At 40.7% G+C, this 144,179-nt stretch overlaps 1 protein-coding gene across 1 annotated transcript; it reads right to left on the bottom strand.

The window, feature by feature from the left end:
• Nucleotides 1-9,186: 9,186 nt before the first annotated feature.
• LOC147895613 (GDSL esterase/lipase At5g03610-like) lies at nucleotides 9,187-11,374 on the bottom strand. The gene is made up of 5 exons (XM_087383485.1): nucleotides 11,051-11,374; nucleotides 10,633-10,818; nucleotides 10,258-10,532; nucleotides 9,776-10,067; nucleotides 9,187-9,553 (listed from the first exon to the last, which is right to left on the bottom strand). Exons 1-5 carry the CDS (start codon nucleotides 11,124-11,126, stop codon nucleotides 9,339-9,341), a joined length of 1,044 nt encoding a protein of 347 aa, XP_087239611.1. The 5' UTR covers nucleotides 11,127-11,374; the 3' UTR covers nucleotides 9,187-9,338.
• Nucleotides 11,375-144,179: the final 132,805 nt, after the last annotated feature.

The following is a 144,179-nucleotide window of genomic DNA, read 5'->3' as shown; positions in this document are numbered from 1 at the left end:
ATGAGAGAAGCATAAGCATAAGAGAATATTATGCTTATGCTTAAGCATTAGCATAAGCATAAGCATAAGCTCATGCTTATGCTCATGCATGAGCATGAGCTTATGCGAATGAGAGAAGGGGAAAATAGAGAAGGGGGAAAGAGAGAAGGGGGAATGAGAGAAGCATAAGCATAAGAGAATAAGAGGGAAAGGAAATAGAGAATAAGAGGGAAAGGAAAGAGAGAAGGGAAAAGAGATGAGGGGGAAATAGAGAAGGGGGAAAGAGAGAATAAGAGAAGAGGGAAAAAAAAGAAGGGGGAAAAAAGAGAATAAGAGAAGGGGGAAGAAGGAAAGAGTGGGAGGGGAAGAGAGGGTTCCTATGCCCATCATTGCAGCTAGCGGCAGGCCAATGCAAATAACAAAAATAATAAATGGAAAAAAGAGGAAGCACTTACCTGAAATAGTATGTCCCGCTCGGTGTAGTGGACTGGCCCTAGAAAAGAGAGAAAACCCATTTTTTCAAACAAGACGTTAGTGGAAGGAGGAGATTACAAAAGCAACTTCTTGAAGGGAGGAGATTGAGGAGACAAGGAAAGGAGGAGATTGAGGAGACAAGGGGAAAGAGAAGGAAGAGAAATACAAAAAAAAGAGGTGAGTTTTCTTTCTTTCTTGAAATCTCGTTTTTTGCTTCAATCCTTTCAAAACAAGCATGAAAACTAGTTTACAGGTTTAGCAATACAAGAAGAAACACTCACAAAACTAAAGCTAACAAACAAACAACCTACATTGTTGAAACAAACTCACCTCTTGAAGAACTTTCTTTCAAGAAATCAAAGAGGGAAAAGGATAGAGAGGGAGTACAAGAGGTAGGAGAAGGGTGGGGAGTGGAAAATAGAGTGGGAGGTTGCTTGGAATAGATGGGAGGTCGTCGAAAATAGGTGGGAGGAGATTTTGGGTTGCTTACTTGAGAGATTAGGGAATGGAATGAGCAAAATGCCGTGCGTTTCGGCGTTTCGGGTTTTAACCCACAGCGTCGCTATATAGCGACGCTAATCCGTCGCTATATAGCGATGTTTTTAATTAAAAACGTTGCTATATAGCGACGGAATAGAGGAAAGCGTCGCTATATAGCGATGCTTACTGTCATTCTTTTAATATGGCATCAAGAGAAGCTCAAACATGCTTTTTTATAATTGTCAATATGTCCTCATGCTTATGTTGTGATTTTATAAGTGTAGATGGAAGGGACGAGTGGAAGCTCGTCCGATGATGCACCAACACCCGGGAGCACGAAGTAGCTTACGGAAAGGTTATACTATCATTGTACTCATTGCAAGCGAGAAGTACGACATCAACGTCGTATTATCATGCACCACTTGCGGATGTATGGGGAGGAACCGGAACCAGTACCCCCCGTTGGTGTTGCACATGTTGATGGCTCATCGGTAAGTCAAAGCTATTTAAGTTCGTAATCTTATTGTATACCAGGAAATGGAAGATCTTATATTTACACGAAATCTTAAAATAGGATGAGGAGGGTGACGAGGGTACACATATACCTTCTCACTTTCAGTAAGACCATAGTCTCTCGAATGACGACGAGGGTATGGTCGACATGATGGATTCCATTTTTAGAGGCACTACATCCCACGTACACGTGATGTCAGAGTCTGAGGTCAAAATGCGAGAGTTGCAATCAACACAATTGTACGAGGGTGCTAGGATGTCTAAACTACATGCTTGTCTCTCAATCTTGAATCTACAAGTACAGTATGGGTGGTCGGATACAAGTGTCTCGGCCTTAATGAGGTTAGCCCTTGCATTAATTTGACTCATTATTTGTATATTGTTTGTTTTGAGAATCATCATTTGGATACTGTCTTTGTCATAGGTTGCTCTAGAAGATGTTGCCTGCACCAAATACCATGCCCGCATCAAGAGATGAAGCAAAAAAGATGCTAACAACGGTGGGTATGGAGTATATATCACAGAGTTTCTTGCATCCGCGGATCCTGATATGCCACAAGCTTGGCACAACAAGGATGATGATCGCATCATTGGCGAGGTTCCTCAAGGAAAAGGGATTGAAAGAAAGATGAGCGAAGAGCAAATGGAGAAATTCAATAAGTTTTGTATCCTCAATAGCCCTGAGGTGCAGAAGTGGATTGAGAGATATGAAGTGGCCAAATCAGAAAGAATAAATGCAAGGACGAGATTCAGAGTAATGTACAGGCGATCACAACCATATCCACGAGATCTGGCTCTTTTCCCTACTCACATGTCACTTGATTGGCTACAACTGGCTCTACGTAAAGCCGAACGTGATGGAGAGACAATAAGCGAGCGCGAGTGAGAGTTATCATCTGGATGTATGGTGCATGTAAGTTTCTTATCTCTTGATGTAATTAAGTAATTATTTGTGGCAATATATGCTATAAAATAGGTGCATCTTCATTGTTTTAATGATGCTCTTTTACAGTACAAAAAGTACAGTGCATTATGGTCATATGGACGACATTTTCGCGTGGAACGCATCGATTCAAAGAGAGTCACGTATGATTGTGGAGTCATGGCTAACTTCACACAAGATAGCCGAGCAAGTGCTTCGGATACCAATCTTTTCTCCTCACAGTTGGATTATTGTGTTGGATTATTGTGGAACCATACGCGACATCTATGAAATTGATTTCAGACGATTTACTATTTTCATTCTTGATGTAAAATGGTTTAGAACTACTTACAACGGTCCCCATGCGACAGTGAGAAAAGATAGTAGCGGTCTCTTTGCAATAGACTCCACCAAACATTGGACCAATGAAAGTGATACTTTTGTTCTTCCCGAGCACTGTGAGCAGGTGCATACTAATGATTTAATTAGTCGAAGCTTTCGTTTTTATAGTCCATTGATATATATATAATTGATGACATTTGGCACCCATCTTTAATATAGGTGGTTTTTCATCTGGATCGTTCTGATCCAAGATGGTGGTACGTGATCCAAGTTGCACCACGAAGTAAGCAAATTTTTGAAGATCGAGATGTGGATATGGAGATGCCACTACCAATGCCGGATCCAATTGATGAATCTAGCGAAGAAGATGTAGATCACCATATGAGCCAAGAGGAAGATGCACATAATGACATCGCACGGGAGGAGGATGGAGATCACGATATTGACGAAGAAGACAACAATCATCAAGATCAATCACCACACTTAAGCTTTATTGAAGAAGATGATGAAATACCTTTAGGTGAACGTACGATGCTAGAGTACGATGATGATATAGGAGATCAACTCGGTATAGAGTTGGAGATAGACTTGCTTGGTGCCTTAGACTTGGCTCAAGATGAAACAGTTGATGTAAATGCTCTTATTTGATTTTTCTCATCTCAAATTTGGACATGAATATATGAGCTTCAAAGGCTTGATGTACATGCTCTCATTTTTTCATTCTCTATGAGTTCAAACATGTATGAAAATTTTAAAAAAAAATTCATTGGAAAAAACTAACTTTTAAGGCCTATAAAAAAAAAAAAAACCTCTCTGTAAAAACATCGCTATAGAAAAGTTGCTATATAGCGACTATTTTAAAAAGTCGCTATATAGCGACTTTTGAAAAAAAGTCACTATATAGCGACTTTTTGAAATAGTCGCTATATACCGACGATTTATGATACCCGCTTTTTATACCGACGATTAGCGCTAAGCGGGTGCTAAACGTCGGTACGTAAACGTTGCAATAGGATCCGTCTGTAGTAGTACATGACTTCTCCAAAAAGGGAAGACTGTGAATAAAGCTTTCCAAAATCCAACAAACCATTGTACTTTATATTGTCCATGTCAATGTCCCGTCCAAAGTGTTTTTTGAGAGCATCCAAATGATTCTTTAGACCTACTTTGATACTTTCATAAGAACCATTGATCCAAAAATGTGGAAATATGATGGTAAATGCTTCCATTGGGTCATTTCATGGAAACCTACTTCTGATCTCATCTACCACTGCACTTGCAACTTCACTCAGGGCATTTTTTACTGTTTGTACTTTCTTTAAAAAGGCCTCTTTTTTAATGTATTGTAGTCTTTTGTGTCGTTTGTTTTCTCTCGTCATCCTGAAAACCTGATTGTTTGCACGAAGGCAAACATATCCTTCCTGGTCACATGTTAAAAGTGAGGAATCCCCATCTAGGTCTATTAAACTTTTCCAATCTTTAAACAATTTCTCATCTTGAAAACTCGAGCTTGACTTCTTATCGTATGCTATTGTTATACTCAAATTAGTGAGTTTTATTGCCTTGACATATTCATTGATATAAATATCCTTCAATTGTGACATTTTACTCAACATATTCATTTTGTCTAAAAGTGGAATAATTCCACACAATCCCAATATCGAATCTATGTTGGTCAGTTTATGATACAAATATCTGCCTTTTCAAGCTCTTCTTCTGCCTCCATGTGCATTAAATAGACCAAAGTCTTGTATTCATCCCATAATCTTTTCACTGGCTGAACCAAAGGTATCCATCTAGTATCCACATTCTTCAAAATCTTCCTCCCTTTTGTACCCAGTGCTTCTGCAATAATTTGAATTGATTGTATATTTTTGGACTCTTGCAAAAGTAAGAGTACCTTTTTTTAACCAATGTCTCGATTCATTGTACTGATGGAAATGTGGCATGGATACAAATTTGTAAGCTAGATTTGTGCGATGAGCCATACAATGTATCCCAACACAGTAAGGAGCATATTTTGTTTCTATTTGTACAGAGACACCATTCTGACAACCTTGCAAGACTGATGCAACATCACATGCAAAACAAACAAGTTTCTTGACCATCTCAAACTCTGTCATGCCTCCATACTCTTTTAAAGCTTGGATCAAAACTTGCACTAAGTTGTTAGCATTGGATTCTGAATTAAGTTTGTGTACATGTAAAAAATATGGTTTTCTCTTATTGTTTTCTACCACGTACAAATGCATTCCCAACCACGATGTAGTATCCACAGCTGTGTACTCATCCAATGACACAGAAAAAAAGTCTGCAAGTTTTAAAGTCTCCTTTGAATCATCAATTATGACTTGGTTCATGTGGTTAGCCATATCTGTTGTGCTACTCCTTGACCAATGCATGCTTGCCAAATTAGGAACATCCAAAAATTGAAGATATGATTGGTAACCTGAGAAGTCTATCAGTGAGTGGCCTTGCTTCAATATTTGCATGATAGTTGAGAATTGCACTATCTTTTCTCTATCAACCTGATCATCGATACATTCCCAACGCTTTTTCAATGATCCTTCACTTTTATTTCTGCTAGACTCTTGTGCAAGCAAGAACTTATTTTACTCAATCTCATTTTTTAAGTGGCGGTTATTTTCCTTGTCCCATTCTTTGATCACTTTCTTTTCATTACTTGTACCTTCTACAGTCTTGTAAACCTTCCCACAATGCTTCTCAATCGTACCAATCTTCAATTGTAACCGTGCCTTCTTTTTCCTTGCCCATGTGCATATTTTACAAATGGCCCACTTTGGTGCATCCCCAGTGTCCACTTGTTCTACGTCTAACCAAGGATATTTGGCTACCTAATCTTCTTGAAAATTCCTACAAATATCCCAAGCTCTCTTTCTCTTCTGCTTACTTGAAGAGTTGCAATTTTGTGATGCATTCTCAATGGCTTCTTTAGTTGGTGTTGACATTGATGATACTGTTTCTGACATTTTTCCACTTTCCAATCCCATTAAATCCACTACCTCATTATTTGTCAATGATGTGCCCGCTGATGAATTTTTAATTCCAATCGCATTCCCTTGATTACAGTTTTTTGATCGTGTCTTCCCTGCTTCCAAGACTTGAAAACTCAAATCCCTGTTAAAACTATCATCGTTAAGGAGTGATCTAAAACATTGATTTCTAGCATGATGCATTGTGCCCAAAGCATGTTCAGGAGTCCCATAAATTGCTTCATGATTCATGGATGATGAACTCGAGAGTAAATTCTCTGGTGTACTTGATGTTGTAAACATGTTTATGTTAGTGCCCAATGATGTAGAAGGTAATAAGAAAGATGTCATTTTTGTATTTTTCTGTATTATTAATGAGTTGCATATTAACAATTTTTATATTTTTAAAAAAGATAGAAAATGGACACTTGTACCATAGGTACTAAATGATGGAGGGTGAACCAAGGCATCTTGCTTGGACCACTAGTGGAATTCAATGGCTTTGGTTGGCATGTGATCCTTGAGGATCGTTTTGTAAGAGATTGTGTAAGAGAGCCTATGTGGGGACTAGTCTAAGAAACATGCTCTATTAGGATTGGGGACCATGAGTTATGCATTGTTGTAAATTCTTCGATTGGACATGAAATGGTTACTCCTTCTAACTATTACTTTTTGATGGTCGTGCCATAGAAGACCTTAGTTGAAGCAATGACTCCATGGAGTGAACATGAGAAATAGTTACTTAGATGAACATGGAATGTTTTTCCCCCTTAAGGTGAGTGATGGATATGGGCTAGTTCACATTGTTATCACATGCCTAACTACTAGTACATTAAGAAGTCACAAATGGGAACCATAAATGGGTAGGTCCAATAAGGAGAATGGTGGTGGGATACACACACCACAAGTAACCTTACTAGAAAGACACACCCTTTAATTATAAGTGCTTTACATAGGGTAAGTAACCCTATTGGAGATTATTAAAAATGCAGCATCTCCACATATCATACGAAGGGAGCTCACTATCCAGTAGCTTAATGACTTGTAGGGAAACTACAGCGTGCTCTATTGGTGAATTGATTCCCTTGGGAAGTACATCTTCCCTTCCCTTCCAACATTGGGGAGTGTACAAAGCCCACAATAATCGCCTAACTCCAGAATCTCGTGCAGTGAACACACTTGCAGCCCAAAGTTCCAGTCCTGTAGCCCTTCTATTCTGACTCGTATCATCTGGCGACATACTGGCTACAATAGCCCAAGGTCTTGAGAACTTGAGCGGTGGAGCTACCTAAGGTAAGTCGCCACTTGAAGCTCTTCTTCTACCAAGTATTTTGAGTTCTCACTCCTCTGTAGCCAAGTTCGACTACCTCACTATTTTGAGTCCCGCTGGTCGTGAAAAACAACTCCGCTCACGAGTCACAACCCACAATACTTCATCGAAGCTGAAAAGCCAGTCCCGGTTTTGATATTTGCAGAGTGCAAGCTTCACTTGGAAGGGGAATTGCAATGCCCGGTCAGCCTCCCTCATAATTGCGTCTATTGTGACTCCTTGATGTGATTTTCAACTTGTATATGGATGGTAGACTCTATGGCTCTCTTGTCCCCAGGAGACACTGCGCTTTTTCAATCGTAGGATCTTTTTAGCTCATGTCTAAGCACAAGCTTACTAAGTCTGGGCGATCCACTGGTGGATACTGAGAACCTTACGAGCTCACTAAGTTATGGCTACAGCTCTGTACGAGAGTTCCCTGGCTCTTGGTACATGCGAGAGTTCCCTGGCTCTAGGTACATGCGAGAGTTCTCTGGCTCACAGTGTCTGATAAGAAGATTACACAATCAGAGCCATTCACGGACTATATGTCCTCTACCGAGAAGTGTAGGATCTTCCTCACGAACATTTCTTCGTATTTGCTACCAAGCTACCCAATGGTCATAGTCTGGAAAAGTCGTTGCGTGAGATCAAGCAATGGTAGCTCTCTATAGCTACTGTATAGCAGCTCTCGATGGCCACTGTGCTTACTTGAGACCCGAATAATAGCTCTCTGTAGCCACTACAGAGATGATCGTGAAGTGCGAGATGATCGTGTAATTAGAACTACGTTTTACGTAACCACGATATCGGAGCTATGCCATAATGCGTGGAAGAACCTGAACATGAAGTTGGCTCCACTTACATTTACATTTTCGGTGATCTCTAGTTTGAGATTCTACAAGCGTTCATATTGATGGTCGTTTGTGATGTTATGCCTCTACAAACGACGGAATGCTTTGGACTTATTAAGCTGGCTAGTTGCATGAGCATTAACGGCTCATTCCAAAAGCATTTGGACGTGTGTGATACCTTCTCCTTGTTGGGACTCCTGTTTAGTTTAACGTTGAGAAGACGTAGAAGATCTAGTTGCATGGTGGAGATGACATACTTGTGGTCTCCCTTGGTTTATGGGGATGGATCCCCGATAGTAAGAGAGCCTATGTACCTTGGAAGCCTCTAGAACTGTGGATTCACACCGAACTATGATTGTGACGCCCATTGTAGCATTTCTTGCATAGAACATCTAGCTAAGGCATCGTTTCTAAAGTTTTAAAGTAGATAAAGTATCGTATGAGAGTTTTGAACGATAAGTCCACAAGAGAACTCTGCAATTTTATAGACTAGGTATGCATGTTCATTCTGGGAAATTCGGGACAGGAAAATCATTCTCATCTTCATTATAGTTAGAGAAGACATATTCAAAGTAGTTTGGGATGCTCAAAGCTTTAGATCTCCCTATCTCAGGGACCCAAGCCCATTCGCTCACTATCACGACTGGGCTTTGGCAACGTGATGATTTTTTATTTACCATTTACCAGCTTCTCGGTACTTTTGGAGGGTTTGACGGCTTGTTGGATTTCACTATGGGATAACGAATTGTCCATAAAACTTCAAAAGAGGAGCTCAAAATTTGGGAGGACTATGAAAGCTGGAAGGATTTCCATAGTAATTACTATGTGATGGATTTCTTTTGGTTTTACTTCTGCATCATAGGAAACTCTATAAGGATTTAATAGTTGACCATCTTTGAACATTTGTTGCATAAGGTCTTTATATTTTTCTTGATTTATGGTGACTATGTAGTTTATTTTATTATTTTTGAGATAAGGCCCCTTCAACTCAAGATGTTTAATAATGATGATACAAGAGAACATAGTAGTTCCTTTTCTAGTCCCTAATCATTTGAAGTTAGTTTACTCTGGACATGATAATAGAAAAAGGGTATAATGGGCCCTTTTCTTAGGATGGGATTTGAATCTTTATGGAATTTTTTTGGTGGAGAGAGACATTGCATATACTATAGAGAAAAGTGGTACTTTAAGTTGGACCTAACATCGTTTGCATAAGGCAACCAAACTTAAAGGTGGAAAAAGGAAGCGTTATATTCAAGGATTAAACCAATATTAACTTGGTGAGATTATATGCATATGTTGATCTTGAATTTGAAGATATTGGAGAGAAAATAGAATTACTTCCTTTTTTTATTGCTTCTAAGATAAGTGTACTACCACTTCAGTTCGAGTGAAGTTCTTTCATAAATAAATAGTCTGCCCGGGTTCGTAGTCTATCGTTCGTAGATCATCGGCAATCTTGTTGGGCTCTGTCATTCGTCAAACCTCAGCAAAGATTCGAACATCAGCAAACTTCTGTAGCTTTCTGAGACAGCCTTCCACCCTGCATGCGTCGGATGCAACCCGTCCCAAAAGAAGGCATCTTCCGGACTTGAACATACCGTGTAAAGGGCGTTCCCTTCTGTGTCCACGTCTCCGCAGTTGTAACTGCTGTTGACTGCTTGGCAGCATGGCTCCAAATAATTTCCTATAATGGGCCGAGCAACGTCGGAATGCAACACAAAACAAGATCAAATATACACTAGCGCTGCACAGTGCAAAAACAGGCAACAACTTCGAGAACCTAATCAGGTGCACAAAATTTGACGAAATGGACGAGTAGAAGTATAACAGAAATAAGAATCTCAAGCTTTTTATGACAAGAAATAGGCGGGAGGGCAGCGGCGAATGAGAGAGAGAGAGAGAGTACCGAAGTTTCCAAAAGTATCCAAGAACGTGTTGTACTGGTCCATGGAGATAATCTCTATTTCAGATAGATTGCTAAGATTTGCAATTTTTCCGGATAGAAGGGTGTTGTGTAATCTAGCCAACGCATTAAGATCTTCGTAGCAATTCGTGTAATTGTTTGTAGATGTGAGAATTGGAAGACAACCCGCGGGCTGTAAATTCGGAAGGGCAAATGTCCGAAAACCAAGATCATAAATTGCTAAGACGGACTCTTCAATCTGATCTACTACTTCGGGGATGAAAGTTTCTAACCCCTGAGAATCGCAAAGACCAGTATTGGATTGTTAGAACTTAGAATGGAAAGACCGTACGTTCTACTACGAAATCGAAAATGAAGCGGAAAACATTTCAAGACACACTTATCCACGCGCGGATGTTGCTGGAAGTAAGAAAAGATGAGGAGAAAATAGGCATGGAGCTGAAGGGTCATTATGTCTTTTGTACCTCAGCACCGTTGTTTTTTATTATGTACGCTATGTAGTCGTTTCCGGCGACTACAAGAAGGACCAAAGAAGTGTCGATAGGCAGTTTGTTTTGTGAACAATTGTCCAAGATCGATTCGAGCTGGTGGATCTGTTGCCCAACGGTGGGATTTTTATCTCCATCTGTGTCAAAAACGCCGCTTCCTCCAAATGCGAGATTAATTCCAGAAGGATAGTCGCATGATTGGAGGTCCAGCTCTCTATAGGTCAAAGGAAGGGTAATGTTGAGGACGGAAGCTGCAGTAAGAGAACTGTTATGGGAATCAGTTGAATAAAAAAGATAACATTTGCCAGTGTTTGCAGTTAGGATTAGTCAGCAGTTGAACAGATGAATCACCAATATAATCTGTCAAAAGCTCTCCATCTGTAAATCGGCCCGCAGGCTCTCCGGGCCAAGTCTGTCCGTAGGGAGGTTTCCAAGGTTGATTCACGCTTGCATCGTTTTTGTCATGGTTCCCCGTGTCTGCATAAGAGTCGCCAAATACAAACAGGGCAGTAGGCCTCGTGGCTCCATTCACGCTGCCTGCTCGAGGTGATCACAATCCAAATTATTAATTTATTGGAGCGCAGTTTTCTGATATAAACGCATACATGTGGAGATATCCCATAGAAATCTACACGGGTCTGTATCAACGATACGACAGAAAACGAATCCTTGCTAATTCTAAAAGGAAGAAACACAAAGTAGCTACGATTCACGACAATGTGGCTATATATATATATATATATATCAGACAGAAGTAAGAGGGACCGACCGATGAGAGAGAGAGCTGCGAGCAAGAGAACCAGAGCGGAGGAGGCAGGACGTGCTATGCGAATCATCTTGAACATGTGTGGGAGCTGGAAAAGGAGGAAGATAAGGTAGTAGAAAATTGTGGCGAGATGGAGAAGGTTAAATAGATGTATAACATGGAGGCGTCAGGAGTGGATGAGAATGGTGCGAATATAATGATAGTGGCATGGATCTCGCCTTGTAACGTGTGTGAGATATGCAGGAGCATATTGGAGGGAATTTGGAGCATAGTACTTTAACCATCGTGGGCTCTGCTTGGTAGTCGGGACAGAGTGTTGAAGGTGAAAGTCCCTTGCTGTAGAACGGATCACGATCCTTCAATATGTTTCATAGGGTCGTCAATCTTTTCATTAGATACGCGAGCGTAAATTCACAGGGCAATGATCATAGTAACTCGTTGATCAACGATCAACGATCTCACAATGAAACTTGGAATTTGAACTTACTGATCAATCATCTTAACAATGCAAAATAGCAATTTAAACTAATCAATGATCATACAATGCAAACTTGCAGATAAAACTCACTGATCAATTGCAAACCTGCTCAGTGCTGTAAACATTCCTGAAGACGAACGTGATACACGTGATATCGGACAAAGTCATCCAAGTCATGACTGCTACGCACAGTACTCAACGCGCATGCAATCTGTGATGTTGTTGTTGCACGTATTTTCTATACTCTTTGCTATTTCGTCTGCATCTTCCACTGATCATACATCGCCACCACCCAGTCGATCGTACTGCTTGCTTACTCTCCGCACCTCCTAACGTCTCTCATGTATCCCTGTGCTTTTTTGCTGGATCAGACGTGGATTCCAATCGCTCTGAACCTCCGCGCCTTTCCGTGGATCAGAAGCACCACTCTGAATAACGCATGCCCCACTGTCCAGGGATCACAAGCACCACCCTGTCAACCTCTTCCATCTTTGCAAGCTTTACAATGGGACGGAAATTGAAGGACACACCTTTTCCATTGGCTATTTGGCTCTCAATGTCCCCGTTATGACAACAATAATTCACGAAGTACTTCCTCACACTAAAACTACAAAAAGCTGCTATCGTACTTTTCCGTGGTAAAGTTTAATGTATTAAAAGGAAAGAAATAATTACAATTCACCTTAAGTGTGGAGGTACTAGCTTTAAACCCACAGCCTTGACAAGGCATTACAAGCTTCATTTTTTTCTCCAGAAAGGGTAGCGAGTGCCCGCAATTCCTCGAAGATTTTTTCCATTGGGATCCTAGATCTAGGTGCTCTGTGGAAGACGATATCGTTCCTATGCTTCCAAATGGTATCTAATACTATGACTCTAATTACTTGGAGCATCTGATGAGTTAGGTCGTTGTGCTTTTTCTTGTCTCCCAATAAGGTAGTTTTCCATTTGATCTTGACCTGCACATTCATTCTTGCTAATCTTGCCTCTATTTCCTTCCACAGTTCCCGGGCAATTGGGCATTCCCACAGAAGGTACATGTGGGTCTCCCTGAAGTTGTCACAGAGCGGGCACAGTGGTGAAATTCTCGGGTTCCACTTGGCAAGTCTAGCTCTAGTTGGGATCTTTCCCATTAGAACTCTCCAGACCAAAAAGCTTAGTTTGGAGGAACGAGTCGCTTTCCAGCTTCTCCTCAGCCTCATTAACCATGTGTTTTCTTTGTCCATCGGTGCATGGAATTTCTAGTGGGTTTTTGCTGTCAGCGCAACACCGCTGCCTCGTTTTTCTTTGAAATCTTGCAGAGTTAATTTAGGATATTCTTTCCCTGTCCGCCATAAAAATCCCTTGAAGTCTTGTGCCTCTGTGAAAGCGAGGCTCGTTGGCCAATCCGGTTTCAAGTTGTTGATTAATCCTTGCATGAACCTCCCTTTTGCTCTGGACAATTGGTATCTTCTGGTTAGCTGCTCCACATCCATCCATTGTGCTCCTCCTGGATCCCAAATTTGCTTGAAGGTAATCAGTCCTTTACCATACAGCCTAGTTGCCATTCTTGAATTGGCTGCTGCATGCACAGGTGGATCTTTTAAAGAATAGTCTATCAGCCATAGGGATCTTCCCAGTGAGGCATCGCCCTGCAATTTTTTGCATCCACCCCAGTAGCTTCCCTCTGCTTTAGTCTTCCACAGACAGAGTAATTCTGAGAGTATTGCTGATGAGGGGATTCTGAGCTTTCTGTCCGCCAGTATCGGATCTTGCCAAGGTGTTCTGATCCCTCGTGGGGCATTCCTGCCAATGAGGTGTAGTGCCATTTTTGCCCATGGTTGATCACTTCCCAACTGCATTAGTGTCTTTATGCATAGGGCATTATTCTTGTCTTTCATTCGCCTTAGCCCCACTCCTCCTTCCTCTTTTGCTATGAAGAGCAGGTCTGCACTAAAGGCATGCCATCTTCCCTCCCAAACGAAATTCTTTATGCCTCTGTCAACTTTCTTCAGACAGTTGTTTGAGAAGGGCATTAGAGATAGAACGTAGACTAACACTGATTCCAAAACATGCTTGACAACTGTTAGCCTCCCTGTGAGTGAAAGTGTTCTACTCGACCACTTGTCAAGCTTTGTTGAGATTTTTTGGAATGCCCACTCAAATTGGTCTTTTAGGGTCACTCCTACCCAGATCGGGCAGCCAAGGTATCTAATTATACGGCCTTTTGGGACCCAGTTGAAGTTGAATCTATCTGCCCACTGTGGCTGATCTATCCATGAAAGTCAAAGGGCTTCTGTTTTGCTGTTGTTAATTTTTGACCCCTGACACATCTGCAAATTCATTAAAGATCTACATGAACTTTACAGTGTTATCCTCGGTCCCCTCTAGGAGGCTTGTGTTGTCCCCTGGAATACTACTTTATTCATTAGACAATCATAAATATAGTGCTTAAAATACGACATACAACTTTGTCACATTGCAAGTTACTTCTTTTTTTAAAGAAAGAACAAAATGCCGAGTATATTAACAAAGGTCCCGAAGGAGGGAGAGAAAGCAAAAGAGTACAAAACTTGGTCTATGAGTGGGCTAGCCGCCCTTGACCTACACAGCATACAGCTACTACATAGTAAAGAAAAAGTGTCATACACCGCTTTTTCTACTTTCGCCCATAGCTCCCTTACAATCGGGCAGCTCCAGAACAAATGTCAAACAAATTCAATCTCTTACCAAACATAGAGGGACATTGGCTTCACTTGCATGAACCATCTGGCAATTTTACCTCTTACCGGCAACCAGTTATTGATCGCCTTCCATAGGATGAATCTCGCCTTGCCAATTGTGCACCACCGCCACATCTCTTGGAACCTTATGCTCCATCATATTGAGTCCCCATCCGGTGTTTAGCTCCATCGATGTAGGCGAACTCTCCAATAGACATTCATAGATATGCTTGGCGGTCAGTTTCCTTGGGCCACGATTCAGGAATTCTATCCAACACCGATTGCACAAGGTCCTTCTCCCCATCTGTCATGGAATACTTGAGTTACATTTGTTTGAATACTCAGCAAGTCTGGCTATTGCGGATCCCAAATATATGTGCAAGTCCTAAGGCCTTTCTTGTACAAGGTCCTTGCCCTTCATTGGTCGTGAAGCACGAACGGGTCTCCTGTTTGATTAAGCGCCATGCTCCACCACACTAATTCAAGAAGGCGCGCATTGCCTCTTAGCCCCTTCTTACCTCTCCATGAGAGCTAGCTCATGCAAGTTTCCAAGGCCCGCACCAATCCTGCAACTAAGTCAGTTCCTACTATCTTGATCAGCTACAAAGAAGAAAGTTTGCCATGCCAGGCCAAGTCGGGCCACGAGCCTGCTCCCCTACTCCAACAAAATCTTGGCTGTCTCCATCCAAGGTGCGCAGCCTTATTCTAAATAGGCTATTTACATTGCGTGAACCTGATGGTGTCATCTGCTAACATTTGGCTACAAATGTGTCCTCCTAAGGGGAGATGCACCCCCTTTAGACGTCCAGCCCTGAGCATAGTGAGAAGAGGTACCGTAGGAAGTGCAAACAGAGATGGCGCCAGTGAGCAGCCCTGCTTGACAGACCTTTGCAATTCAAATCTTCCTACTGCACCCTCATTCAAGTAGAGCACAGCAGTGACGTTGCCGAGCAGTGTAGAGGCTTCCTCATGAACCCAGAGCCGAACCCAAGATGCATCACTAGCTCTAGAATATAATCCCATCTCACTTTGCATGCCTTATCCAAGTCGATTCCAAAGGCCAGGATGTTTTAATCGGTATCCTTGGCAAAGTCGATAGTGGAGGCCACATTCAGGATATTCTCGACGATGTCTCTACCTATGATTGACGAACCCATTTTGTTCTTGAACAATGACTGTGCTGCAGATGTCACCTATGCAAATTGCCAAGGCCTTAGCAATGATTTTATAGCAGGTGTTAAACATGGTTATCGGCCTCCAATCACCCAATCTTAACTGATCCTGATGTTTTGGAAAAAGCTTCATGAATCATCAAGCCCACATTCACATCTTCATCAGTAAGGAAACCCCTTGCTACATGCTGTGTTAGCCATGTTGGTGAGGTCATTGCCAATCAACGCCCAGAAGGCTCGGTATAATTCCACTATTATGCCATCAGGGCTCGCAGATCTGTCCTCAGCCATGTCATTCAATGCTTCTTTCAGCTCATCCTTAGCTTGCCAATCTAGTTCTTTGGTTGTCTGAGACTCTGCAGCCCACCCGAATGAGGGCCTCGTTGAGGCTGGTGGCCCACTAATCATTCTGAACCATCGGCTCCCCTACAATTGAGCTCAGCTCACTTTTGAATACTTCCACCATATGCCAAAATTATGTCACTAGATTGTCTTGAGAATCGACCATCTTGTCCATCACAGCTTGTGTCGAATGAGCCTCCACATGCACAAGGTTTGGGGTGTTCTCATGAGATTGAGGGGTGACCTTCCCCTTTCATCCCACAACTATCCATTCCTGAGTTGGATTGACATGCATCTTATCTGATTCGTCTGGTGGTACTGGTAGAGTAGAGTGCATCCAATTTATCGCCTGCGGCCCGCCAAAGCTATATTAGCCGGTTTAAGGGGATAGTTCTTCTCATAATGATTTGCTTTCTTACAAAGAAAGCAGGAGTCAGGGAACGGGCTATATCTAACCCATAATGCAATCAGGGGTCCTTCTAAAAATCGCACATGAATGAACTTGGGAATTTCTTGGGACCTGCCCCACAAAATCCGAGCCTTTCTGTGACCTGATGAAGACTGAGGTGATGCCAAAACCTGTGGTACTTTGCCAAGAGAAGATGCCACCCGGCCAATCTTGTCTTCCATCCATGAGGGGATGTTTGAGAACTCCACCCATACCGCGCAATCGTGCATGAGAAAATGATCGATACTGAACTCAGGTCCCTAAGGGAAGGACTAGCACCAAAGAACCATTGAACATGAATGAGCAAGCCAACAACTCTTTGCGAATAGCCTCTGACACACATTGGACAAGGAAGAACCTCTTGCCCAAGAACCGACTTGAGTAGTAGTTCGCACACAGCTCGCATTCGAAGACCATGATCTATTGCAACTCTTCCACTGCAGGAGACCTACCGATGAAAAAAAGGGAGACCATACCCCTAGCTAGACATTCCAGGTCCTGCTGCACATCATCGAGTAGTATCTCACACACCAGCCGATGATGCTTGCACGTCTCGAACCACGGCTTGCATTCCACTTCCTTTACCCTTCTGACAGTTCCCGCCAAGAGTATTTTCCTTGCTTCTTCTTGAGAGAGGGGGGAGAATCCATTGCACATTTTATTGGCTAGAACATCCACAAACAAGGGGAGCACTTGACTCGCACTTGACGGGTGGGGGGTTTTCATTTGTGGGGATCCCTTAGAGGGCATGAGTCTCCACCTCCATGTTTTCCACAAGTCCATCATCACCGTTGCTCATCTCCTCATCACTCTTAGTATCGAGCAAGGGTCTAGGTATCTTCAGGGAGGGCATTGCACCCCACTTCGCACTAGGTGTTCTCCACCACCACCTCGATGATTTAGTAGTGCACTTCTTTGATCACCATTACTAAACCTCGAGGGGGTCACTTATCATATGTAACCCTATCACGTGAGTTCAACAGAAGGATTTTTTTTATTTCTAAAATTTACAGAAATAAATATACATAAGGGACTATTTAAAATAGTTTTGGAAAAATTTTACAGATTTGTATAGAAAAGGGGTACATTTTATTAATGAAATTTTTTACAGATAAGGGACTTTAAATATAGGCCTTGAACGCACGTGATATAGAGGGTTTATACCTAGTGACCCCCCCGAGTACTAAACCGACCAATGTTCAACATTACAGTTACTTAAATGTATAGTGCTTATAGTTAGTAGTACTTTGTAATTTGCTAAAATCACAATAAAATGTTCACTCAAAGAGGTAAATGACCAATACTTCCCCCAAACCATTCCCATGTATCCAAATCACTCCCATAAGTACATACAACCTTTTTAAACTTATAATACTACATATTACTATGAGAAAACTTTATAAACAGAATAATAAAATAGATTACCTTCAATATTTCAAGTTCTTATTTAACTTCTGAGTATTAGTCATTACCAAATAACATATTAAACACTACTTACAAAATAGTCTATGGAGTAATTTTCAAACATGATGACTTATACAACATATCAAACACACCCAAATACCACAATATGGACCATAATTAAACAATATAATTACAACGACATGTTTAACCCTTTGTACCATAATTTTTACAATATAATTACAACGGCATGTTTAACACTTTGTGATAATCAAAGTAAGAGAGCAACTTTAATTGTATGAATTGAGGTAGCTTCCAATTTACAAAGACTACATAGCAACTTATGCTCACATGCAAGCGCCCGTGCATGCGCGCAGACACACGGATGCACACGTGCACACACACATTTTCTCTGCTAAGACACAAGCCTTCCTTCTTGAGGCATCCACATCTTTATTGAGTTCACCATGTAGAGCTTCTTTTGCTCTTCAATTTGGTTTAGAAATCTCTCCATTATGATGTGTGGAGCTTTAATTATGTCATTTTGAGTATTTTTGTTGACTTTGGGACAATCTATACTCAACTCAAGTCCTTGATGACTAGGCACAATGTTACATCTCCAAGGAATCAATCAGTGAGTTTGAGTGGCCAGGGCATGTAGTGAAAGGTTTAGCAAACGGTCCAATCCATGCCTACAATTGCAGAAGTTTCTTGGTAGAAATTAGAAAGTTGATTCACCGAACTGCCAAGTGGAGTAGGAGGTCCTAGGTTATTTAATTCAAGACTCAAGAATTAGGATGGGCTTACCCCTTTGCTCAGTTTCTTGTTATGAGGTGAGCATTAAAGAAAGTCCTATTGCTTTGCGAGTGGTTTGAGTCTTGATCCGAGGTGAGTGCATGCAAGCACAAGCACTAGTTATTGCATGAGCACTGTTGAAGCCATGGTTTTTGTAATGGGCTGAGCCCCTTTTGCATTAATATAAGAGAGTAATAACTTGGTTTGTGATCAATTTATACGACATTTCTGTTTCCCTTTTGCTCAATTGCTTGTTATGAGGTGACTGTTAAAGAAAGTCCTATTGCTTTGTGCAATCGGTTTGAGTCTTGATCTGAGGCGAGTGCCTGACAAGCACAAGCACTACTTATTGCACGAGCACCATTGAAACCAAGGTTGTTTGTAATGGGCTGAGCCCTTTTGCATTAATATAAGAGAGTTATAACTTGGTGTGTGGTCAATTTATACTACATTGCCCATTGCATATGCTTTTGTCTCTTTTACCCATCTTCAGATCATTTTTGCTATGCAGCATAAACCCCAACATTGTGTTTACTTGACATCTTATTGTGCAACCTAAGCATTATAACTATCCAACATAACAAGTAGCCCATGGAGTGCAAGGGGTATCATCTTACCAAGCACTAGCATGGTGTTTCCGAGCACTAGGTACATGGGTCAATGAGGGGTGAGTAGAAAGGACCGTCCACATTTGGCAATCTTGTTGGACCACGGATGTGCTGAAAGCACGACTGGGGAATTGAATGGATTGAGTTTAGTGGTCATTAGAATTGAGAGAAAAACGTTGTGTCATCAATTCCATTTCAAATCGCCGAAATCTCTCCAACCTTTGATGAACATGACCGATATCTATCCTCGTGCTATATTACTCCCATCCATATGCAATCTGTTGTTTCTCTATGTGTGAAGATTAGAGCAACTTGCAAATGGAAGGCTCGCCATGCCTTTTGCCTCAACTATTTCGAGAAGGCATTACTTGCTACCTCCATCTAAATTTCATCGCCATACTCTCCTAGGAAGCTTGCTACTTAGTAGAATTTGCAGGGAGTGTCTTTGGCTACTAGAGACCTCACTACAAGGCATAGGCCATTTTCCGACGAAAATACCGACGTTTTTTACATTAAAAATTTTTTTTTTTCACAGGCGCAAACGTCGCTATAAGTGTCGCTAAAAGCGTCGGAAAAGGACCGTCGCTATAAAGCGTCGCTATATAGCGACACTGGCAAACGTCGCTATATAGCGACGGTGACAAACGTCGCTATATAGCGACACTGTTAATCGTCGCTATATAGCGACACTGGTAAACGTCGCTATATAGCGACGATTAACAGAAGTAAAAAAAGGGTTAGTGGGGCTAAACAGGGCTTCCTTTTAGCCCTGTTTAGCCCCACTAATCCTTTTTTTTTTTTGTAATTACAAAAGAAAGTTTTTTATAACAAAATTTACCTTGCTTGCAGGGTGATACAAAATTGTTCTTGTGAAATGATGAGTAACAAATGCATATACATGTCGGACATATACAACAGTGTTTGTAACAAAATTACCCTTTCGAAAGGGCGATACAAAATTGCTCAAATGAGCTGATATACAAAATGCTACTACCACTACTACTCATCCGAATCCGAATCATCTTCGTCTTGGCCTGTTCCTTGGTCCTCGACACCTGCGTCTTCTCCCTCGTCCTCGCCACCTGCGTCTGATCCTTGGCCTTGTTGATCGCTCGCCTTCGATGATGGGACGCTTGAGCTTTGACCCTAAGAGTGAACCATATAAATCGAAAATTAGATTGGAACTTAAATTAAAAAGTGAGATTACAGGTAGGAGTAAACTTATACCGTGCGAGCAGCCACCTCATCCCAATCGTCCGTCGCTCCCATTGCCTCTTGCTCAATGAACCACGGCTTTGTTCCTATCCGAAATGCGCATCGCATCTCTGCATCTGTAGGAAGACGACCCATCGCAGCTTGTTGTGGATCCAATTTATGAGAGTTAGAGTTAGCTAAAGTGCATGTAATATGTAAGTAAAACAAATAGAACAATACATTAAATGAGAAGAAGTAGACTTACCATGGTTGCCTCGAATGCATACCATCCGCCTGCACCAAAGTGCGAAGTACCTACGACGTCCAACCGTCTCTTCGCAGCCCTCCTCTGACCCTCGAACATTTCGGAATGGTCCCTATGTTGCTTCTTGAAGTACTTCCAATCAGCTTTGTCTGCCCAACTGGGTTTAGCCAACCCCTTTGTGATGGAAGTACGCAAGGTTGATCTACGATGCTTCAGGACCAAACCCATGCGCTCTCGCATATAATCGTCATTAAACTCCACATTTGGCGGATTAGGGTATCTTTGTTTTAACTCATCGATCACCGCCTGCTTCTTTTGGGCATCTTGATACCGCCAATCGATATTTATGCCGCTCTTGAAGTGATGACTCATCAACCTCTCATGGTGGCCATCACTGCTTTGCCCTTTTTATCTTCTATTATCTCTCCGGCAGATGTAATTTGATAGAAGAGATCCCCTGATGAGTAAGGGGGACTGACGGTAGAAGAGTCTGAAGAAGTGGAAGCTATGCGAGTGCTTCCGGAGCGAGGAGTAGTAGTGGGACTAGGAGAGGGAAAGGGACCTGACTGATACTGTATCTCCGGACCAAGTGGAGACCTAAAGGAGCGTGAGTGTGCTGACTCGTCTACATCTCCCGAGTCAGCACAACATGAGCTGCCCGTCCTACTCTTCCTTCCCTTGCGAGAGGCATGCGCAGGTGATGATCCCGGGGTCGAAGGGGCGCGAGGGGATGGATGGGCAGTACGTCCACCCGTCGGTGTAGGGGAAGGAATTGCTGAGGTCCTCTGAGAGAGCAGAGAGAAGAATCTCGCTGCCTCCTCATCGCTCATCTGCGCTACAAACTCGTCGGGACTCCGACAAAGCCATGCGCAGCTAGCAAAGGAGTTCCCCGAGGGGTAGTCGCAGTGCTACGTGGAAGAGGAGTCGGACCAGGGGTAGTCGTAGTGCTAGGTCCGAGAGGATTCGGACCAGGGGTAGTCCTTGGGGTAGTCGCCTGAGTGGAATCAAAGTCCTCTGGAGCATATAGATCATGAGCTCTCCTCCTGCGAGGCTGTCCGTACTCGTCGGATGAGCGACGTGATCCCATGTCTAACATAGACACAAACACAAAAACAAAAAACAAAAAAACAAACATAAGCATAGGCATAGGCATAGGCAAGAAGAAAGAAGAGGGAAAGGAAAGAGGAAAAGAAGATGGAAAGGAAAGAAGAGGGAAAGGAAAGAGAAGAGGAAGAAAAGGGAAATAGAGAATAAGAGTTAGAGAGAATAAGCTCATGCTTATGCTTATGCGGAAATAGAGAATGAGAGAAGGGGGAAATAGAGAAGGGGAAAGAGATGAGGGAGAATGAGAGAAGCATAAGCATAAACTTATGCGGAAATAGAGAATGAGCTTATGCGGAAATAGAGAATGAGAGAAGCATAAGCATGAGCTTATGCGGAAATAGAGAATGAGCTTATGCTTCTCTCATTCTCTATTTCCGCATAAGCTCATGCATAAGCATAAGCTTATGCGGAAATAGAGAAATAAAGAAGGGGGAAACTTAAGCATAAGCTCATGCTCATGCATGACCATAAGCATAAGCATAAGCTCATGCTTATGCTTATGCGGAAATAGAGAGTGAGCTTATATGGAAATAGAATGAGCTTCTCTATTTCCGCATAAGCTCATGCATAAGCATAAGCTTACGCGGAAACTTAAGCATAAGCTCATGCTCATGCATGAGCATAAGCATGAGCTTATGCTTATGCTTATGCTTGAGCTTAAGCTCATGCTCATGCATAAGCTCATGCTCATCCATGAGCATAAGCATGAGAATATGTCCATACTTAAGCATAAGCTCATGCTCATGCATGAGCATAAGCATGAGAATATGTCCATGCTTATGCTTGAGCATAAGCATAAGCATAAGCTCATGCTTATGTGGAAATAGAGAATGAGCTTATGCGGAAATAGAGAATGAGTTTCCGCATAAGCATGAGCTTCTCTCATTCTCTATTTCCGCATAAGCTCATGCATAAGCATAAGCTTATGCGGAAACTTAAGCATAAGCTCATGCTCATGCATGAGCATAAGCATGAGCTTATGCTTATGCTTATGCTTAACTTTCCGCATAAGCTTATGCTTATGCATGAGCTTATGCAGAAATAGAGAATGAGAGAAGCTTATGCGGAAACTTGCTTATGCTTATGCGGAAATAGAGAATGAGCTTATGCAGAAATAGAGAATGAGTTTCCGCATAAGCTTCTCGCATTCTCTATTTCCGCATAAGCTCATGCATAAGCATAAGCTCAAGCGGAAACTTAAGCATAAGCTCATGCTCATGCATGAGCATAAGCATGAGCTTACGCTTATGCTTATGCTTGAGCATAAGCATAAGCATAAGCTCATGCTCATGCTCATGCATAAGCATGAGCTTATGCTTATGCTCAAGCATAAGCATAAGCGTAAGCTCATGCTTATGCTTATGCGGAAATAGAGAATGAGTTTCCGCATAAGCTTCTCTCATTCTCTATTTCCGGATAAGCTCATGCATAAGCATAAGCTTATGCGGAAACTTAAGGATAAGCTCATGCTCATGCATGAGCATAAGCATCAGCTTATGCTTATGCGGAAATAGAGAATGAGCTTATGCGGAAATAGAGAATGAGTTTCCACATAAGCTTCTCTCATTCTCTATTTCCGCATAAGCTCATGCATAAGCATAAGCTTATGCGGAAACTTAAGCATAAGCTCATGCTCATGCATGAGCATGCTTCTCTATTTCCCCCCTTCTCTATTTCGCATAAGCTCATGCTCATGCATGAGCATAAGCATGAGCTTATGCTTATGCTCATGCTCATGAGCATAAGCATAAGCTCATGCTTATGCTCATGCTCATGAGCATGAGCTTATGCGAAATAGAGAAGGGGGGAAATAGAGAAGGGGGAATGAGAGAAGGGGAAATAGAGAATGAGCTTATGCGAAAATAGAGAATGAGAGAAGCATAAGCTTAATTCATTCTCTATTTCCGCATAAGCTCATGCTTATGCATAAGCTTATGTTGAAATAGAGAAATAAAGAAGGGGGAAACTTAAGCATAAGCTCATGCTCATGCATGAGCGTGAGCTTATGCGAAATAGAGAAGGGGGGAAATAGAGAAGGGGGAACGAGAGAAGGGGAAATAGAGAATGAGCTTATGCGGAAATAGAGAATGAGAGAAGCATAAGCTTCTCTCATTCTCTATTTCCGCATAAGCTTATGTTGAAATAGAGAAATAAAGAAGGGGGAAACTTAAGCATAAGCTCATGCTTAAGCATACGCATAAGCATAAGCTCATGCTTATGCTCATGCATGAGCATGAGCTTATGCAAAATAGAGAAGGAGGAACGAGAGAAGGGGAAATAGAGAATGAGCTTATGCGGAAATAGAGAATGAGAGAAGCATAAGCTCATTCTTATGCATAAGCTTATGTTGAAATAGAGAAATAAAGAAGGGGGAAACTTAAGCATAAGCTCATGCTCATGCATGAGCATAAGCATGAGCTTATGCTTATGCGTATGCTTAAGCATTAGCATAAGCATAAGCTCATGCTTATGCTCATGCATGAGCATGAGCTTATGCGAAATAGAGAAGGGGGAACGAGAGAAGGGGAAATAGAGAATGAGCTTATGTGGAAATAGAGAATGAGAGAAGCATAAGCTTCTCTCATTCTTTATTTCCGCATAAGCTCATGCTTATGCATAAGTTTATGTTGAAATAGAGAAATAAAGAAGGGGGAAACTTAGGCATAAGCTCATGCTCATGCATGAGCATAAGCATGAGCTTATACTTATGCTTATGCTCATGCATGAGCATGAGCTTATGCGAATGAGAGAAGGGGGAAATAGAGAACGGGGAAAGAGAGAAGAGGGAATGAGAGAAGCATAAGCATAAGAGAATCAGAGGAAAATGAAATAGAGAATAAGAGGAAAAGGAAAGAGAGAAGGGAAAAGAGATGAGGGGGAAATAGAGAAGGGGGAAAGAGAGAATAAGAGAAGAGGGAAATAAGAGAAGGGGGAAAAAGGAGAAGGGGGAAAAAAGAGAATAAGAGAAGGGGGAAGAAGGAAAGAGTGGGAGGGGAAGAGAGGGTTCCTACGCCCATCACTGCAGCTAGCACTTAAGGTGCTAGCTGCAGGCCAATGCAAATAACAAAAATAATAAATGGAAAAAAGAGGAAGCACTTACCTAAAATAGTATGTCCTACTCGGTGTAGTGGACTGGCCCTACAAAAGAGAGAAAACAACCCATTTTTTCAAATAAGATGTTAGTGGAAGGAGGAGATTACAAAAGCAACTTCTTGAAGGGAGGAGATTGAGGAGACAAGGAAAGGAGGAGATTGAGGAGACAAGGAAGAGAAATACATAAAAAAGAGGTGAGTTTTCTTTATTTCTTGAAATCTCGTTTTTTTTTTTTTCAATCCTTTCAAAACAAGCATGAAAACTAGTTTATAGGTTTAGCAATACAAGAAGAAACACTCACAAAACTAAAGCTAACAAACAAACAACCTACATTGTTGAAACAAACTCACCTCTTGAAGAACTTCCTTTCAAGAAACCAAAGAGGAAAAAGGATAGAGAGGGAGTACAAGAGGTAGGAGAAGGGTGAGGAGTGGAAAATAGAGTGGGAGGTTGCTTGGAATAGGTGGGAGGTCGTCGAAAATAGGTGGGAGGAGATTTTGGGTTGCTTACTTGAGAGATTAGGGAATAGTATGAACAAAACACCGCGCGTTTTGCGTTTCGGGTTTTAACCCACAACATCGCTATATAGCGACACTTATTCGTAATTAAAAACGTCGCTATATAGCGACGGAACAAAGCAAATAGTCGCTATATAGCGACGCTTATTGTCACTTTTTTTATTTTGCATCAAGAAAAGCTCAAACATGCTATTTTATAACTGTTAATATGTCCTCTTCATGCTTATGTTGTGATTTTATAAGTGTAGATGGAAGGGACGAGTGGAAGCTCATCCGATGATGCGCCAACGCCCGGGAGCACGAAGTCGCTTACGGAGAGGTTATACTGTCATTGCACTCATTGCAAGCGAGAAGTACGACATCAACGTCGTATTATCATGCACCACTTGCGGATGTATGGGGAGGAGCCGGAACCAGTACCCCCCGTTGGTGTTGCACATGTTGATGGATCATCGGTAAGTCAAAGCTATTTAAGTTTACAATCTTATTGTATATACTAGGAAATAGAAGATCTTATATTTACACGAAAAGTTAAAATAGGATGAGGAGGGTGACGAGGGTACACATATACCTTCTCACTTTCAGCAAGACTATAGTCTCCCGCATGACGACGAGGGTATGGTCAACATGATGGATTCCATTTTTAGGGGCACTACATCCCACGTACACGTGATGTCAGAGTCTGAGGTCAAAATGCGAGAGTTGCAATCAACACAATTGTACGAGGGTGCTAGGATGTCTAAACTACGTGCTTGTCTCTCAATCTTGAATCTACAAGTACAGTATGGGTGGTCGGATACAAGTGTCTCGGCCTTAATGAGGTTAGCCCTTGCATTAATTTGACTCATTGTTTGGATATTGTTTGTTTTGAGAATCATCATTTGGATACTGTCTTTGTCATAGGTTGCTCCAAAAGATGTTGCCTGCACCAAATACCATGACCGCATCAAGAGATGAAGCGAAAAAGATGCTAACAATGGTGGGTATGGATTATGATACCATCCATGCTTGCCGTAATGATTGTATTCTCTTTTGTCATGAGCATGGAGATTTGGCTAGTTGTCCAAAGTGTGGGGAACAACGATATAGAGATGACTTGTAGGGTGAGCGGATACCGGTAAAGGTCTTAAGACACTTTCCCATCATTGCAAGAATACAACACATGTTTCGATGCAAATCCATAGCGGAGTTGATGACATGGCATGCATCTCATCGGTCCACCGATCACACATTGAGGATTCCCGTAGATTGTGTAGCTTGGAAGCACATAGATAATCAATGGCCGGACTTTGCGAGGGAGCCACGTAACTTACATCTTGGGCTAGCCATGGATGGCGTGAATCCTTTCGGGTTACGCTCGACATCTTGGTCAACATGGCCCATAGTCGTGGTGAATTACAATATCCCACCATGGCTGACAATAAAAAAGGGACACCTCATGCTTGCACTACCAATGATATTTCCAGAGCTCCTAGACATACCAATGATATTTTGGTCAGGGGTATCTTGATGTGGACCATGCATGACTACCCAGGATATGGAGAGTACGCAGGTACGTGGTTGTGTCTTTACATGTATAATGAGGGATTATGCTTTTTTTACTCTCTTTTGCACGCATGTCTTGTACTAACACATTCATGCACGCATGCAGGACTTGTTACAAGTGGGTACCATGCTTGTCCTGTTTGTTGACCGGCTTTGAAATCGCTTGTACGCTACTCCAAACATATGAGGAAAAATGTTTATGAAGGTCATGCTCGATACCTTCCGCTCGACCATCTCGCACGTGGAGGTCAGCTTGATCCACCACCATCATATTTGAAGGCAAGTGATTGGATTCAAGCTTGGAGGGCGAATGGAGAGGAACCTCCTCCTGGTATGAAGAGGCTATCGATCTTTCACGAGCTTCCTTATTGGGGTCAGTTACAAATCAATCATCTCTTGGATCCCATGCATATCTTCAAGAATGTGGGGGCTACTATTTGGGCACACTTGGTTGGTTCCAAGGACTCGAGAGGAGTGCGAGAAGACTTGCGTGCTATGAATAGGATGTCTCGTTTGTGGCCCCAAGTGCATGCTTCGGGAAAAGTTGTCCTCCTGAAAGCAACGTGGATCCTCTCTACGAGGGAGGAGGCAGCGGTCAAGGCAGACATTACCTCTTTTCAAACACTGACAGGGTACATGCGTTGCTTGAAAGGAGCATTTTCAAAGGAGAATAAGCTTAGTGGCCTCAAGTCCCATGATTGGCACAAGGTCTTATAGGTATTCTAAGTAGAATCAGTGTACCGATAACAGTGATGCATTAGCGTAATTATTATTATGTTATATTGTTGACATGACTTCATTGTTGCTTTGATAGTTCATCCTCCCAATTACAATAAAAGGGTGCTTACAAGAAGATGTTAGAAATGCTATATTCAAGATCTGTGGTATTGTGAGGTATGCTTACTATCAAATCGCATTATGTATTTTCTTCATGGACATGTGAAATAGGTGGATATCTCAAATATCTTACATATGCATGGACATGTGAAATAGGTGGATATCTCAAAAAGAGATCTCTATATCGAGCATCGAGAAGGCTAGGGTGGAATCCATCAAAGCCGTATGCTTGCTTGAGAAGCACTTTCCCTCGAGCATTATGACAACTCAAGTCCACTTGCTTGTGCACATAGTTGATGAGGTGGCTATAGCAGGTACCGTTCATAGTCGATGGATGTTTTTTCTCGAGCGGTTTATGAAAACTTTAAAGGGGTTTGTAAGACAAAGAGCAAGACCGGAAGCAAGCATGGCAGAGGGATGGCTTGTGCAAGAGTCATTAGTATATATTACAGAGTTTCCTGCATCCACGGATCCTGATATGCCGCAAGCTTGGCACAACAAGGATGATGATTGCATCGTTGGCGAGGTTCCCCAAGGAAAAGGGATTGAAAGAAAGATGAGCGACGAGCAAATGGAGAAATTCAATAAGTTTTGTATCCTCAATAGCCCTGAGATGCGGAAGTGAATTGAGAGATATGAAGTGGCCAAAGCAGAAAGAATAAATGCAAGGACGAGATTCAGAGTAATGTACAGGCGATCACAACCATATCCATGAGATCTGGCTCTTCTCCCTACTCACATGTCACTTGATTGGCTACAAGTGGCTCTACGTAAAGCCGAACGTGATGGAGAGACAATAAACGAGCGCGAGCGAGAGTTATCATCTGGATGTATGGTGCATGTAAGTTTCTTATCTCTTGACGTAATTAAGTAATTATTTGTGGCAATATATGCTATAAAATAGGTGCATCTTCATTGTTTTAATGATGCTCTTTTACAGTACCAAAAGTACAGCGCATTATGGTCATATGGACGACATTTTCGCGTGGAACGCATCGATTCAAAGAGAGTCACGTATGATTGTGGAGTCATGGCTAACTTCACACAAGATAGCCAAGCAAGTGCTTCGGATACCAATCTTCTCTCCTCACAGTTGGATTATTGTGGAACCATATGCGACATCTATGAAATTGATTTCAGACGATTTACTATTTTCATTCTTGATGTAAAATGGTTTAGAACTACTTACAATGGTCCCCATGCGACAGTGAGAAAAGATAGTAGCGGTCTCTTTGCAATAGACTCCACCAAACATTGGACCGATGAAAGTGATACTTTTGTTCTTCCCGAGCACTGTGAGCAGGTGCATACTAATGATTTAATTAGTCGAAGCTTTCGTTTTTAAAGTCCATTGATACATGTACTTGAGCATAATTTCATATATATAATTGACGACATTTGGCACCCATCTTCAATATAGGTGGTTTTTCATCCGGATCGTTTTGATCCAAGATGGTGGTATGTGATCCAAGTTGCACCATGAAGTAAGCAAATTTTTGAAGATCGAGATGTGGATATGGAGATACCACTACCAATGCCAGATCCAATTGATGAATCTAGCGAAGAAGATGTAGATCACCGTATGAGCCAAGAGGAAGATGCGCATAATGACATCACATGGGAGGAGGATAGAGATCACGATATTGACGAAGAAGACAACAATCATCAAGATCAATCACCACACTTAAGCTTTATTGAAGAAGATGATCAAATACTTTTAGGTGAATGTACGATGCTAGAGTACGATGATGATATAGGAGATCAACTCGGTATAGAGTTGGAGATAGACTTGCTTGGCGCCTTAGACTTGGCTCAAGATGAAACAGTTGATGTAAATGCTCTTATTTGATTTTTCTCATCTCAAACTTGGACATGAATATATGAGCTTCAAAGGCTTGATGTACATGCTCTCATTTTTTAATTCTCTATGAGCTCAAACATGTATGAAAATTTAAAAAAATTTGTCATTGGAAAAAACTAACTTTTAAGGCCTATAAAAAAAAAAAAACCTCTCTGTAAAAACGTCGCTATAATATTTTGTATCAGTGTCGCTATATAGCGACTTTGCTAAAAGTCGCTATATAGCGACTCTTATAGTCGCTATATAGCGACTTTCACAAAAGTCGCTATATAGCGACTTTTAGCAACTGTCGCTATATAGCGACGATTTACGAAACCCACTTTTCATACCGACGATTAATGCTAAGCGGGCGCTAAACGTCGGTATGTAAACGTCGCAATAGGATCCGTGTGTAGTAGTGCCTTTGCTTGGACTTGCTCCCCCTTGGTGACTTGATTCAGATTCTTCAACCTATCATTAGTAGCGGCAGTGAATTTTTGTTCATAGAATTTTTTCTTAACATTATCTTTCTAAGGTTTGAGGCCTTGTTTGGTTTTTTGACACATGGTAGGGTATTTGTTAGCCTTATCACTAATGTTCCTAAGGTTGTTCTTATTACTGGTCAACCATTTGGTTTACTCTAGTTTTATAGGCTTCTTCGTGTTGATGGGCTACTTTAATGGGGCTATTCAATGGCTTGATTTTTTGGCTAGTACTTCTTGGGACTTAATGGCTCCATTAGCACATCTTCACCTCTTCTTAAAGAGGGAAAGTCCTTACACAACATCTAATTCTTCTATGTCTAGCAACAAATGATGTAGACATTTTGATAGCATTTTAGCAAGCTGCTACCTATTCGTCGCTTTAGCTAGAGATACTCCTATTGGGTAAGTGATGTAAGAGCTTACTATCAACTTCATTCTTGATATATGAGTGAAGTCCCATCCAACACTACCCCATTGAATTTTGAAAAAGGTTCTTCAAGTTCATGTATTTATTATTAGTCTCGACCAATGGAACCTCCCCATCTTGCTCCTCAAATCGAGGAATTCTCTATTACAAGCTTTATGCATTGGCAGACAAAGGTACACCTCATGGTTATGTGGTATATTGTGTCGAAATTCATTAATGGAACCAATACCAAGCTTAAATGAAATGCAAATTCAAATGTGGTGATTGCATGGAATGACAAAAATGATCGAGCTCTCACCATTATTGGTCTCGGTCTTGCAGACAACTACATTCATCTCCTTCATCATGATAGTATAGCTCAAGAGGTATGTATGAATCTAAATGATATATTTGGAGAAGATCTTAACAATTCCAAACTCTTTCTCAAGCAACCATTGTAAAATATGTCCATTAAGGATACATCCTTGAAGTATTATCTTGACACAGACACATATCAATTTCTTAAGCCGTATAATTAGGGTCAATAAACCACAAGTATTAAAAGTCAACACTAACATATCTTTACTTAGAATTCTTGTTTATAATCTCTATTTTATGTCTAGGTCTAGGTATATCATCAATCACTCGTCCTTTTGAAAGACTTCTTTTGTTCATATATAATAGTAGCTATGTCCTTGAGCTAGACAACTATAACATATCTTTGTAGTGCACGTTCCAAATCTTGAGTTAGCATCTCCTTTCTTGAGTATTTCCCTCAACCTTGCCCATCATTAAAAGATCATCTTTATTAATATCCTCTATACTTTTGTTCCAACCCTCTCTAATTTTCTTCAAGGTTTTTGATCATTATAGCACCATCCTTAATAATACCCTCTTGTGACTCTTTGCTCAACCTTCTCTAATTTTTGCATTTTGGTTGTCCTTACCTTCATCTTATTAATATGTCTATACCCTTCTATGTATTCAAAGTCCACATTCTTGTTTTGTCGTACATTTTGTAGAGCTCTATATGCAAATTTAAAGGCAATGAAAATAATATTGGGATTCTAGGAACATCCTTTTCAAAACATCAAAGCTCCTTTATGCTGCATGTTCTGATTTTGATCTCATCTTCTGGTGTGTCTTTGAGCATATAATCCCCTCATAATCCCTTTCATCAACAGTGGCAAGGGCAACCATACTGGATTTCTAAGAACATCCTTTTGAAATATGAAAGATCCTTTATGGCGCATGTTCTCATTTTGGTCTCATCTTCTTGAGTGACTTTGAGCACATAACCTCTTCATCATCATTGTCATCATTGTCAAACATATTATTATGGCAAATTTTGTTTTTTAATCAACTTTGGGCACTCATATTTTAGCTAGGTTTTTCAACTTGAAGCTCATCGCCTCTCAACATTGTTGCTCTTGATTCTAAGGGCCACTATACTCATCCCACTCAATTTTCCACTCGTAATTTTAGCAAATCAATCCCTAGTAGGATTGCTAAATATTGATAGTCTTTTTCCCTCACCCCTCTTTGACTCATCCACCCGATGTTAAGAAAATACAATACCAGTCCTTGGTTAAAGATGCCCTCTCTTGCATGTGCATGCACTTATTAAATGCAAGGTTTAGATGTCAAGAAGAACAATCAAAGGGCCTTGGTGTTGCATTGTCAAAACATACGGAGACAAGTGAAGGAGCGTAAACAAATTGACAAGCAATGAAATGAAATGATGATGCCTTAATAGTCTCAAAGACAATCCTAGCTATGTACATTAGGGATGTTTTTATCGAAGGTATAGAAATATAGTATTATAATATATTGGCAATATTTTTCATAAATTATTTTTAAAAGTTTCAAAGAATTGGCGAATTATATATTTTGTTATAATTTTTGTTTCAAAACTTGGCTAAATATTCTAGGGCATTTAAAAAACTTTCAATTTTCACAAATATACTAAAAACTAGTTATATTGAAAACTCTGTCTTTTCCATTTTACATAATTTCAAAATACATGAAATAGCTAGCATTTACGATACTGTAGAGTATGCAAAACATAAAATTGTTTAAGGATAATGAATATCCTTCAAATCCAATGGGGAAAGAAAATTCTAAAGTTTAGTTCAAATAGTCCAAAAAAGCTAATTATAGCCTTTTCTTTTACAGCTTGACTTCCGGAGTGCTAATGCTCTATCATACGGAAAGCTACTACTATCATCAGAACAAGAGTATAATCTCAAGCTAAGATCTAAGTTATCATCTAGCTTATTACGAAGCTTATTCTTCAAGTAACCGAGAGTACTAAAACACTTTTCATCCTCAACTGAGCCAAGAATAAAGGTTTGACATAAATTTGCAAGCTTGAAGTATTCAGAAATGTTATCTTGTAGGAATGTACTGCGAGAGCTCATTCCAAAGCCAAACCATCGAACCTTGCATTTGAATATTTTCCATTAAATTACTTTGCTAGTGCATGACTTCTCCAAAAAGGGAAGACTGTGAATAAAGCTTTCCAAAATCCAACAAACCATTGTACTTTATATTGTCCATGTCAATGTCCCATCCAAAGTGTTTTTTGAGAGCATCCAAATGATTCTTTAGACCTGCTTTGATACTTTCATAAGAACCATTGATCCAAAAATGTGGAAATATGATGGTAAATGCTTCCGTTAGGTCATTTCATGGAAACCTACTTCTGATCTCATCTACCACTACACTTGCAACTTCACTAAGGGCATTTTTTACTGTTTGTACTTTCTTTAAAAAAACCCCTTTTTTAATGTATTGTAGTCTTTTGTGTCATTTGTTTTCTCTCGTCATCCTGAAAACCTGATTGTTTGCACGAAGGCAAACATATCCTTCCTGGTCACATGTTAAAAGTGAGCAATCCCCATCTAGGTCTATTAAACTTTTCCAATCTTTAAACAATTTCTCGTCTTGAAAACTCGAGCTTGACTTCTTATCGTATGCTGTTGTTATACTCAGATTAGTGAGTTTGATTGCCTTGACATATTCATTGATATAAATATCCTTCAATTGTGACATTTTACTCAACATATTCATTTTGTCTAAAAGTGGAATAATTCCACACAATCCCAATATCGAATCTATGTTAGTCAGTTTATGATACAAATATCTGCCTTTTCAAGCTCTTCTTCTGCCTCCATGTGCATTAAATAGACCAAAGTCTTGTATTCATCCCATAATCTTTTCACTGGTTGAACCAAAGGTATCCATCTAGTATCCACATTCTTCAAAATCTTCCTCCCTTTTGTACCCAGTGCTTCTGCAATAATCTAAATTGATTGTATATTTTTGGACTCTTGCAAAAGTAAGAGTAGCTTTTTTTAACCAATGTCTCGATTCATTGTACTGATGGAAATGTGGACACAAATTTGTAAGCTAGATTTGTGCAATGAGCCATACAATGTATCCCAACACAGTAAGGAGCATATTTTGTTTCTATTTGTATAGAGACACCATTCCGACAACCTTGCAAGACTGATGCAACATCACATGCAAAACAAACAAGTTTCTTGACCATCTCAAACTCTGTCATGCCTCCATACTCTTTTAAAGCTTGGATCAAAACTTGCACTAAGTTATTAGCATTGGATTCTGAATTAAGTTTGTGTACATGTAAAAAATATGGTTTTCTCTTATTGTTTTCTACCACGTACAAATGCATTCCCAACCATGATGTAGTATCCACAGCAGTGTACTCATCCACCAATGACACAGAAAAAAAGCCTGCAAGTTTTAAAGTCTCCTTTAAATCATCAATTATGATTTGGTTCATGTGGTTATCCATATCTGTTGTGCTACTCCTTGACCAATGCATGCTTGCCAAATTAGGAACATCCAAAAATTGAAGATATGATTGGTAACCCGAGAAGTCTATCAGTGAGTGGCCTTGCTTCAATATTTGCATGATAGTTGAGAATTGCACTATCTTTTCTCTATCAACCTGATCATCGATACATTCCCAATGCTTTTTCAATGATCTTTCACTTTTATTTCTACTAGACTCTTGTGCAAGCAAGAACTTACTTTACTCAATCTCATTTTTTAAGTGGCGGTTATTTTCCTTGTCCCATTCTTTGATCACTTTCTTTTCATTACTTGTACCTTTTGCAGTCTTGTAAACCTTCCCACAATGCTTCTCAATCGTACCAATCTTCAATTGTAACCGTGCCTTCTTTTTCCTTGCCCATGTGCATATTTTACAAATGGCCCACTTTGATGCATCCCCCGTGTCCACTTGTTCTATGTCTAACCAAGGATATTTGGCTACCTAATCTTCTTGAAAATTCCTACAAATATCCCAAGCTCTCTTTCTCTTCTGCTTACTTGCAGACTTGCAGAGTTGCAATTTTGTGATGCATTCTCAATGGCTTCTTTAGTTGGTGTTGACATTGATGATACTGTTTCTGACATTTTTCCTCTTTCCAATCCAGTTAAATGCACTACCTCATTATTTGTCAATGATGTGCCTGCTGATGAATTTTTAATTCCAATCGCATTCCCTTGATTACAGTTTTTTGATCGTGTCTTCCCTGCTTCCAAGACTTGAAAACTCAAATCCCTGTTAAACACTTATTTCATTAATTTTGGACTTGTCAATGTACAAATTCATTTTTACATATACTTTTGGACTAGTTTTCAGATAAAATTTAAGAAAAACCCAATCTTCAAAGCACATATAAAAACATAAAAACAAGCCTTTTTTTATATATTTTTTAAGGACATGAAACTAAAATTATAAAATTTAACGTAGCCTAGATAAGTTACATGAAAAAATAAGATTCGGTTGTTGTAAACTCTCTTAATATTTAATGGTGTTAATAAACACCTTCAAAAGTTAAGCCTGAGATTTTCAAGACTACAGCCATTCAATTTGATGAATTTTCTATTCTCAAGTCCTTAGCCTAAATTCAACCCATTCAAGAGTTGAGCTCATCTCTTCCTCATCGATGTAGTTAAAATTATAGAAGAGAAGTAAGGATTGATGAATTTTCTCCTGCATAACACTTTGTTTATTCCGAATGGCTTGCGCTTCCTCGGGGGAAAATCTTCCATAACGAGCCACACGCGAAGATATCTCACTTTGAAAGTCTATCAACTCTCTCCTATATGACTGCAAGCAATTTATCTATTTCAGTAGTAGCCATACTTATTTTTCTTTCCTCTTCCTTCTCTAAGCCCTTCTGACAAGCAAAGTCATCCTTCTCGTACTGGGTTAATAGAGCTGGATTTTGCTTTCTCTCCTCTCTCTTTCCTTGGTTCTCGGCAATCCATTCTTTGAGGCTGCTAATGGCTTGCTCGACAGAATCAATTACCTTAAAAAGATCCATAATGGCTGCAAGATGAAAGGAGTATGCTTGAGAAGAGGAGGTAAGGCTGCGGGCAAGATGGAAGGAGCAAGCTTGAGGAGAGGAGTAAGGTAAGAAGAGTAAAGTGGAAGACGTTTTTGCTGCGGGTGAGATATAGAAGACGAACGAGGTGAGGAAGGTAACGAGAGTGAGGAAGGTAACTAGAGGAGGTAAGGCAAGATGAAAGGAGTATGCTTGAGAAGAGGAGGCAAGGCTGCGGGCAAGATGGAAGGAGCAAGCTTGAGGAGAGGAAGGAGCAAGCTTGAGGAGAGGAGTAAGGTAAGAAGAGCAAAGTGGAAGAAGTGTCTACTGCGGGTGAGATATAGAAGATGAACGACTACTAGGGAATTTATAGAACTACAGATGCAAGACCGTAATGCGAGATGACTAGATGCAAGACCGTAATGCGAGACATTATAAAATAAAATGATGGGATGCAAGACCGTAATGGGAGACATTTGAGACATGTAAGATAGTGATAGTACATTGAAATCTATAAAATAAAATGATGGAACACAAGAATGATATAATTAATAGAATCTCATCATGAGATATTCTTTTAATATAATATAAGTTAGTAATTATTAGAATCTCATCATGATATATTCTTTTAATATAATATAAGTTAGACTTGCTGTACATAATAAATGATAGATTTTGAGTACATTGAAATCTATAAAATAAAGTGATGGAACATAAGAATGATATAATTATTAGATTCTCATCATAAGATATTTATTGTACATAATAAATTAGACTTTCAAAAAAGTAAAACCTAATGTATTGTAATGAATAAATATCATAAAATATCCTAATGTATTGCAACATTTAACATAAGTTTTAAAAACACTATCATTAATCAATACAAACAAGATAAAAATCTTCAAGGACTCATGTTTCTTTCTACATGTTTTACAACTGAATAGAGTCTGATGAGTACTCTTGAGGCTGTGATTCTCTAAGAGTACATTGAGTCTCTACTTGTGTGGATGGTGTACATTGAGATTCTACTTCTGGTGCAATCGGGATAGACTTAATCTCTTCCTCCTTTACAAGATGTGATGTTGTAGATGGACATTGAGTCTCCACTTCTTGTGTAGGAAGAATGCATTGAGTCTCTAATTCAAGTGTAGACTGTAATGCTTCTACTTGAGGCTGTGATACAGAAGGAGACTGAATTGTCTCTTCTTTTTCTTTGGCTCCCTCAGGTTCTTCATTGAGTCCATCATGTTGTTTCCCAATGATAGCAGTTAGATAGTGAACAGTCTTAGCCACAAAATCTTGTAGCTCGAGCTTGGTATATGCTTCTATAGAGACATGTTCAAAAATTTCATTGAGATACAACACGAAGTTGTAGGCAATTCTCCACCCACTACTAAACATGTCTTTCTGCTCCACTGCGAGGCGTGTCTGGAAATTTGGTTGGTCTTGATGCTCCCTGATTTTCATAATCGCAGAAACTAACTTGTTTGCAGACCTGTCCATCATGACATATGACAAAGTGAATTTGTGTAGTAAATAGTAAGATGCATGTTCATAACTATATGATAAAAGAACACTTACTTGAACACCCCGTGAAAGCCTGTAATTGAGTTGACAAACCAACAATGGTTGTCATCAAGGTCCCATACTATCAGGCTCCAATGTGAACTACATCACCAATAAAGAGCCATAAGATTTATCACAATATTAAGTATTAATTGACACAATATTATAAATAAGAGAGTAAAAGAAAGATTGAGACCATACTTACTTCTCATAGTATGGCATAAAGACAAGTAGTATGCCATCCAAGTCTAAAGGTTGTAGAATTGAACAAACATCATCTACTGTCTTCTTGGTATCACTAAGTATAGCTGAAAGAAGAGAATCGAGCATACAGACGCGATTCTGTACTGATCTAGGAAAATGAGATATAACCGTACTGCAGCAATAAATAAACAAATGTTAGAAGCAGATTGAATCAAATGATTGAAGTATCAAGCCAAGAGATGTGCATATCAAACTTGAGGATGGCCATCATGACTTTGTCATTAGCCTCTTTCAAAGGGTCGGAGAGGATTGTAACTTCCTCGCTACCAAAAGTCAAAACACGAGGTTGCTTGCTAATGATGACCCTAACCTCAGAAGAGCTCCCCATTTCGTCCAATACAGCGGTTACATCAGGACAACTTATGGGCATAGCAACCAATGTTTCCTCTAGATGCTCCACCATGTTATCAATAAATGCCTTAATGATAGATGACATAAATGCATATAGATGTAAGTCTGTATATGTGGACAATGAGGTTTCACCACCTTTCAAATTAAAAATTTGAGCAAGGAGCAAAAAGCAGTTATATCCGACTCTCCACCCACAACTGTGGTCATCATTCTGCTTCGCTGCAGGGCATGTTACATACTCTATTTGATCTTCCAAGTCACCCTCCATTTGCATAAGTGCATCTATAGCACCTACCAACTTTCGAGCAGATCTACACATCAAAATAGAAAACATAAATGAATGTGCGCATTGCATAGGATGCATCTCATTGACATAATTATGACACAAGTAGGTTATACTTACTCTGACACACTGCCATGGATAGATGCTATTGAATTGACAAAGAAGCATTGCTTGGCTAAGATGTCCACAATTACCAAGCTCCAATGCAAGCTGCATTATCAATTAAGAATAATTATTATTTGATATAATCCTCCACAATGTAAGAGATAAGCTAGGTAGGGATTGATACTCACTCCTCGTGATATGCGGTAAAGATAACTCGCGCCGCAGTCAAATCAATAGGTTGCAACCACTTAAAAACATCATCTATGGTCTTCTGCTTATTGCTAAGTACACTAGAAACAAGAGGATCGACCATATATGCACATCTTTGTATATATAGCGGAAGCTGTTGTAAAACCATACTGCAATAAAAAGAAAAGAATATTAGTTCATTTGATCCAATGGAAATACAAAAGCATAAAGTCAGTAAAAAGTTTGTGTCAAACCTGAGGATGGCTATTATGACCTTGTCATTGATCTCTTTCTTGAAGTTTATGAGGATTGAAATGTCCTCTTCATCGAATATAAAAGTAAGAGGTTGTTCTCGAACTTGAAACCTAACTTGAAATGACTTCTCCATTTGCTGCAATGTATGATTATTTTCTAGAGTCATCCGATGGATAGCCAGAGCAGCTTTGCTTTCTTGAGATGAGTTTTCTATATTCTCTACTCCAGCTATGTCCTCCTCATCCTCCTCCTCTCCCTTCTCCTATAAAAGGATAAAATAATTATGAGATTCAAAATTTTAAATTAATTATAAATTTAAAAAGACCTTTAAATGAATAAAGAAAATTAAACATAAGTTTTCATACCTCTACATATCTTCGTGGTCTTTTTATGTAACCTTCAGAGGCAAGGTCAGTGTCATATCCATCTTCTTCTGCTTCCTTGCTATCGCTGGTGTCCTCACTATTATATCTAGATCTTTGAGGTCGGACCTTTCTTATCAAACTTTATTGTGAGAGAAGCCACGGTATCAAGGTATTCCAAGCAAGCAGGGCTCTCAATAATATTTACATTGTGTCCTTTTCTGATAAGAGCTTCAAACAGATGTCCCATTCGGCACAATGTGACTTCCCATTCGGACGGTAGCAAAAATTCCATCATACTAATTAAAAGATCAGCACTTTTTGCTAGCCTTTCATAGTGATTTGCGTTGCGATGGAGGGGACTTGGAGCTTCATGCTCTTCCAGCAGTAGTTGCAATCTCTTTGCATTCCCTCTTATATTGTTTTGTAAGGAGTGATCATTGTAAGGGCTCTTCATGCACAAGAAAAAGGTTTCTAGACTCTGTATCTTGAGACCGCATTCTCTCTTGTCCCTTTTTCTTGAGTATATCCCATTGTAAATCTTGAGCTCATTGCCATATTGTTTTTCTAGGGTAGCAGACATTTGTTCCTTGTCATCTTTATCAGCAAATATGACTATATTACATTGTCCCACTCTACCAATGGTGGTATGTAATATTCTGTCAAGGAGTTGACGGATGTCATCCGGTGATATTTCGACATAGACAAAGAAAAGCTGAGGTCTCTCCCAAGCAGTGTCATCGGATAAAAAATCATTCAATGAAACTCCCTTGCACTCAACACTCTTTCCAGACTCTGAAATGATTTCATGTATGAAATAAAAGCCCTTGTTCAAAGTTTTTTCTTTTCTGAGAGTGTGGTTATTGATGACTTTTTGTGCATATGCATACACATTTTCTGGAATGTCACTTCTCATAGAGGGAGTAATTTCAGATCCATCATCTTCTACCTTCACCCATTTATGCGCCCAAGCCTTCTGTTTAGCTGACGGTAAAGCTGATGCCATCTGCCTCACAATGTTATGCTCAATTTTACATTGGCTAATTGGAATATTTTTTTCTCCCAATAAATATTCAATTGCACTCTTTACTGCATCATGCTTGACCTGTTGGATGATGCAATCTTCCATGCAATGATCTTTATCCTTTTTGCCAAAAAAACATTCTTTGGACATTAATTTCTCTGCAGCAAGACTTGCGTATTTGTCTGGTAGGTTTCTTAAAGGCCTCCACATCCGAGCTGTCATCTCTTTTTTCTCAACCTTCTTTGCCTTCTCTTTAATCAATGATGGAGCCTCATATGTGACATCTCCTTTCTCACATGCAAGACACATGTCTTTGATCTGATGAAAAACTTCATCACTACGGAAAAGTATGCTTGTGTAGTCTTGATACCTATCCCTTACTGTCTTGAAGCTTGTAATCACCTCTGCTCTTTCCTACTTTCCCCTTGGTACAATGGCACTCAAGCATGTGTAGAAGTCAACAAGATTATCCGCTTCCACTTTAGTTGCAGTTCTTTTGAGAGTGGTCAAAGGAGAATTAAAAGTTTTCCATATGGTCCTAGCTTTGAGCAACATCTCTGAAGTGGAGGTGATTTTTCGTAGTTCATAAATGTCATGATTAATTCTTTCCGACTCAATCAAATATTTTTTCTCGTTCTTGAAGATACAGATGCATGCAGAATAGTAGTGAAATTGAGGCACACTCGCGAAGGTTTGATAAGTAATTTCTCCTTTCTTGTATGCATCTCTAGAGCGCTCATTACAAGCATAGGCATAGTGCTGACCATCTATTGCCTCAAATGTACAATGAGCTAAGAAATTTCTCTTGGCATCCCTTATATGTCGTTCTGGATCATTCACTGAACTCTGTCCTTCTTGAAGTGAGGGAACTTGTTTTTCGAGGAACTTAGTGAATTGCATCTCAAAATCTATAGGCTGAGAGAAATTGATGGATTGACTATAATCTCCCATGACTGGCCAAAATGTTCTTGGACGGAGTACCAAATTAGAAACAACTGGTTTTTTTCCATCAATCAAAGCCTGAAAAATATTTTCAGCATAGGCTGTATCTAAGGTCCTGCTGTTGGTAAAGACACTTGCTTTGACCATTGTTGAAGCATGTATAACTTGAGTCTTCTGGCCCCATATATATCCTGGATCCTCATCTGTCACAGCCTCATTCAAGCGAAGATTTAGGTTCTTCATTGATAACATTTCTACTTCTAGATCTGACTCCATTTCAAGACCCTCCGCATCCTCTTCATGTTCTTCCTCTTCTCTTCTTTGCCCTTTCTTTGTATATGAACGACCTCTTTTTCTAGTTATAGGACTTGGAACTGTAGCTCGTGAAGTACTTGCCTTTTGCATTTGACGTCGAGGTTTATTTTTTAGGGGCTCAATGTGAACTGCTTTAGATCGCCCTACTTCTTCTTCTATTGCCTCAACTTCAGGTATACTTAAGGGCTTCACTTGTTCTGTTATTCCATCAACTTCATGAGTTACACCATCTAAGTGAGTAATACCATGAACAAGAGATGTGTGTGCATGTCCTGTCTTATCTGATGCATGTCGTGTCTCACTCAATTCAATTTCTGTCTGAGATGCATGTGCATGTCTGGTCTCCACCAATTCAATTCCTGTCTCAGATGTAGATCCCTTATAAGCATCCACGTGTACAAGACCCTCATCCATTGCTACAATGTGTTCTGTCTCATCCACTCCACTTCCTCTCTCATTTGTATTACCATGAACCAGGTCTACATGGTGTGTCTCATCACTTCCTTTCTCATGTGTGGATTCTTGCACCTTAGGTCCCTCCAATGAAGTTGAACCTTGTTGGATGACACCCTGAAAGTATTCAAGGATAATCTTTGACTGCATTTTTCTTGCTTCCTCAATGGGAAATTCCTCCCACACATGTTGAAGGATCTCCAATGCAGGAACCAATTCAGAAAATCTAGGTGCTTTTGGCGGCGGCATCACAAAGTGCATTGCATCTTTCTTAGAAAGAAGAAACGATCTGTTGCTCATTCTTGACTTTGTGTAAATCATCATTGTACTGCTGTCTTTTTCAATTTTTATTCCTACTAAGGTGCCTCCTTGAATCAAATTGCTCTTTGAGAAAGATACATTTGATGCCCACTCATCTTTCTCCAACTCTCTCTTTGTCATCACTAGAATGAGATTTCCTTTACTTAAGACCAAGAACCATGCTTTCTTTGTTGTGTCAACAACTGTCCAGTTTGTGAAGTCCTTTGGGGCGTAAATTCTTCCATTGTATTTCAGTGTCATACCATTGACAAATGCTGTAGCCTCAAGATCCATCCTGTATTCAAGCACAACACAAATTTTAAGTACTTTGACAAACTACAATTACTTTGAAAAATCAAAAGTACAATGAGTCCCATTAATACACCTCAAGTTTTTATTCTTCCCAATCATATAAGTATCAATTTCATGCTTTGGGAATAGCCTAAAATGCTTTACAAGGCTTAGAGCATAAATGCTTTGGGAATAGCCTAAAAGGCTTTACAAGGCTTAGAGCATAAATGTGAAAAAAAATAAGGATTTACAATGATCTCTGAATACAAATTTGAAGTCTGTCATATATAAGTGCAAAATGCTCTGTCAACTCTCGTAACTGATATAAGTGTAAAATGCTCTGTCAACTTCCACAACTGTAATCTGTCATGTCCACTGATACAACTTTCAATCATCTTGAAAGTTTAAAAACCTTAATTGTTGCTTAAATGGTAGGGTTGTTGTGACTGTGAAACCGAATGTGAACGAATGGACTGACTCCGTAGGAACTAGTCGGGAAATTTTGAGCATGGCTTTGATTGGTTTTTTTGGAGTTCTCTCCTCTAAGGACAAACTAATCTATGCTAATCTAGACTACACCAACCGTCGAAGCGAAGAAAAGCAAGAAATAATTTCTTTTCCATTGTTTTTTTTAATATCCTTAGGTTGCGAATTAAAAGCAAAAAATAATCTATTTTCCATTATTCTTTTTAATACACTAAGGTTGTGAGTTTAAAAAAGATAAAATTTATATTTTATCTTTTTTAAACTCACACCCCTTTCTCTCTCTCTCCCCCCCTTCTCTCCCCCCCTTCTCTCTCGCTGCCGCCCCCATCCTCCCACCCCACCTTCCCCATTCTCACTCCCATGCCCACGTCCATTCTTTCACCTTCCCCATTCCCACTCCCTCTCCCACTCCCATCCTCCCGCCCCTTTCTCTCTCTCTCCCCCCCCATTCTCTCTCGCTGCCGCGGCAGCGGCCCCCCCTTCTCTCTCTCTCCCTTCCCCTTCTCATTTTAAAAAAGATAAAATTTATATTTTCAAAAACTAATTTACTTACAACTCATAAGAATTGAACATTCACATTAATAAGAAGTTAAAATCTTAATAAATTTGAATTTAAATAATAAAAACTATAAAGTAGTTTAACTTAAAGTTTATGAAAAAATAACGTAAAATAAAGAAAACAAGACTTAAAATTAAAAATTTAATATTTACCTACATTCACATTAATAAGAAGTTAAAATCTTAATAAATTCGAATTTAAATAATAAAAACTATAAAGTAGTTTAACTTAAAGTTTATGAAAAAAAAGAATATATTAATTCTCCCTAAAAAGAAATAAATTAAAGTAATAATAACGGATGTAAGTTAAACTACTTTTAAAATTTTAATTTAAAATGTAATAAAATTAAAATTATACTTTTTATATTCTAAAACAAAATGCATTATAGTCTAAATTAAACTAGTAAATTGAAAATGAAAGTGAAACTCATTTTAAATTCAAAAACAAAGAAAAATTTAAAATTCAAGTTTCTACAAGTTTTGCTTTTAGCATACATTTGTCTTTTCACATCCACGCGTTTGTCTTTTGAAACACAAGGTTGTCTTTTATCACAATTTTCACATCCACACGTTTGTCTTTTGAAACACAAGGTTGTCTTTTATCACAATTTTCAAGTTTTCACACGTTTATCTTTTCAAACACAAGGATTCATAGTTTAAAAAAAGGCGGGAAATTTGAAATTCTAGTTTCCACACTTTTCTCTTTTCAAACACCAAGGTTTATAGTTTTGTTTGTTTAAGTTTCAACTAAATCACACACCAATCTCCTCTAATATGCCTCATTGATCGTAGCTCCCAAATTCTTCCATCAAAACATCTCTCCTTTATCTCTTCTTGATCATCGCCCACTCATTTTTTCTCCTCATTCGTAAGATTTTCTATCTCGATCGTACTTTCTCTTGTGCCCTTCCTCTCTAAATTTTCATCAAACACCAAGGTTTATAGTTTTGTTTGTTTAAGTTTAGACTAAATCACACACCAATCTCCTCTCATATGCCTCATTGATCGTAGCTCCTTTATCTTTTCTCGATCGTCGCCCACTCATTTCTCCTCTTCATTGGTAAGATTTTCTATCTCAATCGTACTTTCTCGTGTCCTCCCTCTCTAAATTTTCATCTCTCGTCCATCTTTCTCATTCTTCTCTCTCTCTCTTTCCTCTCCGCTCTAGTCTACATTTCCTCTCATCTTAGTCTACTCTCTCCCCTCCTCTTCATTTCCCCTCTCTTTCTCTCTCTCCCTTTCTCCTCACCTTTTCCCTCTCTCTCTCTCCCCCCTCTCTCTCTCTCTCTCTCCCCCCCTCCCTCTCTTTCGCTGCAGTGGCCCCCCCCCTCTCTCTCTCTCTCCCCCCTCTCTCTCGCTGTGCCTCCCCCTCTTCTCTCTCTCCCCCTCCCCCTCTTCTCTCTCTCCCCCCCACCTCCCGTGGCAGCGGCCTCCCCCTGTCTCTCTCTCCCCCCTCCTCTCTCGCTGCCGCGGCAGTGGCCCCCCCCTACTCTCTCTCTCTCCCTCCCCCTCTCTCTCGCTCTCGCATCCCCCCCTTCTCTCTCTCCCCCCCGCTCCTCTCTCGCTGCCGCGACAGTGGCCCCCCCTCTCTCTCTCCCCTCCCCTCCCTCTCCCCCCTCTCTCTCTCTCCCCCCCCTCTCTCTCGCTGCCCCCCCTTATCTCTCTCCCCCCCCTCCTCTCTCGCTGCTGCGGCAGCAGCCCCCCCTCTCTCTTCCCTCTCCCCCCCCAGCGGCCCCCCCCCTCCTCTCTCTCTCTCCCTCCCCCTCTCTCTCGCTCTCGCATCCCCCCCCTTCTCTCTCTCCCCCCCTCCTCTCTCGCTGCCGCGGCAGCGGCCCCCCCCTCTCTCTCTCCCCTCCCCTCCCCTCCCTCTCCCCCCCCTCTCTCTCGCTGCCCCCCCTTATCTCTCTCCCCCCCCTCCTCTCTCGCTGTCGCGACAGCGGCCCCCCCTCTCTCTTCCCTCTCCCCCACCCCTTCCCTCTCCCCCCCCTCCCCCTCTCTCGCTGCCGCGGCAGCGGCTCCCCCCTCTCTCTCTCCCCTCCCCTCCCCTCCCTCTCCCCCCTCTCTCTCTCTCCCTCCCCTCTCTCTCGCTGCCCCCCCTTCTCTCTCTCTCCCCCCCTCCCTCTCTCGCTGTCGCGGCAGCGGCAGCGGCTCCCCCCTCTCGCTCTCCCCTCCCCTCCCCTCCCTCACCCCCCTCTCTCTCTCTCCCTCCCCTCTCTCTCGCTGCCCCCCTTCTCTCTCTCCCCCCCCTCCCTCTCTCGCTGCCGTGGTAGCGGCAGCGGCCCCCCCTCTCTCTCTCTCCCTCCCCTCTCTCTCGCTGCCCCCGCCCCCCCCTTCCCTCTCCCCCCCTCCCCCTCTCTCGCTGCCGCGGCAGCGGTAGCGGCCCCCCCCTTCTCTCTCTCCCCCTCCCCTCTCTCTCGCTGCCCCCGCTCCCCCCCCCTTCCCTCTCCCCCCCTCGCCCTCTCTAGCTGCCGCGGCTCCCCCCTCTCTCTCTCCCCTCCCCTCTCCTCACTCTCCCCCCTCTCTCTCGCCGCCCCCCTTCTCTCTCTCCCCGCCCCCTCCCTCTCTCGCTGCCGTAATAGCGGCAGCGGCCCCCCCCTCTCTCTCTCTCCCTCCCCTCTCTCTCGCTGCCCCCGCCCCCCCGCCCCCTCCCTCTCTCGCTGCCGCAGCAGCGGCAGCGGCCCCTCCCCTCTCTCTCTCTCTCCCTCCCCTCTCTCTCGCTGCCCCCGCCTCCCCTCCTTCCCTCTCCCCCCCCTCCCCCTCTCTTGCTGCCGCGGCAGCGGCAGCGGCCCCCCCCTTCTCTCTCTCCCCCTCCCCTCTCTCTTGCTGCCCCCGCTCCCCCCCCCTTCCCTCTCCCCCCCTCCCCCTCTCTCGCTGCCGCGGCTCCCCCCTCTCTCTCTCCCCTCCCCTCCCCTCCCTCTCCCCCCTCTCTCTCGCCGCCCCCCCTTCTCTCTCTCCCCGCCCCCTCCCTCTCTCGCTGCCACGGTAGCGGCAGCGGCCCCCCCCTCTCTCTCTCTCCCTCCCCTCTCTCTCGCTGCCCCTGCCCCCCCCTTCCCTCTCCCCCCCCTCCCCCTCTCTCGCTGCCGCGGCAGCGGCAACGGCCCCCCCCCTTCTCTCTCTCCCCCTCCCCTCTCTCTCGCTGCCCCCGCTCCCCCCCCCTTCCCTCTCCCCCCCCTCCCCCTCTCTCGCTGCCGCGGCTCCCCCCTCTCTCTCTCCCCTCCCCTCCCCTCCCTCTCCCCCCTCTCTCTCGCCGCCCCCCCTTCTCTCTCTCCCCCCCTCCCTCTCTCACTACCGTGGCAGCGGCCCCCCCTCTCTCTCTCTCCCTCCCCTCTCTCTCGCTGCCCCCCCTTCTCTCTCTCCCCCCTCCCTCCTCTATCGCTGCCGCGGCAGCGGCCCCCCCCTCTCTGTCTCTCCCTCCCCTCTCTCTCGCGCCCCCCCTCTCTCTCCCCCCCCCATGTTCCTCTCTCGCTACCGCGGCAGCCCCCCCCCCTCTCTCTCCCCCCTCCCCCTCCTCCCTCTCCCTCCCTCTCTCCGCTGCCGCGACAGCCCTCCCCTCCCTCCCCCCTCCCCTCCCCTCCCTCCCCCCCTCTTTGCTGCCGCGGCAGCGGCCTCCCCCTACCCCCTCTCTCTCCCCCCCCTCGCGGCTTCCCCCCTCTCTCCCCTCTCTTCCCCCCCTCCCCCTTCTCTCCCCCCTCCCTTTCTCTCCCCTCTCTTTCCCCCCCCTTCTCTCCTCTCTCTCCCTCTCTCTTTCTCTCTCTCTTTTGCTGCCGAGGCAGCAAGACCCTCTCTCTTATATTCTCTCTCTAAAAATCTTTCCTTCACTTTTCTCTCTCTATAATAAAATTTCAAAGAATACAAATTTTAAAAAAAGTACCTTGAAAAAAGTTGAAATCGATGCTTGTGCTTGCTTGTGCTTGCTTTTGCTCTTCCTCCTCTTTTTGCTTCTCCTCTTGCTCTTCCTTGTTGAAATGAGAGAAACAATGAGAGAAGGAGAGTATATATAAGAAAAACTAGGGTTTTAAGTGCTTCTCTCTTATTGGTCCTTTTATAACATTATCTCCTCTCCCATTGGCCTCTCTATTAGATTATCTTCTCTCTCTCTCCCACCCACTCCCATCCTCCCACCCCATTCCCACTCCCACCCCATTCCCACTCCCACTCCCACCCCCATCCTCCCACCCCACCTCCCCCATTCTCACTCCCACGCCCACGCCCATTCTTTCACCTTCCCCATTCCCACTCCCTCTCCCACTCCCATCCTCCCACCCCACCCCTCCCACTCCCACCCTCACCCCACCCCCACCTCCCCCATTCCCACTCCCACTCCCACTCCCATTCTCCCACCCACTCCCATCCTCCCACCTACACCTCTCACTCCCACTCCCATCCTCCCACCCCCACCCCTCCCCCCCCATTCCCACTCCTACTCCCATTCTCCCACCCTTATCCTCCCACCTCACCCCTCCCACTCCCATCCTCCCACTCCCTCTCCCACTCCCACTCCCACTCCCATTTTCCCACCCCCCCACCTCCCCCATTCCCACTCCCACTCCCATTTTCCCACCCCCCCCACCTCCCCCACTCCCACCCCCTCCCCCATCCTCCCACCCCACCCTCCCACTTCCACCCCCACCTCCCCCATTCCCACTCCCATCCTCCCACCTCACCCCTCCCACTTCCACCCCCACCTCGGGGGGGTCACTATGTATAAACCCTCTATATCACGTGCGTTCAAGGCCTATATTTAAAATCCCTTATCTGTAAATTTTTTCCAAAACTATTTTAAATAGTCCCTTATGTATATTTATTTCTGTAAATTTTAGGAATAAAAAATATCCTTCTTTTGAACTCACGTGATAGGGTTACATATGATGAGTGACCCCCCCGAGACCCCCACCTCCCCCATTCCCACTCCCTCTCCCACTCCCATCCTCCCACTCCCACTCCCCACCCCTCCCACTCCCACTCCCATCCTCCCACCCTCACCCCACCCCCACCTCCCCCACTCCCACTCCCTCTCCCACTCCCACTCCCATTCTCCCACCCCCACCCCCACCTCCCCCATTCCCACTCCCTCTCCCACTCCCACTCCCATTCTCCCACCCCCACCCCCACCTCCCCCATTCCCACTCCCTCTCCCACTCCCACTCCCATCCTTCCACCCCCACCCCCACCCCCACCCCCACCGCCCCCATTCCCACTCCCTCTCCCACTCTCCCTTTCTCCCACTACCACCCTCCCACACTCCCTTTCTCCACTTTCCCACTCTCCCTTTCTCCCACTACCACCCTCCCAACTATCAATTCCACTATTACTTATGAATTCTAATTAAAACTATTACTTAAATAAATGATATTACTTGAAAACACTCATAGGATTTAAGGTTTAGGATTTCGTGGTTTAGGTTTAGGATTTGGGGTTTGGTGAGTTAGGGTTTAGGGTTTACGGTTTAGGGTTCAAGGTTTGAGGGTTAGGGTTTGGGGGTTAGGGTTTAGAGTTTGGTGGTTTAGGGTTTAGGGTTTGGGGATTAGGGTTTAGGATTTAGGGTTTAGGGTTTAGGATTTAGGGTTTAGGGTTTAGGGTTTGGGGGTTAGGGTTTAGGGTTTAGGGTTTGGGGGTTAGGGTTTAGGGTTTGGGAGTTAGAGTTTAAGGTTTAGGGTTTAGGGTTTGGGGTTTAGGGTTTAGGGTTTGGGAGTTAGGGTTTAGGGTTTGGGAGTTAGGGTTTAGGGTTTAGGGTTTAAGGTTTGGGGGTTAGGGTTTAAGGTTTGGGAGTTAGGGTTTAGGGTTTAGGGTTTAGGGTTTGGGGTTTAGGGTTTAGGGTTTAGGGTTTAGCGTTTGGGAGTTAGGGTTTAGGGTTTAGGATTTAGGGTTTAGGAGTTAGGGTTTAGGGTTTAGGGGTTAGGGTTTAGAGTTTAGGGTTTAGGGGATAGGGTTTAGGGTTTAGGGTTTAGGGTTTAGGGTTTAGGAGTTAGGGTTTAGAGTTTAGGGTTTGGGGGTTAGGGTTAAGGGTTTAGGGTTTAGGGTTTAGGAGTTAGGGTTTAGGGTTTAGGGTTTAGGGTTTGGGAGTTAGGGTTTAGGGTTTGGGGTTTGGGAGTTAGGGTTTAGGGTTTAGGGTTTGGGGGTTAGGGTTTAGGGTTTAGGGTTTAGTGTTTAGGGTTTAGGGTTTGTGAGTTAGGGTTTAGGGTTTAGGAGTTAGGGTTTAGGGTTCGGGGTTTAGGGTTTAGGGTTTGGGAGTTAGGGTTTGGGGTTTGGGGGTTAGGGTTTGGGGGTTAGGGTTTAGGGTTTAGGGTTTAGGGTTTGGGAGTTAGGGTTTAGGGTTGTTATTGGTTAGGGTTTAGGGTTGTTTTGGTTTAGGATTTAGGGTTTAAGGTTTGGGGGTTAGGGTTTAAGGTTTGGGAGTTAGGGTTTAGGGTTTAGGGTTTAGGGTTTGGGGTTTAGGGTTTAGGGTTTAGGGTTTAGCGTTTGGGAGTTAGGGTTTAGGGTTTAGGATTTAGGGTTTAGGAGTTAGGGTTTAGGGTTTAGGGGTTAGGGTTTAGAGTTTAGGGTTTAGGGGATAGGGTTTAGGGTTTAGGGTTTAGGGTTTAGGGTTTAGGAGTTAGGGTTTAGAGTTTAGGGTTTGGGGGTTAGGGTTAAGGGTTTAGGGTTTAGGGTTTAGGAGTTAGGGTTTAGGGTTTAGGGTTTAGGGTTTGGGAGTTAGGGTTTAGGGTTTGGGGTTTGGGAGTTAGGGTTTAGGGTTTAGGGTTTGGGGGTTAGGGTTTAGGGTTTAGGGTTTAGTGTTTAGGGTTTAGGGTTTGTGAGTTAGGGTTTAGGGTTTAGGAGTTAGGGTTTAGGGTTCGGGGTTTAGGGTTTAGGGTTTGGGAGTTAGGGTTTGGGGTTTGGGGGTTAGGGTTTGGGGGTTAGGGTTTAGGGTTTAGGGTTTAGGGTTTGGGAGTTAGGGTTTAGGGTTGTTATTGGTTAGGGTTTAGGGTTGTTTTGGTTTATGGTTTAGGGTTTAGGATTTAGGGTTGTTATTGGTTTACGGTTGTTATTGGTTAGTGTCTAATTAAATTTTCAAACACGTTCTGGATTTTTAAATCGTTAATAAAGTAGATTATTGAGAAGAGACTAATGTTCTTTATAATGGTTGTTACAGCTTGTTTGCAAAGGAAACTCACAAAGGAGATGGCTACAAAATTTATTCCGGGGATGGAGGTGATTTTATGTTGCAAAAGAGAAGTAGTTGCATTTGCTACAATCCATGAAAGTGATCCAAATTCTATTTGGCACTTTAGAAGACTTGGCGAAGATAAGGTGGCGGTTATCGTATCAAGGATTCTTAGTGCACATGTTGAGCTAAAGCATAAGTGTGGGGATATGGAAATCCTTGGAGATTTTATGCCCTATAATACTTCCAACAAAGCATTTATTGCATGGGACAGAGATGAGACTTATCCAACACATGTCATCAGGAATACAAAGTGCATATCTTTGGATTTTAGAGTGGGAGATATTTTACAAATGTTATCATTTACAAATAAGTATGTAGCAGAAGGTCAAGTCTTGGGATTTGAACAAGTTGAACACTGGACATTTGCGCAGATGAGAATTCAAAAAGTTACTGATGATGGTATGGATGATAACTCAATGTCATTGGATGGTCCCTACTATGAGGTAGGTAAGGATTTGAGATGGAGCATGCAATTTTTAAAGATTGGAAAGACTCGGCATGTGGTTTTTAATGATAAACATAATGTATACTACAACATCAAAGAATTGAAAGAATATGCCAATGTACCAAGCTCTATTCCTTCAGAGATGGATGATTCCAATGCACTCAACTATAGCACTGACGTCTTATCAGAAGTCGATGAGTTCATTGGTACCGAGAAAGAAAAATATTTCACAAGTGATGCCTTATCCGGGGTGGATGAGTTCATGCACATTGAGAACTTGGGCAAAGATGTCAAAAGTGTTATATCTTCAAGCATGGATGGCTTCATGGATACTGATAAAGTTCTTGGAGTCAAAGCAGGTAACTATGGAATTATGGAAATCATGCATGATAGTATAATGAGTGATGTTCTCTCTAGAGTAGAGGAGTTTCAAGACTATGGAGTTATGAAATCCATAGAAAGTGCATCAATGAGCGATGTTCTCTCAGGAATAGATGAGTTTGAAGATCATTCTGGACCCTCTATCACCACTGACTATGGAGTTATGAAATCCATAGAAAGTGCATCAATGAGTGATGTTCTCTCAGGAATAGATGAGTTTGAAGATCATTCGGGACACTCTAATGCCATTGTGACAAGTGGTTCTACGATTGTATCAAAAGTAGGGATGAGATCAACAAAGGACTATTCGGTGTTTGACTTTGATTGTGAACTTGTAAATGTTACAAATGGTTTGACGAATGTATCAAAAGCAAGGATGACATCAACAAAGGAATATTCAGTATTTAACTGTCAGAGTGATAAGATCAAGGATGCAACATCTCATGAAAACAACGTGACAAATAAATCTTACAAGGAGAACTACACAAATCCAAATAAGAATGTACAGAAGGTCCCAAAACGGACATACAGATGCATGAAAAGACAACGAGTGCAGGCAGATCCAGAAAAGCAACCAAAGAGAATAAGAGTAATGAATGAAGATGTTATGCTAAAAGCAATGCGATCTACATGCTGTAAGCATACATGTATGCGATCCATTAACTTACATGACATCAAGGGTTGTAGAGAACATGTCTGGCAAAGGAAAGGAAGCAGAAGAAATGAATACCTACTCACGAGATTGTCTTGCTTTCTTGTAAATGATAAGAGAAGGTGAAGTTCAGGACATCAAATAAGGCCTCTTATAAATGGAAAAAGTATATGCAATAATGCATATCGCATTATTACAAGATTATCACATGGCACATATTGGAACTTGGCTAATAAAGCAAAGTATGGAGTTAAGTTTAGCATTCATGGAAACATAGGAAGGCCCAAAACAAGAGCCTCAACGGTTGCGGCAACAGCAATTTTGAAAGATTACATTTATGAAAATGCTTTACCGCAACCCCACCTATCAGAAATGCATCTTCCGATAGGTTTGACCAAAAAAGAAGTATTTAACTCTATTGGAGAAACACAGAGGCAAAGAGGGCATGCACCGGCATCTTTTCATACTTTGTATACTCTTTGGAAAAAAAGCTTTGGACATGTTAAAATCCCAAAGAGGCAAAAAATGTCAAAGTGCAATGACTGTGATGATCTAAAGCGAGCACTTGAGAGTGCAACATCTCCAGAACAAAAAGAAGCTTATAAAAGAAAGAGAGAATTTCATCATGGACTTGTTCGACATTCTAGAATAAAATATGCATTTTGAAAGGAGCAAGCTATTTCTCACCCAAATGAGTACATGTGCATTATTGTAGATGGTATGGATCAAAATACAACAACATTACCTCGATTCGTTAACACTCCACCTAAGCTACAAGGCAAATACTTTTTAAAGACACATCTATGTGGAGTGTTAGTGCACGGATTTAAGTTTTTTGTAGACATATGGATTGATTCCTTGCATCTACACGATAGCAATCAAGTTGTAACATCCGTTATGAAGGCAATTCACAATGTACATGCAGAAAAAGGTCGCCTACTAGCAACTTTGAGAATACAAGCAGACAATTGCGGACGAGAGAATAAGAATGTACTCTTCTTTGCATTTTGCTCAATGCTAATCGCTCATAGAATCTTCAATGAGATTGAAGTTGGGTTTTTGTTGGTTGGGCACACACATGAGGATATCGATCAGGTATTTAGCACAGTTTCAAGAGAACTAAAACACAAGGACATGGAGACAATGGATGACTTGATAAGAAAATGTGGGAGGCAAGTTGGTGGCCGTAAGTAAGGAACAATATGCTCAATGGTTGAGAGGATGTATGATTGGAAGAGCTTTATCCTACCTTTCATACAAAAAGGTGGTGATGCCCTGATTGGTCATAGCGCTCCACACTATTTTCGATTTTTCCTAAAGGATGAAAAACCAGTGATGCAATGGCAACACTATTCTCTTGATACAAAATGGGAACCTGAAGAACCTTACTCTCTCTTAACTTCAATCCCGAGCAAAGAAATGCATCCAACATGGGCTCCTATAAAAGAATTCAGCGAGAAATCCAAAGGTGAAATAGAAGGCTTAAAATCTTTTATTGCATACAAAGAGGAAATGCTCCGGAGATTTCCTGATTGGAAGCCCTCTTGGAAGGAACACACTACTGTTGTAATTAGCAAGACCTACCAATTGATAAAGGACCTTGCAAAAATGCGAGAAGATGATATTAAGGCAGAACGGCCTTTATTTTGGCCAAATGTTGGTAATGACTTGCGTCCAGCATGTGGTCTCTTTGAAAATGAGTTTGAATCGTTGCTCCCACGTCCATATTGTGGACCCAAGAAGAGAGAGTTTATGCCACAAATAGACATAGATGTCCATTGTTTTGTTGCAGTTTGACCATCGGATGATGAACATGAGAACGTGAAGTTTTGGGTTGCGAAAGTAGTTGATGTGAGCATGGATGACCGGGGGAGAGCTACAACATTTACAGCGGTATGGTATGAGCCAAGGGGCGGGAAGGAGAACCAAGATAACAGTACATTGTATAGTAGTTGTTTGAAAAAGGAATGGGTCCCAAACCATGAAGCAATTTCAAGACTTTCCACAGAGACAGTCATAGTATCCTGGAAATCAAGGTCAAAGAAAACAAAGAAGCACATGGGGTATGATGTAGAAGACAAAATAAAATTACCGCAACCAATTATTACGCACATTACAGAGTTCACAAAGATGCTCGCGCGGGAGGAAGTAGAAGGAGATAGCGCAAATGAAGAATGCCCATGATAACACCATTCAAATATCGAGAAAGAGTGAAGGTGGTGGTGGTTGTCAGATGAGAGTGAATGAAGATGGCACCCAAGCGACAAGTGACGACAGAAAGGACATTCTGAACAAGCAAATGTTTGGATCGCTCATTTCTGTGATCATGATAGAAAAGGACATTCAAACAAGCAAATGTTTGGATCGCCCATTTGTACTAAACTCATTGTAAAGGAAAAATTAAATTATTGAAAAGGCCACAGGAGATCCTTTGTACAAAGACTCATCCAGAGCAATATTTGTTGTAAAACTTATGACATGATAATGTAAAATTGCAAGCATAGCTATTGCTATTTTTTGGAGTACAAAAGAGGCTTCCATCATGTCTCATGTGTATATAAACCTTTTAATTTCTTGAATATTCAAGAGTGTTATAGTTTTCTGCATTGAAAGTAAAAAGAGTCTTACAGGTCTCTTATGTATACATTTTTAAAATGTTGTGAATCCTCAATAGCATGGTTTTTCATGGATTTAAACTAATAACTCAGATTTTTTATTTTAAGAATATGATTCTTATAAACAAGAAATACAAATTTAGGATTTAATAGTAGTTTTTGCATTATTTGTACAACATTGTAGAGAGATATTTTGAAATGTCTTATGTGAAAATGATAGTGCCAGAAAGTAAACTTTTGATTCTCGAATGACAGTTTCATAAAGTAAACTTTTCAGTTGGGAAGGATTTTAAGGAATAGTCCAAAAGTAGACATATGAGTCCAAAATTAATGAAATAAGTGTTGTTAAAACTATCATCGTTAAGCAATGATCTAAAACATTGATTTCTAGCATGATGCATTGTGCCCAAAGCATGTTCAGGAGTCCCATAAATTGCTTCATGATTCATGGATGATGAACTCGAGAGTAAATTCTCTGGTGTACTTGATGTTGTAAACATGTTTATGTTAGTGCCCAATGATGTCGAAGGTAATAAGAAAGATGTCATTTTTGTATTTTTCTCCAGAGCTTGAACTTTCTTCTTTTTTCCCATGATAAGTACCTATTTAAAAAATTATGTCTTTATTAGTTGAGCATAAAATAGAACATAATTTCTTTTCTCTAAACACATGTTCAAAAAAGAGCATAATAATTCTTATCCTTATAAAATTATGTGCACTTCAAGTGCATTGCAAATCAAGTATAACACATCTTCCAAGAGAAGAAGTACTTTAATTTATTTTCATACAAATCTACTATATGAATACAAGTCCACCACATGAATACAACAACAAGATATTGCTGGCTTCAAAGCAACATTCATCTCATCAATGGGCCGCATTGCTAGACTTGCATTACATCCAAAGCAACATTCAAAGGTAGACTGAGTATATTTTCTATGTTGCTAGCTTCAAAGCAACATTCATCTCATCAAGGGGCCGCATTGCTAGACTTGCATTACATCCAAATGTTGATAGGATACTATAGGTATCCATAAGTGCTATTCTCTCTATAGAATTCTCAGTCATCATCTTTTAAAAGGCATGTTTTTTAATACACTTTAATAGTGCACTATCAAGCATGTGGTGAGACTATTCAAAATACCCAACTGCATCTTCCCAAAACTGTATAATCTCTGTAATTATCCATCCTAATGCATATATGTCTGACTGAGGGCTATACACACCTCTCCTAGAAAAACATTGAAGCTCAGGTGCAAACCACTTCTTTCATCCATGCTCTTGCTTTTTCTTATGCTTCCTTTGTGTAAATTGTTGGTCAGTCTCTAGAGATGTCTTCTTCATATCCTTAAAAGCTTTTCTAGTCTCTGAAGAAACTAGTGCCATTCCCCAATCAATTATGCCAACTCTACATGCACCATTTGCTATAAAATCTAACAGAATGTTACCAGGATGTAAGTTTGTACGAATCCATTGACCCTTATGTAACCTTGCTAATCCAGCAATGAGTGCATGTATAATGTGATGAACTAAAGTAGTTAATTTGCTCTATTTTCTCCCTTGTGCATACATCTTCCAATGTTCCTTGTGCCCTTGCCTTCGTTTCTTTGCCTCTTTTTAGGACTATGTTAACATAGTGCCTAAACCTACCTTGCTCATATGGTAAAGTTCTCATGAAGTGCATCAAGCTACCACTGTTAAAATATGGTGTGATAGTCCACAAGGGCTCTTCTCGAGTTGTTGCAATAACACGAACAAGCACAGGATGCCGAATTTGCATTTGTCCCTCCTTCCTTGCCTCTCATGTACGATCCCCTATGTCACCCTTATATTGCTTTCCAGCATAGCATATATACTGTAATAATCCTGGAGCACCTGTGAGTTGTACTTTGTAGACAAATCCATATGTGCCAGAACCTATCTTTTCACCAACTTGGATCTCATTTTCAGTTATGTACATCATGAAGGACACATTGCTTATATGACTTGCCCTGATCTGTAGCTTTTGAAATCACTACCTTGCACTTCTTGCATTTTTCCATTCAAAATCCTTACACTTTCTTCTCCTTTTGCTACTTCCTCTACCCTTCCGAAAACAATTGCTGACTTTTTCTCCCAACTTACAGCTAGTATGGTTTTCACATCTGACCTTATAACATTTGTCTTATTTTTAGCTCAGAAGGAATTCCATAAATGCATCTTTTCCTCATTAATATCATTTGCAAATGTTGGGTTCCTTGTGCATGCTTCATTAAACTGAGCCAAGACATTCCCAATGTTGCTCTCTACCCATAGCATAACATCAGTGTCCCATTTTGTGATCCCTATAATGTGTTTCCTGTTAGGATCCAGTTCTACTTGACACCTTCTATTCAAAACAACTTTGCTCTTTAGAGTATGCAATCTAGAAGTGCTTTCTATGGTCATCTCCATCTTCTTTGTACTCATGTTATTTATCTCTACAAGAAGCTCATCTCGAAGGACCTGATTGACATACTTCCGTTGTCCTTTAGATAACTCAAAATCAATAGCCTTATGCTTAGATCCTTCCATCCCTAAACCATATGTAGGATCAAAACAAAAGAGCATTCAAAAATAGTTCTAAATCTAAGAAATGGAACAACTTTATCATAGCCCAACATACATGAAATTGGTATCAACTTATTAAAAAAAGAAGGATCACATCACATCATGCATACCAAACAACAATGCATATGCATATTCACAACATAAACTTTAAAAAAATAAATAAGCATATATTTCTTCAGGTTGTCAACTAGAACTAAGGAACTTGGTCCTAGGTCGTGGTGCCTCTTAGCCCCCTGCCTTGTGAGCACAAGAACCAGACACCACTTCTTGAACCAAGCCCTTATTTGATGTTTGAAATCATAAGACTACACTACATAAAGCATGCCAAACCAATTTCAACTTGCTTTATACAATGCACCAATAAATACATTGAAAAAGAAAGAGCACATCACAGACAATGATGCATATGCATATTCACGATAGAAACTTTTACAAAATAAATAAGCATACATTTCTTCAACTTGTTAACTAGATCTAAGAAACTTGGTCCTAGGTCGTGGTGCCTCTTAGCCCCCTACATTGTGAGTGCAAAAACTAGACACCACTTCCTGAACCAAGCCCTTCTTTCATGTTTGATATCATAATACTACACTACATAAAGCATGCCAAACCAATTTTAACTTACTCTATATAATGCACCAATAAATACATTAACAAAGAAAGAGCACATCACAGACAATGATGCATATGCATATTCACAACAGAAACTTTTACAAAATAAATAAGCATACATTTCTTCAGGTTGTCAACTAGATCTAAGAAACTTGGTCCTAGGTCGTGGTGCCTCTTAGCCCCCTGCCTTGTGAGCGCAGGAACCAGACACCACTTCTTGAACCAAGCCCTTCTTTCATGTTTGATATCATAATACTACACTACATAAAGCATCCCAAACCAATTTCAACTTACTCTATACAAAGGACCAATAAATACATTAACAAAGAAAGAGCACATCACATCATGCATACCAGATGATGAGGCATATGCATATCCACAACATAAACTTTTAAAAAATAAATAAGCATATTTTTCTTCAACTTGTCAGTTGGATCTAAGAAACTTGGTCCTAGGACATGGTGCCCCTTAGCCCCCTGCCTTGTGAGCGCAGAAATCCTTAATGCGCATTGAGTCAACAAATCATTAAAGTCAAAAACTTTAACAAAGTATCAAAAGATGCCTAAATCATTTTAAAAATGTAATCACCTTTGGTTGGTTTAACTACTTATTGTTTTGATGGCCAATTTATCTAAGACTATGTACCATGGCTATCTTGAATCTACTCTAAAGCAGCTCAAAAGAGACTCATCAATGTTTATATCACACTCACGGCTAAACTAAGGAAGTCCAATGACTATCATTGAACCACAAGCAATAAGCTACGGCCAGTAAAGGTACGTATAAAAGGGGATAAAACCAAACAATTAGTCCTCAGTGTTGAAGTACATAGGTTGCAAGACACTAAGGGTTAAAGCGACAAGGAAGGGACTTTGCAAAGCACTATAGTTGGTAGAGAAGCTGGAGGAGATGCCTTAAGGCCATGCTACGAGGAGGTACGCACCAAAGTGGAGGCCCGAGAGGAGCAACACTAGTGCACACTACTTCTTCATAGTGTCAGCAAGGTATCATATGAGTGCCAAAAGGAGGAGCGTGAGACTCTACTAGAGCTATGCATGCATACAGTCGAGTAACCCAATGCTATTAAGTGCTAGGAGAGAATAGTGAAGAAAGAAGAACTATCTTGGAGCCTGCTGGCTAGTAGGAAAGTCCAAGAGAAACGTAGTGCAACTTCTGGAGAGTAGGGAGCAAGGCGAGAGTCGTGGAGGCAGGAAACTATGTGCCAAGGTGATTTGAGAGCAAGCAGGAGCCGTGTTCGTAAGTCCATGCAGCACAGATATGGAGCAGCATTCATAGTTATAGTTTGTTCATGTCAGTCCTAGATGAGCGCAAAAGCCATGCACTAGGCAGTGTTGGACAAAAGAAGCATGAGAGGGCAATAGTGCCGATGTAAGAAGAGATAGAGTATACAATGCACCATTGGCAACAATACTAAACTGCAAACAAAGCTTTGAGAATTAGACAGTACTACGATCAACCCATATATCCCATGTAGCCAGGTGCGAAGTAAGACAATATACATTCTAATCCAATAGTCTATATGATAGTTTGTAACAATGATGTAGCTAGCAAGTTTGAGTTGTAGAAGTACCCCTCTGATTGATGTCCAGGGTGATAGTCAGTGAATCTGACTACTCGCTCACATTTTGCGATCCTGTTGCCGAAGAGGTCAAGACCGACCGTTCCACCAAAGAAAATGACAGTACATAAGATGAAGCCGTAGCAATAATGAAGCTCGTACCTGAGAAGTCACTATTGTATAGCTTGAACCAAGGAAGTGTGATGATCAAAGCACTAGGAATCCGGTGGAGGAGGGATGTATGTTAAACAACTGAACCTTAAACGTTCAGTCATAAGTAGACTTAGGACAGCGAGGCTTGCAAAGAGAGAATAGTTCGAGGGTAGGGAAAGCATGCCACACAATAAGGCAGTGCTTCAATGTAGGGAAGATGAGTAAGCACCCAAGTCACCCCCAATATAGGTAGATCACCACCCAACTCATTAAAACCGAATCTTATCATCACCTAAAAATAAACATGCCACCCACATTATTCCATCCATACCATGTCGATCAAGTAGTGTGTAAAGCATTTGCTAGCTTTGCTATAACCATGTAGAAGAACTATAAGACCATACAAAAAGATCTGAGGCATAAGATTATACATTATACATACAAGGAGAGTAAATACAAACCTATTGGAAATACTATCAAGTACCCCAAGCAAGATAGTGAATTAAGAGTTTAAAAAATATATAAACTAAAGAATTGTGATGCATAGTACCAAGAAGGAGATCTTCATAATATTATTGGAGGGATCCTCCACTTGTAGCCTCTCATATCTTTGAGGCATCCCCAAGGAAAATTTGTAATAGTTGAATAAACAGTGGAAGATTATTACTATAATTGAAGTCCACCATAAAGGTAGAGAGACCCTAATGTTTTTATTGTTCAAAGGTCCATGAGTACCTCACCATAGAGATATTACCATGAGTACCTCATCCTTAGACCACTCTAAGATGTAGCATCAAATCTGCATACTCCAAGATTTGTCACAAACCATCTCATCCATGTAGCCTCACATCCAATTTCAAAAATCTTGAATACTAAACTATCACCTTCAACAACCTCCATCTAAAACTTTCTAGCATTAAATGCCATCAATTTGAGTATCTAGATCCTTTAGGATTTTTATCGAGCAATGTGAACATCAAATCTCTTAGCTCTTGGTAGTATAACCCTTTCTCAAAGTGTGAATTTCGTTCCATAACATTATTCCATTCATTCTTCAAAGTATGATTAGTCATATGCTTGATAACAATGCACTTTAGATGGAGAAGAACTAGCATGCTCATCAATATTTTGAACCTCAGCATTCACCACAAAAACTTATCTCCTATATCAAGAGCATTGCTCAATGTATTATGGTGAACTTCATATGCTACATCTTTACTTGAACTTTGAAGGATCACCAACATCACAATCGCTTGAGGGATCACAACAACATCACAAATTTCAAGAGCATTGCTCAACACATCATGGGGTGAACTTGATATGTTGCATCTTTGATGAAGGATCATAAACATGACAATCACTTGATGGAACTAGTGTGATATGTTCCCAACATGAAAGGGGTGCTTTGTTAGAACACATCTTCCACATACCTTGAAAGCATGCATTGTCGTAGCATGATCTAAGTGGTGCTAAGTGTTGAAGAGTACCCATTAACAAAATGAAGGGAAAGAGTGTTAGGAATGGAATCATAGCTCCATAAGGTGGTGATTGTATCTTGATCTATTTGATCAAAGGTTCTCATGCAAGCCACATGGAACAATTTTTTTAAATTTATATCAATAATAAATGAAAATACCAATATAACCTTTAGTTTTAAAGTCGTGCCTTGATTAAATTTTTATAACTAATACATTATTAATCTAGCCTTGATTTTCAAGATATATCTTGGAAACACCCTTAAAGTCAAGATTGCCATAAAATTTTATCCTTTTAAATAACCTTCTTCTCATCACTTAAGCTGGTTTTTTCCCATTTTTGCCGGTTCAAAATACACTAAAAGAAGGTTTTTTTCTAACATTGCCTCGAGCACCTCACCTGCTCCTTCAAAACATCAACAAAGGACCTCGAAATTAGTAGGAGGACAACTTGCCATAGTAGGAGAGAAGTAGATTTGCCATAGCCAGTGAGAGAGGCGATCGTAGGAGAGAATCCAATGAGACTCAAATCACCTCTAATACACTTTCCACCTGCCCTTTATAGTGGCATTTGAATTTCCTTCGCCCATGCAAATATCAAAATACCCTAGCTCTATGGGTTAAAAAGGAGAGCCATGAACATGGGTGAAAAATGGGGAAAAAGGAGAGCCATGAACATGGGAAAAAGGACAGTGCCTCCAAACGATTGAATTATTATCCTAAGTTTAACTCCCAAAATTAATCTCCCTTCCTAATTAATCTCCCTCCCCCTCACCGTTCCTCTCTACTTTGCCATTCTGTCGTCTTCTGTCCTCTAGATACTTGACTAAAAGCGCATGGACCAAGCTTTTATGACAAATGTGATACATGAGAGTTTTAATGACAAGATAACCTTAAATGTAAAATTGGTGATAGACATGACAGGAAATCAATCCAATTAACTACTAACTCATACCATAAACCCACTTAGATGCTCCTTTATATGCTAGGATCTAAAGGCAACTTTGTGGGTGTGAGATGGTGAGGGCATCAAGCCTAGCAAGAGGCGACTAGAGAGTAGCAACATTAGAGCCAACCTACCAAGCTAGGATTAGGTAAGGCCGGAGGGGCCAGGCCTTGCAAGAGTATGGAGGGCATTTGCCCTTATTTTGAAGACCCACAAAGTTGGTGGGTATAGAATTGAAGCCAACCTAAAATGTAGTTCAGGGGAACTAAAAGTTAACTAGCTGCATGATAATTGTGGAATGGGGTCTCATCTAGTAGGACCAATCAAATGGAATCAAGTATTGTAAGGGATGAGGTTTTCATGTACATAAGAGACATGTGGAGTTGGTTGGCCCCTAAACTCAAGTGCTTGCACATGGCCATTTGGCATACATTAACTGGAGGCATGTTTCAAGACAAAGTAAATACCCTTTGCGCATTGTACATCAATATTGTGACTCAAACCTACTACAAACCTAGGAATAGAAATGACGTGCATTGTGGGCCAGTATTGTAGGAGATTACTTAATATCCTTTGCCCATTGTGCATCAATGTTGTCAATGTAACCTACTACAAAAGCTATTGAACAAAAACGAAGCAAAGGCTTCCTCACCCATCAGCAAAAACGATGTGCATTGGCGCATTAACAATGACTGATGATCCAAAAGGTTCAAAAGGGTGGCATTTCCATGAAGATTGCAGATATAGAGATCAAGAGAGAAAGGCTAATAAAAAGCTAGAGCACACATCTTGATAGGACAAAATGATGCCCACGTGGGGCTGGATGGCTAATGTGGGTATGGGATTGGGTTGGGAACGTGGGTGGGCTAAAATAGACATGGTAGAAGAGGGGGTTTCTTGACTCTTCCTTTCTTCCACTGTCACCCTTTGCTCATTCATCAATATGCATCCCTAAAGCAAGCTGGGAGAGATGGGATTACAACATGTTATGTATCCCCACAGACATTGGATTATATTTGGACAATCTCTAGGGACATATCTTACCCTCCTTAGCACTCCACGAGGACATCTAGAGGTGCAAGTAGCTAGGAGAGGTCTTGTTCATATGGGACTTCAATGCCAAGACCAACAACATGTGTGTGACATGTGTGTGTGTGTGTGTGTGTGTGTGTGTGTGTGTGTGTGTGTGTCTGTGTGTGTAAAAATAGAAAGAGAGTATGTCCCCCTATACATTGATACATACATTTAAGTATTTGCATGTGGCATTTTAGTTTAGTTCATTTCTTCTTATTTGTTGTCATAAATCTATAGAATCTTCCACTATACAAGATTGTGAGACTGGATAGATGGCTTAAGTGTACTAAATGTATGAGAATGCTTGAGGGGTAGGTTTATATTTAAAGCCTCTATTGACTGGCAAGTTCTTTGCATTGTGATAAATTTCTAAACCTATAAATGCATAGAAGTACATGATGAAATTAAAGTTAGATTTTCACACACATACACACAACTAAATATAAATGCATAGAAGTACATGATGAGATTAAAGTTAGATTTTCACACACACACACAACTAAATATGTGACTTGTTGCATATTCACTACTCCAGCTCTATTCATTAATTTAGTTGAATTTTTACCTACTTTTTGCGATCATAAACTGTGACTAAAGAAATACTTAAAATATCTAACAAGACACCTTCTACCATGCCATTATAGAAAATTTCGTTCTTTAATTTTGTGTCATTTTAATCATTTGATTATTCTTGCTAAGAATCTACTTGTTGTTTCTATTTACCTATGTATGTAGTGTTCTTCCATGTTCTTGTTGAAGATAGAAGCATGAAGAGATATATCCTTACTATATGACTTGATGAGGGGTAGACATATTGCTAATGATGGGCCTACCATAGGCTTAAGTTAGCCAAATGTACGCTGGATATAAGGGCACAAGTCTTCTTGATTGCACGTCTTCTTTTGGTGCCTAATTCTATAGATCTAGCCAAATTTCTAAATTCTATATATAATATGTTGGCGAAAGTTTCCAAATATATTTATTTATTATATAAAACTTTGGCAAATTTTCGTGGACTTTATTTATAATTTTATAATTTTAAAGGCTAAACCTAGCTCTTTTTTTAATTTTAGTTTGAAATTGTGGCGAATATACTAAGCTTTTATTTTTATAAAAGCATATAAACTTTCACAAGCCATATAAAAATTTCACTTATTAACGAAACTAACGCAAAAAAATCATCCCTGATGTACATGTTCTTCGTGTTCCTCATGTGCTTGTGAGATGAAATAAGAAGAAATGGTTGTTGTATTAATGGACAATAATCATCATCGCAACACACCCACTACTTTAAAGTTAGGAGAAATGAACACTAGAAGCAAGAGTAGCACTAATAAATACTTTGCTAGCAAACCGACCAGGTATGCATACCAGAAGGAATCTAGAAATATGGCCAATTGATACTTTAGATGACTTGAGAAGCTAGAATAAGAAGAAGCAAATCTCATGGAGGCAAAGTCTAACTAAGAAGCTGACAATCCAACAGCTAATGCTCTAACTATCATGATAGATCTTTCCATTCACGGAATTAGGAAAAAAGGGAGCTCATTCTGGGGCCTTTTATGGTTTAGAAAAATAGGCTCTCAACCAATTCGATGAGGGCCGACATAACATTGGAAAAATACCAAAAACCATGTAAAAAGATAAAATAAGTCATATTCAAAATCTTTTTCTTTTATTATGTCTGACATATGTGATCTTCAAAAGATGATTTTTTGTGCAGAATCCGACAATTTTGACATCGCCAGTGCACCCAGAGTGGGCCAAAACCCCTAAATCGACCCTAGAGACATTGAAAACTGACTAAAAAGGATACAAGCTCTTGTACAAATCACTTCATTTAGGCCTCTATATATATCAAATAAGGAATTGTTTGATCATTCAATGCACTCTAGATGGTTTCAGCGACATTCATGGATGCCAATTTCGACCAGATATGAGATTTATTGACTTATGAGTGGGCAGAGATGTGGATGGAAGCCTTTGTAGCTAAAAGGGGTTAAATTGGCCAATATCTCATAAACATGCGAGCTCCAAAAATGCACCAACTACCATCCTATTTTGCACAAAACACTTGGTAGAGCAGATGCTTGGAAATGTACCAATAGAGGCTGAGACCTACTTCAAACATATAGTAACACACTATGATAACCATTTTACATTAAAAATTTAATGCCACTAGGCAATGTCATATGTAGATATAATACCATTTTTTGAAAGTTAAAAATGGCTTAAACTTGAGCTTGGCCTACTGGTGGTGAGGGATGGATTGATGCCTACTAGAGGCATCCTTATGCTACCCCAATAGATATTAGATGGATTCACTCATGGCCTCTTGAGTCTCTGACCAGGAAAAAGAGTGATGGCAGGTACCAGCACTGTCCCCATGGAGACCAGAGCAATGACTAGTAGGCTGATGATGCCATTCAACTTGAGATTACGGCTTGGCCATTTCTAGACAATGAGTCTAAATTTTTAGGACAAGTAGTGCTAGCTAGCACATAAGAACTTTTACGAAGTTCCTCTTCATATGAGATCCTCTACACCTGCATCCAACCAAAATTGTACCTTTAGAAGCCTCTTACATCTGAAAAAAGGTTAGAATAGGTTTAAGAAGATGAGCTGTGAGGACATAGCTTAGGCTAAGTCAAGACAAATTTAACGCTTGGTTTAAGAGGCCACTGCTGTCAAGTCACAACTTGGATGGCATCGGCTTGGGTGGAGATCATTGAAGAATCATTTACCGATGCTATTCAATAAAGCGATGTACCACCTAAGATCATGAAGGGACACAAGGCTAAGGAGAAACACTGGACCAATCCGTAGAAGCGATCTAGGAAACAAGGAGTACGAGTTAGGAAGGTGGTTAACTCAACTGTTTTAGTTCAAGCAGTGACTTTAGATACATTGGAGAAAGAGGGTAAATCATAAAGGGATTCTAGCATATGTCAACGTTGCTATGGGAGGCCTACTTCCTCTAGTCGATCGTCTAAGTTGTTGCTCTTCTTGGGGTGTCTCTGGCAATTCTTGCTCTTCTTCATTGACCTTCTTTGTAGGTGACTAAGTAATTGATGTGTCTATCTCCTATGTAAATTTTTTATTTTTTCCATTTTGATTCCTCATCAAAAATTACATCTTTTAAAATTATGACTTTTCAGTTGATGGGATCATACAACTTTTATGCTTTGCTTTCTTCACTATAGCCAACCATGATGCATTTATGTGACTTAACATCCAACTTCTGCGAATGATCATCATGTATGTGTGCATATGCTGTGCAACCAAATATGCAGAGATGCCCAATGCATGGCTTATATTGGTTTGGTCGAGAGCCGATTAAGTAGTTTGCAGTGGCAATTGCTTCTGCCCCATACTGTTTCGGAAGATGCTTCTCATGGAGCATTGCTCTAGCACTGTCTACGAATGTCGCATCCTTCCTTTTAGGTACTATTGTAGGAGTATGAATTATCTTTGAATGCCATTAATTTTGCAAAAGTTCATGAATGTTGAAGACGTGTATTCACCTTCTCTATCTGATCTCGTGACTTTGATCTTTCTACCTATTTAGTTCTCAACCATGGCTTTGAATTCTTGAAATTTGGAAAAGATGTCAAATTTGTCTTTTAGAAAGTAGACCCTACAATATCTACTTTAGACATCAATGAAAGTCAAGTAGTAAAGTGAACCATTGATGTTGCGGCTCTATGCTTAACCCCATACATCTACATGTATCAAATCATGAATAACTCTTTCTTGAGAGATGCTTCTTCCAAAATTGGTTCTCTTTTGTTTACCGAAGCAACATGCTTCGCAAACATTTGCAAGAAATTTTAGTTTTGGAATTCCAAGCTCCATATTCTAATTTCTCAGTTGCATCAAGCTTTTGAAATTGAGATGTCCATATCTTTTGTGCCATATTGTAGAAAGTGGCATCATTTGCTGCTAAACTGACATGGCATGCAAGTCTAATACTGAAGCTAGCATTCTGAACAAGCGTCCTTCCGTGATTGCTTTTCCCACTAGGTGATATCCTCTAGATTTATCTATGGTAGTGCATTCATCTCCATTGTAGATGACTCTGTAATTGTGTCCTGTCATTTGCTCAAAATTGACAAGAGGTTTTTGCTAAGCTTTGGAACATAGAGTACATCCTTCACCAATCCTTTTGTACCAGTGAAATTGTTCATAGGGACCCAACAATCCTCGAGACCTACAAGTCCAACAAGTCTTGGACCCAACAATCCCCGAGACCTACAAGTCCAACAACGCACCTGTCCCAGTCAGCAAAGGAACCGCAACTCCACTAAGCACGGTCAAAGCTTCCTCATTTTCCCTTGTCAACACCAAGGTGATGCCTACCTCCTTCAATGACGATACCATCATGGCACCAAGAGGAAAAGCAAGAAGGCCAACAGCAATTGTATCCACCATATTGATGGCCTCAACCCTTGCCTCTCCCTTAAAAGAGAAAGGGAACCCCAGGATCCCTAAAGTTATGCTCCTAGTCAATTCTCTCCATATCCAGAAGGTCAACTTCATCATGTAGCCGTTCTCCCACCCCTACTTCCTACACTAATTTGGGTAGAAGCTGCCAAACCAAAGACATCTCGAAGAAGGAGACATGCATCAAAAAGAAAAAAGCAAAGAAGCTACCTCAGATGGATTCTTAAGAGACTGCTTGAAGCTTAGGGCTACTACGAGGGGAAAAAGTATATTTGGGTGCCTAAGACTTGTCACACAGCCACTCTACCTTCCTTGGGAACCCCCATCAATACCAAGCAATCTTCGGTGTCATCTAATGGCAAGGCAACACTAGCACCAAAAAAACCTGCCTCTAAAACAGAGGTAGACCCACAAGAACCTATTGCTAGCTCCTCAAAGAAAATATCACTAAGGAAAAGTTGCAAGAAACTCCTTTCTACCCACGAATTTTTATGTTGCAAGGGAGGATGTTGTCACCGTAGTAGTCTCACAACAACCTGCTCCTAAAAAAGTAGAAAGAACCTACTGCATCGAAGGAAAAGTTTGACGCTCAATCACCTGGTGTGCCTGATGGGTTCCCAAAATCAAACTAGTGAGTATTTCTTCTACTTCTACCTTGACATCAACCATTGGCATAGTGGCCCCATAAGAACCTGCTCCTAAAAATGGAGTAGCACCACAAAAACCTATAGCCACACCTATTCTGCAAGTACTAACTTCAGGCACACCCATCCAAAGGCCTTAAAGCCATACCTCACAAATAGACGCTAGTGCCAAGACCATGCAATTCAACAAGTCTAATGAGATGATAATGCCATTCGTTCATCACTCCAAGTCATAGCTCTTCACCCTCTTTATAGGTGCACTCAGAAAAAATACACGGCTTGGAAGGAAGCTAGGTATAGTAAGTCCCTACAAATTTGATTTCATTAATCATCTCTTGGGTGAAAATCGCAAAATAGGTGATTTTTATCACTTTTTGGAGGCATGAGAGAGAGAGAGAGAGAGAGAGAGAGAGAGAGAGAATATTATACATATGATATTTATTTATATTTATACATTTCATGTTTAGAGAGAGAGAGAGTAAACATACGCGCACACAAACACACACACACACACACACACACACACACACGTGGGTAACAAGGCAATAGGGTGGGTTTATGCTTTATTTTCAAATATGTGGCACATTGTGAGGGCTCTAGAAGATAGGCTCAAACGACTCCACATGTAACAAGAGAGGCTAAGACACAAGCTTGACAACCATGTGTGTGGAGTGGGCATGCGATGAGTTATTGCCATGAAATGACACATGTGGCCTTTGTGCAACAAGCTACCACCTTCAAGCCTCTAGCCATACCCGCACACGTGCACGTGCACACACACATATGTACATTTATACGTACATACGTATGTATGTACGTACGTGTGTATATATGTATGTTTATACAGATAGAGACATGGTGCAAGATCAATGGAATTGACACACTTATGTGCATGGGTGCAAATATTCTAGCCATGTGCATTCAAAGGTGCACATACATCGCATGAACATATACAGACACTTATAGGGACACAAGCACACATGTACATGAGTACACAATCATATTGGATTGCACATGGACATATAGATGCATACATCCACTTGCATTGGCCTACACATAGACACACATGCAATCATCCACAATGCACAAAAAACCCAGACACTCCTAAGCAAACATACAAACATTATCATCATACACACACCTCTTCTTTAAAAACAAGCTTCTCCAAAATTGCATTTTTTTCAATTTTAGGACTTGACTTTAATTAACGTCATTTTAATGTTCAAATAAAAATTCTTCATGTGTGTGTGTGTGTGAAATAAATAATATATATTTTATTTATACCTTCAAATGAAAAATCAATATATAATAATTAATGTGATGATTGATTATAGTCGGGCAATTTAATTCAATTAATTTAGATCATATTATTAATAAAGGCACTCCTAGGGATTCATTTGGATTTGATTAGAAAATTTAATAAAAAGCTTACAAATGTTGAGATTTGTATGTGTGTGTGTGTGTGTGTGTGTGAGAGAGAGAGAGAGAGAGAGAGAGAATGGAGATACAATTTGAAAATTTCTTAAAGTTATAAATAAAACCTTAAATTTAATTCCTCGAAATTAAAGGCAACTTATGGTCTCAACTTTGGGGATAGTTCTTCTCATAATGATTTGCTTTCTTACAAACAAAGCAGGAGTCAGGGAACGGGCTATATCTAACCCATAATGCAATCAGGGGTCCTTCTAAAAATCGCACATGGATGAACTTGGGAATTTCTTGGGACCTGCCCCACAAAATCCAAGCCTTTCTGTGACCTGATGAAGACTGAGGTGATGCCAAAACCTGTGGTACTTTGCCAAGAGAAGATGCCACCCGGCCAATCTTGTCTTCCATCCATGAGGGGATGTTTGAGAACTCCACCCATACCGTGCAATCGTGCATCAGAAAATGATCGATACTGAACTCAGGTCCCCAAGGGAAGGACTAGCACCAAAGAACCATTGAACATGAATGAGCAAGCCAACAACTCTTTGCGAATAGCCTCTGACACACATTGGACAAGGAAGAACCTCTTGCCCAAGAACCGACTTGAGTAGTAGTTTGCACGGAGCTCGCATTCGAAGACCATGATCTATTCCATCTCTTCCACTGTAGGAGACCTACCAGTGAAAAAAAGGGAGACCATACCCCTAGCTAGACATTCCAGGTCCTGCTGCACATCATCGAGTAGTATCTCACACACCAGCCGATGATGCTTGCATGTCTCGAACCACAGCTTGCATTCCACTTCCTTTACCCTTCTGACAATTCCCGCCAAGAGTATTTTCCTTGCTTCTTCCTGAGAGAGGGGGGAGAATCCATTGCACATTTTATTGGCTAGAACATCCACAAACAAGGGGAGCACTTGACGGGTGGGGGGTTTTCATTTGTGGGGATCTCTTAGAGGGCATGAGTCTCCACCTCCATGTTTTCCACAAGTCCATCATCACCATTGCTCATCTCCTCATCACTCTTAGTATCAAGCAAGGGTCTAGGTATCTTCAGGGAGGGCATTGCACCCCACTTCGCACTAGGTGTTCTCCACCACCACCTCAATGATTTAGTAGCGCACTTCTTTGATCACCATTACTAAACCGACCAATGTTCAACATTACAGTTACTTATTAAATGTAAAGTGCTTTCAGTTAGTAGTACCTTGTAATTTGCTAAAATCACAATAAAATGTTCACTCAAAGAGGTAAATGACCAATACTTCCCCCAAACCATTCCCATGTATCCAAATCACTCCCATAAGTACATGCAACCTTTTTAAACTTATAATACTACATATTACTATGAGAAAACTTTATAAACAAAATAATAAAATAGATTACCTTCAATATTTCAAGTTCTTATTTAACTTCTGAGTATTATTCATTACCAAATAACATATTAAAAACTACTTACAAAATAGTCTATGGAGTAATTTTCAAACATGATGACTTATACAACATATCAAACACACCCAAATACCAGAATATGGACCATAATTAAATAATATAATTACAACGACATGTTTAACCCTTTGTACCATAATTTTTACAATATAATTACAACGTCATGTTTAACACTTTGTGATAATCAAAGTAAGAGAGCAACTTTAATTGTATGAATTGAGGTAGCTTCCAATTTACAAAGACTACATAGCAACTTATGCTCACATGCAAGTGCCCGTGCATGCGTGCAGACACACGAATGCACACGTGCACACACACATTTTCTCTGCTAAGACACAAGCCCTCCTTCTTGAGGCATCCACATCTTTATTGAGTTCACCATGTAGAGCTTCTTTTGCTCTTCAATTTGGTTTAGAAATCTCTCCATTATGATGTGTGGAGCTTTAATTATGTCATTTTGAGTATTTTTGTTGACTTTGGGACAATCTATACTCAACTCAAGTCCTTGATGACTAGGCACAATGTTACATCTCCAAGGAATCAATCAGTGAGTTTGAGTGGCGAGGGCATGTAGTGAAAGGTTTAGCAAACGGTCCAATCCATGCCTACAATTGCAGAAGTTTCTTGGTAGAAACTAGAAAGTTGATTCACCGAACTACCAAGTGGAGTAGGAGGTCCTAGGTTATTTAATTCAAGACTCAAGAATTAGGATGGGCTTACCCCTTTGCTCAGTTTCTTGTTATGAGGTGAGCGTTAAAGAAAGTCCTATTGCTTTGCGAGTGGTTTGAGTCTTGATCCGAGGCGAGTGCATGCAAGCACAAGCACTAGTTATTGCATGAGCACTGTTGAAGCCATGGTTTTTGTAATGGGCTGAGCCCCTTTTGCATTAATATAAGAGAGTAATAACTTGGTTTGTGATCAATTTATACTACATTTCTGTTTCCCTTTTGCTCAATTGCTTGTTATGAGGTGAGTGTTAAAGAAAGTCCTATTGCTTTGTGCAATCGGTTTGAGTCTTGATCTGAGGCGAGTGCTTGACAAGCACAAGCACTACTTATTGCATGAGCACCATTGAAACCAAGGTTGTTTGTAATGGGCTGAGCCCTTTTGCATTAATATAAGAGAGTTATAGCTTGGTGTGTGGTCAATTTATACTACATTGCCCATTGCATATGCTTTTGTATCTTTTACCCATCTTCAGATCATTTTTGCTATGCAGCATAAACCCCAACATTGTGTTTACTTAACATCTTATTGTGCAACCTAAGCATTATGACTATCCAACATAACAAGTAGCCCATGGAGTGCAAGGGGTGTCATCTTACCAAGCACTAGCATGGTGTTTTCGAGCACCAGGTACATGGGTCAATGAGGGGTGAGTAGAAAGGACCGTCCACATTTAGCAATCTTTTGGACCACGGATGTGCTGAAAGTACAACTGGGGAATTGAATGGATTGAGTTTAGTGGTCCTTAAAACTGAGAGAAATATGTTGCGTCATCAATTCCATTTCAAATCACCGAAATCTCTCCAACCTTTGATGAACATAACCGATATCTATCCTTGTGCTATATTACTCCCATCCATATGCAATCTGTTGTTTCTCTATGTGTGAAGATTAGAGCAACTTGCAAATGGAAGGCTCACCATGCCTTTTGCCTCAACTATTTCGAGAAGGCATTACTTGCTACCTCCATCTAAATTTCATCGCCATACTCTCCTAGGAAGCTTGCTACTTAGTAGAATTTGCAGGGAGTGTCTTTGGCTACTAGAGACCTTTGCTTGGACTTGCTCCCCCTTGGTGACTTGATTCAGATTCTTCAACCTATCATTAGTAGCGGCGGTGAATTTTTGTTCATAGAATTTTTTCTTAACATTATCTTTCTAAGGTTTGAGGCCTTGTTTGGTTTTTTGACACATGGTAGGGTATTTGTTAGCCTTATCACTAATGTTCCTAAGGTTGTTCTTATTACTGGTCAACCATTTGGTTTATTCTAGTTTTATAGGCTTCTTCGTGTTGATGGGCTACTTCAATGGGGCTGTTCAATGGCTTGATTTTTTGGCTAGTACTTCTTGGGAATTAATGGCTCCATTAGCACATCTTCACCTCTTCTTAAATCCTTACACAACATCTAATTCTTCTATGTCTAGCAACAAACGATGTAGACATTGTGATAGCATTTTAGCAAGCCACTACCTATTCGTCGCTTTAGCTAGAGATACTCCTATTGGGTAAGTAATATAAGAGCTTACTGTCAACTCCATTCTTGATATATGAGTGAAGTCCCATCCAACACTACCCCATTGACTTTTGAAAAAGGTTCTTCAAGTTCATGGATTTATTATTAGTCTCAACCAATGGAACCTCCCCATCTTGCTCCTCAAATCGAGAAATTCTCTATTACAAGCTTTATGCATTGGCAGACAAAGGTACACCTCATGCTTATGTGGTATATTGTGTCAAAATTCATTAAGTGAACCAATACCAAGCTTAAATGAAATGCAAATTCAGATGTGGTGATTGCATGGAATGACAAAAATGATCGAGCTCTCACCATTATTGATCTTGGTCTTGCAGACAACTACATTCATCTCCTTCATCATGATAGTATAGCTCAAGAGGTATGGATGAATCTAAATGATATATTTGGAGAAGATCTTAACAATTCCTAACTCTTTCTCAAGCAACCATTGTAAAAGATGTCCATTAAGGATACATCCCTGAAGTATTATCTTGACACAAACACATATCAATTTCTTAAGCCCTATTAGGGTCAATAAACCACAAGTATTAAAAGTCAACACTAACATATCTTTACTTAGAATTCTTGTTTATAATCTCTATTTTATGTCTAGGTCTAGGTATATCATCAATCACTCGTCCTTTTGAAAGACTTCTTTTGTTCATATATAATAGTAGCTATGTCCTTGAGCTAGACAACTATAACACACAACAACACAAAGCAACTATAGACGCGCTTGGTAGACGGGCAAAATAGCGGGCGCGTCTATAGGCGTTGCTTTAGAAGAGAAATTATGGGCGCGTCTAAATGCGCGTCTGAAAGCTCGTCTATTTGCGCATAAATTACCATGTTTACGTGCACGTCTGACCTGAGAAAATACGGGCCCGTCTAACATCCCGTTATTAGCGCGTCTATTTGTGCGTGTATTTGCGCGTTTACACTGAGAGTCAGACGCGCATTTAGACGTGTAAATAGATGTAAACCAGAGAATACAGAAAGTGAGATTTTGGTGTACATCATTGCTTTCCAAACATTGCCCATGATTACCAAAGCACATAATTTTTTACAAGCCCACATATACAAGAATTAAGTGAGATGAGGAGAATGAGACAATATGTAAAATAGTTTTGCCAATATCAATTATGGGGCTATGGTTCAATCTCATCCTCAATGAGATCAACCCTTGCCAAACTATCTACTTCAAAATCCAAACAAGTGTTTAGATCTACAAATACATTCAACCCACTACTACTTGTGCCACTCATGTGCTCATCGAAATCAGCATCTCGAATGGTAGGCTCGTCCTCACGGGTAATGGCCTCAATATCTATATCTCCTATCTCATGATCATCCTCCTCTCTTGTATCACGGTCATCATCACGTCCATGGCCATGATCATCCTCCATACGCTCCATATTAGTAAATGTACTATACATCACTTTGGAACGTGGCATAATAGGTATGACATGCCACCATCTATTATTATCCACCATTGGTTGATAGACAACCTTATTCAAACACAAATACAATCATGTTACTTTTCTTGCATCAAATATTTAAAAGCAAGTATTTTTATATGTGTGCACAGTACCTGTTCACATTGTTGCGGTAGTACTAGTGTGTCATTCCTACTTTGCCAAAACTTTGTGGAGTCAATAGTTACAAAGCCACTTGCATGGCGTTTGATTGTTGCATTAGGGCCTCTTTCCACCACGTCCTTAAACCACTTTACATCCAAAACATACACAAAGAAGCGTCGAAAGTCAAGCATAATAATATCTTGGATTATGCCACAATAATCATCCATGGCTCCATTGGCTCCCTCAAAGCTAGCAATGACGCCGCAATCTTGTGTGTTTCTCTTATCATCAATCCGTTGTGTTCGAAAATGCTTGCCCTCACACCATATAGCATTGAACATAGTGCACTACACCAAGAAAAAATCAATTAAATAAGCAATCTAAATTATAAAAAGCTCCTAACTTATGCATAACATTCTATATACCGACCTTGCTCATGCATCCCCTAACATACTCCCATTCTTCCATTGTGATATGCAGCCCCTCGTCTTTCTCTGCTTTCTCCATTTCATCAAGTAGCCAATCCACATGAATATCCTTTGGAAGTGCTCTTAGATGCTGAGGGTATGGCACACGAGATCCGTGGTGTGTACAAAAGAGGGCCCTTTCTTCTTGTCTTCTTGCCTTTGCATCCTCGTATCTTGTCACCCATCTTTTCATCACATCACTATTAAGCACGCAAAAGAGGTTGATACTATTATGCAACTCCGTGTCTATTACTTTGTTGCGTCCTTTCCCTTGAGGCACAATAGAGGTCATCCTTAGGTCTTCATCATCTCTCCATAGTCGTGGGAGAGAGCTATCCACATCAACAAGAAACTCTGAAATATATACAAGTGACTCTTGTACCAACCAACCCTCGGCCATGCTACCTTCGGGTCTTGCATTTTGTCTCACGAAGCCCTTCAAGGTCTTCATGAAGCGCTCGAGGAAGAACAACCATCATGCATGTATAGTACCGCATATAGCAATCTCATCCACCAAATGCACTATGAGATGTAGTTGGCTTCAAGGATGTTTTTATCGAAGCTATACTTATATATTAATATAAAATCTTGGCGAAAGTTTATCGAGTTAGTTTTTTTAGTTTCACAATATTTGTAGAACATATTACAATTTTATATATTTTATTTTGAATTTTAAAGAAAAAGTTGTAAATCTTGGCGAAACTTTATTTTTTTTCTCATAAAAGTTTCAAATCTTGGCGAATTTTTAAAACCTTTATTTTTATTAGGGCATACAAACTTTCGACACCAATATAAAAGTTTCACTTCTTAATGAAACTAATAGGAAAAAATCATCCATGGTTGGCTTGTGAGAATAGAACGTGGAAATGTCTCCTCCACTAAACAAACCGCCTCCACAGACATAACTCGAGCATTCTCAAGCATGGTGGGATCTATTTCCTTTGAGCTCACATACCTCACAAGCTCGCCCATCTTGTAAATACAATCTTTCATGTCCTTCGATGCACTACGTGAAATGCTAGTAGGTAGTATGAACTGAACCCGCGAGGAGGTGGTTGATTAGTTGCTTATAGCTATTCACTCACAAATTTGAAAGGAAAAAGATATTATGCATATAAAATACTTACATGGAGCATCTTGTGCCAATCATGAGATTTCAAGCCATATAATTGCTCTACACCTCTTTTCTTGCTCTTTGTAAAGGCTCCCTTCAAACACCTCATGCATCGAGTGGGAGTACGAATTGTAGTAATAGCGCGCTTCACCGTCGCCATCTCTAGCTTTGATAACATCCACGGTGGACGAGGTAAAAAAACACGCCCATTTGGTCTCTCTTGAGGCCAAGCTTCACGCATCCTCCCTGTGGTACGTAGATCCTCCCTTATGCCTGCCGAATCTGGTGTCCCATTCAAATGCTCCCAAATGGTAGATGCCACATTCTTGAAGATATGCATGGGATCAAGCAGGTGATTGATCTTGAGGTGGGACCAATATGGTAAACGATAAAAGATGGAGTATCTAAACAAAATAAAGTGTTAGCGTGCAATCTTTACTTTCAGCCAATATAGCCAATCTTTACTTCCAGCCAATAGTTACAAACCCTTACCGGCTCATGCCAAGTGGTGGAGGAGTCGTGGAACCAACCCAAATTCTCATCCAATCTCCCGCGGTGAGTGATTGTGGGAGGACTTCATTCCAAGGGGCAACATATCTAGGATGATCAGGTGGGAGAAATCGATGGTGATTCTCATAGATGACCTTATTCAATGCGTCTGCCTGTGAGGCAACTAGCGAAGGACCACAAATAGGACATGCATGGTAACCCGATGTAGTGAGACCTGAACAATAGATGCAATTAAGAGTGGGAGGTGGGTTTAGGGTGCCACATCCTTTGCCTATTCATAATTTAAAAAATCCATAGATATTTGTTCCCAAGGTTGCATAGGAATAGGCAAAGGCGTAAGCAATCCTGGGGTCTTTCCTTTGTAGCTCTTGATCTTCTGACAAGTGATGCATTCGACTACAAACTTAGCCACATCTTTTCTTATAGTAGGCCAATGAAATTCTCTTGCTATTACTTGTAAAGTGGCAGTCACTCCCCTATGTCCCATATATGGTGGTTGGTGCATTTCCTCCATTACAATTTGTCTAAAGGGTCGAGTGATGCATAATTTCTTTTGATAAAAGAGGTATCCATCATTGCATGAATAGTCCAACATAGAATTCCAATTGTTATTCTCTAATTTGTTCCATATATAAGAAAAGTCTGGATCCCCTTGATAAGAATTCTTCATACCTTCAAAAGGCTGGGTCTCTACAGCAGTGATTTTTGCAAAAATTCATGAAGGCTGAAGACATGTATTCACCTCCTCTGTCTGATCTCATGACCTTGATCTTTCTCATACCTGAACACTCGCCATAGCCTGGGAAGTCATGCATCGTCCACATCAAGACTCCTTTGCAGTTGAAGTCTCGTGACGAGGGAGGCCTGCTCACATCATGCACCTCAATACCTCTCCAAAGTATCTCTAGCTCATCAATCAAAGGCTCCAAATAAACATTAGGGTTTTTCACTTTATGTTCCCCTGGAATTAGAAGGGACAGCATGACATGTCCTTTCTTAATAGCCATAGAGGGTGGAAGATTGTAATTCACCAATACCACTGGCCATACACTGTAAGACGTGCTTATGAGACCAAATGGGTTCACACCGTCCATACCCAATCCAAGTCTCAAGCTCCTAGGTTCTTCCTTGAAGCTTGGCCATGTGTCTTCAATATGCTTCCACGCAGGAGAGTTCGCGGTTCTCCACTTGCCATCGGTTGATCGATGGGAGGAATGCCATGACATGAGCTCTGCAATAGATTTGCACTTGAACATATGTTGGATGCGAGGGATTATGGGAAAATGTCGCAATACCTTACCAGGCATGTCCAAGGTTTTGAGATCTGCTCTATATCTTGCCTCTCCACAAGTAGGACAGTCTCTTGCATCCTTATGTAGTCCACGAAACAAAACGCAATCGTTGACACATCCATGGATGCGCTTGTAATCTAATCCTCCAAGAGAGGTCACATGTTGCCTTGCCATATCTCTTGAGGTCGGTAGTTTATTCTCCCTTGGAAGCATTTTACACAATAGCCTACATGTGAAGCCCATAAATGAGGAAAAGCATTCGAGTAATTGACCCACTAGCATAATTCACCATGTTTACAAAATTGACTTTAAAGCTTACTTGAGTAATGCATTTAAACTTGCATTGCTCCATCCATAGATGGTTTGCAAGTTTAGTAACTCAAGGGAGGCACGTAGAACAGAGAATGTGCACCCCTCAAACAGTGGAGTCGATGTTGCGGTAAAAAGATCATCCTGCTCCATGCTGTTATCCCTCCCTTGATGGACATATAAATCCCGCACCATATCATCAAACACCTCCTCCTCCACGGCTTCATGAGGTAATGGTGGAGGGCTACTATCACCATCACTCCATGCATCCGTAACGGTGCCTCTTGAAGATCCCACCTCATATTGCCGATGCTTCGCCTCCTCACGACGAGCATAGGGTAACATATGCGGGTGTGGCACTGCATCCTGTATCAAATTAAAACGGGATCATAACTCAAACATATGAACACCCATAGGTATCTCAATCAACCTTAACTTACAAACCCTTACCCTGTTTATGGTCACATCCCATTCTCCATACTTTGAGATATGATTGAGTGTAATCCTGCGTGCACGATACATGTTTCCTCGACATCGATCACACAGACATTTGATTTTTTGCTCCAACCACATTTCGTGATGTTGGATATGGAGGGATTCATCCTCACTGGAGCTACTTGTTGAAGATGGAGACATCCTACAAACAAACAACCCACCAAATTTGCTCTTCTTCAAATGTTTAATTTAAACTCTGTGTTGCGTCTATCGCCACGTCTATAGTCGCGTCTAACATCGCGTCTAACGGCGTGTCTAAACACGCATCTACTCTATGTATTTTGTTGGAATACTGAAAGGAAAGAGTAGAGTGGACACAAAATCAGAATACTTGCTTATGGAATGAAGAAAAGTGAGGTCCTTAAGTAGGCACCTCATACAAGCTCACTGACATCACTGATGACTTCAGAGCTCCACAATCATCTCCTCAATCTGCTCCTAGATTCTCTCAATCATCCTATGTGGCTCTCCACCACCGGCTAACTGTGCTTGTGGGCACCTAACTGTGCCTCTAGCACTCACACATAGAAACATAAGGTGTGCCTGAGGCATACAACTTGAGATATCCCAACAACCCCCCCCTCAAGGAAATGCCTCAGGCTATGTCAAGGATACATCTAGTCTCATAGTTTCTCATGCCATCTCATGGTGGTCAAGGATAAATCTATGGCTAGGTTCTCATGCTAGCAAGGGTTCCCTTGGGTGTAAGGTAAACAAAAGGGATACAAAAAGACCTTCCAATGGTTATCTCCCCTGCATGTACATGCACACAATGTCTGCAGGAGGTACCATGGAACAAAACATACACATGGCCTACATCATAAGGTGACCAGAGGTGTTTACAAAACACACAAAACACAATAGTTTATTTTCATTCATTTTGGAGGACTATCCAGGTTGAGTACCTTGACATAAAAGAGAGATCTGGAGCATACATGGAGATGTGTTTAAAATGCATAATCTTCAAAGGATGCCTCATCTTGTGGAGGCTCATTAATTGTAAGTAGATTTGCATTTTCTGTCTTTGCTTTGGCTCTGCAAAACTTCTCATTATGGTTGTTCTTGCCACAGTGCTTGCATGGATTAACTTTGAAGCAGTCCTTTGAAAGGTGATTTGTCTTTCACAGTGATTGCAAGGAGTATACTTGCCCTTCTTGAATTTCATAACATAAGCAGTGTCATTGCCTTTCCTTAGCTCCATATGCCTTTCTTCTTCTTGGAGAGCAGAGATAATGCCTTCAAGGTTAGGATTGGGAAGATTCTTCAAAGTGCTCACAATGTGATCAAATCCTTCAGGCATACTCTTAAGTAACACTGCCATAGCATCATCAGGAGTGATAGGAGAGTTGATAGAAGCTAATTGAGTCATAAGACTCCGCATATAGTTGACATGAGCTGCTAAAGTAGTATCACTTGCCATCTTTAATTCAAAGAAAGAGATTTTAAGTGATAGTTTAGAGATGTGAGAGCTTGCACCAAAAATCATGTCTAGCTTCTGCCAAGCTTCCGAAGGAGACTCCAAGTCAGAGATATGGTGTATATAATCATCACCTAGAGCAAGAGCAATTATACCATATGCTTTTTCTTCTCTTGCTGGATCCCTTGCCGGTCGTGTCGGAGTTGAGGATTGTCCAGCATTGGAGGCCGTAGAAGATGCGGTAGGAGTCGGTTTGACAAGTCCCCATAAGTTCTCCCTCATCAATGCAAATTTCACCTTCATTTGCCATGTATGGAAGCCCTTTCCATTGAACTTCTCAAGATTAAATATGGTAGCCATGAGAGGGTCTAACCCAGATATTGGGCAGTGTCTATCTCTCTTACAAGGCAAAAATAACTGAAAGACTTCCAAAATATGAGCACTTGATGTAGCAAATAGTAGTGACTAGATTTCAAACAATGATGCTTCTTCTTACATGCTTCATAGAAGTGGATGAAATAAACACTTTCCAATCAAATCCAGGTCTAGCAAGTCAAAACAAAACTGAAGCAAAACTTGTACTGAAGTTGTTGAAAACTTCAAAAGACCAGAAATGCTAGAGTAGCATTTTATGTAGCATCATTTTCAAAAGCTTGTCAAAACTGTCAAAACTAGAGAGCTGAACTTGGAGGGCTTATAGCTCACTCTTCAAAGAAAAATAAAGGGGGCTTTCTAAGGCAAAAGAAAGCTGGTATACCACAGTAGAACCTCTGGGAAGAAGAGGCGAAAAAACACGTCAGGTCGCCTTCTTCTTCTTCAACAAAGTCGACTGGTTTTTCTCTGTTTTCTCCTTCAATATGCAGCCATTGCTACTCAGATTTCAGCACAAGGTAGATCTAGGTATGGAGAAGCTTGCCCTAAAAGGAATTAGAGAAAGAAGGAGCAGGCACAGAGAAAACGCAGCAAGAAGAATCGACGAAATTCGTACAATGGCGACCAGCAGAGCTTGAAATTCTTCAATTTCTTGCAGCCCGAAATTCGCCCCAACAAGATGGATCTCCAGCTGGAAGGGCATGGGAAATGGGTGAGAACCGGAGGAGAACAAGCTCAAGCAAATTTTTGGAAGAAGAGGGAGAGATGGTGAAGAAGAAGAAGAGGAAGAAGATGATGATGTGGCAGAAATGGGCTCAAGGGGGATCAAATGGCTCTGATACCATGTTGGAATACTGAAAGGAAAGAGTAGAGTGGACACAAAATCAGAATACTTGCTTATGGAATGAAGAAAAGTGAGGTCCTTAAGTAGGCACCTCATACAAGCTCACTGACATCACTGATGACTTCAGAGCTCCACAATAATCTCCTCAATCTGCTCCTAGATTCTCTCAATCATCCTATGTGGCTCTCCACCACCTAACTGTGCTTGTGGGCACCTAACTATGCCTCTAGCACTCACACATAGAAACATAAGGTGTGCCTGAGGCATACACCTTGAGATATCCCAACATATTTAGACGCGCCTATAGACGCGCTATTAGACGCGACTATCTTTTAAACTTGCTTTTTGGCGCACCGCTTGCTTTGCTTTTCTTCACATTACTTAAACTTCGCACGGCTTGCTTCCTTCTTTATTAGTAGATCCATAGTTTCGAAGCTTAAGAGGGAGGCTCCCATACTTACTTCCAAGCTTACACTCAAGAGAAAGGCACCCACACTTACTTCTAAGCTTAAAGGAGAGGAGGACGAACAAGGAGAAGAAGCAACTTTGAAAAAGAAAGAAGAACCTTCCATACCTCTATCCAAGTAAGTCTTTTTGCAGTTGATCTTGTTTGGAAGTTTGCTCTCTCCAGTTTTGTACTTTCTCGTATCCAAGAAGCGCATGATCTGGGTATCAGTGTCACGTTTTGTGTCGGGCGCAATGTCCTTTTCTACTTTTTAGAAATCTCGTCTATCGAAGCGCGTCTATAGGCGCGTCTCAGGGCGCATCTAAAAACACGTCTACAAGTGCGTCTAATCGCGCATCTGGCTTGTTGCAGACGCTCTGATAGATGCTTTGTTAGACGCTTTGTTAGACGCTGTGATAGACGCTCTGTTAGACGCTCTGTTAGACGCGTCTATAGACGCGCAAATCAGGCGCGTCTATAGACACGCTCTGACAGTAAACCTCTCTTTTCTTCCCCTTTCTTCTCAGCTCATCAGTAATAGATTTTTTTCCTTTTTTCCAGTTCAACATGTGGCCAGGAAGCGCTTCTAGCTCACCTGATCCCCGGGAATCTATTTGGAAGGACTTATATAACCTTTTAGGGCACCCTTCTAGTCCTGCAAAGTTATACGAGTATATGACGGGTACTCTAAACACTCCCTAGGAGTCGGCACTACAGACTCCAAGCCACCCCACACCACCTGAGATCACCCTAGCGGAGTCAGCACAACCGTCTTATGCCCCTTCCCCCGTACCGTCTTATGCCGCTTCCCTCATGCCGTCTTATGTCCCTTCTGCCATCCCGTCTTATGCCCCTTCCCCCATGCCGTTAGGAGGTCCTTCTATCTCGGCGAGCCGTCGACGTACTCCTGTGCCGTTGAGACTCGGTTCTCCAGGTACGAGTGGCCAACGTAGTCCCGTGCAGTCCCAGCTACGAGTGGCCAGCGTACGAGCTCGACACAACAGGGTAGCAGGCATAGTAGCAGGGAGAGCGGTGGGGGATGCATGGCACAGTGCTTTGGGCCATGTGGTGGTGGGGAGGATGATGATTCAGATGATTTAGACGTGCCTCTGGGTGATGGTACGATTTATTATGACATCACTCAGACAGGAGGCATCTTGATGGATGCGCGGGGAAGGACATCATGGCCTTCATGCGCTCTGTAATTGCTAACAATTACAGAGATTGCTTTATCCACTACAAAGACCACCCAAAGAGGTTGGCTGATGAGACCCTCGCTACTATTCGCTCTAGGTATCCTAACCCCCCCAATCGCCAGTTCACAGATAAATGGCGGAAGTCAAAGATTGTTATGATACTTAGCAATAAAAGATCTTCGCTTAAGAGGCAGGCACTAGCGGAGCTTGCCAGGCTTGAGGCAGGTCAACCACCAAGGGGCCCGCCCCTCACCGCTCACAAGCGTGAGTGGAAGAAGGCAATGAAGTCATTGAGGGAGGACCCCAGTTTGCAGCACATGGAGGCACAGAGGATCCAGATGGAGGAATATGGAAGCGCGCATTTTGGAGCAGGGGGTGTTGAATCATGGGAGGCCCAATTTGTAAGTATCAATCTCAAATTATATTGCTTATGTAGTTTATTAGGAGGTTGGTTGTTTCTTTGTACTAATCCCTCCGCAAAGTGTGTCACGGTCATGCAGCTTGAGATTGTGGGCAGATACCCTACTCCAGTGGAGACAGCCTACCACTGCCACCATCGCAGAGGAGATACATGGAGGCACTTCTATGATGACGGGTGGATTACTGAGGAGCAGTATACCCGAGCTACTGGAGCGGCCCCCCAGGTATTTGAAAGTAATTAAATAATGCCAAAATTATAAGTAAAGATTTGATTTTCCATACATTGATATATGTTATCCCTTGTTTACAGGCCCGTGCACAAGACGATGAGGAAGAGGAGGAAGTAGGCGCAGAAGGGAGCGCAGAAGGGAGCGTGGAAGGGAGCGAGGACCTGGAGAACATAGATTAGTCGTATAAGTAGTGCTAGCTACTCTTTTTTGTACTTAAAGCCACTGGCTTGGCTTTGTGCCTCTTGTATATACACTCCTCTTATTTTTTGTACTTGAAGCCACATGACATGGCTTAGCTTCGTGCTATATGTATATACAAGCACTTTTTGAGCTTTCAATTTTATTGCATTTTGGAGTTGTAATGTTTTATTTGGAATTGTAATTAAAATGCGGTTGGCTGTAAGAATTGAATTACACAATGTGGATATGGGATTCAACTATATAGCATACACAACATACACAGTATTCTGTAAAAAAAAAAAAAAAAGCGTGTCTATCAGTGCGTTTATATGCGCGTCTGTCTGTTCGACTTGCGTCTATATGTCCGTCTATAAACACTTTTATAAGCGCGTCTATTTATGCGTGTAACTGTGCGTCTATACGCGCGTGTGTCTGATATATAGACGTGCAATTAGACGTGGGTCTCCAGACGCAAAAATAGACGCACAGATAGACGCGCCTGTAAGTTTTTTATTTAGTTCATGAAATGCGTCTGTGCACGTGTCTATGTGTGCTTTGTCTTGTTGTGACATATCTTTGTAGTGCACGTTCCAAATCTTGAGTTAGCATCTCCTTTCTTGAGTATTTCCCTCAACCTTGCCCATCACTAAAACATCATCTTTATTAATATCCTCTATACTTTTGTTCCAACCCTCTCTAATTTTCTTCAAGGTTTTTGATCATTATAGCACCATCCTTAATAATATCCTCTTGTGACTCTTTGCTCAACCTTCTCTAATTTTTGCATTTTGGTTGTCCTTGCCTTCATCTTATTAATATGTCTATACCCTTCTATGTATTCAAAGTCCACATTCTTGTTTTGTCGTACATTTTGTAGAGCTCTATATGCAAATTTAAAGGCAATGAAAATAATATTGGGATTCTAGGAACATCCTTTTCAAAATATCAAAGCTCCTTTATGCTGCATGTTCTGATTTTGATCTCATCTTCTGGTGTGTCTTTGAGCATATAATCCCCTCATAATCCCTTTCATCAACAGTGGCAAGGGCAACCATACTAGATTTCTAAGAACATCCTTTTGAAATATGAAAGATCCTTTATGGCGCATGTTCTCATTTTGGTCTCATCTTCTTGAGTGACTTTGAGCACATAACCTCTTCATCATCATTATCATCATGGTCAAACATATTATTATGGCAAATTTTGTTTTTTAATCAAATTTGGGCACTCATATTTTAGCTAGGTTTTTCAACTTGAAGCTCATCGCCTCTCAACATTGTTGCCCTTGATTCTAAGGGCCACTATACTCATCCCACTCAATTTTCCACTCATAATTTTAGCAAATCAATCCCTAGTAGGATCACTAAACATTGATAGTCTTTTTCCCTCACCCCTCTTTGACTCATGCACTCGATGTTAAGAAAATACAATGCCAGTCCTTGGTTGAAGATGCCCTCTCTTGCATGTGCATGCACTTACTAAATGCAAGGTTTAGATGTCAAGAAGAACAATCAAAGGGCCTTGGTGTTGCATTGTCAAAACATACGGAGACAAGTGAAGGAGCATAAACAAATTGACAAGCAATGAAATGAAATGATGATGCCTTAATAGTCTCAAAGACAATCCTAGCTATGTACATCAGGGATGTTTTTATCGAAGGCATAGAAATATAGTATTATAATATACTGGCAAAATTTTTCATAAATTATTTTTAAAAGTTTCAAAGAATTGGCGAATTATATCTTTTGTTATAATTTTTGTTTGAAAACTTGGCTAAATATTCTAGGGCATTTAAAAAATTTTCAATTTTCACAAATATACTAAAAACTAGTTATATTGAAAACTTTTCCTTTTTACATAATTTCAAAATACATGAAATAGCTAGCATTTAGGATACTGTAGAGTATGCAAAACATAAAATTGTTTAAGGATAATGAATATCCTTCAAATCCAATGGGGGAAGAAAATTCTAAAGTCTAGTTCAAATAGTCCAAAAAAGCTAATTATAGCCTTTTCTTTTACGGCTTGACTTTCGGAGTGCTAATGCTCTATCATACGGAAAGCTACTAACATCATCAAAACAAGAGTATAATCTCAAGCTAAGATCTAAGTTATCATCTAGCTTATTACAAAGCTTATTCTTCAAGTTACCGAGAGTACTAAAACACCTTTCATCCTCAACTGAGCCAAGAATAAAGGTTTGACATAAATTTGCAAGCTTGAAGTACTCAGAAATGTTATCTTGTAGGAATGTACTGCGAGAGAGCTCGTTCCAAAGCCAAACCATCAAACCTTGCATTTGAACATTTTTCATTAAATTACTTTGCTGGTGCATGACTTCTCCAAAAAGGGAAGACTGTGAATAAAGCTTTCCAAAATCCAACAAACCATTGTACTTTATATTGTCCATGTCAATGTCCCATCCAAAGTGTTTTTTGAGAGCATCCAAATCATTCTTTAGACCTACTTTGATACTTTCATAAGAACCATTGATCCAAAAATGTGGAAATATGATGGTAAATGCTTCCATTAGGTCATTTCATGGAAACCTACTTCTGATCTCATCTACCACTGCACTTGCAACTTCACTCAGGGCATTTTTTACTGTTTGTACTTTCTTTAAAAAGGCCTCTTTTTTAATGTATTGTAGTCTTTTGTGTCGTTTGTTTTCTCTCGTCATCCTGAAAACCTGATTGTTTGCGCGAAGGCAAACATATCCTTCCTGGTCACATGTTAAAAGTGAGGAATCCCCATCTAGGTCTATTAAACTTTTCCAATCTTTAAACAATTTCTCGTCTTGACTTCTTTCGTGCATGCTCTTGATTTTTTTTATGCTTCCTTTGTGTAAATTGTTGGTCAGTCTCTAGAGATGTCTTCTTCATATCCTTAAAAGCTTTTCTAGTCTCTGAAGAAACTAGTGCCATTCCCCAATCAATTATGCCAACTCTACATGCACCATTTGCTATAAAATCTAACAGAATGTTACCAGGATGTAGCTTTGTATGAATCCATTGACCCTTATGTAACCTTGCTAATCCAGCAATGAGTGCATGTATAATGTGATGAACTAAAGTAGTTAATTTACTCTATTTGCTCCCTTGTGCATACATCTTCCAATGTTCCTTGTGCCCTTGCCTTCGTTTCTTTGCCTCTTTTTAGGACTATGTCAACATAGCGCCTAAACCTACCTTGCTCATATGGTAAAGTTCTCATGAAGTGCATCAAGCTACCACCGTTAAAATATGGTGTGATAGTCCACAACGGCTCTTCTCGAGTTGTTGCAATAACACGAACAAGCACAGGATGCCGAATTTGCATTTGGCCCTCCTTCCTTGCCTCTCGTGTATGATCCCCTATGTCACCCTTATATTGCTTTCTAGCATAGCATATATACTGTAATAACCCTGGAGCACCTGTGAGTTGTACTTTGTAGACAAATCCATCTGTGCCAGAACCTATCTTTTCACCAACTTGGATCTCATTTTCAGTTATGTACATCATGAAGGACACATTGCTTATATGACTTGCCCTGATCTGTAGCTTTTGAAATCACTACCTTGCACTTCTTGCATTTTTCCATTCAAAATCCTTACACTTTCTTCTCCTTTTGCTACTTCCTCTGCCCTTCCGAAAACAATTGCTGACTTTTTCTCCCAACTTACAGCTAGTATGGTTTTCACATCCGACCTTATAACATTTGTCTTATTTTTAGCTCAGAAGGAATTCCATAAATGCATCTTTTCCTCGTTAATATCATTTGCAAATGTTGGGTTCCTTGCACATGCTTCATTAAACCAAGCCAAGACATTCCCAATGTTGCTCTCTACCCATAGCATAACATCAGTGTCCCATTTTGTGATCCCTATAAGGTGTTTCCTGTTAGGATCCAGTTCTACTTGACACCTTGTATTCAAAACAACTTTGCTCTTTAGAGTATGCAATCTAGAAGTGCTTTCTATGGTCATCTCCATCTCCTTTGTACTCATGTTATTTATCTCTGCAAGAAGCTCATCTCGAAGGACCTGATTGACATACTTCCGTTGTCCTCTAAATAACTCAAAATCAATAGCCTTATGCTTAGATCCTTCCAACCCTAAACCATATGTAGGATCAAAACAAAAGGGCATTCAAAAATAGTTCTAAATCTAAGAAATGGAACAACTTTATCATAGCCCAACATACATGAAATTGGTATCAACTTATTAAAAAAAGAAGGATCACATCACATCATGCATACCAAACAACAATGCATATGCATATTCACAACATAAACTTTAAAAAAATAAATAAGCATATATTTCTTCAGGTTGTCAGCTAGAACTAAGGAACTTGGTCCTAGGTCATGGTGCCTCTTAGCCCCCTACCTTGTGAGCACAGGAACCAGACACCACTTCTTGAACCAAGCCCTTCTTTCATGTTATCATAATACTACACTACATAAAGCATGCCAAACCAATTTCAACTTGCTTTATACAATGCACCAATAAATACATTAAAAAAGAAAGAGCACATCACAGACAATGATGCATATGCATATTCACAATAGAAACTTTTACAAAATAAATAAGCATACATTTCTTCAGCTTGTTAACTAGATCTAAGAAACTTGGTCCTAGGTCGTGGTGCCTCTTAGCCCCCTGCGTTGTGAGTGCAGGAACCAGACACCACTTCCTGAACCAAGCCCTTCTTTCATGTTTGATATCATAATACTACACTACATAAAGCATGCCAAACCAATTTTAACTTACTCTATATACTGCACAAATAAATACATTAACAAAGAAAGAGCACATCACAGACAATGATGCATATGCATATTCACAACAGAAACTTTTACAAAATAAATAAGCATACATTTCTTTAGGTTGTCAACTAGATCTAAGAAACTTGGTCCTAGGTCGTGGTGCCTCTTAGCCCCCTGCCTTGTGAGCACAGGAACCAGACACCACTTCCTGAACCAATCCCTTCTTTCATGTTTGATATCATAATACTACACTACATAAAGCATCCCAAACCAATTTCAACTTACTCTATACAAAGGACCAATAAATACATTAACAAAGAAAGAGCACATCACATCATGCATACCAGATGATGAGGCATATGCATATCCACAACATAAACTTTTAAAAAATAAATAAGCATATTTTTCTTTAGGTTGTCAGTTGGATCTAAGAAAGTTGGTCCTAGGTCGTGGTGCCCCTTAGCCGCTGCCTTGTGAGCGGAGAAATACTTAATGCTCATTGAGTCAACAAATCATTAAAGTTAAAAACTTTAACAAAGTATCAAAAGATGCTAAATCATTTTAAAAATGTAATCACCTTTGTTGGTTTAACTACTTACTATTTTGATGGCCAATTTATCTAAGACTATGTACCATGGCTATCTTGAATCTACTCTAAAGCAGCTCAAAAGAGACTCATCAATGTTTATATCACACTCACGGCTAAACTAAGGAAGTCCAATGACTATCATTGAACCACAAGCAATAAGCTACGGCCAGTAAAGGTACGTATAAAAGGGGATAAGGCCAAACAGTTAGTCCTTAGTGTTGAAGTACATAGGTTGCAAGACACTAAGGGTTTAGCGACAAGGAAGGCACTTTGCAAAGCACTATAGTTGGTAGAGAAGCTGGAGGAGATGCCTTAAGGCCATGCTACGAGGAGGTACGCACCAAAGTGGAGGCCCGAGAGGAGCAACACTAGTGCGCACTACTTCTTCATAGTGTCAGCAAGGTATCATATGAGTGCCAGAAGGAGGAGTGTGAGACTCTACTAGAGCTATGCATGCATACAGTCAAGTAACCCAATGCTATTAAGTGGTAGGAGAGAATAGGAGAGAGCTGTGTTCGTAAGTCCATGCAGCACAGATATGGAGCAGCATTCATAGTTATAGTTTGTGCATATGCATGTCAGTCCTAGATGAGCGCAAAATCCAGGCACTAGGCAGTGTTGGACAAAAGAAGCATGAGAGGGCAATAGTGCCAACGTACGAAGAGATAGAGTATACAATGCACCATTGGCAACGATACTAAACTGCAAACAAAGCTTTGAGAATTAGACAGTACTACGATCAACCCATATATCCCATGTAGCCAGGTGCGAAGTAAGACAATATACATTCCAATCCAATAGTCTATATGATAGTTTGTAACAATGATGTAGCTAGCAAGTTTGAGTATGTCTATAGCACAAAGAAAATGACAGTACATAAGATGAAGCCGTAGCAATAATGAAGCTCGTACCTGAGAAGTCACTATTGTATAGCTTGAACCAAGGAAGTGTGATGATCAAAGCACTAGGAATCCGGTGGAGGAGGGATGTATGTCAAGCAACTGAACCTTAAACGTTCAGTCATAAGTAGACTTAGGACAGTGAGGCTTGCAAAGAGAGAATAGATCGAGGGTAGGGAAAGCATGCCACACAATAAGGCAATGCTTCAATGTAGGGAAGACGAGTAAGCACCCAAGTCGCCCCCAATATAGGTAGATCACCACCCAACTCATTAAAACCGAATCTTATCATCACCTAGAAATAAACATGCCACCCACATTATTCCATCCATACCATGTCGATCAAGTAGTGTGTAAAGCATTTGCTAGCTTTGCTATAACCATGTAGATTCAGAACTATAAGACCATACAAAAAGATCTGAGGCATAAGATTATACATTATACATACAAGGAGAGTAAATACAAACCTATTGGAAATACTATCAAGTACCCCAAGCAAGATAGCAAATTAAGAGTTTAAAAAATATATAAACTAAAGAATTGTGATGCATAGTACCAAGAAGGAGATCTTCATAATATTATTGGAGGGATCCTCCACTTGTAGCCTCTCATATCTTTGAGGCATCCCCAAGGAAAATTTGTAATAGTTGAATAAACAGTGGAAGATTATTACTATAATTGAAGTCCACCATAAAGGTAGAGAGACCCTAATGTTTTTATTGCTCAAAGGTCCATGAGTACCTCACCATAGAGATATTACCATGAGTACCTCATCCTTAGACCACTCTAAGATGTAGCATCAAATCTGCATACTCCATGATTTGTCACAAACCATCTCATCCATGTAGCCTCACATCCAATTTCAAAAATCTTGAATACTAAACTATCACCTTCAACAACCTCCATCTGAAACTTTCTAGCATTAAATGCCATCAATTTGAGTATCTAGATCCTTTAGGATTTTTATCGAGCAATATGAACATCAAATCTCTTAGTTCTTGGTAGTATAACCCTTTCTCAAAGTGTGAATTTCGTTCCATAACATTATTCCATTCATTCTTCAAAGTATGATTAGTCATACGCTTGATAACAATGCACTTTAGATGGAGAAGAACTAGCATGCTCATCAATATTTTGAACCTCAGCATTCACCACAAAAACTTATCTCCTATATCAAGAGCATTGCTCAATGTATTATGGTGAACTTCATATGCTACATCTTTACTTGAACTTTGAAGGATCACCAACATCACAATCGCTTGAAGGATCACAACAACATCACAAATTTCAAGAGAATTGCTCAACACATCATGGGGTGAACTTGATATGTTGCATCTTTGATGAAGGATCATAAACAGGACAATCACTTGATGGAACTAGTGTGATATGTTCCCAACATGAAAGGGGTGCTTTGTTAGAACACATCTTCCACATACCTTGAAAGCATGCATTATCGTAGCATGATCTAAGTGGTGCTAAGTGTTGAAGAGTACCCATTAACAAAATGAAGGGAAAGAGTGTTAGGAATGGAATCATAGCTCCATAAGGTGGTGATTGTATCTTGATCTATTTGATCAAAGGTTCTCATGCAAGCCACATGGACCAATTTTTTTAAATTTATATCAATAATAAATGAAAATACCAATATAACCTTTAGTTTTAAAGTCGTGCCTTGATTAAATTTTTATAACTAATACATTATTAATCTAGCCTTGATTTTCAAGATATATCTTGGAAACACCCTTAAAGTCAAGATTGCCATAAAATTTTATCCTTTTAAATAACCTTCTTCTCATCACTTAAGCCGGTTTTTCCCCATTTTTGCCGTTTCAAAATACACTAAAGGAAGGTTTTTTTCTAACATTGCCTCGAGCACCTCACCTGCTCCTTCAAAACATCAACAAAGGACCTCGAAATTAGTAGGAGGACAACTCGCCATAGTAGGAGAGAAGTAGATTTGCCATAGCCAGTGAGAGAGGCGATCGTAGGAGAGAATCCAATGAGACTCAAATCACCTCTAATACCCTTTTCCACCTGCCCTTTACAGTGGCATTTGAATTTCCTTCGCCCATGCAAATATCAAAATACCCTAGCTCTATGGGTTAAAAAGGAGAGCCATGAACATGGGTGAAAAATGGGAAAAAAGGAGAGCCATGAAGATGGGAAAAAGGACAGTGCCTCCAAACGATTGAATTATTATCCTAAGTTTAACTCCCAAAATTAATCTGCCTTCCTAATTAATCTCCCTCCCCCTCACCGTTCCTCTCTACTTTGCCATTCTGTCATCTTCTCTCCTCTAGATACTTGACTAAAAGCGCAGGGACCAAGCTTTTATGACAAATGTGATACATGAGAGTTTTAATGACAAGATAACCTTAAATGTAAAATTGGTGATAGACATGACATGAAATCAATCCAATTAACTACTAACTCATACCATAAACCCACTTAGATGCTCCTTTATATGCTAGGATCTAAAGGCAACTTTGTGGGTGTGAGATGGTGAGGGCATCAAGCCTAGCAAGAGGCGACTAGAGAGTAGCAACATTAGAGCCAACCTACCAAGCTAGGATTAGGGAAGGACAGAGGGGCCAGGCCTTGCAAGAGTATGGAGGGTATTTGCCCTTATTTTGAAGACCCACAAAGTTGGTGGGTATAGAATGGAAGCCAACCTAAAATGTAGTTCAGGGGACCTAAAAGTTAACTAGCTGCATGATAATTGTGGAATGGGGTCTCATCTAGTAGCACCAATCAAATGGAATCAAGTATTGTAAGGGATGAGGTTGTCATGTACATAAGAGACATGTGGAGTTGGTTGGCCCCTAAACTCAAGTGCCTGCACATGGCCATTTGGCATACATTAAATAGAGGCATGTTTCAAGACAAAGTAAATACCCTTTGCGCATTATACATCAATATTGTGACTCAAACCTACTACAAACCTAGGAAAAGAAATGACATGCATTGTGGGCCAGTATTGTAGGAGATTACTTAATATCCATTGCCCATTGTGCATCAATGTTGTAAATCTAACCTACTACAAAAGCTATTGAACAAAAACGATGTGCATTGGTGCATTAGCAAAGGCTTCCTCACCCATTAGCAAAAACGATGTGCATTGGCGCATTAGCAATGACTGATGATCCAAAAGGTTCAAAAGGGTGGCATTTCCATGAAGATTGCAGATATAGAGATCAAGAGAGAAAGGCTAATAAAAAGCTAGAGCACACATCTTGATAGGACAAAATGATGCCCATGTGGGGCTAGATGGCTAATGTGGGTATGGGATTGGGTTGGGAACGTGGGTGGGCTAAAATGGACATGGTAGAAGAGGGGGTTTCTTGACTCTTCCTTTCTGCCACTGTCACCCTTTGCTCATTCATCAATGTGCATCCCTAAAGCGAGCTGGGAGAGATGGGATTACAACATGTTATGTATCCCCACAGACATTGGATTATATTTGGACAATCTCTAGGGACATATCTTACCCTCCTTAGAACTCCACGAGGACATCTAGAGGTTCAAGTAGCTAGGAGACGTATTATTCATATGGGACTTCAATGCTGAGACCAACAAGATGTGTGTGACATGTGTGTGTGTGTGTGTGTGTGTGTGTGTGTGTAAAAATAGAAAGAGAGTATGTCCCCCTATACATTGATACATACATTTAAGTATTTGCATGTGGCATTTTAGTTTAGTTCATTTCTTCTTATTTGTTGTCATAAATCTATAGAATCTTCCACTATACAAGATTGTGAGACTGGATAGATGGCTTAAGTGTACTAAATGTATGAGAATTCTTGAGGGGTAGGTTTATATTTAAAGCCTCTATTGACTGGCAAGTTCTTTGCATTGTGATAAATTTCTAAACCTATAAATGCATAGAAGTACATGATGAAATTAAAGTTAGATTTTCACACACACACACACACACACACACACACACACACATACACACAACTAAATATAAATGCATAGAAGTATAACATGATGAGATTAAAGTTAGATTTTCACACACACACACAACTAAATATGTGACTTATTGCATATTCACTACTCAAGCTCTATTCATTAATTTAGTTGAATTTTTACCTACTTTTTGCGATCATAAACTATGACTAAAGAAATTCTTAAAATATCTAACAAGACACCTTCTACCAGACCATTATAGAAAATTTCGTTCTTTAATTCTGTGTCATTTTAATCATTTGATTATTCTTGCTAAGAATCTACTTGTTGTTTCTATTTACCTATGTATGTAGTGTCCTTCCATGTTCTTGTTGAAGATAGAAGCATGAAGAGATATATCCCTACTATATGACTCGATGAGGGGTAGACATATTTCTAATGATGGGCCTACCATAGGCTTAAGTTAGCCAAATGTATGCTGGATATAAGGGCACACGTCTTCTTGATTGCACGTCTTCTTTTGGTGCCTAATTCTATAGATCTAGCCAAAATTCTAAATTGTATATATAATATGTTGGCGAAAGTTTCCAAATATATTTATTTATTATATAAAACTTTGGCAAATTTTCATGGACTTTATTTATAATTTTATAATCTTAAAGGCTAAACCTAGCTCTTTTTTTAATTTTAGTTTCAAATTGTGGCGAATATACTAAGCTTTTATTTTTATAAAAGCATATAAACTTTCACAAGCCATATAAAACTTTCACTTATTAATGAAACTAACGCAAAAAAATCATCCCTGATGTACATGTTCTTGGTGTTCCTCATGTGCTTGTGAGATGAAATAAGAAGAAATTGTTGTTGTATTAATGGACAATAATCATCATCGCAACACACCCACGACTTTAAAGTTAGGAGAAATGAACACTAGAAGCAAGAGTAGCACTAATAAATGCTTTGCTAGCAAACCGACCAGGTATACATACCAGAAGGAATCTAGAAATATGGCCAATTGATACTTTAGACGACTTGAAAAGCTAGAATAAGAAGAAGCAAATCTCATGGAGGCAAAGTCTAAGTAAGAAGCTGACAATCTAACAGCTAATGCTCTAACTATCATGATAGATCTTTCCATTCAGGGAATTAGGAAAAAAGGGAGCTCATTTTGGGGCCTTTTACGGTTTAGAAAAATAGGCTCTCAACCAATTCGACGAGGGCCGACGTAACATTGGAAAAATACCGAAAACCATGTAAAAAGATAAAATAAGTCATATTCAAAATCTTTTTCTTTTATTATGTCTGACATATGTGATCTTCAAAAGATGATTTTTTGTGCAGAATCCGACAATTTTGACATTGCTAGTGCGCCCAGAGTGGGCCAAAACCCCCAAATCGACAGTGGAGACATCGAAAACTGACTAAAAAGGATACAAGCTCTTGTACAAATCACTTCATTTAGGCCTCTATATATATCAAATGAGGAATGGTTTGATCATCCATGAATGCCAATTTCGACTAGATATGAGATGTATTGACTTATGAGTGGGCAGAGATGTGGATGGAAGCCTTTGTAGCTAAAAGGGGTTAAATTGGCCAATATCTCATAAACATGCAAGCTCCAACAATGCACCAACTACCATCCTATTTTGCACAAATATGGCACTTGGTAGAGCAGATGCTTGGAAATGTACCAATAGAGGCTGAAACCTACTTCAAACATATAGTAACACACTATGATAACCATTTTACATTAAAAATTTAATGCCACTAGGCAATGTCATATGTAGATATAATACCATTTTTTGAAAGTTGAAAATGGCTTAATCTTGAGCTTGGCCTACTGGTGGTGAGGGATGGATTGATGCTTGCTAGAGGCATCCTTATGCTACCCCAATAGATATTAGATGGATTCACTCATGGCCTCTTGAGTCTTTGACCAGGAAAAAGAGTGATGGCAGGTACTAGCACTGTCCCCATGGAGACCAGAGCAATGACCAGTAGGCTGATGATGCCATTCAACTCGAGATTACGGCTTGGCCATTTCTAAACAATGAGTCTAAATTTTTAGGACAAGTACACAACAAGGCAAAGCACCCATAGATGCACGCACAGACGCATTTCATGAACAAAATAAAAAACTTACGGGCGTGTCTATTTGCGTGTCTATTTGCGCGTCTGGAGACCCGCATCTAATTGCGCGTCTATATATGAGACCCACACGCGTATAGACACGCAGTTAGACGCATAAATAAACGTGCTTATATACGCGTTTATAGACGCACATATAGACGCAAGTCGAACAGACAGACGCGAATATAAACGCGTTTTTAAACGCACGGATAGACGCGCTTTTTTTTTTTTTTTTTAATTTACAGAATATTGTGTATGCTATATAGTTACAAGAATCCCATATCCACATTCTGTAATTCAATTCTTACAGCCAACCGCATTTTAATTACAATTCCAAATAAAATATTACAACTCCAAAACGCAATAAAATTGAAAGCTCAAAAAGTACTTGTATATACATATAGCACGAAGCTAAGCCACGTCATGTGGCTTCAAGTACAAAAAATAAAGAAGCTAAGCCATGTCATGTGGCTTCAAGTACAAAAAATAAGAGGAGTCTATATACAAGAGGCATGAAGCCAAGCCAGTGGCTTTAAGTACAAAAAAGAGTAGCTAGCACTACTTCTATGACTAATCCTCGCTACCTTCCACGGTCCCTTCTGTGCTCCCTTCTGCGCTCCCTTCTGCGCCTCCTTCCTCGTCTTCCTCGTCGTCTTGTGCATGGGCCTGTAAACAAGGGACAACATATATCAATGTATGAAAAATCAAATCTTTACTTATAATTTTGGCATTATTTAATTACTTTCAAATACCTGGGGGGCCGCTCCAGTAGCTCAGGTATACTGCTCCTCAGTAATCAACCCGTCATCATAGAAGTGCCTCCATGTATCTCCTCTGCGATGGTGGCAGTGGTAGGCTGTCTGTCTCCACTGGAGTAGGGTATCTGCCCACGATCTCAAGCTGCATGACTGCGACACACTTTGTGGAGGGATTCGTACAAAGAAACAACCAACCTCCTAATAAACTACATAAGCAATATAATTTGAGATCGATACTTACAAATTGGGCCTCCCATGATTCAACACCCCCTGCTCCAAAATGCGCGCTTCCATATTCCTCCATCTGGATCCTCCGTGCCTCCACGTGCTGCAGACTGGGGTCCTCCCTCGCTGACTTCATTGCCTTCTTCCACTCACGCTTGTGAGCGGTGTGGGGTGGGCCCCTTGGTGGTTGACCTGCCTCAAGCCTGGCAAGCTCCGCTAGTGCCTGCCTCTTAAGCGAAGATCTTTTATTGCTAAGTATCGTAACAATCTTTGACTTCCCCCATTTATCTGTGAACTGGCAATTGGGGGGGTTAGGATACCTAGAGCGAACAGTAGCGAGGGTCTCATCAGCCAACCTCTTTGGGTGGTCTTTATAGTGGATAAAGCAATCTCTGTAATTGTTAGCAATTACAGAGCGCATGAAGGCCATGATGTCCTTCCCCCGCGCATCCATCAAGATGCCTCCTGTCTGAGTGATGTCATAATAAATCATACCATCACTCAGAGGCACGTCTAAATCATCTGAATCATCATCCTCCTCACTGCCACATGGCCCAAAGCACTGTGCCATGCATCCCCCACCGCTCTCCCTGCTACTACGCCTGCTACCCTGTCGTGTCGAGCTCGTATGCTAGCCACTCGTAGCAGGGGACTGCACGGGACTACGCTGACCACTCGTAGCTGGAGAACCGAGTCTCGATGGCTGGGGAGTACGTCGACGGATCGCCGAGAGAGAAGGTCCTCCTGACGGCATGGGGGAAGGGGCATAAGATGGGATGGCAGAAGGGACATAAGACGGCATGGGGGAAGGGGCATAAGACGGTACGGGGGAAGGGGCATAAGACGGTTGTGCTGACTCCACTGGGGTGAACTCAGGCGGTGTGGGGTGGCTTGGAGTTTGTAGTGCCGACTCCTGGGGAGTGTTTAGAGTACTCGTCATATACCCGTATAACTCCGCAGGACTAGGAGGGTGCCCTAAAAGGTTATATAAGTCCTTCCAAATAGATTCCCGGGGATCAGGTGAGCTAGAAGCACTTTCTGGCCACATGTTGAACTGGAAAAAAGGAAAAAAATCTATTACTGATGAGCTGAGAAGAAAGGGGAAGAAAAGAGAGGCTTACTGTCAGAGCGCATCTATAGACCCGTCTGATTTGCGCGTCTATAGATGCGTCTGACATAACATCTAACAGAGCGTCTAACAGAGCGTTTAACAGAGCGTCTAACAAATCGTTTAACAGTGCGTCTAATAGAGCGTCTAACAGAGCGTCTATAGACGCGTCTGTGTGTGTCTGCAACAAGCCAGACGCGCGGTTAGACGTGCCTATAGACGCGCTTTTAGATGCGCCTTTAGATGCGCCTATAGACGCGCTCCAACAGACGAGATTTCTAAAAAGTCGAAAAGGACATTGCGCCCGACACAAAAACGTGACACTCATACCTAGATCCTGCGCTTCCTGGATACGAGAAAGTACAAAACTGGAGAGAGCAAACTTCCAAACAAGATCAACTGCAAAAAGACTTACTTGGATAAAGGTATGGAAGGTTCTTCTTTCTTTTTCAAACTTGCTTCTTCTCCTTGTTCGTCCTCCTCTCCTTTAAGCTTAGAAGTAAGTGTAGGTATGGTCCCTTTCTCTTGAGTGAAAGCTTGGAAGTAAGTATGGGAGGCTCTCTCTTAAGCTTCGAATCTATGGTTCTGCTAATAAAGAAGGAAGGAAGCCGTGCGCGAAGTTTAAGCAATGTAAAGAAAAGAAAAGCGAGCGGAGCGGCAAAAAGCAGGTTTAAAAGCCGCATCTATAGTCGCGTGTACTAGCGCGTCTATAGGCGCGTCTAAATACACAAAGTAGATGCGCGTTAGACGCACTGTTAGACGCGATGTTAGACGCGACTGTAGACGCAGCGATAAATGCAACACAGAGTTTAAATTAAACATTTGAAGAAGAGCAAATTTGGTGGGTTGTTTGTTTGTAGGATGTCTCCATCTTCAACAAGTAGCTCCAGTGAGGATGAATCCCTCCGTATCCACCATCGCGAAATGTGGTTGGAGCAAAAAATCAAATGTCTGTGTGATCCATGTCGAGGAAACATGTATCGTGCACGCAGGATTACACTCAATCATATCTCAAAGTATGGAGAATGGGATGTGACCGTAAACAGGGTAAGGGTTTGTAAGTTAAGGTTGATTGAGATACCTATGGGTGTTCATATGTTTGAGTTATGATCCCGTTTTAATTTGATATAGGATGCAGTGCCACACCCGCACATGTTACCCTATGCCCGTCGTGAGGAGGCGAAGCGTCGGCAATATGAGGTAGGATCTTCAGGAGGGACCGTTACGGATGCATGGAGTGATGGTGATAGTAGCCCTCCGCCATTACCTCATGAAACCGTGGAGGAGGAGGTGTTTGATGATATGGTGCGGGATTTATATGTCCATCAAGGGAGGGATAATAGCATGGAGCAGGATGATCTTTTTATCGCAGCATCGACTCCACTGTTTGAGGGGTGCACATTCTCTGTTCTACGTGCCTCCCTTGAGTTACTAAACTTGCAAACCATCTATGGATGGAGCAATGCAAGTTTGAATGCATTACTCAAGTAAGCTTTAAAGTCGATTTTGTAAACATGGTGAATTATGCTAGTGGGTCAATTACTCGAATGCTTTTCCTCATTTATGGTCTTCACGTGCAGGCTATTGTGTAAAATGCTTCCAAGGGAGAATAAATTACCGACCTCAAGAGATATGGCAAGGCAACATGTGACCTCTCTTGGAGGATTAGATTACAAGCGCATCCATGCATGTGTCAACGATTGCGTTTTGTTTCGTGGACTACATAAGGATGCAAGAGAGTGTCCTACTTGTGGAGAGGCAAGATATAGAGCAGATCTCAAAACCTTGGACGTGCCTCGTAAGGTATTGCGACATTTTCCCATAATCCCTCGCATCCAACATATGTTCAAGTGCAAATCTATTGCAGAACTCATGTCATGGCATTCCTCCCATCGATCAACCGATGGCAAGTGGAGAACTCCCATGGACTCTCCTGCATGGAAGCATATTGAAGACACATGGCCAAGCTTCAAGGAAGAACCTAGGAGCTTGAGACTTGGATTGGGTATGGACGGTGTGAACCCATTTGGTATCAAAAGCACGTCTTACAGTGTATGGCCAGTGGTATTGGTGAATTACAATCTTCCACCCTCTATGGCTATTAAGAAAGGACATGTCATGCTGTCCCTTCTAATTCCAAGGAAACATAAAGTCAAAAACCCTGATGTTTATTTGGAGCCTTTGATTGATGAGCTAGAGATACTTTGGAGAGGTATCGAGGTGCATGATGTGAGCAGGCCTCCCTCGTCACGAGACTTCAACTGCAAAGCAGTCTTGATGTGGACGATGCATGACTTCCCAGGCTATGGCGAGTGTTCAGGTAAGCATTGCATTTTTTAATTATGAATAGGCAAAGGACGTGGCACCCTAAACCCACCTTCCACTCTTAATTGCATCTATTGTTCAAGTCTCACTACATTGGGTTACCATGCATGTCCTGTTTGTGGTCCTTCGCTAGTTGCCTCACGGGCAGACGCATTGAATAAGGTCATCTATGAGAATCACCATCGATTTCTCCCACCTGATCATCCTAAATATGTTGCCCCTTGGAGTGAAGTCCTCCCACAATCACTCACCGCGGGAGATTGGATGAGAATTTGGGACAGTTCCACGACTCCTCCACCACTTGGCATGAGCCGGTAAGGGTTTGTAACTATTGGCTGGAAGTAAAGATTGGCTATATTGGTTGAAAGTAAAGATTGCATGCTAACACTTTATTTTGTTTAGATACTCCATCTTTTATCGTTTACCATATTGGTCCCACCTCAAGATCAATCACCTGCTTGATCCCATGCATATCTTCAAGAATGTGGCATCTACCATTTGGGAGCATTTGAATGGGACACGAGATTCGGCAGGCATAAGGGAGGATCTACGTACCACAGGGAGGATGCGTGAAGCTTGGCCTCAAGAGAGACCAAATGGGCATGTTTTTTTACCTCGTGCACCGTGGATGTTATCAAAGCTAGAGATGGCGACGGTGAAGCGCGCTATTACTACAATTCGTACTCCCACTGGATGCATGAGGTGTTTGAAGGGAGCCTTTACAAAGAGCAAGAAAAGAGGTGTAGAGCAATTATATGGCTTGAAATCTCATGATTGGCACAAGATGCTCCAAGTAAGTATTTTATATGCATAATATCTTTTTCCTTTCAAATTTGTGAGTGAATAGCTATAAGCAACTAATCAACCACCTCCTCGCGGGTTCAGTTCATACTACCTACTAGCATTTCACGTAGTGCATCAAAGGACGTGAAAGATTGTATTTACAAGATGGGTGAGCTTGTGAGGTATGTGAGCTCAAAGGAAATAGATCCCACCACGCTTGAGAATGCTCGAGTTATGTCAGTGGAGGCGGTTTGTTTAGTGGAGGAGACATTTCCACGTTCTATTCTCACAAGCCAACTACATCTCATAGTACATTTGGTGGATGAGATTGCTATATGCGGTACTATACATGCACGATGGTTGTTCTTCCTCGAGCGCTTCATGAAGACCTTGAAGGGCTTCGTGAGACAAAATGCAAGACCCGAAGGTAGCATGGCCGAGGGTTGGTTGGTACAAGAGTCACTTGTATATATTTCTGAGTTTCTTGTTGATGTGGATAGCTCTCTCCCACGACTATGGAGAGATGATGAAGACCTAAGGATGACCTCTATTGTGCCTAAAGGAAAAGGATGCAACAAAGTAATAGACACGGAGTTGCATAATAGTATCAACCTCTTTTGCGCGCTTAATAGTGATGTGATGAAAAGATGGGTGACAAGATACGAGGATGCAAAGGCAAGACGACAAGAAGAAAGGGCCCTCTTTCGTACACACCACGGATCTCGTGTGCCATACCCTCAGCATCTAAGAGCACTTCCAAAGGATATTCATGTGGATTGGCTACTTGATGAAATGGAGAAAGCAGAGAAAGACGAGGGGATGCATATCACAATGGAAGAATGGGAGTATGCTAGGGGATGCATGAGCAAGGTCGGTATATAGAATGTTATGCATAAGTTAGGAGCTTTTTATAATTTAGATTGCTTATTTAATTGATTTTTTCTCGGTGTAGTGCACTATGTTCAATGCTATATGGTGTGAGGGCAAGCATTTTCGAACACAACGGATTCATGATAAGAGAAAAACACAAGATTGCGGCGTCATTGCTAGCTTTGAGGGAGCGAATGGAGCCATGGATGATTATTGTGGCATAATCCAAGATATCATTATGCTTGACTTTCGATGCTTCTTTATGTATGTTTTGGATGTAAAGTGGTTTAAGGACGTGGTGGAAAGAGGCCCTAATGCAACAATCAAACGCCATGCAAGTGGCTTTGTAACTATTGACTCCACAAAGTTTTGGCAAAGTAGGAAGGACACACTAGTACTACCGCAACAATGTGAACAGGTACTGTGCACACACATAAAAATACTCGCTTTTAAATATTTGATGCAAGAAAAGTAACATGATTGTATTTGTGTTTGAATTAGGTTGTCTATCAACCAATGGTGGATAATAATAGATGGTGGCATGTCATACCTATTATGCCATGTTCCAAAGTGATGTATAGTACATTTACTAATATGGAGCGTATGGAGGATGATCATGGCCATGGACGTGATGATGACCGTGATACAAGAGAGGAGGATGATCATGAGATAGGAGATAAAGATATTGAGGCCATTACCCGTGAGGACGAGCCTACCATTGGAGATGCTGATTTCGATGAGCACATGAGTGGCACAAGTAGTAGTGGGTTGAATGTATTTGTAGATCTAAACACTTGTTTGGATTTTGAAGTAAATAGTTTGGCAAGGGTTGATCTCATTGAGGATGAGATTGAACCGTAGCCCCACAATTGATATTGGCAAAACTATTTTACATATTGTCTCATTCTCCTCATCTCACTTAATTCTTCTATATGTGGGCTTGCAAAAAATTATGTGCTTTGGTAATCATGGGCAATGTTTGGAAAGCAATGATATACACCAAAATCTCACTTTCTGTATTCTCTGGAGCACGTCTATTTACGCGTCTAAATGCGCGTCTCATTCTCAGTGTAAATGCGCAAATAAATGCCCTAATACACGCGCAAATAGACGCACTAATAAACAAGATGTTAGAGGGCCCGTATTTTCTCATGTCAGATGCGCAAATAGACGCGGTCATTTACGCGCAAATAGACGAGCTTTTAAATGCGCATGTAGAGGTGCCCGTAATTTCTCTACTAAAGCAATGCCTATAGATGTGCCCCCTATTTTGTGAGTCTACCAAGCGCGTCTATAGTTGCTTTGTGTTGTTGTGGTAGTGCTAGCTAGCACAATAGAACTTTTACGAAGTTCCTCTTCATAGGAGATCCTCTATACCTGCATCCAATCAAAATTGTACCTTTAGAAGCCTCTTACATCTGAAAAAAGGTTAGAATAGGTTTAAGAAGATGAGCTATGAGGACATAGCTTAGGCTAAGTCAAGACAAATTTAACGCTCGGTTTAAGAGGCCACTACTATCAAGTCACAACTCGGATGGCATCGGCTTGGGTGGAGATCATTGAAGAATCATTTACCGATGCTATTCAATAAAGCGATGTACCACCTAAGATCATGAAGGGACACAAGGCTGAGGAGAAACACTGGACCAATCCATAGAAGCGATCTAGGAAACAAGGAGTACGAGTTAGGAAGGTGGTTAACTCAACCATTTTAGTTCAAGCAGTGACTTTAGATACATTGGAGAAAGAGGGTAAATCATAAAGGGATTCTAGCATATGTCAACGTTGCTATGGGAGGCCTACTTCCTCAGGTAGATCGTCTAAGTTGTTGCTCTTCTTGGGGTGTCTCTAGCAATTCTTGCTCTTCTTCATTAACCTTCTTTGTAGGTGACTAAGTAATTGATGTGTCTATCTCCTATGTCAATTTTTTATTTTTTCCATTTTGATTCCTCATAAAAAATTATATCTTTTAAAATTATGACTTTTCAGCTGATGGGATCATACAACTTTTATGCTTTGCTTTCTTCACTATAGCCAACCATGATGCATTTATGTGACTTAACATCCAACTTTTGCGAATGATCGTCATGTATGTGTGCATATGCTGTGCAACCAAATATGTAGAGATGCCCAATGCATGGCTTATATTGCTTTGGTCGAAAGCCGATTAAGTAGTTTGTAGTGGCAATTGCTTCTGCCCCATACTGTTTTGGAAGATACTTATCATGGAGCATTGCTCTAGCACTGTCTACGAATGTCCCATCCTTCCTTTTAGGTACTATTGTAGGAGTATGAATTATCTTTGAATGCCATTAGTTTTGCAAAAGTTCATGAATGTTGAAGACATGTATTCACCTTCTCTATCTGATCTCGTGACTTTGATCTTTCTACCTATTTAGTTCTCAACCATGGCTTTGAATTCTTGAAATTTGGAAAAGATTTCAAATTTCTCTTTTAGAAACTAGACCCTACAATATCTACTTTAGACATCAATGAAAGTCAAGTAGTAAAGTGAACCATTGATGTTGCGGGTCTATGCTTAACCCCATACATCTACATGTATCAAATCATGAATAACTCTTTCTTGAGAGATGCTTCTTCCAAAATTGGTTCTCTTTTGTTTACCGAAGCAACATGCTTCGCAAACATTTGCAAGAAATTTTAGTTTTGTAATTCCAAGTTCCATATTCTAATTTCTCAGTTGCATCAAGCTTTTGAAATTGAGATGTCCATATCTTTTGTGCCATATTGCAGAAAGTGGCATCGTTTGCTGCTATACTGACATGGCATGCAAGTCTAATACTGAAGCTATCATTCTGAACAAGCTTGCTTCCTTGATTGCTTTTCCCACTAGGTGATATCCTCTAGATTTATCTCTGGTAGTGCATTCATCTCCATCATAGATGACTCCGTAATTGTGTCTTGTCATTTGCTCAAAACTGACAAGAGGTTTTTGCTATTGGCGGTCAGTTTCCTTGGGCCACGATTCAGGAATTCTATCCAACACCGATTGCACAAGGTCCTTCTCCCCATCTCTCATGGAATACTTGAGTTACATTTGTTTGAATACGCAGCAAGTCTGGCTATTGCGGATCCTAGATATATGTGCAAGTTCTAAGGCCTTTCTTGTACAAGGTCCTTGCCCTTTGTTGGTCGTGAAGCGCGAACGGGTCTCCTGTTTGATTAAGTGCCATGCTCCACCACACTGATTCAAGAAGGCACGCATTGCCTCTTAGCCCCTTCTTACCTCTCCATGAGAGCTAGCTCATGCAAGTTTACAAGGCCTGTACCAATCCTACAACTAAGTCAGTTCCTACTATCTTGATCGGCTACAAAGAAGAAAGTTTGCCATGCCAGGCCAAGTCGGGCCACGAGCCTGCTCCCCTACTCTAACAAAAGCTTGGCTGTCTCCATCCAAGGTGCGCAGCCTTATTCTAAATAGGCTATTTACATTGCGTGAACCTGATGGTGTCATCTGCTAACATTTGGCTACAAATGTGTCCTCCTAAGGGGAGATGCACCCCCTTCAGACATCCAGCCCTGAGCATAGTGAGAAAAGGTACCGTAGGAAGTGCAAACAGAGATGGCACCAGTGAGCAGCCCTGCCTGATAGACCTTTGCAATTCAAATCTTCCTACTGCACCCTCATTCAAGTAGAGCACAGCAGTGGCGTTGCCGAGCAGTGTAGAGGCTTCCTCATGAACCCAGAGCCGAACCCAAGATGCATCACTAGCTCTAGAATATAATCCCATCTCACTTTGCATGCCTTATCCAAGTCGATTCCAAAGGCCAAGATGTTTTAATCGGTATCCTTGGCAAAGTTGATAGTGGAGGCCACATTCAGGATATTCTCGACGATGTCTCTACCTATGATTGACGAACCCATTTTGTTCTTGAACAATGATTGTGCTGCAGATGTCACCTATGCAAATTGCCAAGGCCTTAGCAATGATTTTATAGCAGGTGTTAAACATGGTTATCGGCCTCCAATCACCCAATCTTAACTGATCCTGATGTTTTGGAAAAAGCTTCATGAATCATCAGGCCCACATTCACATCTTCATCAGTAAGGAAACCCCTTGCTACATGCTGTGTTAGCCATGTTGGTGAGGTCATTGCCAATCAATGCCCAGAAGGCTCGGTATAATTCCACTATCATGCCATCAGGGCCCGCAGATCTATCCTCAGCCATGTCATTCAATGCTTCTTTCAGCTCATCCTTAGCTTGCCAATCTAGTTCTTTGGTTGTCTGAGACTCTGCAGCCCACCCGAATGAGGGCCTCGTTGAGGCTGGTGGCCCACTAATCATTCTGAACCATCGGCTCCCCTACAATTGCGCTCAGCTCACTTTTGAATACTTCCACCATATGCTAAAATTATGTCACTAGATTGTCTTGAGAATCGACCATCTTGTCCATCACAGCTTGTGTCGAATGAGCCTCCACATGCACAAGGTTTGGGGTGCTCTCATGAGATTGAGGGGTGACTTTCCCCTTTCATCCCACAACTATCCATTCTTGAGTTGGACTGACGTGCATCTTATCTGATTCGTCTGGTGGTACTGGTAGAGTAGAGTGCATCCAATTTATCGCCTGCGGCCCGCCAAAGCTATATTAGCCGGTTTAAGGGGATAGTTCTTCTCATAATGATTTGCTTTCTTACAAACAAAGCAGGAGTCAGGGAACGGGCTATATCTAACCCATAATGCAATCGGGGGTCCTTCTAAAAATCGCACATGGATGAACTTGGGAATTTCTTAGGACCTACCCCACAAAATCCAAGCCTTTTTGTGACCTGATGAAGACTGAGGTGATGCCAAAACCTGTGGTACTTTGCCAAGAGAAGATGCCACCCGGCCAATCGTGTCTGCCATCCATGAGGGGATGTTTGAGAACTCCACCCATACCGCGCAATCGTGCATGAGAAAATGATCGATACTGAACTCAGGTCCCCAAGGGAAGGACTAGCACCAAAGAACCATTGAACATGAATGAGCAAGCCAACAACTCTTTGCGAATAGCCTCTGACACACATTGGACAAGGAAGAACCTCTTGCCCAAGAACCGACTTGAGTAGTAGTTCGCACGGAGCTCGCATTCGAAGACCATGATCTATTCCATCTCTTCCACTGCAGGAGACCTATCGATGAAAAAAAGGGAGACCATACCCCTAGCTAGACATTCTAGGTCCTGCTGCACATCATCGAGTAGTATCTCACACACCAGCCGATGATGGTTGCACGTCTCGAACCACGGCTTGCATTCCACTTCCTTTACCCTTCTGACAGTTCCCGCCAAGAGTATTTTCCTTGCTTCTTCCTGAGAGAGGGGGGAGAATCCATTGCACATTTTATTGGCTAGAACATCCACAAACAAGGGGAGCACTTGACTCGCACTTGACGGGTGGGGGGTTTTCATTTGTGGGGATCTCTTAGAGGGCATGAGACTCCACCTCCATGTTTTCCACAAGTCCATCATCACCGTTGCTCATCTCCTCATCACTCTTAGTATCAAGCAAGGGTCTAGGTATCTTCAGGGAGGGCATTGCACCCCACTTCGCACTAGGTGTTCTCCACCACCACCTCGATGATTTAGTAGTGCACTTCTTTGATCACCATTACTAAACTGACCAATGTTCAACATTACAGTTACTTAAATGTATAGTGCTTATAGTTAGTAGTACCTTGTAATTTGCTAAAATCACAATAAAATGTTCACTCAAAGAGGTAAATGACCAATGGTTCCCCCAAACCATTCCCATGTATCCAAATCACTCCCATAAGTACATACAACCTTTTTAAACTTATAATACTACATATTACTATGAGAAAACTTTATAAACAAAATAATAAAATAGATTACCTTCAATATTTCAAGTTCTTATTTAACTTCTGAGTATTATTCATTACCAAATAACATATTAAACACTACTTACAAAATAGTCTATGGAGTAATTTTCAAACATGATGACTTATACAACATATCAAATACACCCAAATACCACAATATGGACCATAATTAAACAATATAATTACAATGACATGTTTAACCCTTTGTACCATAATTTTTACAATATAATTACAACGGCATGTTTAACACTTTGTGATAATCAAAGTAAGAGAGCAACTTTAATTGTATGAATTGAGGTAGCTTCCAATTTACAAAGACTACATAGCAACTTATGCTCACATGCAACCGCCCATGCATGCGTGCAGACACATGGATGCACACGTGCACACACACATTTAAGACACAAGGCCTCCTTCTTGAGGCATCCACATCTTTATTGAGTTCACCATGTAGAGCTTCTTTTGCTCTTCAATTTGGTTTAGAAATCTCTCCATTATGATGTGTGGAGCTTTAATTATGTCATTTTGAGTATTTTTGTTGACTTTGGGACAATCTATACTCAACTCGAGTCCTTGATGACCAGGCACAATGTTACATCTCCAAGGAATCAATCAGCGAGTTTGAGTGGCCAGGGCATGTAGTGAAAGGTTTAGCAAACGGTCCAATCCATGCCTACAATTGCAGAAGTTTCTTGGTAGAAATTAGAAAGTTGATTCACCGAACTGCCAAGTGGAGTAGGAGGTCCTAGGTTATTTAATTGAAGACTCAAGAATTAGGAAGGGCTTACCCCTTTGCTCAGTTTCTTGTTATGAGGTGAGCGTTAAAGAAAGTCCTATTGCTTTGCGAGTGGTTTGAGTCTTGATCCGAGGCGAGTTCATGCAAGCACAAGCACTAGTTATTGCATGAGCACTGTTGAAGCCATGGTTTTTGTAATGGGCTGAGCCCCTTTTGCATTAATATAAGAGAGTAATAACTTGGTTTGTGATCAATTTATACAACATTTATGTTTCCCTTTTGCTCAATTGCTTGTTATGAGGTGACTGTTAAAGAAAGTCCTATTGCTTTGTGCAATTGGTTTGAGTCTTGATCTGAGGCGAGTGCCTGACAAGCACAAGCACTACTTATTGCACGAGCACCATTGAAACCAAGGTTGTTTGTAATGGGCTGAGCCCTTTTGCATTAATATAAGAGAGTTATAACTTGGTGTGTGGTCAATTTATACTACATTTCCGATTGCATATGCTTTTGTCTCTTTTACTCATCTTCAGATCATTTTTGCTATGCAGCATACACCCCAACATTGTGTTTACTTGACATCTTATTGTGCAACCTAAGCATTATGACTATCCAACATAACAAGTAGCCCATGGAGTGCAAGGGGTGTCATCTTACCAAGCACTAGCATGGTGTTTCCGAGCACTAGGTACATGGGTCAATGAGGGGTGAGTAGAAAGGACCGTCCACATTTGGCAATCTTGTTGGACCACGGAAGTGCTGAAAGTACAACTGGGGAATTGAATGGATTGAGTTTAGTGGTCCTTAAAACTGAGAGAAAAATGTTGTGTCATCAATTCCATTTCAAATCACCGAAATCTCTCCAACCTTTGATGAACATGACCGATATCTATCCTCGTGCTATATTACTCCCATCCATATGCAATCTGTTGTTTCTCTATGTGTGAAGATTAGAGCAACTTGCAAATGGAAGGCTCGCCATGCCTTTTGCCTCAACTATTTTGAGAAGGCATTACTTGCTACCTCCATCTAAATTTCATCGCCATACTCTCCTAGGAAGCTTGCTACTTAGTAGAATTTGCAGGGAGTGTCTTTGGCTACTAGAGACCTCACTACAAGGCATAGGCCATTTTCCGACGGAAATACCGACATTTTTTACATTAAATTTTTTTTTTTTCACGGGCGCAAATGTCACTTTAAGTGTCACTAAAAGCGTCGGAAAAGGACCGTCGCTATAAAGCGTCGCTATATAGTGACACTGGCAAACGTCGCTATATAGCGACGGTGACAAATGTCGCTATATAGCGACACTGTTAATCATCGCTATATAGTGACACTGGTAAACGTCGCTATATAGCGACGATTAACAGAAGTAAAAAAAACGGTTAGTGGGGCTAAACAGGGCTTCCTTTTGGCCCTGTTTAGCCCCACTAATCCTTTTTTTTTTTTTGTAATTACAAAAGAAAGATTTTTATAACAAAATTTCCCTTGCTTGCAGGGTGATACAAAATTGTTCTTGTGAAATGATGAGTAACAAATGCATATACATGTCGGACATATACAACAGTGTTTGTAACAAAATTACCCTTTCGAAAGGGCGATACAAAATTGCTCAAACGAGCCGATATACAAAATGCTACTACCACTACTACTCATCTTCATCTTGTTGGCCTGTTCCTTGGTCCTCGACACCTGCGTCTTCTCCCTCGTCCATGCCACCTGCGTCTGATCCTTGGCCCTGTTGATCGCTTGCCTCTGATGATGGGACGCTTGAGCTTTGACCCTAAGAGTGAACCATATAAATCGAAAATTTGATTGGAACTTAAATTAAAAAGTGAGATTACAAGTAGGAGAAAACTTATACCATGCGAGCAGCCACCTCAGCCCAATCGACCGTCGCTCCCATTGCCTCTTGCTCAATGAACCACGGCTTTGTTCCTATCCAAAATGCGCGTCGTGTCTCTGCATCTGTAGGAAGACGACCCATCACATCTTGCTGTGGATCCAATTTATGAGAGTTAGAGTTAGCTAAAGTGCATGTAATATGTAAGTAAAACAAATAGAACAATACATTAAATGAGAAGAAGTAGACTTACCACGGTTGCCTCGAACGCATACCGTCCGCCTGCACCAAAGTGTGAAGTACCTACGACGTCTAGCCGTCTCTTCACAGCCCTCCTCTGACCCTCGAACATTTCGGGATGGTCCCTACGTTGCTTCTTGAAGTACTTCCAATCAGCTTTGTCTGCCCAGCTGGGTTTAGCCAACCCCTTTGTGATGGAAGTATGCAAGGTTGATCTACGATGCTTCAGGACCAAACCCATGCGCTCTCGCATATAATCGTCATTAAACTCCACATTTGGTAGATTAGGGTATCTTTGTTTTAACTCATCGATCACCGCCTGCTTCTTTTGGGCATCTTGATACCGCCAATCGGTATTTATGCCGCTCTTGAAGTGATGACTCATCAACCTCCTCATGGTGGCCATCACTGCTTTGCCCTTTTTATCTTCTATTATCTCTCCGGCACATGTGATTTGATAGAAGAGATCCCCTGATGAGTAAGGGGGACTGACGGTAGCAGAGTCTGAAGGAGTGGAAGCTGCACGAGCGCTTCTGGAGCAAGGAGTAGCAGTGGGACTAGGAGAGGGAAAGGGACCTGACTGATACTGTGTCTCCGGACCAAGTGGAGACCTAAAGGAGCGTGAGTGTGCTGACTCGTCTACATCTCCCGAGTCAGCACAACATGAGCCGCCCATCCTACTCTTCCTTCCCTTACGAGAGGCATGCGCAGGTGATGATCCCGCGGTCGAAGGGGCGCGAGGGGATGGCTGGGCAGTACGTCCACCCGTCGGTGTAGGGGAAGGAATTGCTGAGGTCCTCTGAGAGAGCAGAGAGAAGAATCTCGCTGCCTCCTCATCGCTCATCTACGCTATAAACTCATCGGGACTCCCGACAAAGCCATGCGCGGCTACCAAAGGAGTTCCCCGAGGGGTAGTCGTAGTGCTACGTGGAAGAGGAGTCGGACCAGGGGTAGTCGTAGTGCTAGGTCCGAGAGGAGTCGGACCAGGGGTAGTCCTCGGGGTAGTCGTCTGAGTGGAATCAAAGTCCTCTGAGCATATAGATCGTGAGCTCTCCTCCTGCGAGGCTGTCCGTACTCATCGGATGAGCGACGTGATCCCATGTCTAACATAGACACAAAGACGAAAACAGAAAACAAAAAAACAAACATAAGCATAGGCATAGGCAAGAAGAAAGAAGAGGGAAAGGAAAGAGGGAAAGAAGATGGAAAGGAAAGAAGAGGGAAAGGAAAGAGAAGAGGAAGAAAAGGGAAATAGAGAATAAGAGTTAGAGAGAATAAGCTCATGCTTATGCTTATGTGGAAATAGAGAATGAGAGAAGGGGGAAATAGAGAAGGGGAAAGAGATGAGGGAGAATGAGAGAAGCATAAGCATAAACTTATGCGGAAATAGAGAATGAGCTTATGCGGAAATAGAGAATGAGAATTTCCGCATAAGCTCATGCATAAGCATAAGCTTATGCGGAAATAGAGAAATAAAGAAGGGGGAAACTTAAGCATAAGCTCATGCTCATGCATGAGCATAAGCATAAGCATAAGCTCATGCTTATGCTTATGCGGAAATAGAGAATGAGCTTATACGGAAATAGAATGAGCTTCTCTATTTCCGCATAAGCTCATGCATAAGCATAAGCTTACGCGGAAACTTAAGCATAAGCTCATGCTCATGCATGAGCATAAGCATAAGCTGCTCATGCTTATGCTTATGCGGAAATAGCTCTAGAATGAGCTTATGCGGAAATAGAGAATGAGTTTCCGCATAAGTTTCTCTCATTCTCTATTTCCGCATAAGCTCATGCATAAGCATAAGCTTATGCGGAAACTTAAGCATAAGCTCATGCTCATGCATGAGCATAAGCATCAGCTTATGCTTATGCTTATGCTTGAGCTTAAGCTCATGCTCATGCATAAGCTCATGCTCATGCATGAGCATAAGCATGAGAATATGTCCATACTTAAGCATAAGCTCATGCTCATGCATGAGCATAAGCATGAGAATATGTCCATGCTTATGCTTGAGCATAAGCATAAGCATAAGCTCATGCTTATGCTTATGCGGAAATAGAGAATGAGTTTGCGCATAAGCATGAGCTTATGCTTATGCTTATGCTTAAGCATAAGCTCATGCTTATGCTCATGCATGAGCATGAGCTTATGCTTAAGTTTTCGCATAAGCTTATGCTTATGCTCATGCATGAGCATGAGCTTATGCTTAAGTTTCCGCATAAGCTTATGCTTATGCATGAGCTTATGCGGAAATAGAGAATGAGAGAAGCTTATGCGGAAACTTGCTTATGCTTATGCGGAAATAGAGAATGAGCTTATGCGGAAATAGAGAATGAGTTTCCGCATAAGCTTCTCGCATTCTCTATTTCCGCATAAGCTCATGCATAAGCATGAGCTTACGCGGAAACTTAAGCATAATCTCATGCTCATGCATGAGCATAAGCATGAGCTTACGCTTATGCTTATGCTTGAGCATAAGCATAAGCATAAGCTCATGCTTATGCTTATGCGGAAATAGAGAATGAGCTTATGTGGAAGTAGAGAATGAGTTTCCGCATAAGCTTCTCTCATTCGAAGCTCTCATTCTCTATTTCCGGATAAGCTCATGCATAAGCATAAGCTTATGCGGAAACTTAAGCATAAGCTCATGCTCATGCATGAGCATAAGCATCAGCTTAAGCTTATGCGGAAATAGAGAATGAGCTTATGCGGGAATAGAGAATGAGTTTCCACATAAGCTTCTCTCATTCTCTATTTCCGCATAAGCTCATGCATAAGCATAAGCTTATGCGGAAACTTAAGCATAAGCATAAGCTTATGCGGAAACTTAAGCATAAGCTCATGCTCATGCTCATGCTCATGAAATAGAGAAATAAAGAAGGGGGAAACTTTAGCATAAGCTCATGCTCATGCATGAGCATAAGCATGAGCTTATGCTTATGCTCATGCATAAGCATGAGCTTATGCGAAATAGAGAAGGGGGGAAATAGAGAAGGGGGAAGGAGAGAAGGGGAAATAGAGAATGAGCTTATGCGGAAATAGAGAATGAGAGAAGCATAAGCTTCTCTCATTCTCTATTTCCGCATAAGCTCATGCTTATGCATAAGCTTATGTTGAAATAGAGAAATAAAGAAGGGGGAAACTTAAGCATAAGCTCATGCTCATGCATGAGCATAAGCATGAGCTTATGCTTATGCGTATGCTTAAGCATACGCATAAGCATAAGCTCATGCTTATGCTCATGCATGAGCCTGAGCTTATGCGAAATAGAGAAGGGGGGAAATAGAGAAGGGGGAACGAGAGAAGGGGAAATAGAGAATGAGCTTATGCGGAAATAGAGAATGAGAGAAGCATAAGCTTCTCTCATTCTCTATTTCCGCATAAGCTCATGCTTATGCATAAGCTTACGTTGAAATAGAGAAATAAAGAAGGGGGAAACTTAAGCATAAGCTCATGCAGCATAATTTCATATATATAATTGACGACATTTGGCACCCATCTTCAATATAGGTGGTTTTTCATCTGGATCGTTCTGATCCAAGATGGTGGTACGTGATCCAAGTTGCACCATGAAGTAAGCAAATTTTTGAAGATCGAGATGTGGATATGGAGATGCCACTACCAATGCCGGATCCAATTGATCAATGTAGCGAAGAAGATCTAGATCACCATATGAGCCAAGAGGAAGATGCGCATAATGACATCACACGGGAGGAGGATGGAGATCACGATATTGACGAAGAAGACAACAATCATCAAGATCAATCACCACACTTAAGCTTTATTGAAGAAGATGATCAAACACTTTTAGGTGAACGTACGATGCTAGAGTACGATGATGATATAGGAGATCAACTCGGTATAGAGTTGGAGATAGACTTGCTTGGCGCCTTAGACTTGGCTCAAGATGAAACAGTTGACGTAAATGCTCTTATTTGATTTTTCTCATCTCAAACTTGGACATGAATATATGAGCTTCAAAGGCTTGATGTACATGCTCTCATTTTTTAATTCTCTATGAGCTCAAACATGTATGAAAATTTAAAAAAATTTGTCATTGGAAAAAACTAACTTTTAAGGCCTATTAAAAAAAAAAAACCTCTTTATAAAAACGTCGCTATAATATTTTGTATCAGTGTCGCTATATAGCGACTTTGCTAAAAGTTGCTATATAGCGACTCTTATAGTCGCTATATAGCGACTTTCACAAAAGTCGCTATATAGCGACTTTTAGCAACTGTCGCTATATAGCGACGATTTACGAAACCCGCTTTTCATACCGACGATTAACGCTAAGGGGGCACTAAACGTCGGTATGTAAACGTCGCAATAGGATCCGTGTGTAGTAGTGCCTTTGCTTGGTTTTGCTCCCCCTTGGTGACTTGATTCAGATTCTTCAACCTATCATTAATAGCGGCAGTGAATTTTTGTTCATAGAATTTTTTCTTAACATTATCTTTCTAAGGTTTGAGGCCTTGTTTGGTTTTTTTGACACATGGTAGGGTATTTGTTAGCCTTATCACTAATGTTCCTAAGGTTGTTCTTATTACTGGTCAACCATTTGGTTTACTCTAGTTTTATAGGCTTCTTCGTGTTGATGGGCTACTTCAATGGGGCTGTTCAATGGCTTGATTTTTTGGCTAGTACTTCTTGGGACTTAATGGCTCGATTAGCACATCTTCACCTCTTCTTAAAGAGGGAAAGTCCTTACACAACATCTAATTCTTCTATGTCTAGCAACAAACGATGTAGACATTTTGATAGCATTTTAGCAAGCTGCTACCTATTCGTTGCTTTAGCTAGAGATACTCCTATTGGGTAAGTGATATAAGAGCTTACTATCAACTTCATTCTTGATATATGAGTGAAGTCCCATCCAACACTACCCCATTGACTTTTGAAAAAGGTTCTTTAAGTTCATGGATTTATTATTAGTCTCGACCAATGGAACCTCCCCATCTTGCTCCTCAAATCGAGGAATTCTCTATTACAAGCTTTATGCATTGGCAGACAAAGGTACACCTCATGCTTATGTGGTATATTGTGTCGAAATTCATTAAGGGAACCAATACCAAGCTTAAATGAAATGCAAATTCAGATGTGGTGATTGCATGGAATGACAAAAATGATCGAGCTCTCACCATTATTGGTCTCGGTCTTGCAGACAACTACATTCATCTCCTTCATCATGATAGTATAGCTTAAGAGGTATGGATGAATCTAAATGATATATTTGGAGAAGATCTTAACAATTCCAAACTCTTTCTCAAGCAACCATTGTAAAAGATGTCCATTAAGGATACATCCTTGAAGTATTATCTTGACACAGACACATATCAATTTCTTAAGCCCTATTAGGGTCAATAAACCACAAGTATTAAAAGTCAACACTAACATATCTTTACTTAGAATTCTTGTTTATAATCTCTATTTTATGTCTAGGTCTAGGTATATCATCAATCACTCGTCCTTTTGAAAGACTTCTTTTGTTCATATATAATAGTAGCTATGTCCTTGAGCTAGACAACTATAACATATCTTTGTAGTGCACGTTCCAAGTCTTGAGTTAGCATCTCCTTTCTTGAGTATTTCCCTCAACCTTGCCCATCATTAAAACATCATCTTTATTAATATCCTCTATACTTTTGTTCCAACCCTCTCTAATTTTCTTCAAGGTTTTTGATCATTATAGCGCCATCCTTAATAATATCCTCTTGTGACTCTTTGCTCAACCTTCTCTAATTTTTGCATTTTGGTTGTCCTTACCTTCATCTTATTAATATGTCTATACCCTTCTATGTATTCAAAGTCCACATTCTTGTTTTGTCGTACATTTTGTAGAGCTCTATATGCAAATTTAAAGGCAATGAAAATAATATTGGGATTCTAGGAACATCCTTTTCAAAATATCAAAGCTCCTTTATGCTGCATGTTCTGATTTTGATCTCATCTTCTGGTGTGTCTTTGAGCATATAATCCCCTCATAATCCCTTTCATCAACAGTGGCAAGGGCAACCATACTGGATTTCTAAGAACAGGGAGGTAGCAAGCTAAGGGTGTCCACTTCCGGACCACTTTCGGGTGAGTGTGACACCCGCTCGAGTGAAAATACAAAGGTTTTGCTTCGGTCTCCTACACCTCGATCGAGGTAGAAGCTCCAATGAAAATCACACACGAGCACAACCAAGCCTAGCCCATACCTCGATCGAGGTACCTATCTTTTTGCCGAACCGAGCCTATACCTCGATCGAGGTTTGCTGGCAAGCCAGCTACACATGCCACATCTACCTCGTCGAGGTATTGTGATCCTCCAGCTCAACCTCGATCGAGGTCACGTGGCATGTCCAGCAAACCTCGATCGAGGTATTGGCCATCCGAAAGGGCAGCCAACAGGGCAGATGACATACCTCGATCGAGGTATTGTGGACACATGACTTGGCATCCCGTTTCTGCCAACACACCACGATCGAGGTATCGTGGCATGTCAAAACCTCCATCGACGTGGATGTACCGAGATGTATGGGCATGTCACAATACCTCGATCGAGGTATCGTGGCATGGCCATACCTCGCTCGAGGTATATGTGCCGGGGTGCATGCGCATGGAAAGAATACCTCGATCGAGGTATTGTGGCATGCCAACGACATGCATGGTTATGTCAAGAGTACCTCGATTGAGGTATATGAGCCGGGATGTATGGGCATGGAGAGAATACCTCGATCGAGGTAGGTAAACCCTAATTTTTATTATAAAAGGAGAGCGACCCCCCTCATTCCGCATACCTCGATCGAGTTCTGTCTCATTCAACGATTTCGGATTTGCCGGACTTCGACGGAAGAGCGCGAGCGACGGAGAGCGACGAACGGACTTCGACGGACATGGACGGAGCAGGAGCGGGAGAGTCCAGGTTGGCATTTTCTTTTGTGTAGCATTTTCTTTTATGTAGCATTTTCTTTTATGTAGAATTTGATTTAATTTTAGTTTAAAATAAAAATTATAAAATGCATTTTAATGTTTTTCTGAAATTTATGAATTACGGGATTTTTTATTTAAAATGTGAAAATTAAATTTTTTTTTAAATAGAGCTTTTTTTAGTAAATAAAAAAACGTTGATATTATTAATTATAAAATATTTTTAAATGTGAAATGTAGTTGAAATTTTTTTTTTAAATTTTTAAATTACGACATTTATAATTTAAAATGTGAAAATTTTAATTTTAAAAAACGTAATTTAAAATTTTAGTTTATAAGAAAAATTAAAAAATGCATTATAAATTTAGTTTTTCTTAAATTTATAAATTACGAGATTTTTTATTTAAAATGTGAAAATTAATTATTTTTTCTTTAAATTGAGCTTTTTTTAGTAAATAAAAAAACGTTGATATTATTAATTATAAAATATTTATAAATTTGAAATGTAGTTGTAAAATTTTTTTTTTAATTTTTAAATTACGACATTTATAATTTAAAATGTGAAAATTTTAATTTTAAAAAACGTAATTTAAAATTTTAGTTTATAAGAAAAATAATAAATGCATTATAAATTTAGTTTTTCTTAAATTTATAAATTACGAGATTTATTATTTAAAATGTGAAAATTAATTATTTTTTTTAAATAGAGCCTTTTTTAGTAAATAAAAAAAGTTCATATTAATAATTATAAAATATTTATAAATTTCAAATGCATTTGTAAATTTTATTTTTTAATTTTTAAATTACGACATTTATAATTTAAAATGTGAAATTTTTAAATTTAAAAATCGTTTAATGAGGCTTTTTTTATTAAAAATGTGAAAATGTTAAATATTTCTGTTTTTTTTATGAGGTAGAATTTAAAAGAGAAATAATAAAAAATTTTAGGTTAAAAGAGAAATAATAAAAATTTTCTAAATTTGAAATGCAATATAATGTTTTTTTGAAATTTATGAATTACTACATTTTTTATTTAAAATGTGAAAATGAAATTGTATTTTCAAAATAGAGCTTTTTTATATGAAATTGTATTTTAAAAAAACGTTCATATTAATAATTATAAAATATTATAATTTTGAAATGCATTTGTAAATTTTTTTAAAATTTTTGAATTAGGAGTTCTATATTTCTGTTTTTTTAATGTAGCATTTTCTTTTTGGTAGAATTTAATTAAATTTTAGTTTATAAGGAAAATTATAAAAAATTTCAAAATTTATAATGCATTTTAATGTTTTTTTGAAATTTGTAAATTACGACATTTTTTATTTAAAATGTGAAATGAGATTTTTTTTTGGTAAATAGAGCTCTTTCTATTAAATAAAAAACGTTCATAGGACTAATTTTTAAGTATTTATAAATTTGAAATGCATTTGTAAATTTTTTTTTTATTTTGAATTACGACATTTAAAATTTAAAATGTGAAAATTTCACAATTTAAAAAACGTTTAATGAGGCACAAGACTCGCTCGACTTATCAAATTAATAAGACATTTTGTATAAGACTCGCTCGACTTATCGAGTTAATACACAAACATAAACCTACTAGTCAACTATTGGAGTTGGACATTAAAGATTGACTAGTGACATGGTTGGTGACCAAAGCTTGAAGTTGACTAGACACTTTGGGACAAGCAAGTTCTTTAGAAGGAAACTAGGTTTAAGCTTGGGTAATCATCCCTAATATATTGGGAAATTACTAATGATAAATCATCCTTTAACTATTTGGCAATTAGTAAGGATCGATTCTACTAGGAAATAAGTTGAAGGCATTTGTCCCCTATTAGTCAATAGATTGATTAGACTAAGCATGCATGATAAGGCTATAGCTTGGAAATGCCTAGATAGTGGCTTAGTCCAAATCTTCAATATCCCTTAAGAAGACATGAAATAGTGGCTTAGACCTTAAGAAGACATGGAGTTGCAAATGTCTAATTCTTCTAAGTTATGCATAGACTCTAGCATAACTGAAAAAAGAATATTACAAGATTGAGAATATTTGGATGGGTCTTCAAGAACTCGAATATTACGGTCTGTGCCTATAAACTGTTTGAGATTCTTATGCTATCACTATGGCATGCTTTAGATCTAGCACTTTGATCATGTTTGTTGTCTAGGTCCATAATTCATCTACTTCTCTTATATGTATAAGAAGAAAGAAATACGCCATAGAGAAACTGAAAGTTTAACTAGAATACCTAACATTCATTGCACATGGGACTCTAGTGGATCTATATTCATTCCACATTCATGCTAATATATGCAAGTGTTTTGATCAACTATAGACCTAAGTTCAAATAGAGCCTGTTAATGACTGAATCTCTCCTAATCATCCCTTAATGATCATAGATAAGAGACTTAAGAGAGAGAGAACTCCATAACCTTCAAGAGTCGACATTTGAAGCATCCCATTCCATGTTGTTTGTCTTATACAAAATGTCTTGAACCAAGTGATGATCTATAGGAATGGCCAGTAGTTGAGGTGGATTGCCCAACCAAAATAGATAATATTGAGAAGGCTTAATTATTTTCTCAAAGTTCTCGCTTTAAAAGGTTTGTAGTGTGAACCCGCTCTCATTTTTAATGTGTAGTCTAAGAAATACTAGATGCGCCTTGCTTGTGTATCGTTCAAAGTAATGTATTAGGTATCCTTCTATCTCCTCCATATCTATTGCAAACCCAAGGCAGTAAAGCATTCAAAGAAGGTCTTATTAACCAAACCTCTCCACTATCTGTCCTTAGTATAGGGGCCATTAGTGGACAATGTGGTCCTTACACCACATGTGGAAAAGTTTCATATTGGATAAAAAGTGAAAAAAGGGAAACATATAAGGAGAAAATATTTGAGACATCTAAGTTTTAAAATGCAACGACTAGAGTGAAAAAATTCTAATCAAAATTAAGAATTATTAATAATATTGATTAATATTGAGCCACACATTTGGCCCATCTACCGGTCGGTAGGTGCATAGGATCTACCTCATCAAGGAGTACGTACAAATAGTTTTCATTGCGTAAATAGATTATAAGTCATATTGAATAGAATATTATTTTCATTACCCAAATAGAATATTAATTTCCATGTGTTTTTTTTGTGCATGCGCCAGCCAGTGCACAGGTTCTAGCACCACTATTCGTATGCAGATAGAGATGCTGAGAGCTGAGATGAGGGCACTGCAGGATGCTAGGGCACCCCCTCACTTGGTTGCGAGCCTGGATTCAGTTATTGAGGCTCTGAGTCGATTGGAGACAGTTGAGGATGTTGTGGATAGCTTTCAGGCACAGGCCGAGGCGGAGATCACTGGTGGTGGCTTGGATTGGAGAGCGATTCGACAGTTGTTTGAGCGGGAGTCACATCACAGGGAGGCCTTGGACGACATGTTTTGGGATGGTCACACCGAGGGCCAGCGACCACGATCAGGGCTCCCCTTGCATATTTTACGGTGTAGGCACCCCATCATAGCAGCACACATTTATCCGAGATATCTTGCTGCGAATGGTGGTCGGTTGCCTCACAACCGCCAGATAGCGAGGTCATTTGCCATGCAGCTTTATGCCGAGTTTGTCCTTGGTCATCGGTGGACTACCTCAGTACCCGTCCAGGATCAGGAGCTGGACGTGGTAGGATGGGGCGCCAAGAGCGGCAGATTGTAGGTGTTCGGCGTCGACGCGAGGGACCAGAGTTGCACACCATCCCTGCACCGGCATTGCGAGCGGTGGGAGGACAGATTAGGGGCGATGTTCATTCAGTGGCATCATCCTTGCAGCACATGGTCTCGGCCCTATCGAGATCTATTGCGATTCCACCTCCCCCACCTCGATCATCGATGGAGCGTCCCACATCTACACCACCTCCCACATCTACGGCGCCTCAGCACGAGTTGGAGGCTCGAGACAGACGGATTGCAGAGTTGGAGGCTGTGTTGGCCGAGTCTAGGGACGAGGTTAGTTATTTTGATTATGTTAGTTTATTTTTTTGTAGCGTGTTTTGAACTGAAGTTTTTTGGTTAATTCTCACCATGTACGCGACATGTTTGCATTGCAGGCACATCTATTGCGTCAGGAGATGGAGTCTCGCGTACGACTCTTGCGTCAGGAGATGGAGTCTCGCGTACGACTCTTGCAGACAGATTTGGAGGAGCAGAGGATTCGGACACGCATAGCATACCATCGCGCAGAGCACTATATCTTGCAGTTGAGGCATATCAGTCGTGATCCGTCGCGCCATAGGATCGACCCCAGTGTGGCCCTATACCCTGCTCCTCCTGTAGATGTGCCGACTAGGACACCGATAGACGCAGCAGTCGTAGCGAGGCTTCCTACCTCCACTTGTGTCCTCTGCCACGAGGACTTTGACACCGTAGGGTGGTTTGGACTAGGGTGCGGCCACATCGCACATCTCCACTGCATGACCCGCCACATGGTGGCACGTTCAGTGTGCCCGGTATGCTTTGCCGACATTGATGTGGCGACATACAGAGGACTGGGCATGGATGATCTATATCCTGGTCATCGTCAGGCTATTGATCCATTCGCCCGTGTAGTCCTGACAGAGCACTACAGGGAGGAGGCACAGAGAGCATTGCTGATGCAGGAGGGTGCGGATACATCAGTGGTTGCATCATGCGTTCCACGCCGCTTTTCGTACGGTGACTTCATGCCAGGTGACGAGGCACGAGCGGAGGAGGCACGCCGGATTGAGCGAGAGGCAGAGCTGCAGACATCATTGCAGCAGTGGGTGGAGCAGCAGCTAGGGCGGGGCCGAGACCAGCGTATTTCACATGTAGAGACGATTACTCGCGCTGGATTTGAGGCACGAGTATTCGCAGATGCACGGCTATGGGAGCTGAGACGCGCGTACATAGAGGAGGCGAGGGATGCAGAGATGGCAGCAGTGGCGCGTGCAGCATGCCCTCCTCGTCAGGATGAGGCTGGCCCATCTCATGCAGATGATGAGGCTGGCCCATCTGAGCCGGCATTGCCTGAGGGCACACAGCGGACGGTTGGGCAGCGAGTCATACAGGAGCCACGTCAGCGTTCCACTAGAGGATCATATGTAGAGTTATCAGATTCAGATTCAGATTGATTGTTTAGGCTTCACACGTTTCTTGTATAGGGATGCACTTTTGCAGCATGATGATGATGATGTACAGATTCATTTTGGTACTTTCATGATATTGTTCCCACTTTTATGATGTATGAGCATTTTCGTACTTTCATGATGTTCTTCGCACTTTGTTTATCTCAGTTTATCTCAGTTTATAGTTTGTTTAATACATAAGGTATTTAAAAAAGAATGCCATGTGAAGTAATTGTAAACATTAAACATTAATTGCAAACATTAAACATTAAACATATCAAAATTCATCTTATTTTGGATGAAAAATTTATTTTGCGGATAAAAGTTTTTCATTTTTTAAACAAAAATTTTATTCTATTCATGTTTGTCAATAAAGTGTGTTTCAAAATCCAAATTTTCATCAATTTTTCAAAAAGACAACTATTGTCATATTCATGCTTCCAAATCTAGTTTTTTAATATTATTGACATGAAGCGTATATTTTGTCCCTACAATTTTTAAAAAATATAAATTAGGGGATTTTTTTCAAAAATGGAGTCTGACTTGTCCTCTGCATGATTTTGCTGTTATTTATTATGACTCAGTGTTTAATTTCTCTGTTATTGTTAACAATACTTGTGCTAATTGGTGATCAAAGAAAACAAGACCTAAATATTTGTCATATTCGAACCACAATCACATGTGCCTTCCAAATCACAATCGCATATTTCTAAGGACTATTTCAATTTCCTTAATATGACATTTGCCAATGCACCAATCTAATTATTATGCATGTATAAAAGATAATGAACATAAAGAAGAGAAATCAACACAATTGGCAATTAATGCATGTATACGGGAATACAAGGAAGGTGTAGCATGCTAGCCCACCATTTTATTCACTATTTTCTTTTGCATTTAGTGGTTTATGTACAAGAGAAAGGATTGGCGGTTGGTATAAGGAAAAGTGTTGGTATTTGGTTTATGTAAAAAGAAAGGGTTGTTGCACAGGCTATGCACCAAAAAAATATATACATATTAACAATCCCACTTCTCCCTTTTAAACTCCACTCATGTATGGGAGTACAAGGAAGGTGTGACATGTTAGGCCACAATTTAATTTTACTATTTTCTTTTGACTTTGGTGGTACGCTAACGTGTAGTCGTGCTAGTAGGGATTGCTTCTACGTGGCGCAAACCAAATCAGTTGGAGACCAAATCTTGCGTCGATGTACGTCTAGGGTAGCCTAAGAGGCGTGTGAAGTTTCGTCCCCAACAGGGTTTAGGATTTAGGGTCCAGGGTTTAGGGTTTAGGGTTTAGCCGTGCTAGTAGGGATTGCTTCTACGTGGCGCAAACTAAATCAGTTGGAGACCAAATCTTGCGTGGATGTACGTCTAGGGTAGCCTAAGAGGCGTGTGAAGTTTCATCCCCAACAGGGTTTAGGATTTAGGGTCCAGGGTTTAGGGTTTAGGGTTTAGGGTTTAGCCGTGCTAGTAGGGATTGCTTCTACGTGGCGCAAACTAAATCAGTTGGAGACCAAATCTTGTGTGGATGTACGTCTAGGGTAGCCTAAGAGGCATGTGAAGTTTCGTCCCCAACAGGGTTTAGGATTTAGGGTCCAGGGTTTAGGGTTTAGGGTTTAGGGTTTAGCCGTGCTAGTAGGGATTGCTTCTACATGGCGCAAACCAAATCAGTTGGAGACCAAATCTTGCGTGGATGTACGTCTAGGGTAGCCTAAGAGGCGTGTGAAGTTTCGTCCCCAACAGGGTTTAGGATTTAGGGTCCAGGGTTTAGGGTTTAGGGTTTAGGGTTTAGCCGTGCTAGTAGGGATTGCTTCTACGTGGCGCAAACCAAATCAGTTGGAGACCAAATCTTGCGTGGATGTACGTCTAGGGTAGCCTAAGAGGCGTGTGAAGTTTCGTCCCCAACAGGGTTTAGGATTTAGGGTCCAGGGTTTAGGGTTTAGGGTTTAGCCGTGCTAGTAGGGATTGCTTCTACATGGCGCAAACAAAATCAGTTGGAGACCAAATCTTGCGTGGATGTACATCTAGGGTAGCCTAAGAGGCGTGCGAAGTTTCATGCCCAACAGGGTTTAGGATTTAGGGTCCAGGGTTTAGGGTTTAGGGTTTAGTCGTGCTAGTAGAAATTGTAAAAATGTATGCATTTGTCCTTCCACGTGGCGCATACCAAATCAATTGGAGACCAAATCTTGCGTGGATGTACATCTAGGGTAGCTTAAGAGGCGTGTGAAGTTTCGTCCCCAACAGATAAGTCCACGTGTGTATTTCATTAGTACGTGCGCCATTTTTCATACGTAGTCACGAGTGCTAGTAGGGATTGTAAAAATGTACGCAACTGTCCTTCCATGTGGCGCATACCAAATCAGTTGGGCACCAAATCTTGCGTGGATGTACGCCTACGGTAGCCTAAGAGTCGTGCAAAGTTTCATTTCCAACAGATAAGTCCACACGCGTATTTCCTCAGTACATGCGCCATAGCTCATACGTAGTCGTGCTAGTAGGGATTGCAAAAATGTACGCATTGTACCTTCCACGTGGCGCATACCAAATCAGTTGGGCACCAAATCTTGCGTGGATGTACGTCTACGGTAACCTAAGAGCCGTGCAAAGTTTAATCTCCAACAGATAAGTCCACATGCATATTTGGTTAGTACGTGCGCCATTTCTCACACGTAGTCGTGCTAGTAGGGATTGTAAAAATGTACGCATTATACCTTCCACGTGGCGCATACCAAATAAGTTGGAGAATAAATCTTGCGTGGATGTATGTCTAGGGTGGCCTAAGAGTTGTGCGAAGTTTCATTCCCAACAGATAAGTCCACACGCGCATTTCGTTAGTACATGCGCCATAGCTCATACGTAGTCACGAGTGCTAGTAGGGATTGTAAAAATGTACGCATTGTACCTTCCACGTGGCGCACACCAAATCAATTCAAACCAAATCTCGCGTGGACTATTGGCTAGGGTGGCCTAAGAGTCGTGCGAAGTTTCATCCCCAACAAGCAAGTCCACACGCGTATTTCGTTAGTACGTGCGCTATTTTCTTAGTCACGTTTTTAAAATGTCCTAATGCACAAAACAAATTACAACATTACTACTAATAAACAATTTTTTGTATTACAAACACAACAAATCCCATTGACAAGACATCGGACATCATGTTAAAAATAGAATCTAATACAATGATGTGAATGAACGTGTATACAGCCATCATAGTGAAATACAAAATATGAGTCCATGAAAAATACTCAGGGGGATCACTATGTATAAACCCTCTATATCACGTGCGTTCAAGGCCTATATTTAAAATCCCTTATCTGTAAATGTTTTCATTAATAAAATGTACCCCTTTTCTATACAAATCTGTAAATTTTTTCCAAAATTATTTTAAATAGTCCCTTATGTATATTTATTTCTGTAAATTTTAGGAATAAAAAATATCCTTCTGTTGAACTCACGTGATAGGGTTACATATGATGAATGACCCCCCCGAGGAAAAATACAATGGTACGGTCACACAGTGAGCCTATACATATCGAATACAAAAAAGTGTAATCAACTAGTGATACCCAATAAAAATCAATCTGATCAACTGATGATCCCAAAAAATAAGATATGTAATGTGCTACTCCTCAGGATCAGCTCTCATGCCAATAGTTGCAAGTATGCTCTCGTGATCCGCCACTGCAAGGCGCCATCGTGGAGTGGACGTCGCCTTGCGAGTGCGAACACGACTCAAAGTAATCTTGATCCCAACAACAAGATGAGAATACATGTATGCCTCCCGATCCGCCATGTACTCCTGGAACTCAATATAGCGACCACGCCTCTGTATCTGCTGAAAATAGTGGCCACCGACGATCATGCTATGAGCATTGAAGTGCATCCCATGCCCATACACTGTATCCTCATTCAGCACACTCTTCAGCATAGAGCATCGCAACAAGTAATAATCCACACCCTCCTCATTGCCCTCCGAAGCAATAACCGCGAAGATATCACCAATACGCAAAATATCTGTAAGCTGGTCATAATCTCTAGAGGAACTGAATCCCGCATCCTGATCATCATGTATCTCCTCCCAAGGCTGGAAGGGAGAAAGCACTCGCCGTACCCATGGATCGGCCCATGGTATCATGGAGCACCCTCCCCAATCATCATCAATGCATGCAGAGCAAAAACATGCAAACCGTCGAGAAAAGATCGCGGGGTGAGACTCACCTACGCTCCTGATGGAATGGAAATCAAGAGTGCCAGGCACAGAACGACAATCAAAAGGTCGCGACCGATCAAGACTCCCAATGTCCACGCACCAAAAATACCGGCTCACCACCCTATCGTCACGCGACTGAAACGAGGACGTAGCACTAGTGGATAAGTGCTGGCTGCACCACCGCACCACATCATGTGCATCCTTGAAGCGATCGGCACTGTGACGCAACTGGTATCGACGCAAAGCACGCTTCACACAAGCACCTGCACCATCGTGCTCTCCCTTACCGTGCCCTGTCTCGAAGTAGCTCCATGTGATCGGAATGCCTGTCTCACGGTGCCATCTGCAGAACCAATAAAACTGTCTAGCGGATTTGAACTGACCACCGCAACCGTCTGACCAGATCCAGCGCCGCTGCCATGTGACACCATGATCCCTCAAGAAACTATCATGCAAAGTGAAGCAATACTGCACAAAATGGGCATCATGCGATCGATCATCACTAATGTAGAAGTGATACTCTCGCACAATGATGCGTGAGTCCATGGTGCTATCAATGCCATCCACATGAGCCTGTGCATGACGATAGCTAATGTGCACAAATATAGCAACCTGCAATATGGCATTGAAAAAAAATTATGACTATTGAAATAATTCAATATAATGAGGCGGGGAAAAAATCAATACTCAATCACACGTCACCTGTTCGGAGAAATAATACTCCGATTGGATCTCATGCTGTGGTGCAAAGGTGTAATTCTCCGCAAAGTCCACCACTGAGACAACCACCCCTATAGGAAATGTCCTCAAACATGCACGAAACTGACGATCCTCCCATTTCGCAGTGTGCGAGTGGCGTATGTAGCGGTACAGCTTCCCTCGAAAACAGTCGATGAATACAACACGTGGTGTCTCCTTCCCCACAAGCTGCAACCTCCTCGACTGTGCACCACCATCTAATGTCAAGGTACAGTACTCATACTGCTGCCAACGAACCATCTGCACATCACAAGTATCTAGTGCAACTCGTGGCACTCTGGCAAAGTCACCACACAAAGTACACGTGCCTTCCACACAATCAAGGGAGTGGAATAAAGCATCACCATCTCGTGTACACAATATGGAATGAATGAAGTCGCGAGGGCTAGTAGGAACCACTCCCCTATGACCATCAAGGGAACGGAATACGTCATACATCAATCCAAAATCCACATGGTAGCGACAACAGCATGTGTCACGCTCCTGAGAGCATCGCACAAACCATGGCCTGCATCGCTCAAATGACCTCTGCCCAATCTTGAACTCCGGGTGCGCCTCTACAAACTGAGTGTACAACTCAGTCTGGGTTCACTCCAAAAAACATGCACCATGCTCAATGTACACACCGCGTGACACCCTCTTCCGCAATGCCTTCTTGAACACCGGGGATGCTCTGCAATGCTCCTCCCAAAACTGTTGTATGAAGGACCTAGCGGAATCATCCAACAATCGATCGCTGCGATGTGCACGACCACTCGAAGCCCAAAGAGCATCAGTCTCACTATCCTCTAGACTCTGCCTCCTAATGATGCCTGCTCGCAATGTGCGCGGTGCAATCTGAAGAAGACGTGAAGCGGTACGCACATGGCCTATCATATGAGGTCTACTAATGGCAGCCACAATAGCACGACGTGCTGCCAAGGCATCACTGGAGTTCCTATGCTTAATAGAAGCATAGGAACGTCGAACACTGCTAAGGACCTCGCTAGATACAACCCTATCTCTACGTGCACCAAGACCAGCAAGCCTCCTACACTCTACCAAGTCAGGGTGATCAATCAGGGACGTAAGAAGAGAAGACTGCGAAGCTGGCGTGAGGTCACAAAAAAAAGACTGCACGATCTTGCTAGTACGACGACGGATAGTGGACTTCGGCAAGTCACGTCGTGAAGCAACACTGCTGCTACAAGGTGGGGCAACGGGATCAATGGGAGATGGTAGGGTGGACGGGGGAAGGGAGGCGCCAAGCGGAGCGGGGGGAGGGGGAGGGGGAGGGGGGAGGGTGGAGGGGGAAGAGGTAGAGGTGGAGGCCAAAATGTAGGTGGCTAGGGGAAGGGCGGAGGCTAGAGGTAGGGGAGCGGATGAGCATGGGGGGACAATGGAGGTGGGGGTGGGGGTGGAGGTGGGATGTAGAGGTAGAGCTGGAGGTGGATCAGTGGTGGCAGCGCGAGCTCGAGCTCTAGAGGCTCTCTTGCGCTCACGAGCCTTCCGCTTGCGCTCCTCGTCAATGAGATTTGGGGGGGGGTTCCTACATCTTTCACGTCTACTAGCTCTACGGCTTTGAGAACCCATTCTCAATGAAAGTAGGATGGAAGGTGTGACAAAGTGATGAGGAGGCAAGAATGGCTAAGAATGGGTGAAATGAACCAAAACGTGGTGTCTTATAGAGAGCCTCAACTCATCCACTAGATTGCTCTTAGATTGCTCTTCATTATTATTGGTGGAGAGGTGCTAAGATTGATACTAATTGGCTTAATTTTGGTGGAGAGGTCTGCTATGCCCGGAGCCGCGATCAGATCTTATACCTCGATCGAGGTATACCTCGATCGAGGTATTAAGTGCATTGCGCATGCATGTATGTATGAACCTCGGTCCTCGGTCACATATCTCGAACGAGGTATTCTATGCCTCCCCCATCATACATACCTCGATCGAGGTATTGTATGCATCCCCCATCATACATACCTTGATCGAGGTATTGTATGCATCGCACATCGTCATGTGTATACATCTTGCTGATGTGGCACCATGCATGGTCATGATGTGGTAATATAGTCTCTTCCTGCATGGTCATGATGTGGTACTGGGCATGATGTGGCATGATGAGTTGGCATTCATGAGGTGGTAGATGACATGGCAAATTGCGGTGGAGGATTGGTGACGTGGCTAGGAGAGGAGGTATGCCAAGGTGGCATTGTGTGATCACATGGCTGATGATGTGGAATGATGAGGTGGCACATGTGGCAGCACGTGTGGCAATGTAAGGTGACATGGCAAGGAGTGATGTCACATCTGCTTGATGAGATGGCACCACGTGGTCTAACAATGTGGCATGGTTTTGATGACTCAGCCTTCCACATGGGCAGCATGCAAACTCCAAAGGCTTGCCACTAGGATCGGTGATGCTCCTAGCCTACATCACCAAGCCTAATACCAAGCCTACCTTGTCTTGGTATTAGGCTTGGGTGGCCCTTTTTCCCCCACAAAAGGGAGATTTAACTCTTGGAGGCCATATCGTACGTTTCCCTTACTCAAATTTAACCAAAAATTTTTCCCCTTATTCATCATGCATAGGACTAAAAATATTGACATTTTTGCAATGTTTGGTTATGTTTGAGAATTACTAGATTTATTTTTAATATTCTTTGTTCATCCTCTAAGGAGTAAAAGTAAAAATTAAACTTCAATCTTCCTAAATCTAACCGTTGGATTTGGGATTTGATGATTCAACCACACACCCTTATGTGCCTACTAACCTTCCACCGAATTGGATTTGCTTAATTATTCAAAATACTAAAAAAATGTGGTGTGCTACTAAAATGCATGTATTTTATGACTTTATTTATTATAAATAATTATTTATAATTAGATAAATCATTCAAAAAATTACCAATAAATCAAGTTAAGCTCTACATAATGCAAAGAGACCACTTACAAAGTTTCAATAACATTTAATCTAAAATGAGTGAGAAATTTAGAATTTTATATGACACTCTTTGTTCGTGACAAACGTGTGACCACCCTGGAACCATGCCGTGTGACACAAAGAAATTTTTTGTGTGTGCATCGAATTTTCGATCAGACTATACGATTGTGTGCACAATAGCAAGTGTGATGTTGTGTCAGAAGACTTCAAAGACTAGATCCATAGGGAAGTAGGTGAGATTTGCATTTTTGAGTGCTAAAAAGCTTGTTTTTCCACCTCCTTAGGATTGGGGAGTGAACAAAAAGTGGACACCCTTAGCTTGCTACCACCCAACATCCTTTTGAAATATGAAAGATCCTTTATGGCGCATGTTCTCATTTTGGTCTCATCTTCTTGAGTGACTTTGAGCACATAACCTCTTCATCATCATTGTCATCATTGTCAAACATATTATTATGGCAAATTTTGTTTTTTAATCAAATTTGGGCACTCATATTTTAGCTAGGTTTTTCAACTTGAAGCTCATCACCTCTCAACATTTTTGCTCTTGATTCTAAGGGCCACTATACTCATCCCACTCAATTTTCCACTCGTAATTTTAGCAAATCAATCTCTAGTAGGATTGCTAAACATTGATAGTCTTTTTCCCTCACCCCTCGTTGACTCATGCACCCGATGTTAAGAAAATACAATGCCAGTCCTTGGTTAAAGATGCCCTCTCTTGCATGTGCATGCACTTATTAAATGCAAGGTTTAGATGTCAAGAAGAACAATCAAAGGGCCTTGGTGTTGCATTGTCAAAACATACAGAGACAAGTGAAGGAGCATAAACAAATTGACAAGCAATGAAATGAAATGATGATGCCTTAATAGTCTCAAAGACAATCCTAGCTATGTACATTAGGGATGTTTTTATCGAAGGTATAGAAATATAGTATTATAATATATTGGCAAAATTTTTCATAAATTATTTTTAAAAGTTTCAAAGAATTGGTGAATTATATCTTTTGTTATAATTTTTGTTTCAAAACTTGGCTAAATATTCTAGGGAATTTAAAAAACTTTCAATTTTTACAAATATACTAAAAACTAGTTATATTGAAAACTCTGTCTTTTCCATTTTACATAATTTCAAAATACATGAAATAGCTAGCATTTAGGATACTGTAGAGTATGCAAAACATAAAATTGTTTTAGGATAATGAATATCCTTCAAATCCAATGGGGAAAGAAAATTCTAAAGTTTAGTTCAAATAGTCCAAAAAAGCTAATTATAGCCTTTTCTTTTACAGCTTGACTTCCAAAGTGCTAATGCTCTATCATACGGAAAGCTACTAATATCATCAAAACAAGAGTATAATCTCAAGCTAAGATCTAAGTTATCATCTAGCTTATTACGAAGCTTATTCTTCAAGTAACCGAGAGTACTAAAACACTTTTCATCCTCAACTGAGCCAAGAATAAAGGTTTGACATAAATTTGCAAGCCTGAAGTACTCAGAAATGTTATCTTGTAGGAATGTACTGCGAGAGAGCTCGTTCCAAAGCCAAACCATCGAACCTTGCATTTGAACGAGATTTGAACATTTTCCATTAAATTACTTTGCTAGTGCATGACTTCTCCAAAAAGGGAAGACTGTGAATAAAGCTTTCCAAAATCCAACAAACCATTGTACTTTATATTGTCCATGTCAATGTCCCATCCAAAGTGTTTTTTGAGAGCATCCAAATGATTCTTTAGACCTGCTTTGATACTTTCATAAGAACCATTGATCCAAAAATGTGGAAATATGATGGTAAATGCTTCCGTTAGTTCATTTCATGGAAACCTACTTCTGATCTCATCTACCACTGCACTTGCAACTTCACTCAGGGCATTTTTTACTGTTTGTACTTTCTTTTAAAAAACCCCTTTTTTAATGTATTGTAGTCTTTTGTGTCATTTGTTTTCTCTCGTCATCCTGAAAACCTGATTGTTTGCACGAAGGCAAACATATCCTTCCTAGTCACATGTTAAAAGTGAGCAATCCCCATCTAGGTCTATTAAACTTTTCCAATCTTTAAACAATTTGTCGTCTTGAAAACTCGAGCTTGACTTCTTATCGTATGCTGTTGTTATACTCAGATTAGTGAGTTTTCTTGCCTTGACATATTCATTGATATAAATATCCTTCAATTGTGACATTTTACTCAACATATTCATTTTGTCTAAAAGTGGAATAATTCCACACAATCCCAATATCGAATCTATGTTGGTCAGTTTATGATACAAATATCTGCCTTTTCAAGCTCTTCTTCTGCCTCCATGTGCATTAAATAGACCAAAGTCTTGTATTCATCCCATAATCTTTTCACTGGTTGAACCAAAGGTATCCATCTAGTATCCACATTCTTCAAAATTTTCCTCCCTTTTGTACCCAGTGCTTCTGCAATAATCTAAATTGATTGTATATTTTTGGACTCTTGCAAAAGTAAGAGTAGCTTTTTTTAACCAATGTCTCGATTCGTTGTACTGATGGAAATGTGGACACAAATTTGTAAGCTAGATTTGTGCGATGAGCCATACAATGTATCCCAACATAGTAAGGAGCATATTTTGTTTCTATTTGTACAGAGACACCATTCCGACAACCTTGCAAGACTGATGCAACATCACATGCAAAACAAACAAGTTTCTTGACCATCTCAAACTCTGTCATGCCTCCATACTCTTTTAAAGCTTGGATCAAAACTTGCACTAAGTTATTAGCATTGGATTCTGAATTAAGTTTGTGTACATGTAAAAAATATGGTTTTCTCTTATTGTTTTCTACCACGTACAAATGCATTCCCAACCACGATGTAGTATCCACAGCTGTGTACTCATCCAATGACACAGAAAAAAAGTCTGCAAGTTTTAAAGTCTCCTTTAAATCATCAATTATGATTTGGTTCATGTGGTTAGCCATATCTGTTGTGCTACTCCTTGACCAATGCATGCTTGCCAAATTAGGAACATCCAAAAATTGAAGATATGATTGGTAACCGGAGAAGTCCATCAGTGAGTGGCCATGCTTCAATATTTGCATGATAGTTGAGAATTGCACTATCTTTTCTCTATCAACCTGATCATCGATACATTCCCAATGCTTTTTCAATGATCTTTTACTTTTATTTCTACTAGACTCTTGTGCAAGCAAGAACTTATTTTACTCAATCTCATTTTTTAAGTGGCGGTTATTTTCCTTGTCCCATTCTTTGATCACTTTCTTTTCATTATTTGTACCTTCTACAGTCTTGTAAACCTTCCCACAATGCTTCTCAATCGTACCAATCTTCAATTGTAACCGTGCCTTCTTTTTCCTTGCCCATGTGCATATTTTACAAATGGCCCACTTTGATGCATCCCCAGTGTCCACTTGTTCAATGTCTAACCAAGGATATTTGCCTACCTAATCTTCTTGAAAATTCCTACAAATATCCCAAGCTCTCTTTCTCTTCTGCTTACTTGAAGAGTTGGAATTTTGTGATGCATTCTCAATGGCTTCTTTAGTTGGTGTTGACATTGATGATACTGTTTCTGACATTTTTCCTCTTTCCAATCCAGTTAAATCCACTACCTCATTATTTGTCAATGATGTGCCTGCTGATGAATTTTTAATTCCAATCACATTCCCTTGATTACAATTTTTTGATCGTGTCTTCCCTGCTTCCAAGACTTGAAAACTCAAATCCCTGTTAAAACTATCATCGTTAAGTAGTGATCTAAAACATTGATTTCTAGCATGATGCATTGTGCCCAAAGCATGTTCAGGAGTCCCATAAATTGCTTCATGATTCATGGATGATGAACTCGAGAGTAAATTCTCTGGTGTACTTGATGTTGTAAACATGTTTATGTTAGTGCCCAATGATGTAGAAGGTAATAAGAAAGATGTCATTTTTGTATTTTTCTCCAGAGCTTGAACTTCTTTTTTCCCATGATAAGTACCTATTTAAAAAATTATGTCTTTATTAGTTGAGCATAAAATAGAACATAATTTCTTTTCTCTAAAAACATGCTGAAAAAAGAGCATAATAATTCTTATCCTTATAAAATTATGCGCACTTCAAGTGCGTTGCAAATCAAGTATAACACATCTTTCAAGAGAAGAAGTACTTTAATTTATTTTCATACAAATCTACTATATGAATACAAAATGAATACAAGTCCACCACATGAATACAACAACAAGATATTGCTAGCTTCAAAGCAACATTCATCTCATCAATGGGCCGCATTGCTAGACTTGCATTACATCCAAAGCAACATTCAAAGGTAGACTGAGTATATTTTCTATGTTGCTAGCTTCAAAGCAACATTCATCTCATCAAGGGGCCGCATTGCTAGACTTGCATTACATCCAAATGTTGATAGGATACTATAGGTATGCATAAGTGCTATTCTCTCTATAGAATTCTCAGTCATCATCTTTTCAAAGGCATGTTTTTTAATACACTTTGATAGTGCACTATCAGGCATGTGGCGAGACTGTTCAAAATACCCAACTGCATCTTCCCAAAACTATATAATCTCTGTAATTATCCATCCCAATGCATATATGTCTGACTGAGGGCTATACACACCTCTCCTAGAAAAACATTGAAGCTCAGGTGCAAACCACTTCTTTCATGCATGCTCTTGCTTTTTCTTATGCTTCCTTTGTGTAAATTGTTGGTCAGTCTCTAGAGATGTCTTCTTCATATCCTTAAAAGCTTTTCTAGTCTTTGAAGAAACTAGTGCCATTCCCCAATCAATTATGCCAACTCTACATGCACCATTTGCTATAAAATCTAATAGAATGTTACCAGGATGTAAGTTTGTATGAATCCATTGACCCTTATGTAACCTTGCTAATCCAGCAATGAGTGCATGTATAATGTGATGAACTAAAGTAGTTAATTTGCTCTATTTGCTCCCTTGTGCATACATCTTCCAATGTTCCTTGTGCCCTTGCCTTCGTTTCTTTGCCTCTTTTTAGGACTATGTTAACATAGTGCCTAAACCTACCTTGCTCATATGGTAAAGTTCTCATGAAGTGCATCAAGCTACCACCGTTAAAATATGGTGTGATAGTCCACAAGGGCTCTTCTCGAGTTGTTGCAATAACACGAACAAGCACAGGATGCCGAATTTGCATTTGTCCCTCCTTCCTTGCCTCTCGTGTACGATCCCCTATGTCACCCTTATATTGCTTTCCAGCATAGCATATATACTGTAATAATCCTGGAGCACCTGTGAGTTGTACTTTGTAGAAAAATCCATATGTGCCAGAACCTATCTTTTAACCAACTTGGATCTCATTTTCAGTTATGTACATCATGAAGGACACATTGCTTATATGACTTGCCCTGATCTGTAGCTTTTGAAATCACTACCTTGCACTTCTTGCATTTTTCCATTCAAAATCCTTACACTTTCTTCTCCTTTTGCTACTTCCTCTACCCTTCCTAAAACAGTTGCTGACTTTTTCTCCCAACTTACAGCTAGTATGGTTTTCACATCCGACCTTATAACATTTGTCTTATTTTTAGCTCAGAAGGAATTCCATAAATGCATCTTTTCCTCATTAATATCATTTGCAAATGTTGGGTTCCTTGTGCATGCTTCATTAAACCGAGCCAAGACATTCCCAATGTTGCTCTCTACCCATAGCATAACATCAGTGTCCCATTCTGTGATCCCTATAAGGTGTTTCCTGTTAGGATCCAATTCTACTTGACACCTTCTATTCAAAACAACTTTGCTCTTTAGAGTATGCAATCTAGAAGTGCTTTCTATGGTCATCTCCATCTCCTTTGTACTCATGTTATTTATCTCTACAAGAAGCTCATCTTGAAGGACCTGATTGACATACTTCCGTTGTCCTTTAGATAACTCAAAATCAATAGCCTTATGCTTAGATCCTTCCATCCCTAAACCATATGTAGGATCAAAACAAAAGAGCATTCAAAAATAGTTCTAAATCTAAGAAATGGAACAACTTTATCATAGCCCAACATACATGAAATTGGTATCAACTTATTAAAAAAAGAAGGATCACATCACATCATGCATACCAAACAACAATGCATATGCATATTCACAACATAAACTTTAAAAAAATAAATAAGCATATATTTCTTCAGGTTGTCAGCTAGAACTAAGGAACTTGGTCCTAGGTCGTGGTGCCTCTTAGCCCCCTGCCTTGTGAGCACAAGAACCAGACACCACTTCTTGAACCAAGCCCTTATTTCATGTTTGAAATCATAATACTACACTACATAAAGCATGCCAAACCAATTTCAACTTGCTTTATACAATGCACCAATAAATACATTAAAAAAGAAAGAGCACATCACAGACAATGATGCATATGCATATTCACAATAGAAACTTTTACAAAATAAATAAGCATACATTTCTTCAACTTGTTAACTAGATCTAAGAAACTTGGTCCTAGGTCGTGGTGCCTCTTAGCCCCCTACATTGTGAGTGCAAAAACTAGACACCACTTCCTGAACCAAGCCCTTCTTTCATGTTTGATATCATAATACTACACTACATAAAGCATGCCAAACCAATTTTAACTTACTCTATATAATGCACCAATAAATACATTAACAAAGAAAGAGCACATCACAGACAATGATGCATATGCATATTCACAACAGAAACTTTTACAAAATAAATAAGCATACATTTCTTCAGGTTGTTAACTAGATCTAAGAAACTTGGTCCTAGGTCGTGGTGCCTCTTAGCCCCCTGCCTTGTGAGCGCAGGAACCAGGCACCACTTCCTGAACCAAGCCCTTCTTTCATGTTTGATATCATAATACTACACTACATAAAGCATCCCAAACCAATTTCAACTTACTCTATACAAAGGACCAATAAATACATTAACAAAGAAAGAGCACATCACATCATGCATACCAGATGATGAGGCATATGCATATCCACAACATAAACTTTAAAAAAATAAATAAGCATATTTTTCTTCAGGTTGTCAGTTGGATCTAAGAAACTTGGTCCTAGGTCGTGGTGCCCCTTAGCCCCCTGCCTTGTGAGCGCAGAAATCCTTAATGCTCATTGAGTCAACAAATCATTAAAGTCAAAAACTTTAACAAAGTATCAAAAGATGCCTAAATCATTTTAAAAATGTAATCACCTTTGGTTGGTTTAAGTACTTATTGTTTTGATGGCCAATTTATCTAAGACTATGTACCATGGCTATCTTGAATCTACTCTAAAGCCGCTCAAAAGAGACTCATCAATGTTTATATCACACTCACGGCTAAACTAAGGAAGTCCAATGACTATCATTGAACCACAAGCAATAAGCTACGGCCAGTAAAGGTACGTATAAAAGGGGATAAAACCAAACAGTTAGTCCTCAGTGTTGAAGTACATAGGTTGCAAGACACTAAGGGTTAAAGCGACAAGGAAGGGACTTTGCAAAGCACTATAGTTGGTAGAGAAGCTGGAGGAGATGCCTTAAGGCCATGCTACGAGGAGGTACGCACCAAAGTGGAGGCCCGAGAGGAGCAACACTAGTGCACACTACTTCTTCATAGTGTCAGCAAGGTATCATATGAGTGCCAGAAGAAGGAGCGTGAGACTCTACTAGAGCTATGCATGCATACAGTCGAGTAACCCAATGCTATTAAGTGCTAGGAGAGAATAGTGAAGAAAGAAGAACTATCTTGGAGCCTGCTGGCTAGTAGGAAAGTCCAAGAGAAACGTAGTGCAACTACTGGAGAGTAGGGAGCAAGGCGAGAGTCGTGGAGGCAGGAAACTATGTGCCAAGGTGATTTGAGAGCAAGCAGGAGCCGTGTTCGTAAGTCCATGCAGCACAGATATGGAGCAGCATTCATAGTTATAGTTTGTTCATGTCAGTCCTAGATGAGCACAAAAGCCATGCACTAGGCAATGTTGGACAAAAGAAGCATGAGAGGGCAATAGTGCCGACGTACAAAGAGATAGAGTATGCAATGCACCATTGGCAATGATACTAAACTGCAAACAAAGCTTTGAGAATTAGACAGTACTACGATCAACCCATATATCCCGTGTAGCCAGGTGTGAAGTAAGACAATATACATTCCAATCCAATAGTCTATACGATAGTTTGTAACAATGATGTAGCTAGCAAGTTTGAGTACTATAGCACAAAGAAAATGACAGTACATAAGATGAAGCCGTAGCACTAATGAAGCTCGTACCTGTGAAGTCGCTATTGTATAGCTTGAACCAAGGAAGTGTGATGATCAAAGCACTAGGAATCTGGTGGAGGAGGGATGTATGTCAAGCAACTGAACCTTAAACGTTCAGTCATAAGTAGACTTAGGACAGCGAGGCTTGCAAAGAGAGAATAGTTCGAGGGTAGGGAAAGCATGCCACACAATAAGGCAGTGCTTCAATGTAGGGAAGACGAGTAAGCACCCAAGTCGCCCCCAATATAGGTAGATCACCACCCAACTCATTAAAACCGAATCTTATCATCACCTAAAAATAAACATGCCACCCACATTATTCCATCCATACCATGTGTTGAAGAGTACCCATTAACAAAATGAAGGGAAAGAGTGTTAGGAATGGAATCATAGCTCCATAAGGTGGTGATTGTATCTTGATCTATTTGATCAAAGGTTCTCATGCAAGCCACATGGAACACTTTTTTTAAATTTATATCAATAATAAATGAAAATACCAATATAACCTTTAGTTTTAAAGTCGTGCCTTGATTAAATTTTTATAACTAATACATTATTAATCTAGCCTTGATTTTCAAGATATATCTTGGAAACACCCTTAAAGTCAAGATTGCCATAAAATTTTATCCTTTTAAATAACCTTCATCTCATCACTTAAGCCGGTTTTTTCCCATTTTTGCCAGTTCAAAATACACTAAAGGAAGGTTTTTTTCTAACATTGCCTTGAGCACCTCACCTGCTCCTTCAAAACATCAACAAAGGACCTCTAAATTAGTAGGAGGACAACTCGCCATAGTAGGAGAGAAGTAGATTTGCCATAGCCAGTGAGAGAGGCGATCGTAGGAGAGAATCCAATGAGACTCAAATCACCTCTAATACCCTTTTCCACCTGCCCTTTATAGTGGTATTTGAATTTCCTTCGCCCACGCAAATATCAAAATACCCTAGCTCTATGGGTTAAAAAGGAGAGCCATGAAGATGGGAAAAAGGACAGTGCCTCCAAACGATTGAATTATTATCCTAAGTTTAACTCCCAAAATTAATCTGCCTTCCTAATTAATCTCCCTCCCCCTCACCGTTCCTCTCTACTTTGCCATTCTGTCGTCTTCTCTCCTCTAGATACTTGACTAAAAGCGCATGGACCAAGCTTTTATGACAAATGTGATACATGAGAGTTTTAATGACAAGATAACCTTAAATGTAAAATTGGTGATAGACATGACAGGAAATCAATCCAATTAACTGCTAACTCATACCATAAACCCACTTAGATGCTCCTTTATATGCTAGGATCTAAAGGCAACTTTGTGGGTGTGAGATGGTAAGGGCATCAAGCCTAGCAAGAGGTGACTAGAGAGTAGCAACATTAGAGCCAACCTACCAAGCTAGGATTAGGGAAGGCCGGAGGGGCCAGGCCTTGCAAGAGTATGGAGGGCATTTGCCCTTATTTTGAAGACCCACAAAGTTGGTGGGTATAGAATGGAAGCCAACCTAAAATGTAGTTCAGGGGACCTAAAAGTTAACTAGCTGCATGATAATTGTGGAATGGGGTCTCATGTAGTAGGACCAATCAAATGGAATCAAGTATTGTAAGGGATGAGGTTTTCATGTACATAAGAGACATGTGGAGTTGGTTGGCGCCTAAACTCAAGTGCTTGCACATGGCCATTTGGCATACATTAAATAGAGGCATGTTTCAAGACAAAGTAAATACCCTTTGCGCATTGTACATCAATATTGTGACTCAAACCTACTACAAACCTAGGAATAGAAATGACGTGCATTGTGGGCCAGTATTGTAGGAGATTACTTAATATCCTTTGCCCATTGTGCATCAATGTTGTCAATGTAACCTACTACAAAAGCTATTGAACAAAAACGATGTGCATTGGCGCATTAGCAAAGGCTTCCTCACCCATCAACAAAAACGATGTGCATTGGTGCATTACCAATGACTGATGATCCAAAAGGTTCAAAAGGGTGGCATTTCCATGAAGGTTGCAGATATAGAGATCAAGAGAGAAAGGCTAATAAAAAGCTAGAGCACACATCTTGATAGGACAAAATGATGCCCACGTGGGGCTGGATGGCTAATGTGGGTATGGGATTGGGTTGGGAACGTGGGTGGGCTAAAATAGACATGGTAGAAGAGGGGGTTTCTTGACTCTTCCTTTCTTCCACTGTCACCCTTTGCTCATTCATCAATATGCATCCCTAAAGCAAGCTAGGAGAGATGGGATTACAACATGTTATGTATCCCCACAGACATTGGATTATATTTGGACAATCTCTAGGGACATATCTTACCCTCCTTAGCACTCCACGAGGACATCTAGAGGTGCAAGTCGCTAGGAGAGGTCTTGTTCATATGGGACTTCAATGCCAAGACCAACAACATGTGTGTGACATGTGTGTGTGTGTGTGTGTGTGTGTGTGTGTGTCTGTGTGTGTAAAAATAGAAAGAGAGTATGTCCCCCTATACATTGATACATACATTTAAGTATTTGCATGTGGCATTTTAGTTTAGTTCATTTCTTCTTATTTGTTGTCATAAATCTATAGAATCTTCCACTATACAAGATTGTGAGACTGGATAGATGGCTTAAGTGTACTAAATGTATGAGAATGCTTGAGGGGTAGGTTTATATTTAAAGCCTCTATTGACTGGCAAGTTCTTTGCATTGTGATAAATTTCTAAACCTATAAATGCATAGAAGTACATGATGAAATTAAAGTTAGATTTTCACACACACACATACACACATACACACAACTAAATATAAATGCATAGAAGTACATGATGAGATTAAAGTTAAATTTTCACACACACACACAACTAAATATGTGACTTGTTGCATATTCACTACTCCAGCTCTATTCATTAATTTAGTTGAATTTTTACCTACTTTTTGCGATCATAAACTGTGACTAAAGAAATACTTAAAATATCTAACAAGACACCTTCTACCATGCCATTATAGAAAATTTTGTTCTTTAATTTTGTGTCATTTTAATCATTTGATTATTCTTGCTAAGAATCTACTTGTTGTTTCTATTTACCCATGTATGTAGTGTCCTTCCATGTTCTTGTTGAAGATAGAAGCATGAAGAGATATATCCCTACTATATGACTCGATGAGGGGTAGACATATTGCTAATGATGGGCCTACCATAGGATTAAGTTAGCCAAATGTACGCTGGATATAAGGGCACAAGTCTTCTTGATTGCACGTCTTCTTTTAGTGCCTAATTCTATAGATCTAGCCAAATTTCTAAATTGTATATATAATATGTTGGCGAAAGTTTCCAAATATATTTATTTATTATATAAAACTTTGGCAAATTTTCGTGGACTTTATTTATAATTTTATAATCTTAAAGGCTAAACCTAGCTCTTTTTTTAATTTTAGTTTCAAATTGTGGCGAATATACTAAGCTTTTATTTTTATAAAAGCATATAAACTTTCACAAGCCATATAAAACTTTCACTTATTAACGAAACTAACGCAAAAAAATCATCCCTGATGTACATGTTCTTCGTGTTCCTCATGTGCTTGTGAGATGAAATAAGAAGAAATGGTTGTTGTATTAATGGACAATAATCATCATCGCAACACACCCACTACTTTAAAGTTAGGAGAAATGAACACTAGAAGCAAGAGTAGCACTAATAAATACTTTGCTAGCAAACCGACCAGGTATACATACCAGAAGGAATCTAGAAATATGGCCAATTGATACTTTAGATGACTTGAAAAGCTAGAATAAGAAGAAGCAAATCTGATGGAGGCAAAGTCTAACTAAGAAGCTGACAATCTAACAGCTAATGCTCTAACTATCATGATAGATCTTTCCATTCAGGGAATTAGGAAAAAAGGGAGCTCATTTTGGGGCCTTTTATGGTTTAGAAAAATAGGCTCTCAACCAATTCGACGAGGGCCGACGTAACATTGGAAAAATACCAAAAACCATGTGAAAAGATAAAATAAGTCATATTCAAAATCTTTTTCTTTTATTATGTCTGACATATGTGATCTTCAAAAGATGATTTTTTGTGCAGAATCCGACAATTTTGACATCGCCAGTGTGCCCAGAGCGGGCCAAAACCCCTAAATCGACCCTGGAGACATCGAAAACTGACTAAAAAGGATACAAGCTCTTGTACAAATCACTTCATTTAGGCCTCTATATATATCAAATAAGGAATGGTTTGATCATCCAATGCACTCTAGATGGTTTCAGCGACATTCATGGATGCCAATTTTGACCAGATATGAGATGTATTGACTTATGAGTGGGCAGAGATGTGGATGGAAGCCTTTGTAGCTAAAAGGGGTTAAATTGGCCAATATCTCATAAACATGCGAGCTCTAACAATGCACCAACTACCATCCTATTTTGCACAAATATGGCACTTGGTAGAGCAGATGCTTGGAAATGTACCAATAGAGGCTGAAACCTACTTCAAACATATAGTAACACACTATGATAACCATTTTACATTAAAAATTTAATGCCACTAGGCAATGTCATATGTAGATATAATACCATTTTTTGAAAGTTGAAAATGGCTTAATCTTGAGCTTGGCCTACTGGTGGTGAGGGATGGATTGATGCCTACTAGAGGCATCCTTATGCTACCCCAATAGATATTAGATGGATTCACTCATGGCCTCTTGAGTCTCTGACCAGCAAAAAGAGGGATGGCAGGTACCAGCATTGTCCCCATGGAGACCAGAGCAATGACTAGTAGGCTGATGATGCCATTCAACTTGAGATTACGGCTTGGCCATTTCTAGACAATGAGTCTAAATTTTTA

The sequence above is a fragment of the Dipteris shenzhenensis genome, chromosome 13, assembly GCF_047967505.1.
Source record: "Dipteris shenzhenensis isolate YYH24624 ecotype China chromosome 13, Dip_SZ_1.0, whole genome shotgun sequence".
In the NCBI taxonomy this organism is placed as follows: domain Eukaryota; kingdom Viridiplantae; phylum Streptophyta; class Polypodiopsida; order Gleicheniales; family Dipteridaceae; genus Dipteris; species Dipteris shenzhenensis.
This window is presented reverse-complemented; position numbering and strand designations above follow the sequence as displayed.

Excerpts from the sequence above, each read along its gene's own strand:
- LOC147895613 (XM_087383485.1), bottom strand. The coding sequence starts at position 11,126 with ATGTTCAAGATGATTCGCATAGCACGTCCTGCCTCCTCCGCTCTGGTT. Across the intron at positions 10,533-10,632 it reads GCTTTTGACAGATTATATTG|CTTCCGTCCTCAACATTACC; the intron begins GTGATTCATCTG and ends CTCTTACTGCAG. Across the intron at positions 9,554-9,775 it reads GGATACTTTTGGAAACTTCG|GAAATTATTTGGAGCCATGC; the intron begins GTACTCTCTCTC and ends GGCCCATTATAG.